General features: G+C 33.5%; 2 protein-coding genes across 2 annotated transcripts; one reads left to right on the top strand and one right to left on the bottom strand.

The window, feature by feature from the left end:
* Window positions 1–1750: 1750 nt before the first annotated feature.
* On the bottom strand, window positions 1751–74177 carry LOC115881534. The gene is made up of 10 exons (XM_030899069.1): window positions 73943–74177; window positions 19800–19980; window positions 14632–14820; window positions 13928–14173; window positions 9093–9288; window positions 7172–7324; window positions 5984–6160; window positions 4295–4437; window positions 4027–4233; window positions 1751–2822 (listed from the first exon to the last, which is right to left on the bottom strand). The coding sequence occupies exons 2-10, from the start codon at window positions 19952–19954 to the stop codon at window positions 2642–2644; spliced, it is 1647 nt and encodes a 548-aa protein (XP_030754929.1). The 5' UTR covers window positions 19955–19980; window positions 73943–74177; the 3' UTR covers window positions 1751–2641.
* A 7691-nt stretch (window positions 74178–81868) lies between these two features.
* LOC115881571 (golgin subfamily A member 6-like protein 22) lies at window positions 81869–82418 on the top strand (the record flags this gene model as incomplete). Its single annotated transcript, XM_030899113.1, has 1 exon — window positions 81869–82418. A coding segment is annotated over exon 1 (504 nt), but the record flags the coding sequence as incomplete, so codon positions are not given.
* Between the last annotated feature and the right edge of the window lie 39478 nt (window positions 82419–121896).

The raw sequence follows: 121896 nt of genomic DNA, 5'->3' as shown, positions 1-121896 counted from the left end.
TTCAAAATTTAAACCGCCTTCATTGAAAAAATACCGAAAAGTGTTTAAAGCGTCCATTTTCAAAGTAATTATTGCTATCTTGTGAGTTTAATTTAAAATTTATACTCAAACCCGTGATAATTTTGAAAAAGTGGACTTAAAAACTTAAAAAGCTGTGTGAACTGTGAACTGCAAAAACCATCGTGGATCGTGGCATCGTCGCACAGTGCTTCGTCCCATGGACAAAAATCGAAAAAAAAAGTTAAAATTTACTGATATCTGAATATGTAATTTTATACTTATAGCAGTATACTATGGAGCTAAACGGTACGTACTTAATTGAAAGCCACTATGGATATTGTTAAACAAGGTATGTACTTTAAATTTATTTCTAAAGAAGTTCGTGATTGTTTAGTTTTTATTTATTTTTTAAGATGATATCTAAATGGGTATAAAAATTTTGCGTTTTCAAACTTCAAAAAGGCATTTAAAAAAACATATCAAAACATATCGTATTTATTGAATATTTCTGTTGTTATATTCATACACTTTTAATTTTTGTATAGTTCACCTGCGTCTGCTTGCGACGAACTTTATTTTATAATACTTTTCAGATGGAGTAAAATTGATAAGCAATGCCGATCTGGTTAATACTTGGCTTGATCATAAGGACAAGAACTGAAAATTATTTGTATTTCAAAAAATGTGTTCTTTATTAGATATTGATGAACCTTCCAGTCAAATGAGACACTACTTGTGCCTGAAAAGTCCACTATGTGGAGCGAAACGTCGCATAAAAAAGTTTCCATCTTTCAATTTATTATAAAACCTCATACCCAAGAAAAGGAAAAAATAATATATGGATATGGTCTATTAAAGAGGTAACTATTAACATCCGAACCCCTCATACCAACAAAAAGAACAGTAACAACGCGAAAAGGTAACATATTAGAAAATAATGTACAGAAATATCTTACATGTGAGGATACTTCATCTACCTACGATTTGGATACTATAAATTTGGAAGATTCTGTCACCAGTGATTCTTCTGAATCAGAGTAGTTACGATCTATGCATTTTGTTGTCCTAAAGTAAATTTATAGTATCTTAAGTTTTTTTTTAATTAAATATAACATTAATGTTTCTTTTTCATTAAAGAAAAACATTTTTATCTTATATTAAGCCCCGTTCTCAGAACTACGTCGTGTTGACAGCGACACTGATTGACACTTCAAACGACCAATGGGAGCTGTACTAAATTTAAAATTGACAGCTGTTTGAATTTTGTACAAATCTCATTGGTTCTTTTAACGTGTCGCTGGCGACAGTCGCAGTTCTGAGAACGGGGCTTTAGGCTTATATTGTAGGAATCATGTTCTAATGTTATTTCAATTCTTTTTTATCACAGGGATTTATTTAATACTTACACCGTTTTCATACTATAAATTATTATTTCCTTAGATGGAACACAGCTCCAACATTTTTATTATTTATAAGATTTTTTTTCATAAACGTGGGACTAAGAACATCATCATTTAGTACAATGAGAGTACTCATCATTTGTGTCAAATAAACCTAGTTTGAATAAATTGCCTACAATAAAAGAGTAGTTTTGCATTTTTGTCCTCTAGAGCCATATGTTCGAAGCACTGTGCGTCGGTTTCCAATGTTTCACACAGGTATTTCATATATAAAATAAAGTTTCTTATATGCAACACGCTGTATTTTATTTAAAAAATTAAAAGAAAATAATAAATTTGAATAAATAATATTTGGCGACATACTTCTGGAAAAAGCCGAACCGTTCCGAAATTATCAAAAGCAATGAATAGCGCCAAATAGTATTTAACATTGCAAAGGCAATGTTATGTCTATAAAGATGAGCACTTTCCAATCTAAACTTGTTTCTTTTATCTATGGATGAGATAGACATGAAATCATAGCACGAGGTCAAACGTCATTGTTGTGAAATTTTTCTGTCACAATCACTGATCAATTCTTAAATAATGTTTGGACGATGATTTTGATGTCTGCTGTTGGGCGTATTCAATCATTATTTTTTATACTCTGAATAGAAATTTAATAAAATATATTTTATATATACAAGGTGAAAAAATTTTGTTGAAGTATGCGTATAGCAGGTTGGTGAAAAACAAACCTTTTATAAACAAAAAATTGAGGATGTCAGGTTTTTAAGGAGAAATTTCAAAATTTTCCAAAATATTGAATATTGCTTTTATACTTTACACTTTACTATCAATTTTTGATTATATATCATAGTTATTTCCAAGTCCTACAACAGAGAAAACAATACATAAAAAGTTTTTTAAGAAAAAACAACATAAAATTATGTTATATTCATCACTAAAAATAATATATAGATTTTTCTTAACTTTGTTGGTGTAATATAAAAATATTTTTCACCTTGTATACTTACATCTCTAATTGAAATTTTGACTAAGGCACTGGTTCAAGGATCTGCATCAAAAAGGCTCTTGTTCAAGGCACACTTAAATACGAACGAATATCGTGATACAGCACAAATAACATATCACATTTGAGAGGAGTCATCATTTTTGGTTTATTCACTGTCGTGGACAACGACACGACAGCTCTTGTTTAAAAAAACCACCCTGTAGAGGGTTTCAAAAAAGGATTTTTTCTACCTAATGCTGTTATTGTTAACGTCGTTTGTGTTGGCGTTACTGAAAAATCCTAACGTTTTAAGGGTCGAACTGACCCTTTGGATAAGAGGGTCTTTAAACTTCCATATGGTGGTGTCCATTACTGAAGTTTTTCGAAATTCTTCGCATGTTTTCTTCAAGGTTTTGACGCAGTCAGCCCTGAAATTAGTAAGAAAGTCCATGTGTAACATCGAGTTTTATTTAGTGTGTTATTTTTGTTTAAATCTAGGATTTGTCAGCATTCAAGAGACACAGGGATAGATTAATTCATAATAAAAGATTTTAACAATGCAAAAATTATAATAAAAGAAGCGTTTCGTGCACTACGAAACCCTGTAATCAATGAACCAAATCAAAAAATCTTCTGATTTAAATGAAATTTGGTATGTCGATAGGCCAACTTGACCGTGTATGACACGTGTCACTGTGAGAGTTAGTTTTGACTTAAGAAGCGTCAAAAGTTGATGTCGTGGGTGATTGGTGAGTAGGCTATGTGAGCGACGGTGCACACGGTCCCACCCTCCAAAGTTGGGTGGGACCAACGACAGAGTAAGTCGATCGACGAGTAGCGACAGAAACCGTCGGCTCTTTTGATGTGGTGGGACCAAATTTTCTTTCTCTCTCTTTTGACGTGTTTGACAGATAGACTCCCTCTTTAAATGTTCAACTTATGAAGTGGTCCTATAAACATGGTATACACTGCTCATAATTTGAAGTGGAATTAATTATAAAGTTTTATACATATTTTTTTGTTTTGTTTAATCCCTGTTTCTAAATTTGAATGTATAAAATATCTTACAGCTAATAAAATAATTAAAAAAATGATTAGTTGCCTGAGGCATACTTGAAATAGAGTATATACCTAGAGATATTTGATAAATGGCAAAAGTGGGGCAACTTCGCTTCTTCATGACAGATAGACTACTTATTTCGCGCAGCCGCAAAGAAAATTGAAAACCGGACTGTCGCTACTCGTCGGTTGACTTACTCTGCCAACGACTTGATACTGAAGAAAAATGTAGGTCGATTTCGGCATAATTGGGGACGGGCTACAGGATGACGTCCTCCACGTTTCAAACCGATGCCTCTAAATGGTCGAAATCATCAGGATTTTTCTTAATTATGTGTCGATTGGAACCAAACTAGACACGTGGAATAATTTAATTCGTACCCGAATGGAATCCTCAGACGGACAGACAGACAAAAGGAAGTAAGAAGTTCCACTTCAAATATGTGCACATAGTGCACACAATTTTTTTATCTTGTAGATTTATTTTCCAGTGGCGAAAAAACCAGACTATTTTAAGGAAACGAACCCGCTACAAAGATATAGACATTGTTTAGGAACTCATGTTAAAATTACCTGTAATGTTGAAGTTGTGCATCTCCCGTTTCGATTGGATAAGACGTACACCCGCTGCCTAGACAACTCAAAGGAAAATGGTTGTGTAACGTCAACACTTTCTCAGTGTTGTGGAAACACTTGACGTACTGGCCTGGCTTGGTGAAATTCTTCGTCCTATAGACGTGTTGCATCATGTGCATGTAACGAGGAATTTCCTTGAACCACCTAGAAAAATAACATTAGAAATATTTGCAAATAAAACTAATAGCTGAATGTAAAAACCTACCCATGATCATGCAACAAATCATCTAAGAAGTATACGTTTCTAACGTTATAGGAGGCTCGTTCTTCTTTATTTATCTTTAGAGCTTTTGGCAAGACTTTGTCCATTAATTCTTTCCAGGATGTACCTTCCAGGGGCATTATAACCTTTAAAAAATATAAATGTCACAAATCTAATGTCTTTACATAATATCTTTTTTATTATGAATATAAATTATTGAAGCCTTGAAGTAAATGAAAAAAGTACCAAAATCGTTATTTCGAGATAATCAATATTTTTTGTTAACCAATATTAATTTAACCCATGTATAGGCTTGGTGCAATCTCCGCCGGTGCTGCCACCGTCGGAGAACTCGTAAATAACGGACACATACGAATACACGAGTTTAAATGGCGGGCAAACGAAAAAATGAGTATATAATTATTCTATAAGTATTATAAAGTGTAATTTGTGGAAATTCTAAATAAAAAAATAAAAACGTAAATATTTTGATATCTTCCGAAGGTCTAACTTGCATTATAATTTATTATTCTAGTTAAAAAAATTTTTAAATGAGTTCAACTACGGTAGCGAGCATAGTTTTACTATCGGTTTTGCTAGTGGGACATAATGGAGCTATTTCGTCTATAACGAAATTTTTTAAACGTACATAATTACAATTTTAGAAGATGTTCATAAAACATTTAATTACTAGTTGATTAAAAAAGTATATCATAAATATTGCACACACAAATTATATTTCATCCTCTCATAGTATATGTCTATTTAATTTTTTGATTATGTAACGAACACTTTGTTTACTCACTTGTTTCGTCGTACTGCTTGTGTGAATCCATTTTTGCTAATGATCAAATCGGTGTAAGATATTAGGAAGCTATAAAATGTTGTTTCGGGAGAGTTGAATATCCAGGAAAGTTGAGTTATTGAATGTTATTGCACCCAACAACGCCTTAATTACGCTCTCCTTTACGCGTTAACATTTTTTGGGGACTTTTATTAACATTTAAAATTGTCACAACACAACAAGACGCCTAGTTTGAATTCTTTTTCACTTATTTTTTACTACTTTACGTCTAGTGTTTTTTATCTTGTCTTGGCCGGTCAAAAAGATGCCCAAATCGGATTTTTAATCATATCTCAAGTTTTTCAAATGGAACAAGGATGGCTTATTAGCATATTTAGAAAAAGCATTTTTTTATAAATAATTTCGTACCATACAGTTGGTACTTCGACTCAAATTGCCGTTATGCACAGCATGTTACAATTTCAAATAAACCATATACCAAAATGTCAAAAGTTGACATATATGATATGTCATTCTATTCAGAGTGTCATTTTATATCGAATAAAGTAAAAAAATACCGAGGGTGCCATTTAAAAATTAAAAGTTGTAGTCATTTCCGGTGAAACAGGAAGTGACAGAAAACAAATTAATTGAATACGTTAATCAATCCTAATTTATGTCATATACTAACAAATGAAATCTCGTTGGGTGACCCACTTTTGAGACGCACCCGGTATAATAGCCGTGGCACTTAGCTTTATATAATGTTGTTGGTTATGGAACATTTTACGATATTAACGATTTTTTTTTGGACTTTGAACATTATTTGCTTCAAGCCTTTCATTATTTTTTTTATAAAACAACGATAACAAAAAAATAATAAAAATAAAAACAGTAAAATTACTTACCTCATCGATATCAAGCAGCGCGATGTACTTATACTCGTACATGTGCTTGTAAAAGCAGTCGTTATAAGGTATAAGTTCGTTCTGCCTTTTGTGGTTCGTCTTCTTCGATAAGAAGAAATGTTGCAACGCTGGAGCGTTGGGAAGAACACCCGCCAACGTTATGGGCGTAACCTGTACCTGTAATTGCAAAGAGTCGGTGGATATACAGTGTGATCAAGATAATTGAAGGCCAAATGGGAGAAAATGTTCGGTTTCTCTTTCAAGTCCTTTTTAATTTATTATACAGGGTGTTCATTAAAGACATGCCAATAGTTAAGGGGGTGATTCTTGGTCCTATTCTAAGAGAAAAACTTCATATTTACTACTAACTAACTAAACATCTTAATTTCTGAGATACAGGGTGGTAAAACTTTCTAAAAAGAAAAGTTCACAATAACTCCTATGTTATTATCTTCAAGATCGCCATTCACTTCTAAATATTTTTTATTTCACTTCTATTGATTTTTTTTCGTCGGACGCATAGTTTTTGTTTAAAAAATTAAACTCGGTTTATTTCAAGGTCAAATTGCTGAAAATATGATGCGGTGACGTTGTGTGGAAATCATTTTTTGTTCATCAGCTAGAAGGAAACTAAGAAATATAACATTTTTTTTGGTATATCAAAATATACATTTTCATGCATGGACACAATCATCAAATATAACCTTAGAGATATTTTGAAAAAAAAAATTAGAAAATTTTACCACCCTGTATCTGAAAAGTTAAAATGTTTATGACATATATTCATATGAAGTTTTTTTCTTAGAATAGGTCCAAGAATCATCATCATCATCATCATTTAGCTTATACCGTCCACTGCTGAACAAAAGCCTCCCTTAACTCTAGCCATTTCCTTCTATTTTGTGCCACTTGAATCCAGTTTCCAGCCACCCTCTTAATGTCATCTGTCCATCGAATAGGAGGTCGTCCTCTGCTTCTATAGGCCTCGTGTCTCGGTCTCCATTCCACAAGTCTCTTTGTCCACCGTCCATCTGTCATCCTAGCCACATGTCCTGCCCAATTCCATTTAAGATGTAAGACAGATATCACCGCATCTCTTACTCCTGTTCGATTTCGTATTGTATGATTGGGTATTGCGTGGCTGATTGTCTGTTAATTAACAAGTCTAATGATCGTGTCAATACTTACTTTGCCTTGTTTCTCGTAATGATTTAGAATTTTGCTGATATTGGGGTGAACTTGCAACTGGTACAGGAAGATTTTATCGGCTCCCAGTAGACTAATTAGTTCTATCCATTCCACTAATCTGACGGAGAGATCTTCGTGAAGAAAATCTAAGCCCTGTAACAAACATAAGATTAATTTTTTAATTCATCTTCTGCTCCCCAAAAGCGCTAGCACTTCACCCTGTATTTTTCGAAAAAATTGGCAAAAATTGATCTCTCGTACTGATTAAAAATATCTAAATAGAAGGGAGACAAGACATTCCATTCATAAAACTCTATTTGTTTACAATCATACATACTTTAACACTTTTAGGTGAGTTAAAAAGAGATGGGTACATAAATATGACAACGCTGTTGAATTTCGTGTGCATTTGTGTCTTTGCGATAAACAAGTGGCGTACTGTTTTTTTATTAACAATCGTAAAAAGTAGTTTTAATTTAAATTTTGATTTACTTCTCTATTATAGTAATAGCACAGGTAATAGTACAATGAATATAAAAATCGTATAGTACTTAGGTCTAATTTATTTTCAATGTTTTTTTGTAATATCCAACTTAAAACTTAAGTTAGGTATACCATTTGAATAAAAATGTTAAGGAAGGAGCATATCAAAAATCTTAGATCGAACGCGACAGTGTCCTAAAATGGCCGACTTAAATTCCGGTTTATCAGTGCCATTCTAATTTTATTCAGAACGTGTAAAAATATGATGTAGAGTAGACTCAATAATTTGTTGTTTTATTTTACTTTGTCAATAAATGTTGGTAGTTATTAAAATTGTTATAAAAATATATAATTCTAATAAAAATAGATAAGTTAGTAAGTAAATAATTATTTATTAACACAAACATCCGATACGCTACTGAAACAGGTAAGTCAAATTGACGTATATAAATTCTTTGAAATCTAATCTTTGACAAGTAGTAAAGAAAAGCAAAAATGCAAGAAAAAATACATATGTAATTAGATAAATTTAAGTGAATTTCATAAACGATCAGTTTACTAAACGTATCTATATTATACAGGGTGTCCCAGAAATAAGTGCAAATATTTTAACTGGTAGTATATTTCGGCCTCAGAAACACGCCTATGGTTTTTTTTGCGAATTTTTTTTTTGAAAATTTGGATTTTTTTTTAGTTTTAAGTTAAAAAACATAATTTCTTGATAATATTGCAACATAGGTAGTAGATTAAATTTCCATGAACGAAAATCCAGAAAAGATCCAGTGGTTCTCAAGATTTAAGCAAAAAAGCATTTTTTGTTTAAATTTTCAAATTAAAATAACTCGGTTATTTTGGACTTATTTGAAAAATGGTAAAGAGAAAAAATGTTTCTTTTGACCAGATCTATCACTCCTTAAAATACTTGCACTTATTTCTGGGTCACCCTGTATAGTAATTTACTAGCGAATATTTATTCCATTATTTCCCTCGATTTTTGACCAAGATAGATCTACCGCACGCTACACAACCAATTATTATACAATCTTTTCGATAAATTGCAAATGTTTAAGTTCTGCCACAATTTCCTTCTAGATTCTAGATTTACTACCTTTAAACAACTATCAGTAGTAGAATAAATAATAAATAACATAAAATAAGCTCAGTAAAGACTGACAAATCCACAAAATTTCAAATAAAATAAAATGTATCAAACGAATCGTCAAGGATCCCCACCCTCCGTCTACCATGTATGAATACACGGAATAGCATGATGCTCCTTCCTTAAACTTTTTAATCAAAGGATAAAATATAAATAGTTTTGTCTCCCTGTATTTAGATGTCTTTGGATCTTGATGCAAGTTACGCCACTGCGCCCATTCTTCACTGAAGATCTCGCCTTGCCCTTTGAAGAAGTGAAGAGGAAAAGTCGGTCACTCACCTTCACGCACACGGCGAAGTCCTTCTTGACGGGCGGCGCGTTGTAGATCACGCGCAAATTGTTGGTAGAATTATCGCAAGGCTTTTCCACCAGCGATATCGACTCGGGAACCTTGGTCTTGTACGGTTGCGGGATGACGCAGGCGGTTAGATAGGGCTGGTAGATGCCCTGTTTGTAGTTGCCCCATTTCTTGTACCTGGAAAACGGAAATCTCTTTTTGAAACAACCTCCGAGAAATAATAAGTAAGCATGGGGCTTGAGCATGGGGAGGCTTTGAAAAGTGGCTCATCACTATAATTTTGTTATTTTTTCAGACAAAGTAACAAAATTTGGCTTGTTAGTAATATGAGATAAGTCGGGATTGAATGACGTATTCAATTACTTTCGATCACTTCCTATTTCACCGAAAATGACTACAACTTTTGATTTTTAAATGGTACCCTCGGTATTTTTGTACTTTATATGATTCTGAATAGAATGACATATCATATGTCAGCTTTTGACATTTTGAATTAAAAAATTAGCATTTAAAATTTTAATCTAGACTGCTAAAACCATTAATTTTTAATTAAGGAACTTTATTGTGTATATTATTATAGTTTTAATTAGGATTGGTGGCCGTCCGTAGCTCCAGCGTTAGTGTGTCGATCTGCGGAGCGGAAGGTACTGGGTTCGATCCCCAGCCAGTACGGTCGCTTTATTTATTTAAATAAAGATATTTATTTATCTAAATAGAGCGACCAACGAGCCGCCACCTCAAGGAAGGCAATGGCAAACCACCTTGAGTATATTTGCCTTATACAGCCTCTCAAATAGTGCCGTTCGAATTCGGCAATAAACTGTAGGTCCCGGGTACTTGTGAAACACTGATGACACACATCACAGGTACATGTGAGAGGTAGCCGACGCTCTGTACAGAGTATGGTACTGTAAGAAGAATTAGGATTGATTGACGTATTAAATTGTTTTTCGTCACTTCCTGTTTCACCGGAAATAACTACAACTTTTGATTTTTAAATGGCACCCTCGGTATTTTTTTTTATTTTAGTCTATAGAAAATGATACTCTGAAGAGAATGACATACATATGTGTCAACTTTTGACATTTTCGCTTAAAAAACGCATTTTAAATTTCAATCTAGAATCTAGACTGTCATAGCTGTGTTAAAAACACTAATTTTTAATCAAGGAACTTTGGAAAATACATTTGATCGTCTAATGTTTTTGTTTCTTGTCCTGGCCGGTCAAAAGATGCCCAAATCGTATTTTTAATCATATCTAATTTTTTTCAAATGGAACGAGGGTGGCTCATTAGCATATTTGGAAAAAAGCATTTTTTACGAATAATTTGATACCACACATTTAGTATTTCGAGTTAAATTGTCGTTATGAACCCGAATGAACCGCATGTTACAATGTCAAAGAAACCATATGCGAGAATGGCAAAAGTTCACATAATATGATATTGATATGTCATTCTATTCAGATTATCATTTTCTATCGAATAAAGTAAAAAAATACCGAGTGTGTCATTTAAAAATCAACAGCATGGCACCGGTCAAACTCATTTACATAGATTTATCGGTTATGCTGTGAAACCTATAATAGAACGAATTTTATTCAAGACTGAAGGGAGGCTATAAAGCATCCTATTAAACCTTACAAACAATTGTGTGTAAGTTACAGACTTTGTCTATAGTGTGCAACAATAGTCTATATATAATAAGCTATATTGTAAGCGATCATTGTAAGTTATAAACTGCTGTAAATAGACGATTGTCTGTAAGACAGGTCTGCAACTGCGTTACAGATAAAAGTCTGTAAAAAGGTAGTATAAAAGACAGTTGGTTAATAGTTACAGACCAAGTTCTAAAAGCTTCGACATCGCCTACAACGACTTACAGACTATTGTCAATAAGCAACTGCCAGTAGGGAAGTCTGTATTACAGACAAACGTCTGTAAGGTTTAACGTCACTAATTTTTACGTACAGTTACTATTTTTTTACACACAAGTCTCACGTATTCTGTTTGGGGGCACTCTGTACATAATATTATCATTATAAAAATATCTAATAAACAATAAAAGCTTTGATGTACTATAAAAGAAAATTTGAAATATTCCTTATGGCACAAAGCATGACGTCAAGCAGAATAATAAACGATTCTTCTTTACAAAAAACACTATTTTTTCCGTATAATAAATGAATTAAACAGCGCTTGTTTCCTGCCCGCTACTCTACAAATTGCTCATTATTTAGTTGTATTGCGACTCATCTATTACAAACGAACATAATTACTCTATAAAACGTAATAACCGGTTAGAATTATGAGAATTGTGGCAATTTCGAGTTTTAGAGGCAAAGTGCACATATAAAAAACATCTATATCCGTCTCATTTATTAATAATTGCCAGTTTATTAACGATACTATTGCCCGGTACCCCAGGTGAGTGAGTCATTTGAAGGTTTAATTAATATTTATATTCATTCACTTTAGTTGTCGTTAATGTCAGGCAATTAATTTTGTGGTCGTTATCTAGGATATTTTTGGATTGCACATTAAATCAAAATACACATTCAGTTTTATATTGTCTAGTTAAAAATATCACAGTAAATATATAAAATGACTCATAAAAATATATCCTTGTTTATAAATTTTAACATACAGGGTGAGAATACATACGAGAATGATACAGAATGAGTAGAATAATTACATACACAAAAATATGTGTTTTTTATAAAATTTAATCGATTTTGTAGTAGGTACCTACTTTATAGGTATGTGATGTCATCGAATACATGTTCATTAAAAAGTGGTGATATCTTTTGACCACTGTGTAAGTTAAGGGCTGGAGGATTTTAATATACTCTTCAATATATTCGAGATCAATTTCTTTGGTTTGTCTTTTGGGCTACATAACGGAGTGGGGGATTCATTTGAAAGAGAACAGACTCACTACGCACGCGTAACACGACAAATAATCTAAACTGGTACCGAAAAAATAACTTTTTATTTGTTGAGTCTTGTTTTTTTATCTGTTACCGAGCTGCCGCTTAACACTTAAAAAGGAATGCTACTGTTAAAAATGTATCATAAAACTATACGAAAATCTGAATTAAGTCTTTTATAAAAAGACTAGAGTGAACCAGCGACTTCGTTCGCGACGAATTAATCATTTGTAATGGTGATGATAAAGCAAAGCAAGAATTTCCATTAACATACAAACTGGATAAAATTTTCTCACATTTATGTCAGCATGAGAAAAAACAATATGGCGATATTATTATATAATTTGGTAATATTTGAGGGGTAGTATCATCTCGTTGGAATTTGACTTTCGAAAAATCCGTTTGCCAAAAATAAGCTTTTTACGTCAAGCAATTTAAGCAGAATCGTGGTTAAGAAATTACCCACCTTTTTGGAACACCCTGTATGATTTTTTATAAACTTTCAAAAAAGACCAAATAAATTATGCTTGTCCAAGCGTTTTCATGAAAGACTAACCGTTTTTTAAATAACAAATATTGTAATATTTGAGGGGCGTTTTCACCCTCTTGGAATTTGAGATTCGAGAAACCCCTCCTTATCGAACCTCTACACCCCACAGTCAATCCGTTTGCCAAAAATCAGCTTTAAACGTCAAGCAGTTTAAGTGTTTAAGAGTTTTTCCGAAAAACTCACCGGTATTTAAATAAAAAATATTTTAATATTTGAGGGATAGTTTCACCCCCTTAGAATTCGAGTTTCGAAAAATCCCTTCTTATCGAACCTCTACACCCTAAAGTCAATCTGTTTTCCAAAAATCAGCTTTTTACGTCAAGAAAACTCACCGGTATTTAAATAAAAAATATTTTAATATTTGAGGGATAGTTTCACCCCTTAGAATTCGAGTTTCGAAAAATCCCTTCTTATCGAACCTCTACACCCTAAAGTCAATGTGTTTGCCAAAAATCAGCTTTTTACGTCAAGCGCTTTAAGCAGGATCGTGATTGATCAATGACCAGCTTTTTTGAAACACCCTGTATATATTTTAAAAAATCTTAAAATATGTAAAAAACAAAATAAAATATACGTGTTTAAGCGTTTTTCGGAAACTTGACCGTTTTTAAATAAAAATATTGTAATATTTGAGGGGTGGTTTCACCCTCTTGGAACTGGAATTTCGAAAAATCCCTTCTTATCGAACCTCTACACCCCAGAATCAACCTGTATGCCAAAATTGAACTTCTTACGTTGAGTGGTTTGAGCAGGATCGTGATTAATCAGTATGTCAGTCACTTAAGGATTTTATATATTAGTATAGATTCAAACCGTTTTGATTATTTAAATTCTTTTTAAAAAGACCTAAATCTTTTAAAAAATTTAAGCCCATTTTTTAATTACTTAATTCTTTTTCTATTGCGCAACGAAGATTTAAATCACAAATCATTTTGAAAATTACTTAAATTAGCTTTCGAAAAATAACTTAACATCAAAAATAGTTTTACCCTTAACATTTTTTGTAATATAATTTTTAAATATAACCAAAACTTGTAATTACATTTCAAAAATATTAAATTATTTTTTATAGGGATAACTATTAAAATAAGAAACTAACCACGATACGCCACTGTTCCGCCATTTTCGAGCTTTTCGAGGAAAAAAATGTTAAAAAATATTATGGTATCACAAGGCAGTATTAATCAAAAAAAAAGTTTGTTAGAATGTATCCAGTATACAATAAAATCCATATGAAATTTTTATTCTTCTGACCACTTCTTAAGCATTTTGACCCAATGTAAGCGTCGCTTTATTTTAAGATTTTCTGATCAATACTCTTTTTTTAACTGACTTACCAGATATATTTGTACTCGAACGTCTTAGTGATTACAGGATCCTTTTTCCCATCGAACCAAAACTGACAGTATGTAATCACCTTGGGTTCGATTCGGTCGATCATGCCCAAAATGCGAACCGTAGGACCCAGCCTGTTGTTTTTCCTCTTGTCCAAATAGGCCCCGTAAAGATGAAACGTTCCATTGGACGTATGCAATGTTTGCCAATAATTGTTGTTAAATTCTATATCAAATATGCTCGGAAACCTATAACAGAAAGAAAGTATTTTATTCAAGGCCGATGTGAGCTATAAAATGTCCTATAAAACCTTGCAAACAATTATCTGTCTATATAGACTTGTCTAGTCTGTAACTTACAGACTATTGTCAGTAATTTACAATTATACTATATATATTGCCTGTAAGACTGTAAGTCTGCAAGACAGTAGATTAATTGCCTAGTTACAGACTACATTCTGAAAGTTTAGACATCGCTTACAGTGACTTACAGACAAATGTCTGTAAGATTTGACATCGCTAACTTTTACGAACAGTTACTATTTTTTACAGATAATTGTATAATTATAGAAACTTACAGACCATAGTCTGTAAGATTATAATTGTTAGTCTAAAGTAAAGTAATTGTTAGTTAATGCTCTAAATATCTACAGGGTGTTGTATATAATTAGTTCAATAATAGAATAAAACTAAATTTAGAACATTACCTAGCACAAGTGTTATTGACGCCCATCGGTTTATTCTTGTTTTTGTTCCAATAAGCGATGGGTAAGTTGGGTACCCTGTTCTGGATGTCTTCGATCAAGTTATCTTCGGTCAACGAAGGACTCTTATCCACGAAAGGTTCCAGATCCATGGCTTCGGTGGTCGAATCATGCCGCGTCAGTGTGTCCAGTCTACAAAAAAATACAGCTTGAATAACACTAAATTAATTTTGGTATTGATCGTTACATATAACGAGGAAGGTTGTTTGTAGAATTCAAAAAGAATTCTACAAATACGTGGGTAGTCTTTTATATTTTGCATATATAAAAATAGTAGACGCTTATCAACATATATCAAATGTCAAAATTAATTGTCATCTTTAGTTAACTTAACGCCAAAGTTTTAGTCCGCTTTGTTTAAAACTGTAGGTACCTAACGATTTTAAAGTTGACGAGTCAGTCGACAAATGGACTAAAGTCAAACTAAAGTCGAGAAATCTTTGATGCAATATTTTTTTACAATTTTCTAAGACAGTTGTGTCAATACGAATGCCTTTCGTCAATGAAGCATCACATCAGTCGATTATTTCTCGTTGGTATGGAGAATTTTAACGCGGACGGATTAGTCTTAGGGACGATCCAAGAACAGGACCACCAACAACGGCAGTCACTCAGGAAAACATCGATGATATTCGTAAGCTGATTCGAGAAGATCGACATGCCACATATCCTGAAATTGAAGCATCATTGGGCATTTAAAAGACCTCAATTCAAAAAAAAAATAATTTCACATCTGTTATGGAAAAACAGAAAGCAATTAGAGTCAATTGGTGTCAAAAAACTCTACACCGGCACCGGTTGAACCCATATCACCTGTGACGTCGCTAGGAAAATAATGAATAAATAAAAAATAAAGTTGACAGGAGATCTGCATTTTTATATTTTTTAGGGTTATGGTCAAGAATTGTTTATTTTTTCTGACTCGGTTGAACGAAACCCAAAATTTAGAGGAAATACTTGCTGCCTATGCCCATCAAGGATGATTATAGCTCAAGTTTCCTTTAATGGTAGGCAATTATTCAATACAAATTAACTTTTCAAGTGACTGAAATATTAAATAGTTTACAATATGGTATATCATTGTACAGTACATCTGCTGGATCTGTGTCTATGAAAGGAATGCGGGCAAAAAACATTTAAATAAACAGCAATATATTTTATACGTCGATTTGACGAGTGCGTCACCGCAAATCGCTCCGCCCACTCACTTTATTGGCTACTTGCAAATTTGTCGAATTTTTATTGATGGGACGCGTTGTCTAATTTTTTACGAAAAACATCGAGAAAATATCGTTTCCCCTCTCACGGATACCACGGAGCTACAGAACGGACAGACGTACTGTAAAAGTATATTACTTTTAGGTACAATTAGGGCCCGATACATTTCAAAAAGTAGAATATTATTTTATATTAAATGAGGTATTGTACCAAAAATCAATTTATATTAATACCGGAGATTAAAAAATAACAGAATAAATAGTTCCCCCCTTTTTTATACTACAAAAATAAACTATAGAATACAACAGTATTTAAAAAATTAAATAAAAAAGTTATGCCCCGGCCGAGATTCGAACTCCGGTCTCTCGCTTCCAGGCCTGACTCTTCACGCACTGCTCCACAGTAACTTGCTTAGCGACAGTTGAATGACGGTATATAAACAAAAAAACAGGTTCATTAAAATATCTTGACGATTTGAATTGGCGCGCGGAGCGTGCTGGCCAATAACGCCTGTTATCACCTGTGACGTAGCGACCAAACTGCGCAATATCGTACCTTGTTTTCTTTGTACCATGGGTTAAACCCAAGAAACTTAAAAAATCTATACAGTATTGTCAGTGGTGATAAATCCTGGATTTTCCATTATGAACTCGAAAACAAACGTCAATCGGCTGTTTGGGTGAACCAAAACCGATGAAAGTTATCCATTCTCGAAGTGTCTCTTAAAAGATGCTGGCGATATTTGTCTCAAAAGCGGGTCATATAGCAACAATTCCCCTCCAAGATCAAAGAACTATTACTGCTGATTGGTACATTATCTATTTGTTTGCTGAAAGAAATTGCCAAGTTTCGAAAAACCAACCCTCAACGACGAATGGTCCTCCACCAAGACAATGCAAGTTCTCACACAGCTCGAAAAACAATCGAGTTTTTAAAGCAAGAGAATATCGAATTGTCGGACTATCCTCCAAACAGTCCTAACGACTTTTTTACTTTTCCAAAAATTAAGAATGAACTGCGCGGTTAAATGTTCCAGTGCCCAGAAGATGGAGTTAGCGTCTTTAAAAACGAAATTTTGAAGGTACCAACAAGCGAGTGGAATAACTGCTTTGAGAGTTGGTTCCAACGGATGTAAAAATGCATTTTCTCTTGTTAGAGACTTCGAAAAAACAATACCGTTTAACAGTTATCTACTGTTTTTTTCTATCTCTATATGCAAAATATAAAAAAGTAAAGACAGTAAAGTAAAGATTTCAGTTAACGTCTCCTTTTTGCTGCCAGGGCTAATCTGGACGGGGCCTACTTTGTTTACGCGGAATCCGAACCGCGGTCCTCGGCCATATCATGGCCAATGGCCTACCGACTTGGCAAGTCTAAATCGACTCTTACTCACGAGATATCCGATCTCATCCGGCCTCGAACCGGCGTGAATGAGCAGTGTGTGTAAATAGATTTTACACTTTTGCCTTTTTTTTGGACAACAGCACGATACAGAGTTTCGAACCGGTCACCCGTCCATCCACTAGTATCGTCCTGCGTCGCTTAACTTCGGTGTTCTAATGGGAACCGGTGTTTCGATGTAGCTAGGCCGTTGCCAGCAAAATATAAAAGACACCCCTCGTAATCTGAACAAGAATATCATTCTATCGATACTCTATAAATTATGATAATGATGGCAAAGGAATGTTTATTTTTCCCCTTAACTGGGTGACTTCTACTTAGAAAGCAGTGAAAGCATCGACTGGTCACGGTTACCGCTAGAAGGACGTCTGAGATACCAAGATAAGTGAGTAATCGGTTCTCTTATCGATTCGACTTTTGCTGCAATAAATCGCACAATAAATTAGCCTTTCAATCACACTCGGTGAACAATAAAGTTCGCGGTGAAAGGTTATGTTTATGGTTTTTAAATATGACGTTGAGTAGTGCTACTAGAAGAAAATTTATTAGTACTCTTTGGCATTGAATTTTAATTTTTAACAAGTGTGGATATGGAAAACCGATACATACGGAACAATAGGGTGAATATGCCAATAGTCAGATATACACCAGTGGTCGAACAAAACGTATTTATTGGGAAATAAGTTAAAAATATGGCTTATATAGTATTGCTTGAAATAATTAAAAACTCAATTCTGCCAATTCTTCCCCTTTGTTCTGTAACATTTTCTTTGCCTAAATTGTCACCCTGAAACCGGGAAAGTGACCATACATGTTTGTGCTTCCTAATTTTTGCCTGTTAAAATTTCTCCAATTAAAAATCTAATTTATAAAGCACTTATAACATTACGTGAATGTGTACCATAGATTTATTTCAAATAACAAAAAAAGATACTTTTTAATATTTTAATGTTAAATTTAGGTGTCTAATAAACTCGTATATAATTTTGTTTTAAGTCCAGTGGTCAGACGAGTGTCCGACAACTGGAAAAATATAAGCTGAGTTCGGCCATTGTACTCTGAGAAATCTAGACAAACAAAGAACAATAAATATAAAGTATTCCAGTGGAAAAGAGAGGAAAAACCTGTATCGTCTCTGATATCTGTCAGGGTATTGTTGAAAGTGTCATCTTTTTGCTCGAAGTTTTCAGGTCGATCAAAAAGATGACATTAACTTTGACAAATATCAGAAAGAGTCCAGGTTTTTCCTCTCTCCTCTGGGATGCTTTATATCTGTTGTTCTTTGTTTATCTAGAATATGTAATGTAATCTAATATGTAGAATATGTAAATTTTCTCAGAGCATAATGCCGAACACGACTCGATAACTCTTTTGTTTTAGTCTTTTTCTTGCGGATACTTGATAACTGATATGTAATATCTGTCTTTTTCGTTTGGAATATAATGAAACATGAGTTTTTGGTAGTGTTAAGTGGTCGGACAGGAAAAACTCAATACAAACTCAGATCAAAGAAAATAAAAGTTGTCCGACCACTGGTGAACGCTAAATTTAATATATTTGAGAGGTCGTACAGTAGCCCCTTTTCGACGTCATATTGCAGAGACTGATTTTTTATGAGATTTTGGTTATTTTCAAGCATGAAGCCTAAAGTAAAAGGGAGCTTATTTCATCGATACGGTAAAGATACATTAGATAAAACAGTCCAAACTTTCCGAGAAGAGGGAAAAGCGCGGAAAATCGAGGGAAATTCAGTCAGTACAAGGTTCCAAATCAACAGTATAGGACCGTAAAAAAAATGTTACCTGGATTCAAAATTTAGCCGTTTGCGGATTTCAAATTAAAAAAAAACAGGTGTTAATACAGTTGAAAAAATTGTATCTAGAAGAAGAAAAAGTGAAAACGCAGTTTACTAATGGAAGTATGGTTTTATGAACCGCGTTGGTATCGGTTAAAGATATTTTTTTCATATAGATAACATACTGTGCAGAATCGACCAATCACAAAGTGTCTGGCTTATGGTAACTACCCGGCCGGACACTGGCAAGCCACTGTCCTACTACTGACAAAACAGCACTTCTACCACTTAAAAAAATAATTAAAATCATTGGTAGGTATATGACAAAAACTGTTATGTTTAACGGTGCAGCCCAATAAGCACAATATCTATTTCATAAAATTTCATTTCCATGCCCCCAATAAAGAAAATTTAATCAACAATTTAAACTTTTTTCTTGAGCTTTTTCTAAACTGTCTGACCACTGGCATATTCGCCCTAGTTAAGTTTTCAGTCAAACCCTTCTGAAATTAAGAGCAGTTAAAACTTTATGTCATCGAGCAAACGACATATTATGTTGTTTGTCAAAGCCCTGAGACTGTATGATGAGTTATAACTCAAGAAAGGGGGATATAATAGATCTATTAGGTCGCGGTGTTCAACTTCCCCTTCCCATACAATATATAAATATTTTCTTTTAATAGCAAAAAAATCTAACCTTTTCTGTAAGAGGTATCTGCTGTTGAGGTGGGGCATGGGCACGTCTAGCTTGATGGACCTGAACTGGAGGGCGGTATAGACCACGAGGGCCCATACCAGCCCTAAACTGACCACCTTGGTGATGAATCGCCCACCTCGGTTGCCCTGGAGCATTATGGGGACGGCCTACCGAGGGGGTCCTGCAAAAATAGAGAAAATATGTTAATAATTATTATCGTGAAGCATGGAGGATAAAGGATGTAACTCAGCGAAGGATAAAGGATGTAACAAAAAAATTGGTCAAGTGCGAGTCATTCATTATCTATACAACATTAGACACTATATTATTATAAACTTTTTTCTGATTTAGCTGAAATTTTGAATGCGCGTATAAGTAATTTAAAAAAAATGAAACACATTACTAAAAATTGTATTAATCAATAATAAATATGTAAAAAGTAAAAATAAATATGTAAAAATTAAAAAAAAAACGATTAAAAAAAAGTCGCCTTGACTAGGATTCGAACTTGCCTTACTACGGCTCCAACGTCATAGCAGGGTAAAGTCCTAACGCTTAGAAGTGTCTAGTCCTAGCCGTCAACTATTAAGCTTGACCAATCAGGTTGGTTAGCGTGGTTATTTGGAGTGTGTTAATTCATTTGTGTTTGTCAAAAACTCTAACGTGATTGGTCGGGCTTAACAGTTGCCTGCTAGGGCTAGACACAAGTTAACGCTTTAACCACGCGGCCACCGAGGACTTGAAAGATTCTATGTAAAGTTCTTACTTAAAAGATAATGTTTAGTGAAAGTACTTTTTGATTTGTAAACATTTATTTAGTTCTGTTTTTAGTATTTGTTCTTATAGCGGCAATATAGATACATTATTTGTGAAAATTTCAACTGTCTAGCTATAACGGTTCATAAGATAGACCTTTGTGACGGACGGACGGACAGCGAAGTCTTGGCTCTAACCAGTGTTGCCAGATATTATTTTAGCTGGTCGCCACTAGAGGTGGCAAAAATCGCCAAAAAAATCGCCAAATATTTTTATACTAAATCTACAAAAATCTGAAGCAACTATTTCATTATAAAGATTATACCTATCACAATTCAAAATATGACTAATATTTTAAGTGGTTTGATGACGTCACAAAGGGGAAAAATGGCAGATTGGAGAGAGAGAGAAACGTGCTGAGAACATACTGAGAACCTTACTGAGAACTAAACTGAAGTCACAAACGCCAGTTGATAGATGAGCAATATAAATCGATATCTTCGGATATTCATCTACTAATATGTAATTGCGATTTTCGCCGTTTCGGGAATCGATGTCTATAATAATTACAAGAATTAAGTCAATATTGGCAATGCATTGATTGACTGGTGCCATAAGTATCTTAGCCAAAATCGCCCAAATGGCGACTTGCGATTTTCCTAAAATTCAGGTCGCCAGAGCAATCGGAAAATCGCCCAATTTGTGATAAATCGCCCAATCTGGTAACACTGGCTCTAACTCACTGACGGTCAGGTCGCAACATGTATTGCGTTTATAGCTGCGGCCAGATGAAGGACCAGTTTCAACAGAGTTGTCAGATGTAACGTTTTTTTACGTTTTACCAATTAGAAAATATTGTTTCAGAAATGTTAATATATCCGAGTTAACTAAAAAGCGAAGTTGCTATTCTTGAGCTTATTAAATGTTCTAATATTAAATAATGCATTTAAAATATTCTTGGATTTTTCGTTAATAAATACTGGTGTGGTAAATGGAGTAAGTAAAATCTCCAACCCGGACTACACGATAACGTCGTTATTTCCATGTTTTTCAAATCCGCGATGCCTGCTATTCCATCAGTCGTTTCGTAACAGAATATTCTACATCCTACGTCTATGTAATTTAATATGTGTAGAGTGAGACATGTAACTCGTGAGATTTTCACCATTACATCCATAAAGGACAAAAACAGTATTGTTCCTAAAGGTGCGTCCAGACTTGAGCATTTTAGCCCGAACGAACCGAGCGCGCACGAACAAGCAGAACAAATAGGCCGAACAAAAAGCATTGTGTACGCGCGACCGACAAAAAGGGAGATTTTCTGTTTCTTTTTTCTACTGATATGGACTTCTACTGATGGCTCATATCGACTTTAGAAGTAAAGATATTAGGGCCATCGTAAAAAAAGGTCGTCAGACACTGGCTCTAAATATAACCAGGTAGAAAGTTTAGCTTCCAGTTATTTCTATGTTTACAATATAAATTCCTCTTTTTTATTGTTACTGAGAATCTACAACAGTTAATACTTCTATTTTTATGAATATTTAAGTTACTTTTACTCTTAATTTTTTTAAAAAATAATGTACCTAGTAGAAATATAGTCTAATGGACCCTGTTTGAAAACTGTTAAATTAAACATAATATTTAAAATACAGTTGTCCTCCTTGTACATGACTACAATACAACTAAAAAAAATAATTTAATAAAAGAACAAGTGGTTGTAGAAAAACTTTAAATATGATTTTTTTATTTTTTAACATCGAAACTCGAATGTATAATAACAGGTATCATACCAACCATAAATAGAGTATGTCATATAAAAATGTTTTGAATGTTTACTAGAATCGACCCTTGATAAAAAAAGAGACTAGATTTAAGTTTCCCTTTGATCCAGTCTGTATACTATTTCTTTGGATTTTCTGCACGTGTGCAAAAACTACACTAAAACACTATATCTTATAGAAAATAAAATATTGTGCGTTGTATTTGAGGGATTTCATCTGAAAAATTATTAATTTGGAAGAAAACCGGCAACAAGCGGCAGAAAATTATAACATTTTAGTGCAGTCTACTGGTCGCAACGACCAACGGACGGCCAGGACGTTAGTGTGCGCGGTATCATTTGATTTAATGGTTTTAGAGGTAGCAGCGGCCTGGCCGATGCGACCTGGTCGTCAGTGTGTTCGAGCCCTAGTAATAGGGTTCCCGTTTTTACCCTTTGGGTATGGAACTCTAAAAAGGATGTATTAAAATTGTGGCCACGTTTTCTTAACACACATCTCACGCGTGTGTGTTTAAGATCTCAAACCAAATAATAGTTGGTATATCATTTACAATATTAAAACATGTCAATTAAAAAAATAAATATTTACTCACGTTCTTAAACATATTAACTCATATTATTCAGTCAGATGCTTAAATAAACCTTTGGGTTATTTCAATAAGTGAAATTCGTCAATTTTCAAGGCTCGCAAATAGTTTTTTATTAACTTAAAAAATATACCTGCAATCACAATGCCATGCAGTTGTCAATTGTTAATATAGATACTATGAGCAAAGTTTACAGAATAATTTGCTATGCGTAAACATTACTTTAGTAATACGATTTCTGAAATTTTTGTCACTATTATATAAAAGGAATTGAATTTTTAACCAAGAATTTAAGTTTTATTTGGTACGCTATGGTGCTGAAAATTTCGATTCTGTATTGATTAGTGTTGTAAATGGAAATATTGGAAATATTTTTAAAAATACTTAAATCTTGTCATTAGCGATTCAAACCCGATGTGTATTAATATATCTTTCATATTTTATAACCCTATGTTATCGACGCCTATGATCCTTATGATAGGCATGTCATTTTCACGCCGTGCCGTGCTTGCACCCCGTGTCCGCTGATGTTTGCAAGTAGCGGAGTGGTAGGTGGTAGGCTTTGAAAACAGTTGAACGTTGGAGGTTGTTGATAGCTAGGTATATTCTTTGGTTGTTGATTTCGGCCGAGAGAAGACATTGTTTGTAAAGCTAGTTAGAATTATATTTTAAATATCAATTTCTGTTAAATATATTAATCTCCCGATTACATCAGAAGTGGCGATGAGTTTAATCCAGCGTTCTTAGGCCGTACAGGCGGATTTCTGACTTACTGACGACTATTGACTTGACTTTGACCTTTGACCATATCGTTTTGTAAATGCGTCGGTTTCGAGGATCTTTTCGGTCGTTTCAGATACTGCTAGCTCTAGTATGGCTCTAGTGCTCGAAGATATTAGCGAAAAAAATGCAGTGTTGGAAAGAAGCGTCATATCACCCCTACAAGTTACAGACTCCGGAAGATAACAAGAAAAGGTAGTGAGCCAACACATTATCTGAACAAATCTCTTCTGAAAGGTATTTTAAAAATGGCTAGAAAAAAAATCGAGATAAATACTAAGGTAATTACGAGATAAATTCTAAGGTAGTATTTTTATACAGTAAAAATTGTTGCCATGGAGACAGATTTGAGTTTAAAGTAATTGTTCGGATTTTTCGATTTTGGATTTCGGTGATATGAATCGCCTCATGGTTCAAGAGGTCTCGAAGAGAGGGCGCTACCGTAGTCGGTTGATAAGGGTCGATTTCGCTTGCGAAACAGTGTTGCCAGATATTATTTTAGCTGGTCGCCACTAGAGGTGGCGAAAGTCGCTAAAATAAAATAAAAGTCGCCAAATAATTTTATACTAAACCTACAAAAATCTCAAGCGACTATTTCATTATACAAGGACTATACCTATCACAATTCAAAATATGACTAATATTTTAAGTGGTTTGATGACGTCACAAAGGGGAAAAATGGTAGACTGGAAACGTGCTGAGAACAAAGGCTGAGAACATACCGAGAACCTTACTGAGAACTAAACTGAAGCACAGAACTGAAGTCACAAACGCCAGTTGTGATAGATGAGCAATATAAATCGATATCTTCGAATATTGATCTACGAATATGTAATTATGATTTTCGCCGTTTCGTGAATCGATATCTATAATAATTACAAGAATTAAGTCAATATTGGCAATGTATTGATTGGCTGCTGCCATAAGTATTTTCGCCAAAATCGCCCAAATGGCGACTTGCGATTTTCCTAAAATTCAGGTCGCCAGAGCAATCGGATAATCGCCCAATTTGTGATAAATCGCCCAATCTGGTAACACTGTTGCGAAAGAAGATGGCTGCGAACCTCAGCGCAAACGGACAGTTTTTCACGTAAAAAGTAAAATTTTATTGTTAAAATTAAAAGTTAATTAAATACCTATCTATGGTCCTCCTGAGGAATAAAATTTCTAGAGTTATGTGTTATTTAGTATATTAGTTATATTGAATATGTGTTATTTTATTCTCATTAAACTTCTTGATCAAGCCGAAACGGAAAAGTGGTTTTCAAACATGATTTTTATTTTTGTGCGTTGAAATATTTTGTTGCGCTTTTTAATTAAAAATATTAAACAAAAGTCGAACAGTAATTTAATAACTTCATTGTTTATTATGTAATAAAAAAAATATATCAGGTGTATACAGGTATATTCAAGACATTTTATGTGGAAAGGTAAAAAGAAAGTCTTCAAAAGTTTTTCAGTTTTTCAGAGGTACTCTATAGATTGTTTCATAAATGTATAATTTATATTTTTCATATATACATTTTTTTAATTATACCCCATTTTACTTATTGCTTATTTTATTACTTTAAGTTTAGTTATAGATGTTATTAATATTTCAGCTATATTTTTAATTTTTGTTGCATTTTACTGAAACTTTCAACTTTAGGTAGTCTCGTATTGCTATATCAATAATATACTAAGTATTACATGAAACATGCGACATGAATGTACTTGGTAATTATCTTTGGTGAATAGAAGTGAGAAATAGTAGATATGTAAAATTTAAAGTTGAACATTTATGAAATCAAACGTTTATTAAGGCATAATATTAATTTATTATAGACACCTCATAATCCTTCTAGTACACACGCATTTTCGATCTAATATTTGAAAATTCATTTTAAGAAGCTGTTTTTAACGTAGTCTTTAAGAAAGTTATTTTGTTTTGTACCTATTTAGGTATGTAGTTGAATAAATACATGGTTGTAGAAAAGTTAAATAGGTTCCGAACTTCAGGCTTTGCAAATTCACTTGAGAATTATATCAAAAATTCTCATAATTTATAAGTACCTATTACATTAGTTTTTCAATTATTATAATATAATTTTAACCACCTCATTATATTTCAGAGTTTTTCAGTTTAATTCAGGTATTTCACTAGTATTTCAAGAACTTTATTCTTCGTATACGCCATATTTAATAGCAAATAACCCTTCGAGTAGTGTTGTAATATATTGACACATTGTGAATGTTAAAAAAGTTGTGTAAAATTTTGCAGAAGATGAGAACGAAGCGCTTATTAAAGTACACAGGGCTACTTTTTAATAAAAGTGTAATTTCTTTTAGAAATACATGTACATGTCCAGATGGGTAAAATTCTAGGCGCGGAGTACTATTATATAGTAGATTTCACAACACGCTGTAGATATTTTGCAAACAAACTACTAAAGCACGACATAAAATAAATATTCTCGGAAATAAAATATTGTTTCGGTAAAAAAACATGTTTAAATAGTTTTTAACAAAATGTCTAACAGTTAATATACAACTAACAAACTGATTATCTTAATCTTGCATACATACACTTTTCATATTATGCGTAAAACAAAAATAAGTAGAAGCGGTACTATATTATTTTAATTTAAAATACATAAACTAAGCTACCTAGGTATGTACTTAAATCTTTATGCGTAAATATATTAGTTTTACAACCCCGAATAAAGTAATCATTTAGGGATACCCTTTTACCTAAAAAAACGAATATTCTCAATATAAACAAGCCATATCTCATTACCTGAATACTGTTTGACATCCACGTGGAATGGGACAAGCAGAGAGGCATAATCTCTAGTATGTGTAACAAGTTGCATTACGATATCTAGGTTGAAAATGTTTCAAACATTCAGTTTGGATTGTGTGGAATCTAAGCACTAGGAGCAAAATGAGCGTATCTGGACAAGTTGCGTTTATCCTTCCGGGCGTAAATGATAAAGTCGGCGTTAGCGATTTTCGGCGTAAATTAGTAGCGAATTATGCGAAATATCAAGCGGAATAAAAGAAAAATTGGATGTGTAGCGAACTATATTCAGCGTTAGATCTACTAAGGATCTGCTAAGGATCACTTCGACACGGCTAATAGGATCCAATCAATCTCCATGGTAGACAGGTTCATTTGAATTTCTAAGCAGCTGAGGATTGGTTGATATGAAGTTAGAAACATCCTAGGATGGTATGCACGGTCAAAGAACAAAGTACCGTGGAATAGCTAGGTTTGGCAAGCTATGGATTTGGTTATGGTAGGTTCAAACGTGTATTAGGATAGGGAAAAGGAGTAGGGTTAGTTCTACCCGGTACTCTCATTTTCAAGGTATACGTTAGTATGATAGCTGGAAAAGGCGTGTGGTGGTTGCTAAGGTATGAGTTTACCACCTGGGCGCTTTGTGAGTAGGGCGGACAAGACTTGCGAATAGGGATGAGTCCCGGTATTCGGTCTGGTTAGTTCGACCCGGATTGCTCTCTTTTCCAGTGGCTGGAATAGGCGTGGGCCCATAGTTAGATTTTAGATTTAGATTTTAGAATTTAGATTTAAGATTTTAGAGTTGAGATTTAACATTATTTTGTTGCACGCAAGCTGCAGATTGGGTGTAACACCAATATATAATAAGTAATTCGTTTATTTTACCTTTTGAAATTTTCTTGAGTCCCTGAATAATTTATTTGTCCATCATGAGTTTTTGAGTATTGTTTCTGAGTGAGTTACGATATTTTATTTTTATTTATTTAAGTAACAAATAAGACGTAGCTCCAGTATGAGCAGTGAACAATCTAAATATATATTTTATATTTCAGCTTTTAAAAAAATGTCCTTTAAACGATTCTGATTATGTTTCTCCTTTTAGAGTGATGTAACAATGGTAATAATTAGCTGATAAGGTTTTGTCAATTGGTTTTGTATCAATTTTCCAGTATCAGCAGCAAACAATCTAACATATATTTTTATTTCAGTATTTAAAAATGTCCTTTAAATGATTCTGATTATTTTTGTCCTTTTAGTGTGATGTAACAATGGTAGCAATTAGCTGATAAAGATATGGCTCAGCAGCAAACAAGCTAATAAATATTTTTATTTCAGCATTTAAAAATGCCATTTAAAAGGTTCTGATTATTTATGTCCTTTTTAGTGGTGCTTATGATTAGTAGTCCTTATGATTCAGAGGAGTGAGGACACTCATAAGTTAGGAATGGCCGAATGTTATCGACGCCTATGATCCTTATGATAGGCAGTCATTTTCACGCCGTGCCTGCACCCCGTGTCCGCTGATGTTGGCAAGTAGCGGAGTGGTAGGCTTTGAAAACAGTTGAACGTCGGAGGTTGTTGATTTCGGCCGAGAGAAGACATTGTTTGTCAAGCTAGTTAGAATTATATTTTAATTTATTCTCCCGATTACACCTATAAACATTAAACTTACTATAGAACGGTTTTACAAACATATAATATGGTGAATATATCGAGTCTGAGGATTCACCAACTTATTTGCAACCTCGCATTTCTACGGGGAAGTCCCGAGCTCGTAGGTCGTAGCGTAGGGGAATCCCTGATCGACATAAACATCGTATTATTTGCTAAAGGAAGAACGTGAGTGCCGCAGTTCGTTATTAGAAAATAATTTTATACATTATACGTTGTGTAAAGTATATTTTGTAAGATTTGGAAGTTTATTTTTGATTTTTTGTTAGTGTCAATGGTTAGTGAATTTCAAAATGGGGAAAACAAAAGACATTGTTTGCAAGTATTTTACAAAGGAAGCAATATTTACCAGTGCATGTATTGCAGTAAAACATTTTTTAAAAATGCATGCAGGATAAAGATACATTTAACTAAAGTTTGTAAAAACTGTCCTAACCAAATCAAAAGAAAATTTATGCAGCGTGACGATGAAGAAAATGCCTCATCAAGCGACAATGACAATGAATGTGTGTTGGTAAATAAAAGCATTTTGAGTGATAATTCCATGATATAGATAGTTAAGTTGTATTTTATTGTTTTGTTATCTTGTTATAATGTTTTTCGTTCGTAGTTTTTAATTATTAATATCAAGTTTGATCGTATATTTGTGTTTTAGTCAGACAAGAGAAATAATAGCTAATTTATATAGGTAAGTTAATAATAACGTGGATGAAATCTCATTTGGTTTATTTCCTTTGTTCATAATAGGGTTTGCGATGAAGAAGCTACAGAGAGTTCGCTTGAGTTGCCGCTTAAACGTAAACTTGAGCGGATATTTCTTTATACCGGAGTTAGCGTATCGGCTATAAAAAAATTCACACAGAAGATAAAAAAAAGGCTGAAAACTAACCCCGATAAAATGATATCCTCTCTGGAAAGAAACGACCACGTGAGACTGCTGTCGAAAAGCTCAACGACTTTTTCGAAGTGGTCAGGAATTTGATAAATAGATTTTATCTCGAATTCAAACTCGTCCCCACAATTAGAAAGCTTTTGCAAAAATTGCAGGAAGAATCGAATTTTCCTTTTGCAGGGAAACGCTTAGGGGGTTATTAAAATCAAATGAATTTTTTTGGCGTAAATGTTAAAATAACAGATAAATATTAATGGAGCGGCCCATTATATTGCAGAGAGAGATATAAATATATATACGCGAAATTCGAAAATATAGCCAAGTATTATCTATTTGGATGTAACATATGGGTAGACAATGACCTAACCTTTAAAAACTGCTGGCGGAGCGATACCATATCTGGTGTAATAGGCAATATCAGATCTACTGATGAGTAAAATTATGTTTTGTTTGCGCTTCCAAAGTTAACTATTTTCAAGATTTTTTTTTGCTGGAAATAGTTATATCTAAAATTATGTATTATAGAAAAAAATATAGTTAGTACAGATATATAAATAAATATACCTCAAGACTCAATCTTGATCATCTGCTGATGGCAGACATGGTTAGCGAAACGTGCGTCCAGTGTAAAATTAAAAGTGTTTTGGTGTATTGTACTGATTTAGTGTTTTATTTTGCTGTGTAACACCAAAGGTTCCAACCCCCAGTTGTAATTATTTCTTGTATTATATTAACAACACAATAATTAAATGATTCAAAATATTTAAGGGAGCTTTAATAAAAGCTTTTAGTGTTTATCTGCTAACTCAACAGTAACGATTCAAACAGCATAAAGTTTTTTGAAAAAAATTATTAATCTGAGCATTATATTTATGATACACATTATTTTCATATAACACCGTACGCCCATGCCTATTTTATGAATGAAATTGGGCGTGTTTTGTTTACAACTGCGTTCCCCTGCCGATACCCCGTAGCTACAGATCCGTTGGTCACACTATACGAAACCAAGGAGTCATAAACTGTATAATCACATAAAATATATTATTCATATAATATGGTATAATTTCATATATTTCCAATATTTCCATATATTTCCAATGTTTCAGGAAATATTTCCGAAAATATATTTCTGGAAATGTTACATCACTAGTATTGATCAAGTCACTTCGCCGAGTACGTTCAATTTTTAATATCACAAGTAACAAAGTTTTGTTAACACTTTTCGATTGATAATTTTTTCGTATCAGTATCAAGCAGCCTCTACTCGTTCTACGGCAAACGCATAAAACACTCATTTTCTCTGATTTGGCTAGCGAAGGCATATCGAACACGGTGTGGAATTGAAATCGATAGTGTTGCCATATTAAAATGTGTAATATCTGTAGTACGTTTGACGAAAATATTTTTGGATGAAAAGTCGGCGTTTATGTACCTACTGAAAATTTATTCGTGTTTAACATAGAATAAAGAACAAAAATTCTTTTATAGATACTGAATATTTCGTATGATCGAAAAAAGTCGTTTAGTTGGCTTGGAAATGGCGACTATTGACATTTACCCTCGCATTTACCATAATATTTTACATATTATGAAATAACAGCGATCTTCATTTACAAGCCAACTCTGACGCCTTTCTTTGTTTAATCATATAATATGATCAATAATATAATAATATGATAGAAATAATAATCCGTATTATTAACGTACTGAACCCAAAATCCGTAAATCTACGGAATAATCCGTAGTTCTGACAACACTGTCTCCGGCAATCATCCACTCTGTCGACTAAAAGCCATTAAAAGCAGAAGTACAGTATTAGAATATACAGTACAATATTCTTTATCCTCTGCGCTGTAAACCACTATCAGCGCGCAGCGGCGCAGAGCTAAACTAAATCTCGGACAGGTTGACTAGCGGCGACGGTATCGCTAGCTACATCTCGGACAGGTTTTGTGCCACGAAATCGTGCATAAGTTTGCGCATCTTCTTGTTTCTTCAATCAACGCTAATATCCTCTAACAAAGTAGGTAATGTCAACTATTTCCATCATTGAACATTGTTGATCACTCTGTATTTTATGCAAGTAAAACAGCAAATTTAGATTAAACGAAATTCCTTTGGAATAATAATAACTGTTTTTTTTTTATTTTAGAAATATTTCGTCACTATTTAACCAAGGAATGCAAATGAAATATATTAATTACGGTAACATAATGTGGTAATAGTTTATAATTTACGATTACAATTATAAAATTGATAAAATTCTACCAAATAATAATCGGCTTTTACTACGATTAAAGTCTTCCATTAAGCCATCACATACGAAAGTGAATTTTATTTAAGTAAATAAATATAAAACTACGACATTTATTTTATTTAAAACCCAATTAAAAGATTTAATCTGACAAATTATCGTTAATTATATCGTTCCTACAGTTGAAATAAATCTATTTCTATGAGAATCCTTGAAATGTATAGTAAACCTTGCTTCTACAATTTAGCTGTCTTGAAAATACATTTAAGCAGCGCGATTAAAGTACCTACACCTTACTAATTTAATAATTTATAAGAAAGTGTATTTAATTTCATATAATAAAACTATTATTATTATGTATAACATAAAATTAAGTATATTATATGTTTGTAGGCTGTGGTTTGGCTGTCATGAGGTCCGGTCGTCTTGATTTAAGTATGTCACTGGTTTTTGTCGAATAACTAAACTCTCATGTTAATCAAGCCATGTGGGTTGACAATTTGATAAGTTAATGAATTATTAATAGATATTTTCTAATTAACAAGGTCTGAATTTGGTAGAAATTCAGATCAACAGCTAACAAAAAAAATTTAACACTGAGTTCTATACTTAAAATTTTATTAAATCATGTCAATTCCCTGCTGTCAATTATTTTGGCTTTTGAAAAGTTATGACTTTGTTATTTGTGAAATCAACATATATGTATTTCGATGTAAAAAATTATTTATTTTAATACCTACAAAACTATAGAGTTCAAGATCGCTGAGAAATTACAAGAGATGCTGGGAAACCAAGAAAAAAATATCGATATTGAGATAAATATCGATACATTTTACATATCCCTAGCAAACTAAGTGAAACTACCAGTAAATCAACGATCAACTGGTGCAGTCGACCTGAATTAAATTATTCACGATGATACGCTTTGTTGAATTATGTAATGAATTCAGTCTCATCGACCCATTTCAACGTTTCATTACCACAAGCCACATAACAATGTTTTTTTCTCTTCTTGGTAATATACAGGGTGAGTCTTATATAAGTGCAAATATTTTTAGGGGTATTATATTTCGACCCCAGAAAACCGATTGAGGATTTTTTCTCGAAAAAAAAAAAATTGAAAATTTGGGAATTTTTGAGTTTTTTTTAGTTTTTAGTTAAAAATTATAATTTTTTGATAATATGGCAATATAGGTAGTAGATTAAATTTACAAGAAAGAAAGCCCTGAAAAGATCCAGTGGTTTTCAAAATTTAAGCAAAAATATATTTTTTTAAATTCTCAAAGGAAAATAACTGCGGTATTTTGGACTTATTCGAGAAACGGTAAAGAGACAATATGTTTCTTTTATCGAGATTCTACCAGCTCTGAAAATATTTGCACTTATTTATGATTCACCCTGTATAAAAATCAATAAAAAATTCGTCCATTGTGTTGACTTATTTCTTTTAATGGCTCGTCCAAAAACCGACATTCCGCTCTAGAGTTGCGAGAAAATTCCGGATTTAGGTAAGTTTTAGCGGATCCCGGACTATAGATAGGCACTTATAGATATTAATTAATAGATATTATTGTAAAGTTTCATTAAAATCCATTCAGTTGTTTTTGCGCGACAGAGTAACAAACATCCATAGCAAACATCCATACGTCCATGCATACAAACTTTCGCGTTTATAATATTATTAAGCATAAAAATCATTTAAAATAATCCAGTCACACCCCTTTTCCATAAATATCTACCATACCATGAATCACACTGGTAAACATTGTTCTATATATAGAATATTTTTCGTATTAGTATTAGTAAATTTTCCCTCTGTTATCATTACTTACAATTAAGCCAATTGGTTTGTTGATCAACAACATTTATACTAATTAAGTGATAATTGTCATTGAAGTGACTCAGAAAGGGCAAAGCACCGCTATAATGAATAGACAAACTCTTCCAACAAAACTAACACAAAACACAACATCATTAGGCCTAATTAATACTAAGAAATCTGTTAGCTAGGGTTTATTAACCTACAATTTTTTAGATCGTCATTATATGAAAAATACCCTAACTACCGTAGGATAAAAAAAACGGTGTCAAAGACGGCAGGGGAATGACAATCGGTGAGAATTTTGGCGAGGTCAAACCCTAGATGTCATTTAGTGGGTCAGTACTCATCTTTATGGCGCTTACTGCCAGTTGACCTTAAGAAGATTGTAATTTATTTTTATATTGAATAAAAATGATATTTTAAATGGTGTAGTTTACAATACAAGAAAATACAGCGTCGCTGATATGTATGGAAACGGTCGATTATTGGGCAAAGTATACGAAATCCCGCAAAAAGTTAAATACAAAAGTTATAGGGGTTTTAAATGCCTAACATCTTGTAGTAAATTTAAGTTAAAATTAATTTAGTCAACATCAACACATTTAAATGTTGTAAACATTTAAATGTGTTAACCATAACAACCAACCATAACAACCAAACCATAACAATAAAAATAAGTAGCAAACCAAGATATGAGATTTTGTTACAGGTGTTCGACATATCGACCGTCTTCTGTTATGGGCAGACGGGGCAGTTTTTGAACATTTCTCGTGGTATTCATTAACTCAGTGGGGGTGAAAGATACCTTCTCATAACTGCTAAGTATTTTTAATTCTTGTCTAGATTATACGGAAGAATAAGGAACCTTTATTCTTCCGCAAATATATCCATAGGATTAGATCCATGGATACTAAGTCAGGCAGCCTCGACGGCCAACGGCTGAGATCTTGGTTAGCTATCCAATTATTCTTGAAATTGGCTGCAAAAATTTGCTGATAACTTCAGCGTTCAGAGGCGATGCGTCTTCTTGCTGGAAAAATATGTTTTCGAGTTCCATTAAAAGGCATATCATCAATAAGGAGTCCAAACCTCCTAGTTAACAGTGGCGAGCTTTTAAAAATTCTGTATTTCGAAGGGGATTATAACAAAATATCAAATGTGCTATATTTTTGAAAAGGTAATTTTAAATTCTCTTCAGTTAATTAAAAATATATAGGGTGTCCCAAATAAAAAATCAATTTTTCTGTTCATAACTCTTAAATTATTAACTTTAAAAAAATTATACTTAAACCATTAAATTCTACGTAAAAAGGTGCTTGGGAAATGTCTTCATAGAAATACAAAATTTTCCATAGCAAAAAAGTTACAGCGATTTGTTAAAAATGCACATTTTAGAAAAACACCCCGTAACTCGGAAACGGTAACAGATATTGATGTGCGGATTTCACCATCATGTTTTTGATGAAAATTGAGCTCCAGACACCGATATTAGTTTTCGTCTATCTCCTATAGAAAAGGGTGTTTCCATTTAAAAGCGTCGAATTTGACCCACCCTGTACATCTGAATGCTGTTTCTTCGGTTTTATGACATTTAGTACTTTGTGAAATACACGTGCCGTTATATCCCATCATGCTTATTTGTTCTATTTCGGTATTAACTAGGCCTACAATTCTGGAAAATTGCCATAATTCACTTAGATTTCGCCGAACGTGTTCTGTATATTCCTAAAAAAACATAAAACTTAACGAAACACGTTCTCTTTGCTATATACTATTTTACATGAAACGCTTGTGACTAATCGATTCCAAACTAGCCCGTCATTATAAATTATTTAAATTATAATATCGACCAGGTTACAACAATATCGGGGTATCGTGTTTTACGAAATTTATTCGCGTCAGAATAAATTGTACAATACGGGGTGACAAGATTTTTTTGCTGTTTTGCTTGCGTAAAGTGCAGAGAAAATATGAATTTGGTCTCAATAAGTACGAATGCGTGTAACACAATATTTTATTGAGCACATATGGTTGGCACCTGGCACGGCGTTCATTTTTGTCTGTTTTAACAAGATTTATATTATCTTTTTTATGTAAGCCAATGATAAACAACTAATAACCAATATATTTTTATAGAGTGATACCGAGTATGTATGTACCATAATTACAACTACAGATGTATCAGAGCTGCAAGCTCACAGAGAAGTCTTTTTTTTATTTAAATCATTTTAATGACTCAAGTCATTTTTCGAAAGCTGACTTAAGACTTAAAATTTAAGTCTTTTTAGAAAAGACGTTCATTTCACTAAAAATTACGTGTAATTTTCACAAAAGAAAAGAGTCAATTTTACTAGTCCAGAAAAGTAGCAAAATAAGCGTTCGACGTTTAACGTTTTATGTAAAACTGACTAGGTATTTTTACACAAATGAAGAAGGAAATTAACGATAAAGGAATATACTATATCCGTATTGTAGCATTTTTTTAGACAACTCCTTTATATTTAAGATTTTTATGGTCAAACATCAACTAAATATTCCTTATGTTTGGACTAAATTTTCTCGAAAATTAATACATAGTTTAACATTCCGTTACAATATCAAAAATAGATTGAAGTTTTGTGATTACAGTGATATAGTCTGTGAAACGAATAACTTTGAATTTAACAGTTCCCGCGGGCTTTTCTAGTGTTAATTTTATTAGGTTAGCAACTTGCGGCCATGCTGACGCAATGCCGTCTCTAATAGAACAGCCTCGGAACGAGATTTATGACGTCACGCTAGTTAGATACTACGGATTAATAAATATGTAGTAGAATACATGGAAAACATAATTACTTCTCGCATTTTTGGTTTGTATTTTAAAAATGATATAGTTTACATGAAATTATTCATAATATACAGTTAATAAATACAATATATGTATATACCCTATTTATAGTAATAAATACTTTGGCAAATAAACTATGAACCATACAAATGCAGCAAATGTTTTACAATATACGAATAATCTACATTGACTATGGAGTACGATTTCAGCCATAGTCAATGTAGATAGTTTTAGTGTTAAGAATAATAATTTTAAAAAATATGTCATCTTTTGACAAGTTTATATTAGTTTATTAATTGCATTAAACATTATGTGGTGTGTGGAATATAATCCAAAAAATTACATATAAAATTGACATATTTTTAATTATATTCGACACTATCTTTTTTATATGACACAACGATGTGTCCTGATGAAGGCTATAATGTTAGCCGAAACGTTTTTTTAACCAAATAAAAATAATGAAAAACCAAATGAAAACTTAATCAACATTTTTCCCAAACATAAATTCCAAGAAAATCAAAAATTTTAGAATAATTTTATATTCATGGTGGCCCATCGAAAACGTTCCGCAAGGCATAACGGCCAGGATATTTTTTTTAAAAATCCAAAAACACGTCAATTTTGTTTGTGAGGGGGACAACTTTTGCCCCAAAAATGATTGCAAAATCTTCAATCCTCTAAGCGGGGGTGTCATCCCCCAATTTTTTTCAAATGGGAAGGGGTGTCAAGTGGTACCGCAATGAAAAGGGCTTTTTATTTTCTATACTTTCCCGCTTCGTTTTTGAAAATTGGTCGAGTCATTGAGAAAATAAGAAGGATTGAAATTTGAAAAGTTTATTTAAACATTTATCAGAGTAAATGATAAGGATTAATTCCTTCGACTAATTTGCTGTTTTTTCTTATTATTTCTAGATGTTTACGCATTTTTTCACTTGCCACAAGGTTGAACGATCAGGTGCGGTAGTTGCTAGATAGCTGTTCTGTGACTTGTGCGTTGAAGTTCTTCTCAATATCGTTAAACTGATCCAAAATAGAATTTCCAAAAATACCAGCCCACACGTTCAATTTCTGAGGGTTTTGTGTGTGCACCTCGTGAAAAAACCCTCAGCCCGGTACCGACAGTTATGCCGATTAACTACACCGTTCAAAAAGAAAGTACACTCATCCGAAAAACACACATTAAATAGGAAATTATTATCATTGGCCCAATACGAATACCTCCATAGCTTCATTTACTACAGGGTTTTCCCTCTGCCTCTTTTTATTCATAACGGAACCAGTTTTGCGAAATTTTGCTACTAACTCGCGAACAATTTTGCCATAAACGTGTTTTTCAGGATGGCATTCATTGAATATCTGCGGAACCCGATTGCTACATTCATTATTTTTAAAATAAAGTTCGATCATTTCTACTTTTTCTGCAAGTGAGTACACCATAATTGTTAAAAAGTTTAACGATATTGAGAAGAACTTCAACGCACAAGTCACAGAACAGCTATCTAGCAACTGCCGCACCTGATCGTTCAATCTTGTGGCAAGTGAAAAAATGCGTAAACATCTCGAAATAATAAGAAAAAACAGCAAATTAGTCGAAGGAATTTATCCTTATCATTTACTCTGATAAATGTTTAAATAAACTTTTCAAATTTCAATCCTTCATATTTTCTCAATGACTCGACCGATTTTCAAAAACGAAGCGGGAAAGTATAGAAAATAAAAAGCCCTTTTCATTGCGGTACCACTTGACCCCCCTTCCCATTTGAAAAAAAATTGGGGATGACACCCCCGCTTAGAGGGTTGAAGATTTTGCAATCATTTTTGGGGCAAAAGTTGTCCCCCTTACAAACAAAATTGACGTGTTTTTGAATTTTCTGAAATAAAAATTACCCTGGCCGTTATTCCTTGCGGAACGTTTTCGATGGGCCACCCTGTATAAAATGACAGCGATCTTTATTTCATAGCCATCGCAGACGCTTTTTTTTCTATGATATTGTATTATTTGCAAATATAATTTTTCGAACATTAATACTTGCAAAATATACATATAAATTTTGTGAATGCAAATAATAATACATCACTATTAATAGATATTGAATGTTTTTTTGTTAAATTAGATCGATTTTCAAACCTCAAAATTTAAAATATATTTTACATTTTACCCATTATCTTATGTACCTATTCATTATTTGAATATTGTAAAACATTTGCTGCATTTGTATGGTTCATGGTTTATTTGCCAAAGTATTTATTACTATAAATAAGTACATATATCTAACTAGCATGACGTCATAAATCTCGCTCCGAGGCTGTTCTATTAGAGACCGCATCAGTCTGATATTTAGAAATGTCAAAAGCTGATGACTTGACAATTCTGACATTTCGTGTTGATTTTTGCAAGACGAGGAAGAACTGTCACTTGTTTTATTTTCCTTTTCTATTTCACGAAAGTAAAAAGAGTTACCTATCTGATTCGTTCAGGCACTCAATATAAAGAATATCAGTAACTTTTTTGACAGAGATTTTATATTTGCCATGTTGGTAAAAAATAACGATCAAAATTCAAAGTTATTCATTTTATAGACTATATATAATTTATATGGTTTTGTAACAAATTGCTCGCTATTTTATGGCAAATGCTGAAGCCCTGCAAAGTTTAATCAAGCCTTAATCAAAGCAAAGTTGCATTGTAGGCGGCAGCCAAGCAGCAGAATAAAAAAAAACAATGCTCAATACCTAGTAAATAAAATGCTAATTTTTCGAAGACATTTATCCCCCCGTTTTTGGACACTCATCGTTTTTCCCGTGTGCTAGACGTGGGAATTCTAGTTCCTTGGGAAGAACTAGTTACTTAGTTCTAGTTCCTCCAGAGGAATAGTTCCTTAAACTAGGTCTTTAGTTCACAATAGTTCCCCACTAACATTGACATCCCCGTTGCTTGCTAATGGGTTTCGTTGTCAGTCAGAACTATTCACAGTATAATCTGTATAATTTTTATAATGTACGAAATATAACGAGACGTGTAATTGCGTATGTTAAAAATATATAGGTAAGTTTTATTGCAGATAAAAAAAAAATAAAAAAGAAACTCAAATCAAAGTTTAAAAAACTTTATCACAAATCAATTGGAGCAAGTAATATGAAAATTTTACGAAAAATTACATTTTTCCTCACTTCAAGCTTTTTGTTTTTGTCTGAAAATTCAAAATATTGTTAGTTTTTCGTCGGTTCCGTGTGGATAGAAAGTCACAATTTATTTAAACACTATTTATTTAACACTAATTAACAAAAACAATAACAATTAAAGACTTATAGAACTATTTACAAACGATTTATAACTAAGAATTTATTTTGAATTTTAGCGCGTCAACTGCACTCGTCTATTTATAACTGCCCTCTGTAGGCCACAGCCGCCGGCTTTTATACCGACCGCTGAAGGTCTCTAGAATAGTCCATAGATCGTTAGGTGCATAGAGAAGGTTTCGATTGTTCTCGTATGTACTACTCCATTCCAGTAGAACTCGATGCTTCTCGAATCTTCGAATGAATCATTACGGTGTATATTCTTTAATGCGATGTTAAGGTCATCCGAGGGCGGGCCATATAGTTAGGTTGGGTCGAGTCCACACCGGTCCGCAACAATATGTATCTATTTCGTTTTATAAGATATTTCTCAATTTTAGGGACCTAAAGTGAAACATTCCCATAAAATATTCAAAGAACAAACAGTATCTACGACAATTTTCTGTGGTATTACGTCGGCTGTGGCAATAGACAAGGCTGAATCCATCGTCGCCGCCTTGTATTATATCGGATCTGCCGACTGAATAGATTTCCGTGAACTAGTCTTTCAATTAGTTCCTCTAGTTCCTTTCAGTTCTTTCGGTCCGGGACAGGTAACATACGGCTGGCATTCTCCACTACCGCATAGCACCTGGGCTGCGATCGCGCTGGCCGATCCGTACGTAAACTAGACTCTTATTTAGTTCCTCTAGATCCGGATTCGGTAACATACGGCTGGCACTCCCCACACCTGCCTAGCATCGGGCTGCGATCGCGCTGGCCGTTCCATCGCTGTCGCATATTATTATATATCAGTCACAGTCTCGATCCCGGAATAGGTCCTGAGGAACTAATTCTTTGAGAAACTGGGAACTAGTTCCTTTCATTCCGGGGTCGGAATAGTTCATTGAAACTAGTTCATTCACGAACTACACACCTCTACCGTGTGCTCTTCAAATTGTATCAACTCTACACCTTGCATAATGTTATTCGTATTTTTTCTAAAAAGATATCTGTAACTAATTGTCTTCGTCCACGTATATCAAGAGACAAATATACTTTACGCAAGAGGTGACTCACCCTGTATAATAAAGTACCAATACCAAAAAAAAAATCCGCCTACTGCAATAGGCAGTACAATGAAATTCTGTCGACTGTCGTCATGACATGAAAGTGTGTTTTAGAGAGTGACTGGCTGAGTGCACAGAAAAGAACCATATTTGAAAGCACAACCATAGAAAAGAGAAAAAAATTGGGACGGAATATTAAACAAACACAATCGCAGTGAGCGGAGACCGAAAGTGCATAAATCGAACGAGACGTTGCCAAATTTATGCGCCATTCGGCTATTTTTGGTTCGCTTTTATCTTTGTGCCAGTGATTTACTTTCACGCACCCGTTGCTCGAGATATTACTAATTAATACAAATAGAAATAATGTGAATAATATATATTTAATTGATAACAAAATAAAGTAAAAACAAAAGGACAGAGTGACCGCCAAAACGTTTACAGCAAATGGAAAAACATAGAATTAATGACAGGTTTTATATACAGGGCGTTACAAATTCCGGGTACGAGCATTGGTATCTCGGAAACCGTAATAGATACGAAAATGATTAAATTGGGACAAAGTTGTTACCTTGGGATGTGTTCGACAACATTCTATCAAAAAAGTTTCCAAAATTTCAAGGATTATTGAGTGTTTTTGAAAAAAAAACGGAATTTTTTGGAAAATTAACTTTATTTTTCCATGTGTTATAGGATCTTAAGTTTCATAAAAAAATATTCCAGGGATGTGAAAACCGCACCTTTGTATCTTTATTCATAAACGAAAAAAAAAAACATAAAACACACGAAAATGGGGCATCCTGTACATTTTTATAAAGAGTGAGTCTTAAATAAGCGCAAATATTTTTTGGGGTAGTTATTTCGACCCCAGAAACACGTATATAAAATCGTGCAATTTGAAAATTTGGAAATTTTTAAAATTTTTAGTTAAAAAACATAATATCTTCATAATAGTAGTAGACTAGGTAGTCACTCAACATAGGTAGTAGATAATATTTACAAGAAAAAAAAAACAGAAAAGATCCAGCGGTTCTCAAAATGTAAGCTTTATAAAATAAAAATAAAAACATTTTTTTTAATTTTCAAAGTAAAATATTTCGGTTATTATGATTTATTTGAATAACGGTAAAGAGAAAATATATTTCTTTTATCGAGATCTACCAGCCCTGAAAATATTTGCACTTATTTAAGGCCCACCCTGTATATGGAACACCGAATATAGGAGTCGTATATTTAGTTAAGTTTGTTAAATCATTGAATAGATTTTAAAAAAAATATATGCAGTTGTAAAAAATTGACTTCCCTGAATATTATACAGTATGTCCCCGGATTGTCTTTACAAGAGGATTTTTTTTTTTTTTTATTATTGACATTTTGAGAAAAACGTATTCTTCATAAAAAATTTTGCTTGTTCAAAAATGGTTAATCCCGTTTATACTTTTTCAAATTTCCATACCGTTTTAGAGAAAATTAAGAAAAATATGAAAATATGACTAAATTTTCTCTCTCTAAAGACAAAAAAGGATAACATAATCGGAAAACTATAAACGTGATTAACCATTTTAGAACAAGCAAAAAAAAATTATGAAGAATGCATTTTTCTCAAAATGTCAATAAGTTTTTCCTCTTGTAAAGACAATCCGGGGACATACTGTAGAACAAATATTTTGCCAAAAAAAAAAAAATGTAAATTGTAAATATATTGATATCCCAGATTTTCACAAATCTACTACCAAAAAATAAACCTAAAATTCAAATCAGTAATTTAGTTGTTAATAAATTTGAGAATAAAAATGATTGAGACCAAGGTCTTGACTTTTGCTCTTAAACGTAATACATATCTTGTCAGCACTTAAAGATCAGCAGAAGTGTTTTTATTTTTGATTTCATTCGATAGTATCAAGATGCAAATTTGTTGAAAGCAATAAGTAAATTAAAACGTGTTTTTCCAGTCAAAAAATTATATCGTGCAACCAGGCCGCATTGAATTAAATATTATGATGATTCGCAAGCAGCACGATCTATTTTTACATCATCTTAAGAGAAAAGCAGACCCGAAAGATGGTGAAAGTCATCAAAAACCAACGTGGGATTCTCAATATCGAGTGGATTAACTAAAATTTTTACGAATTTAAATCATTAGAGAATTTAGCTTAATACCAGTTAGAGACGTGAAGAGGTATCGATATTTTGGTTAAAAGATAATTTAAAAAAATATCGATACTTTACTTTGACATACTGTAAAAAAATATATCTACTATCTACTTAATATCTCGCTTTTTTTACAATTACTTTTATTACGATTTTTTTCCGGGTGTATGTCAATATCTTTCTAGATTTGAATATAGTACTTTCTCACTATGTTTCGTGAGTTTCTTTTTTTATAATATCTAGTACGTCACTGATTTGGTTTGGTTTGTGCTGCCACCATCGGAGGACATCGTAAACAATCGGTATACAGGTACAATCGGTTTTTTGATTTTCTTAAAGGTAACGACAGTCAAAAACGACAGGAAAATCAAAAAACTAATTGCGCATTCTCACAGCCACTTTATAAGGGCTATCTGATAGTATCTTTAGATTTTCAAATTAGCTGATAATTTGTGACATACAGAGGCCATCTTAATTTTTTTAAATACGGACCTGCATTTTTTATTTCAGATTTTGAAAGAACTCGGTCTCCTGAGTACTGTGATATGCCACACTTAATATTTTTATTTGTTTCGGACATGTGAACACAATTTATTTAAACTAATTTCAAGTACGGCTCTGTTTTTTTTAATATTTAATCTATTCATCGTTACAATATTGATAAGCTTTCAAATTTAACAATGACGTTACCCCACGTCAAACCAAACCAAACCAAACATTGAATATGGAAAATCAAATGCAATCAAATTATAAAAACAATATACAAATGAATACATTACTTCACGTCATTTGTAAAAGTGAAATCAATACATCTCAACATTTACAATAAAGAGTACAAAATGCTTTCGGAATTATAAAAAGAAAGTTCAAAGGGCTATAAATAAAATTGAACGAAAAACAAATTTGTGCAATAGGAAGGGTGGTAACCGTTTCGAACATGTAGAGCATTAGAAACTAGTTTGTAAAAGTTGATTTATTTATAATAACTACGATGAATAGTACGCATATTATTAGATCGCACACTGACATTTCAAATTCACAATAAAAAAGTTAAAAATAATATCTTTAAATTTGCTGACCTGGATATAATATATTTGAATCATCCAATTGGCTCGATTTTCCTTATTCAATGTTAATTAGCGCTGATCAACCGATGAATATAATCCGATTAAATAATTAAAAAACCAGAGTCGGACTTGAAATTATTTTAAATAATAATTAAATAGTTTTTTGTTGTTAAAGTACTCAAAACAAAAAAAAAAGTATAGATATTAAATATTAAAAAAAAACAGAGCCGGACTTGAAATTAGTTTAAATAAATTATATCTAAATTTCCAAAACAAAAAAAATGTTAAGTGTGGCATATCATTGTACTCAGGAGACCGAGTTCTTTCAAAATCTGAAATAAAAAATGAAGGTCCGTATTTAAAAAAGTTAAGATGGTCTCTGTATCTCACAAATTATCAGCTAATTTGAAAATCTAAAAATACTATCAGATAGCCCTTATAAAGTGGCTGTGAGAATGTGGAAGTAGTTTTTTGATTTTCTTAAAGTTAACGACAGGAAAAAATAAAATTAATTTTCAAAAAAATCCGTTTTTTCCAAAAAACTTAGCAATCCTTGAATTTTTTAAAACTTTTTTGATGGCATCTTGGTGAACATCCGAAAGCGCAACTTTGCCCCAATTTAACCATGCTCGGTTACGGTTACCGAGATACCAATGCTCGTACCTCGAATTTGTAGCACCCTGTATAGAAATACACGGGTTTAAATAGCGAGTGTACGAAAAAAAGTTTAAATAATTATTTTAAAAGTGTTAGGAAGTATAATTTGTGAAAATTCTAAAAATAAAATAAAAAAAGTAAATATTTTGATATCTTGAAAAGGTCTGACTTGTATTATAATTTATTATTGAAGCTAATCAAATTTTTTAGATGAGTTTAACTACGGTAGCGAGTATAGTTTTACGCACCGGTTTTGCTAGTGGGAACATAACTTGGGCTATTTCGGCTCTAACCAAATTTTTTGAAGGTACATAATTATAATTTTAGAAGATATTCATAAAAAAAATTGGCGCCGGGAGCCACGTATAGCCGCCCATACTAAAATATGTTAATATCTCGAAAACTGCGACTTTGACTGATTTTGATGCTATTACAAATTTTGTTGCAAATATTATTCCTAATTTTAATTTGAAAACCGCGTTTCGCTAGCTACTGTAATTTTGGAGTTACGATTTTTTTAAATTTTTAACCCCCTCCCATACCCCCTTACCAACCCCCCACCCCCACCAAAAACTAATAGCCAGATTCTCGGGTGCCACAGTATTTTTGTGCGAAATTTGGTTAAAATCGGTTCAGCGGTTTTTGAGTTATCGTGTTACAGACGGCAGACAGACAGACAGACAGACAGACAGACAAACAGACAGACAGACAGACACCATGAAAATGTTTTGTATTTAGGTCATTTATGACCCAAATAACTCATTTTGAGTGAAATTAAAAAAAACTTTTTTTTTGCCGATCCTAATAGCCTATACTCTGTTTTTTTTCTCAGGTAAGATTTCGACAGACGATGATAGAAGAAAAGCAGATGACGTCCCATACCAATCTATTTATTTTACTAAAAAAAGTTTCTAATAATTTTTAAGTTATCTATGGATGGGTTTAAATATAAATCCGTCATGCGTCGTGTCTTGTTGTTTTTAACCAGTTTTATTGGTTTATTTAAAAAATGACAGATCGTATTTCAATTTTATTGGTTTGACGGAACGATGAACGACAAACGGACGCCGATGCGTATGAACTCGCCTTTAGATTTTTGTCATTTTTGACGCTTGTCAAAGTCTTGCCAAATTATTGGTTATAATTTTGTGTCAACTTTTGTTAAATACCCTGCATTTTGAAAGATGATGCATTTTGATTCGTATTATTACGTGTGTTTTGTGTCTTTTGAAGTCAAGTGGAGGAAAAATCGAGTGAAAATTAACTGTAGGCCCAGAGCACAGTTTATGGTTAATACACGCTGCCCAGGCAGAAAGTCTTATACACCAATGAAGTTGCCATCGATAAAGTTTGTATACCATTTCGTCGTAGATAAGTGCATTTCGTATATAAGGATCAAACTAAACACATACTAAAAACTGGAGTAGCTGTAAAATATCGACATCACACGATAGGTAAATAATGGATTTTAGTACTGGTGCAGAAAAATAATGTCAAAAGGTACTGGTTTAAAAAAATTAAGATTAAAGGTAATTAATCCACCTTTAAGGTATAAAATTTGGTAGGTGTTATTATTAATAAAATAGTTGTTGTATTTACCTATGTTGTTTTATTTATACCTGTGGAATATTACAAATTTGTATTTGTACATAAGTTATATTGATAAATATAATCATAAATGCGGGTAGTTTCATAAAGCTTGAAAGTAAATAATAGTTATTTTTTATATTTTTTTGGTATGTAGTGCCTTGTTCTTGTTTGTTTTGTATTAACACATACCGTTTTTATTAAATAAAATAACTCGATTACATTTTTTCAGTTTTATACAATTTTGAAGTAACCACTTGTCATCTTGTCAATCAAATTTTAAATATATCCTGCTATGCGTTCCAGTTGTATCAACTTATTTCTTTGTAAAATAAAATAAACTACTTTAAAATTAAAATGACAGACACATCTATCACTGTCAAGGATCTTCTCGTTGGACAGACTATACCATACCTATTGGTATGGTCGGCTAATAAGCACTAGTTGATTAAAAAAATAAGACTATACCATTAGTATTGCAAATTATATTTTATCCTCTCAGAGTATATTATGTCTATTTAATTTTTAGCCGATCATACCAACAGGTATGGTAGGCTATTAAGATCGGGAATTTTTTTTTAATTTCACTCAAAATCAGTTATTTGGGTCATAAATGACCTAAATGCGAAATATTTTCATGGTGTCTGTCTGTCTGTCCGTCTGTAACACGATAACTCAAAAACCGCTAAACCGATTTTAACCAAATTTGGCACAAAAATACTGTGGCACCCGAGAATCTGGCCATTAGTTTTTGGTGGGGGTGGGGGGTTGGTAAGGGGGTATGGGAGGGGGTTAAACATTTTAAAAAATCGTAACTCCAAAATTACAGTAGCTAGCGAAACGCGGTTTTCAATTTAAGATTAGGAATAATATTTGCAACAAAATTTGTAATAACATGAAAATCAGTCAAAGTAGCAGTTTTGAGATATTCCGTGTTTCCGTAGTTCGTTCTTGAGAAAATCCGTGTGGAGAACTCCAAACTCCCATCGGACGCGACCCCAGGTGGCGGATAGGGGAAATAACCGCGGACCAAAATTGGAAAAATTCCTTTACTTTGAAACTAAAAGAACTGCCTACCAACTTTTTATTAACATATTTTAGTATGGGCGGCTATACGTGCCTCCCGGCGCCAATTTTTTTTTTACTACCCGAAACAGCGTTACATCACACAAACCTCGTACCTGGCTAGCGATTCTGTAAACATATTTCCTGTCTAGTGACTCATCAATCGAATACAAATAGCATAGGCTAGACAGGAAATTTCTTGCTACGGAGCTTACACAATCCCACTGCTGAGTGTTTTTTTTAGTTTCAATAACTGCACTAGCAAAAAACTAAAATACTTAAATATTATGACAAAACCACGATTTCAATATTATTCTAATGCGATCAACATGAACTGTAACCGGGACGGCGTGAAATACATAGTGAAAACTTCTGATTTCTGCCGTATACAGCGCTGCGGTCGGAAGTTTTTGAAATCAACTGAGGGCTTGGTGCATTAAGCCTATAAACATCAATTATAATAACAAAATCGATTTAGGTGCATAAATAAGAATATCGATTTTAATAGATCGATATGTTGTATCCCTCCCTAAAGCTAATGAATATTTAATGAATTTCGGTGATTTTATATCGAGATATCCGCATTCGAACGCCACAAAATCACATTGGGAAATCGCATTTGATAGCGATGCGATAAATATGCTAATTTCTTGAAAACAAACATCATTGTTGTGCAAAATAATCCGAAACGCTGATTTAAGTGCGATAATTTGACCACGACATTATAAATAAGTTTGAATAATAAATTATAATTCATGTTGAAGCACAAAAACAGCGTACAATACAAAACTAGTCTTATTATAATTATGCATTACGATTTGTGACAAGACAAAAATAAAAAAATGTGGAACTCATCATTATTCATTGATTATTTAATCGTTTTTTTAAACATCCTACTACGTACTTTCTTAAAAATAATTACAATATTTAATTGCTCAATTGGAAGGTCTCTAATTACAAATTCAGTGGATTCCGAGGTAGATTCATAAAATAACAGTGATTATTTTCCTTTAATTCTTTTTAATGGTTCAAGGTTTGCCTAAATATACCAAAGAATAGTGTTTTTGAATAATACTCCGAATATTGTATTAGCTGTGGTATTAACTTACCCAGGACTACTTACACAGGCCAGTGGCATTTTACAGAAAAAATATATTCTTTTAATTTTCAATTAATGTTTCAGTGGTGAAATACCATAGCTTTTATAAGGACAGTCAAAAATATACCAATCTGGACATCTAAACTGCGTGGTCTGGATTTTAACGTGTAAGACAATGATGTCGACAGCTTAAAATGTACTAAAAGGAGATAAAAGTTACGTTGATACATTTCTTCTATGCGGTATTGACGGATTTTGCACCAACATTTCAAACCGCACACGTAGGTGTTTATAAAAAATGTTGCATCTAGGGTTGGAACTTTATTTTTCACAGTTAGTCGCTCATTTTACTACAGCTGTAATAGATTACATTTAGCTTAGATATATTATCTTCATTTCAGTAGTATACATGAAAGTTTTTAAAAGTTTATTTGTTTCTACACACATTTTCCTACAAACGTAAAAACCGGCAACACTGTATGCCGCTTTTTATTTTGTCTCTCTGTCTGTCAGCTGGTCATTTATATTTATCTCTATCGCATGCATTAAAATACAGACCACGCAGATGAAGTGAGCAGGGCTAGTCAGGGGGGTGACAGTGAAATAGGAAAATTGGAAACAGTCATTAGTGTCATTCCTGTCATTCTCCTCACGACAAGTATGACCGCCTAGACAAGGACAGCATTGTTTTTGTCTAACTTCACAGTTTAGAATTGACAGATTTCAGCTTCAGAGACAACTTCAGATTTGTTCTAGAACAAATTAGAAAATATTCGACGCCATTTTAATTCATTCCGTTTAGTTTCGTTTTGGAAATTCATTTTAATATTTCGGCTGAAATTTATAAATATAAAGGTAATAAAGTATATAAAATATATATTACATGAAGAATCCTGGAGAAAATGACGTTTCTGCAGTAGTAGGTATGTCCCATGTATATGAAAAATGGGTAGTAAATAAACACTGTTTTTACATTTTTTAGATGCAAGAAAATGGTGTTATAATCTCTTTGATCTGCGATTTTTTTGAAAATGGAAACAATTTAGACAAGGAATGAATACAATTTACAGCAAGGTAAGATCATTTTTAACTATAGCCAACATTAGTTATCTCCAGTATGTGCGATTGATTTATTGTCAATAATGCAATAAATCGGACTGATAATCTGATTATGTTATCCGACTAAAAGTCTCTTTTTGCTTCTTTTTGATTTATAAGCCAGGTCTCTTTGGGAATAATGGACGCTTTTTTTAAACAGTATATTTATATTTTATACCTATTGATATTTTTACATTGTTAATTTTAGTATAAAAAATTTTGTTTTTTCTGTTTTCAGGTTTTTGTATAAGGCTCCCGTTTTCATGTTCCTGTGTCCGTTTTCTGTCCTTGAAGTCTGCGAATACGTATGTTTATTTACAAATTACTGTAAGTCATGCTTATATTTTAACTAATTTACGTTAAAAGTGCATATAATTAACTAATTGGTATTGAAACAATACACAATCATCTATATTTTTATATTTATTTAGTCACGTTGTTCCATATTTCAAATAAATATATGTGAATAAATTATTTTTTGGTTTTATTTATGAAAAGAAAAAATACAAAATACATTTGAATTGAAAGAGGGCCCGCCATTGAATAACCGGAAACGGAAATGAAAATTAAGCCATCATATCCTTATCATGTCAACTTGTCAATTGGAAAATTAGTTCTCCAGACGACAACGAAGGCTTTCGATGGCGTATCCTGTTTCCACGATTTAACACAGAGTTGACACTTCTTTCTAGTTAATTATCTTATGGGGCTAGTAAGAGTTTCAAGAAGAATGGGCTGGTAGATCTAGATAAAAGAGATATATTTACGGAAATATATGCCCCTCTTTGACGTTTTTCAAATAAGTCCAAAATATACGAGTTATTTAACTTTAATTGAAAAATAAGGATTTTTACTTAAATTTTGAGAACTACTGGATTTTTTCCTCTTAGGGCATCGGGTTTGGGTTCATTAATATAGTTTAATTTAACTTTAATTTGACCAATGCCACTAAATGGCCCAGCAGCTGATGCGGCTTATATAAAATCCTTCTTCTTCTTCTATAAAAATACGAGATTTAAAAAAAAATCACGAAATAAAATCATAGATGTATATCTGACGTCAAAATATACCACCCTAAAATATTTGAACTTATTTCAAACCCACCCTCAATAAAAATTGAAAATTATTGAAATTAAAAAATAAACCTTATTTTTTTAGTGTTTTAGTGCTAACGACCTAAAGACAATAAAAAAACATTTAATACAGTGAGACGTTTTTTGTCTAGAACTTAAGCATTAAATCTAAATATAACCCTCAAAATATTTATAACGAACTGTTTCCAAACAAAATACCAAAAACCCCATAAATCATGTGCTTCTAAGTGTGAATTTCTCTTTTGTAATACATTACATTACTAATGACGCTAATGCTATCTATAAACATTGGAGCTCTAATTTATAAAATTTATTTAGAGGTTTGTTGATGAACATCGGAACGGTGATCTAAAAATAATTTTGCAAGGCTACTTGGTGTTAGTTACGACACTTTGTGATTATTAGAACTTCCAGGTTCTTCATAAAACACAGAAAGCTCGGAAATATATGCCCATTGATTAATTTTATTTTTCAAGATATTCTAAAGGTGCGTATACATATGGCGAGCACAACGCGAGCTGAGCCTGCCACAAGCTCAATTCGTCATAAGGTGGGTATACACATGCGAGCCGAGCGGTTCGCAAACTGCTCGTGAACCGCTCGTTAGCAAATTGTTTTTGTACGAACCTTCAACGATCCAAGGGAAAAGCGCGAACGCCGCAATCCAACCGAAAACATGCAGTCATTTTTGCGATGTGACGCGACGTCGCGGCCGATGCGACTACGCGTTTAATTATGTCTTCGCGAGAAGAGAATTATGCTCTGTTGGTGATGAGTGGCGCATTTCTAATGATGGCTAGTTTAGGCAAGAAAAGGAACCAGCGACGTTGGTGGCACACTAACCTGTACAAAAACGTACCAGTATGCTAATAAAGAAATCATTTTCTTCTTACATTGGTCTGCATTTTTTTTTCAGTTCGACACCTATTTCCCTCCAAGCGTCCTCTTTTAATTTTTTTTATAATGTTCTTTATGTTTTGGATCCCATAATAAAATGATTTCCTCGGACCACTTCATATTTAAATAAACCTCTATACCTCTTCCAACCGGTAAACAAAAACTAAAAATTGAAAACAGTGCGTCTGGATTGTCTGGATCTGGAGGTTCGATACAAACAACGAACAACACACGAGCCCGTCCACCGAGAGCCACGAATCCCTTTGTGTTCGTCAAAAAAACCGACAGTAGGCGGATCGCCGTGAACGGTTTGCGAGCCGTTCGTTCGTTGTTTAAAACAACGTACACACTTGCGAATTATAGATTCACAAGCGGTTCCCGAACCGCTCGGCTCGCATGTGTATATCTACCTGTATGTGTACTCCTCCCGCGAGCGCCCCGCGAGCCGTTCACAGTGTGATCGTCGCGATCCACTTCTTGTCGGTTTTTGCGACGAACACAAAGGAGCTCGCAGTTATAATTTGGACGGCGTTATGGCAGGTTTGTCGTTCTGGTCTGATCGGTGAGCATGGAACCTACATGGTCGGAGGATATTTTGCTTCAATTAGTTGAGTTGTATAGGACGCATACTATTTTGTGGGACCTCAAAGACGAAAATTATTTTAAAAAACCAAAAAAAAATAGATGCCTGGAAGGAAATCACCACTTTAATAGACAAACCTGAAAAAAAATTATAAGCATGTTGGCAACTTATTGAAGAGAGAGGAAAAAGGAAAAAGAGTCAGTACGAACAGGAAAAGGTGAGCTTTGCAAAAGAAGTATGTAAGAACATCTGAATCAAGTCGCGTGAAAAACTCCACAGACACTGAAAAAAGAACAGTTCATATGGATCGTTGCTGGCTCGGATTATGATCTCGCTGTTCTTGCTGCTCCCGGCGAACAACGAGCACAACACGGCGCGCTCGGCTCGTGCTCGCCATATGTATAAGCACCTTAATAGATACTGTTTTTTTCACTGATACATTTAATTTTTAACATAATATTTATCATTAACTTCATTAATATTATTACGGATTCAGTGAATCTTAATTCAAAACATACGATAAAACACTAAAATAATTTATTTTACAACTGTAAACACAATAACTAATCTCGTAATTAAAATTCTTTTTGTTTCTAGAAAGGGTTTTCATTATCCATCTTTTTGACAAAACTTGAAAATCGCGAATTTTTCAAAAAGAAATATTATTTTATTGTTTAATTTCTTATTTCTTTCTTTCTGTTTTATCTGTATTTCCTTCTTCTTTTTCAGAAGTACACGGGTAGATACGGGTACATATAGGGTCTCTCAAAAGAGTCAGGAAAGATTTCAACAGATTCTTTAGGTTTTTATGTTTGAGAGGGTAAAACTTTTTTGCTTAAAAATATTTTTTATTGGTTAGGCAAATTTGTTTTATTGGTAAAAAGCCAATGACATGCTGGTAATGTTTGTATAAAACGTTCCGTTTGTGATGTTTGTATAAAATAACTTTTATTTTGTAGATTTTTTCGAGTGGGCAAAAACACATAATTTTTTCAAGATAATATCATCATCATTTTCAGCTTATTCAACCATTTCCAATTATGATATAGCCTCCCTCACATACTCTCTTTGTAGTTGGACCCATTGTTGTCTATTGTTGGCTATGCTGGCCCAGGTTATCATCCTTGCTAATTTCCTAATATCATGGTTCCATCTCAGTTTTGGTCTTTTTTTAGGTTTCTTAATTCCTTATTCCTTTTATTTTTGTGGTTTATCTGTGGTCCGTTCTTCTTGCTAGGTGTCCTGCCCATTGCCACTTGAGGGATTTGACTCTGTGGATGACATTTATTACCTGGGTTTTTTGTCGTATACACTGTGCCCTTTTACGGTCTTTTTTGGTTATTCCCAGCATATTTCGTTCCATTAAGCGTTGTGCGACCTGCAGTTATCTTATTATGCCCGTTTAAAGTGTTCCGGTATCGCATGCCTAGGTCATGACCTCGGTCATGACTGGTAGTACACATTGGTCGAATGTGTTCTTCTTTAGATAGAGTGACATTCTAGATTTAAATATGATTGAGTTTCTTCCATAAGTACTCCATGCTAACTTAAGAAAAACTAACTTAAAGAATTTTGCAGAAAATTGTATTCAACATAGTTAACACAGTGTATTTCCAAAGAGTATGCATTCTAATATTTCTGTATATGTGGTGTAGGTACTAAAAAAATAAAACAGATTAAAAATAAAATGGGAGATAATGTATACATACATACGTTGCTATGTGGGAGTCTTTACTACTCCGATTTACTATGAATGAGACCTGATGCCCACACTATAAATACATGACAGACATACAGATGTTTTATTTTCGACTGCTTTTTAGAACCTACTTCGTACTGTGCTCTGTGTGTAACGCGGCGTGAAGCCATATGTTATTTAATTTATCTTCTCGGTAACCATCACACCACTTTTCATTATTACTATACGAAACCGATTATTTTAGAAATTGAGGATATGTACAGTAATAAGGTCGTGTATTACAAATTATACATTAAATTGATTCAATTTATTTAGAAGAAAATTCAATTCCAGATGGTAGGTGTAAACTAACCGCATTCCCGAAAATGAAATTATTAGAGTAAATAAACAATGCGTATTTCTATTTTATCATATTTCAACTTTTCCTTCGTTAATTACTTTTAGCAAGTGTGTTAAAAGTGATTTATTTTTAACACTAGTAAAACTCAGGCTCAGGGAAAAACAGAATTGCTAAAAATCTAACTTTAAATAACCACTTAAAAATTTATTTAGAAATATGGTGATTGCATTCTAAAGATGAATGTTATCGAACTATATACAGGGTGAGTTTCCTACGATGTTCTCTATGGGTATCTCGGAAACTACTGGAGATAGAGAGTCGGTTAAATGGGGAAAGAATTGCAGTTTTGTGGGGTCATAAACATGCGTCTTTCAGATTTTTGAAAAAATTCATAGCTTACTAGATATTTCGAAAAAAACAAATTTCGGCTATTTTAAAAATTATCCCTAGTTCCATTATAAGCTATTTTAGACAAAATGTTTTCAGATAAAAGTTGTAGATAATCACATTCTTAATGAGACTGTGTCCTCCGTTCTCTTCTAAAGCCTGTCATTTTTGACATATGACACAAACATATGTTTTTTTAAATGGAAACCATAGTAGGCCATGACTTCATAAAAAGCGCCATTTTTAAAGCTTTTCTGCGATATAAGCTATAATATGTTTTCTTCGAAAAATTACTGAGTTATAGCCAATTCTTATCATTTTTAAATAATTTCACTTAGTCAGCCATGCAAACAAGTTTAATCGTGTTTGCTCTCAGAAATGTAAAGATGTTACATCCAAACTTTGTAAATTAAAATAAGCAAAAATTGTAAATATGAATTTTTCAAATGAACAAAAGCGTGTAGGATTATTGGTTCAACTTTTCTTGACCATACATTTTCGAGGATACGTTGACCGGTGAATGTTACATTTTTTAGAGATCGGTTTTCAAGACATGTTAGAAAAGTTAAATTTAGTTATAGCCAATTCTTATCTTTCTTGGCTAATTTCAATTAGATTGCATGGTATTCTTGTTCTGATATGATTTATAACTTATAAAAAGTGAGAATATATTACTAAACGGTCCCTTACAATTTACATTACACAAACTAAAACTTAAAAAAAATAATGTCACTGCATACACTTTAAGTTATTTTAGACAATGTTCAAAAAATCCGCCACTGTTTTGAGTTGCGTTTTTTTAAAACTAAATTAGGTACTACTTATTCTCACAGGACCGGTCGACTTAATTAAACTTCTCTCGTACCGCCACTTCGAGTGCCTCTCTTAATTCATAAGTTCTTTCGTAAACCTTATTGTTAACCATACCGCATAAAAAAATCTAAAATGGATAGATCAGGTGATCGAGGAGGCCCATGCAATTGGTCCACCTCTTCCTATCCCTGAGTATGCATAATTATGATATAAATAATTTTTTAACATTTCTTTCATTATGGGGGGGTTATAATGAAAGTCATTATCACCCGTATTGATGCGCGAGTAACTACACGCTTTTCTTCATTTGAAAAATTCATATTTACAATTTTTGTTTATTTTAATTTCCAAAGTTTGGATGTGACAGCTTCACATTTCTGAGAGCAATGGCAATTACCTAACCAACTTGCTTCCATGGCTAACTAAGTGAAATTGTTTAAAAATGGCTCAGTAATTCTTCGAAGAAAACATATTATAGCTTATATTGCTGAAAAGCTTAAAAAATGACGCTTTTTATGAAGTCATGGCCAACTATGGTTTCCATTTAAAAAAACATATGTTTGTGTCATATGTCAAAAATGACAGGCTTTAAAAGAAAACGGAGGACACAGTCTCACTAAGGAGGTGATTATCTACAACTTTTATATGAAAACTTTTTGTCTAAAATAGCTTATAATGGAATAGGTACAATTTTTAAAATAGCCGAAATTTGTTTTTTTTAAATATCTAGTAAGCCATGAACTTTTTCAAAAATCTGAAAGGCGCATATTTATGACTCCACAAAACTGCAATTCTTTCCCCATTTAACCGACTCTATATCTCCAGTAGTTTCCGAGATACCCATAAAGAACATCGTAGGAAACTCACCCTGTATAAACCTTTCCAAAATTAGGACAGTAACAGTCTTGTACTTGGAAACGTCCTAAATGTTACAAATAATTAAAACTACATACACACTTATCGAAAGCAATGAAAGTCTAAAATGAATCTTTTATTACTAAATCATTTTTGCCTTCAGCTTTCAAACGAATCTTAATTTACATGTTCCACGCTTAGATTTCATTGATTGGACATTCTACCTTCATACTCTTACGAATGTAGGTATCTAAATTTCCGTTAATTCACCTGATTGTGTTGTAGATTTGGTACTGTCAGAATAAATTTGAATATATTTTTCATCATGCAAACATTTACGCGAGAAAACTTTGCTAGGGTTACCTATTATCTTGTTTCATTTTCATTTTCATTGCTTTGTCTATTAACACCTAAGACCTACAGGGTGTCCGATAAATTCATATTAATATCATTTTCCACAAGATCTCTTGTATTAGAAAGAGACAAAGCATATATTTTTGGTAAGATCTTACTAAAAATCATTAAAATGAATGTTTCGAATAAGTGCGAAACATTATTATAGTTTTGGGACCATTAGAAGTTCTTGAAACCCATAATAATAGTCCAAGTGCTGGGTGCAAAAACATGCAAGAGTTTCCTGAAGGCCCATATTTTCAAAATCGATTGCTTTTTAGTGCTAAAATGCAAAGGTACAGTCAGCAGATACAGTTCCGGGATACCTGGCCCTGAGAAGGCGCAAAGGTGTAATTTTAATTAACACCTCTGAACAGTTTTCTGAAGACTGAACATTTGTAGATAACATTCGAATTCAATGTAAAAGAAAAATATAACAGTGAGACAGAGCAGTATGGGGACATAAAGCGTCAGCGCTCTGCTTCAAATGCGCTGTCACAGTGTTGTAACTCAAAAGTGATTTCTGTAGGCTGAAACTTGGCAAGGTAATAGTGAAAACAACATATTATAAAAAAACAATATTAATATATTACATATAATAACGAAAACTTTCCTCCGAGGTTTGTATACTATTTTATTTACAACCACATCATTAATTAAAAAATAGGAACAATATTTTATTTTGAAAAAAAATAAATATGCGAAAATTTGTCGTTTTTTTCTGTTTTGGCACATTTTTGGCATTTCCATATCTATAGTGTTGTTATGGCGCAAAACTTCAACAGCAAAACCAGCAAGACAAACAACTAAGTGACACTTTTGAATTTCTCGTTCGCTTTTTCGAATTTATATAACATAGAAAGCCAGAATGTTGTCGGAAAGTTCTGATAATGAAGACTACTTTAATATTGGTACTCCACCAGAACTTACAGAAGCTGCAAAAAGAGCAGAAGCCAGTTTACTTCCAGAGAAAAGTAGAGGGCGATATGAAATAGCATTGAAATTGAAAGTATACGAAAAATGGTGTGCCGAAAGAAATGCTAAGAATATTGCTTCGGGGACAGTCTTGATGGCATATTTTAGCGACATGTCAAGGCAGAAAAATCCATCTACTCTTTGGGCTACGTACAGCATGATATGGTGCTAGAATTAAGGGAAAAGACTGACATATCAAAATATCACAAACTCGTCGCTTTTTTAAAACGCCAGAATGTAGGTTTTAAGCCAAAGAAGTCTAGCATTTTTACCAGGCAAAAACTTTCAAGAATTCTTTCCTATTAAAGTAAGGCTTTTTTTTAAATGTTTTCCTTTTCTGTTTTTAAATATTTCTTTTCATTGTTTTATTTTGCGCTTATAGTAGGTGTGTCTGGGGCATGTCAAGTGATGAGCTACTGAAAATGAAAACTATTTGATATTTTAGAAAACAAAATTTGCATAGAAATTCCCGATACAAAAACTTATAAAAGCAGATCATTTATGATAACTAACACAAGTTGGATAGAAATTGTGAAAGAATTTATACATATCTCTCTAAACTTCCCAATGCGAAAACCTACACAGGTCATGTTTTTAGACGAACAGCGGCTACGTTGCTGGTAAATAGCGGAGCTGATATTTTACAGCTGAAGCGTCTGGGGGGATGGAAATCCAGTGCTGTGGCTGAGGGTTATGTGAATGCATCTGTAGCCAACCAAACTAAAACCTCAAATATGATATCTTCAACGACATCGTTGCCGTTGTATTCCTGTAGCGATTCAAACGCTTTACCTTCTTTTGTTGACATTAGAAGACCTGGCACAAGTCAGGAATTAAGTTTTTGCAGCAGTGAAACCTCAATGAGTGAAACACATCATCAGGGCGGCCCCTTAACAATATCGATTAACGCGTACAATAAGTCAAATTTTACCATTAATTTCAACAAATAAATCTTCAATTATTATTGTTAATCTTCTTGTTTATTTTTGTTGATGTTAGATAAGTATTTAATAAAGAGATTACAAGAATATTTTCTTAATTAAATGAGGCGAGAAATAAGAAAAACCGGGTGAGGGAAATGAAAGAGGGAAGAAATGTAGATAATTTGACACTTTCAAATTTTTTAAAAGTCAGTGATGTCAGTATTACATATTATGTGGTCGGAAATAAAATAAATTATATTATATGCTGACCTTTGTTTTTAATACCAAAACGGCAATTGATTTTGAAAATATGAGCCTTCAAAAAACTCTTGCATGTTTTTGCACCTGTCTACTATAAGAAAGTCAGGGCCGTATTTAAAAAAAAGGGTGATGTCGGCAGCTCAAAGACGAAATGCCTGTTTGAAAATTTGATAACACCATTGTTGTAGAACAAAAATAGTAGCAATGAGAATGTGAAATTTATTTTGTCAGATCTATTGAAAAAGCGTCAGAAAAATTAATTTTCCAAAAACTTTGAAAATTTTTAAGGTGGCATTTTGTTTAGTATCAAATTGCCAATTTAATCTCTATTTAACCAAAGATGAGTCTCGAATATGGGACACCCTGTACATAATTGTAGTGATTTAAAAATTATAATGTAGAAGTATCTTCAATCTAACTTTATAATGGCGTCTATGTTACTTTAAACGTTTTATATGGCATTTTACTGTCTGTTGCCTTTCGCGTGTCGATACCTATCGTTCAATAAACTAGAGACGTGCATCTTCAAAAACGTGACCGAGTAAAAGAATAAAATACGGTTCGCATCTCAGAGTGATAAATAAATAGACGTAGTACTTTCATCAACGATATCATTCCATCATCTAACGTCATTATTAGCAAATAAAAAATCGGTAAAAAAACTTTTAAGTTAAACGGTTTTATCTTATGTGCACTGAAAACTAGAAAATAATAATAACAATTAGGTATTTTGAACTTCTAGTTCAGAAATATTTTAGTACTAGGCAGAATAGCTTTTAGGCATATTAGACTAAAATAAAAACGTGGGGCCCCTCTGAAATCCTACCTCTGGCAAAGCATATCTTTATACTTTGGTAGATCATGAGCTCGGCGTTCGCTGGTGAAGCCGCCACGGCTGTTTATTGATTGTCAAAATCTCCAATTACGATTATAGTAAGTCGATGCAATCCACACTTAGTATAGAAGAAAGTATTACAGCAATAGTTAATGGGCCCCACGTTTTTATTTTAGTCTAATATGCCTAAAAGCTATTCTGCCTAGTACTAAAATATTTCTGAACTAAAGTTCAAAATACATAATTGTTATTATTATTTTCTAGTTTTCAGTGCACATAAGATAAAAACCGTTTAACTTAAAAAAGTGATTTTTTATTTTCTAGTTTTTTAGTATTTAACGGAAATGCCTACCGAATATTCCTCATTATATTTAATTCATTTAGTGCATCATTATTACATGGTTTTTTACCTGATAATTTATTACAATCTAACGCTCAGGTGTTTCTGACGCTAACAACTCTCTCTGTCGCGTTCTGATGCTAGCCTAGACTCATGACGCTCAGGTGTTTCTGACACTAACAACTCTCTTTGTCTCTCTCGTTGTGATGCCAGCCTAGACTCACGACGCTCAGGTGTTTCTGCCGCTAACAACTCTCTCTGTCTGTCACGTTGTGATGCTAGCCTGGACTCATGACGCTCAGGTGTTTCTGACTCTACCAGCTGCCTTTGTCCCTCACGTTGTGCTATTAACCTGGCATCATGTTGCTCAGGTGTTTCTGTTGCTAACCGTTCTCTTCGTTTCTGTAGTCGACTATAGGTTTCATTTTCACTTTCTTTTGCACGTTTCGTTCTATACTTTTCTTTCGCCTTTTCGAGCCTTCTTTTTCGTTGTGTAGCAGTTTCGTTTTTATTTTTGTTTGTTTTTTTATTTATTGTTTCCATGTTGTTCCCAAGAGTAATGGACATTTTAACGGTCGACCCCCCCCCTTAGAGGTCCAGTAGAGGGGCAAGGCTATAATATACAACAAGAGGCGCCCAATCTTGAGGGGAAAACGCTTGCGACATTACATTTTTAGCCACCCTAATGCCATACAGTCCTCAGCACGTTTTAACCTATTGCCTTAACTTGGGTGGTAAAACTGGTAAAGCTACCGCTAACTACGTAGGTACATCTAATCACCTATTTTTTTTATCTGTCCTTCTAACGTCACACAATCTTGGACACAACTGTTCTGGACACGACTACTCATGCCCTCACCTAATACGCCATTTTGTAACGACGTCCATCTTGGATTTTAAATTTTGTCATAATCACAGTATTCTACTAGTGTCCCTTTCATTTGATACCCATATTGAGGGGTTGTGGAAAAATATAAAATCCGCCATTTTGTAGCGGCCATCTTAGATTTACAATGTTATTGATATTACTATATTGTATTGTCATCGGAACTAAAGGTGTGTACCAAATTTCAGATCAATCTGACAACAGGAAGGTACTTAAATTTCAATTTCTAATTTTGACCCAAATAAACAAACAAATAAATAAATACCGTACGGGTCGAGCTAAATAAAACCGTTTAAAAAAAACATAATCCTTGAATTCTTGTTAACACATTAATATAAAATACTTGTTAACACATAATACATTAATATAAAATAGGATCAGAAAAGATCGCTTCGATTAATTCTAGTTTTCTATCTTTTTCCCGACTGGTCAGTTACCGGTAGGGGCTAGACAGCTAACTTTTAATCCATAAGGATATTTCGAGATTTTTCATTTTTTCCTTCCATTATAAGCTTAAAGCTACCTAAAATTCGAAAGTTGAAGTGTGTGACACATCTAAAAATACCTTAGAATTTTGATGATCTGCCAGTGAGTCAATATCGAAATTAAAGAAATTTGACAAGCGATAATTCATAAACTATGAGGTATAATTACTAGATATTTTGGTTATCCAGTTATAGTATGTCTTCATGTGTAGTGAACATTAATATTCTTGCTTTATCTACAACTAAGTTCCAGGGTGATGAAAAGTGCCGCTAATACCTTCGAGAAAAGGATGGTACGGCTGTGCTCGATTTGGCGGCGGCTCTGTCGTGCCCCCGGGTTTCAGCGTTTTCATTGTTACATCAAGGTATTATATTTTATATATTTGGTGTTGACTTAAAATTTCTTGCCTTGAAATTTAAAATTACTTTTGGTCTTGATCTTGTCTTGAAATCATGACAAGATCTCGAAATGTTCAAGAACTTGGCGACCCCAAGATTTGTCTATTTTATTTACTCTGAAGCAAAGAGATACTTGGCTTCGTCGTCATCACGGTCGCATATCTTTCTCGTAGGGGTCCCGTTAAACGGCGCGGCGGCGGCGGGTTCAGATCGATCGCCTCGAGTGGTACCTAGGAACCATCTTCGTACGAAAAATACCATCAACATTATTATTCTTCTCAGAAAGATGGGTGATGCAAATAAACAGAACCATTACCTTAAGATGAAATTTGGAAGAAATAGTCATAAATAGTTGCATCATTTTTAGTTTTCCTTTGTAATTCGTTTACTTTCAGACGCGATGTCTGGTTTCTATTTACTTAAGAAATGGTCATGTTTGTCCCTTTGCAAACCTACCTGAAAATATTATTAAGAAATAGTAGGTACGCCCGTGGATTTCGGAGAGGGCATTCTCATAAAAGCACGGTCACAGAAGGGACCGGGGACATTCATAAAAATTTTTCATAGACGTAATACTGCTAAATTTATATTTTGTATTAAAAGTTTAAAAATAAAAAGTAATAACAACTTAGTAAGAATTTAATTATAAAAAAAATAAAGAATAACATTCCCAACAAGTGGTGATACGAGTCAAATAGAGAACTACAACATTTGGTGGCAGCGACTACAAGATTGGTGACGACGGTGGTCCAATCCAGGATCACGACAAAAGAGATACTTGGCTTCGTCGTCATCACGGTCGCATATCTTTCTCGCAGGGGTCCCGTTAAACGGCGCGGCGGCGGCGGGTTCAATTCGATCGCCTCGAGTGGTACCTAGGAACCATCTTCGTACGGGCGGTTGTTCTGCTCTCGGCGCGCCTCCACGTACCGCCGAACCGTTCGCCGATGCTCTTTCACTTTTCATCGCAGCTCGGATGGATCCCATCGCTTCTCAGGATGGAATTCGAAAGAGGCTTGTGGGTCTTCGCGAATCAGTAGCGCACGGATATTACCAGCCAATCTTCTTGATAGACGATTGAATTAAGCCTGTGGAATATCCAATTTGCTGTAAGTCATTTGTTATATTCATGATTTCCGTGATTAAGGTTCTTGGGAATTGCAGATGTTTTTACCGATTCAATATGGTTAGAATTATGATTAAAATACTGATCAGTGTGGGTATGTTTTGTCTAGACTGATGTCAAAATCCAGTTATTTTGTCTATATCCTCAGAAGAACTCCACATTCCCTTCTATATCCTCATACTCAAATTTGCCGATCTGGTCATCGAAACGGCGTGGTCTGGATTATAACGTGTAAAGCCTCATTCAGAACCTCGCAATTAGTGGAATAAATGTGGTTTTAATTAATAAAAAATATTTAAAAAAACATCATTAAAATTAATAGAATATCCTAGCAAACTACAACAACTTGCGTTAGTCAATTGTATCCATAGAGAAAACCTAATATTTAACTAATAAAACAATCAACTTTTGATTTCTAACCATAATTTCTCTTGACGGAAGATAATCAAAGACCAAAATAACATTTCTCGCAAATTTTGAAGTATAATTAGTGGAAAAGTTAAAAGTTTGATAACTTTTTCTGCTAATTGAAAATGTCTACCACTAATTTTGACGTTCTGAATGCTTATATTGAAATTAAAAGAACAAACTTCTACGCTAATTGAAGCCACTAATTTATTTCACTAATTGCGGGGTTCTGAATGAACCTTGTAGACAGTGATGTACACAGCTTAGTGGAAAATCCTCGGGAAAATAAAATGTAAAAATGGGAGCAAAACTGCGATTCTCCAATCGCAATTGAAACTGCGATTGCGATTTTTAAATCGCTGCGACCTCGGCTACGACTATAACTTGCGATTGCGATTTAAATATTGTTCTAGGCATTCTGTTCAAAATTCTGTTCTGATTTTAAAATCGCTGCGATTGAATCGCAGTTTGCGATTTGTTACTCATCTCTAATCAAATGTATTAAAAAGAGATAAAAGTTGGGTTGATACATTTCTTCTATGCGGTGTTGCCGGATTTTGCATCAAAATTTCAAACTGCACAAGTAGCCATTTATGAAAAAAGTTGCATCTAGTGTTAGAACTTTATTTTTCACAAATATTATTAATTAGATTCGCTTGATCTTGATTGCTTGATTTAGTTTATTTCAAGGCATTGTTGATGTAGGTCGTAAAATTTTGTCACTCAGGAACGCAAGGGATAACGTCGTATAAATTTGCTACCGGCAATGTATGTAGAAAATTCGCTTGGATTTTTATGCAGTATGTCACATTAAAATCGGATTTCGGTTTATTTCATTCTACGATCGCTTGCGTTTGTCGCTCGTAACTCGTCATTTGTATCGCTAGTGCATAATTGAGTGATGTCGGTTATTTCAATAATCGAGTACTCGAGCGAATTTTCGCTCGAGTTATCCCATCACTAATAAATTTACAAATAAAATGACAGCGATCTTCATTTCATAGCCATCGCTGACCCGTTTTTTTCGATCATACGGTATTTAACTTAGCTATATTATCTTATTTCAGTAGTATACATGAAAGTTTTTAAAATAGTTTTTTTTCTACGCACATTTTCCTATATACGTAAAAACCGGCAACATTGTATGCAGCTTTTTATTTTGTCTCTCTGTCTGTCAACCGGTCATTTATATTTATCTCTGTCGCATGCATTAAAATACAGACCACGCAGATGAAGTGATAAGAGCTAACATGTTTATTGCACATTTAACTAAATGTGAAAAAGAAAGCTCCAACCCTAGATGCAATATTTTTCATAAACATGCAAAATCCGGCAATATTGCTTAGAAGAAATGTATTAACCTAACTTTTATCTCTTTTTAATACATTTGATTTTTCATTTAAGCTGTCTACATCTTAGAGCAAGTTAATGCAGTTCCACGCAGTTTCGATGACCAGATAGTATAATTTTTTAAAGAACCTTTGCAACCTGGTTTCACATATCTATAAAAAAAGGAAATAAGTAGCAATTTGAAACATCCTTCATGTGGAAAATTCTATGATTGCGAGGATGAAACAAACTCTACAACCATCAAGCCTCGTAATAACATATAATTTAGGATGCATTACGTAATTGTGTATAAAAAGCAACTTTCCATTGTGGTTCAATTGAAAGGAATCCGATAACAAAAGTGTTATCACCCGTCTGTAAAATAACCCGTGTGTGTTTAGCTGCCATTTCCAAATTTAATTTTCTAATAAATCGTGCCGTTTGAACAGCGATTGCAAGATTTTAGTGCAACTTTGCGTGGCAACTAGTCGCTTGCAACTTGATAAAGATACAGTACAATTATTGTCATATGCTCATTAACAGTGGTCACTTTTAATGATCATTTTGGAGAAATCATCCAAAGTGATTATATAGTAAATTACCCCTAATTTTTGTTTCATCCAAAGTGTACAGGGTGTCCCATTTTCGTGTGTTTTATGGGGATTTTCGTTTATGAGTAGAGATACAATGATGCGGTTTTCACCACACTAAGCAACTTTTTTTTTGTGAAACTAAGGGCTCTAACTCACTGACGACCAGGTCGCAACCACCTGGCCGTCGGCTGGCCGGATGTATTGCGTTTATAGCTGCGGCCAGATGAACGACCAATTTCAACAGAGTTGTCAAATCTAACGATTTTTTACGTTTTACCAATTAGAAAATATTGTTTCAGAAAGAATTAAGTTTCAGAAATGTTAAAATATCCGATTTAACTAAAAAGCGAAGTTGCTATTCATGAGCTTATTAAATGTTCTAATATTAAATAATGCATTTAAAATATTCTTGGATTTTTCGTAAATAAATACTGGTGTGGTAAATGGAGTAAGTAAAATATCCAATCCCGACTACACGATATAACGTCGTTATTTCCATGTTTTTCAAATCCGCGATATCTGCTATTCCATCAGTCGTTTCATAACAGAATATTCTACATCCTACGTCTATGTAATTTAATATGTGTAGAGTAAGACATGTAACTCGTGAGATTTTCAGCATTATATTAATAAAGGACAAAAACAGTATTGTTCCTAAAGGCGCGTCCAGACTTTGGTATTTTAGCCCGAACGAACCGAACGCGCACGAACAAGAAGAACAAATAGGCCGAACAAAAAGCATTGTGTACGCGCGACCGACCAAAAGGGAGATATTCTGTTTCTTTTTTCTACTGATATGGACTTCTACCATAGTTTATTATACTATGCTTCTACTGATGGCTCTTATCGACATTAGAAGTAAACATATTAGGATCATCGTAAAAAAAGCAATTGCTTAAATTTCGAAAAACCTTTAGATAAAGAATTGACTTATAATTTAAAAAAAAATGTGAAATAAAACTTTTAGAAATGTGTATGTGTATATGTGTACTTACATATGTATTTATATTTTTGTGACATTATTATTTAAGTGTCTTTTAAATCCTACCGTCGAAAATTTGTGAAAAGAACATTGACTTGCGAGAACATTGGATGGAATGGCAGTACAAATCTAAGGGTACGTTTCATTTTAACATAATTTGTATTTATTTTTAGATTTATTTTCCTTTAACTAAACGTACAAGTACCTTGTAAGAAACCAATTGAATTTGGTCGCGTTTAAAAAAAAATCGACGCAATATTTTTAGATATTAACCTCCCTACAATAATAACCAGGAGCCGCCACTGCTATGTCTTAATAAAACATTGTTGAGATTGGATAAGACTACACTTCACAGCAGTAAAAAATTAGAAGGCTTAATGCATTTTTGAGTGCATCGTGTTGCATAATCTCTTAGCAGCTTCTGTTTAAATAGCAAAAACATCTTGTCTTGATGTTAATATGATATTTGTTTATTCTTTGTATAATAATTGTTCTTTGATAGCTTAGTTTTTAGTGTCAATTTGTAAAATATTAGCAAACTGTAAACTTGAAATGCAAAGTTCATAAAACCTTGTGATCATAAAAAAGGTACGAAACATTAAAATTTAAATACAGGGTGTCCCACTTAAGATGGATACAAGCCAATATCTTGATTGTTTGTTGAGCGATCTTTTTCATTTTTGGCAGGAGGCTGTATAAAGACATACATTTTGCCCAGGGTAAGAAATGCGATACCTCATAGACGTAGTTTTAATGGGGTTTGATATTTTTCGAGTCAAGAGTAAACTACCCTTAGGATAGTATTTATTTCAAATCTGATAAATTATATTGAATCCGTCTTACCTAAGATTTTAGAATTTTAGAATTTAGAATGAGTGGGAGGGGGGTTAATCACTGCGACCTTACAGATCCATTGTGTCCCCCTTTCTTGAGTCATAACTCATCATACAGTCCCAGGGCTTTGACAAAAGCCAGTATCTGGGACGGTTTTATAGAGGGTAGTTCTCCATCTCCAATATCAGTCGTACCAAAATTCATGGCACGAATGGTTGTCGTCTCAGCGCACTCAGTGATGAGGTGTACTGGTGTTTCCCCATCTTCCCCACAGAATCTGCATTCGCCGTTTCTTCTTAGTTTCAATCTACTGATTACGTACGTTACGATACCTCATAGACGTACGTTTTAATGGGGTTTGATATTTTCCGAGTCAAGAGTAAACTACCCTTAGGACAGTATTTATTTCAAATCTGATAAATTATATTGAATCCTCCTTACCTAAGATACTTAAGTTCTAATTTTTATAAATATTGATACAGGGTGTGTCATTAAAATAAGACAATTTTATTTTTATTATTATTTTTTTAAATACTTACGACGCCACTGGATAAACAACTGGTTTATTATCAATAACCGATTATATCCAATTATCAATTAATAATCCATTTAAGTTTGGTCGAAGATGGCCGAAGACGATGACTTTTAGTTCGTTATAGTTTTATAAATCTTTATTTAGAGCATATTTTCCAAAGTTAATAGTGATTGTTTTAAATAACTATTTGGATTTTTTTAAATATTCCTCAATAAAACGAATAAAAATCATATTTCAGATTCCATTGAAAACTGGGGTTTTTAAATTATTTTGTAACTCATTTTATTCATTTGTATTAGCAAACTTAAAAAACAAATTTTTAAAGTAAACAAAATAAATTGAAAATATTTAGTTTTTTTGTATCGTATCTTAATTATTATGGAAGCTATCTGAAAACTTAAATCGCTTATTAATTATTAATTGATAATTGGTTATTGATAATAAACCAGTTGTTTATCCAGTGGCGTCGTAAGTAGGTACTTAAAAAATAATAATAAAAATAAAAATGTCTTATTTTAATAACACACCCTGTATCAATATTTATCAAAATTAGAACTTAAGTATCTTGGGTAAGGAGGATTGAATATAATTAATTGATTTGAAATAAATCCTGTCCTAAGGGTAGTTTACTCTTGACTCGAAAAATATCAAACCGCATTAAAACGTACGTCTATGAGGTATCGCATTTCTTACCCTGGGCAAAATGTATTATGTCTTATACAGCCTCCTGCCAAAAATGAAAAAGATCGCTCAACAAACAATCAAGATATTGGCTTGTATCCATCTCAAGTGGGACACCCTGTATATTATGTTATTATGTTTTATTTGCCTCATTACTGCTAGCATTATGTAATATTTTTTATTTTGTAACAGTGATTTTATCATGTTCATCCTGTATATCACTCCATTAATACTACGAAGACAACTTTATATCATAAATAAGATTGAAAAGCTGATGTTCATAACATCAATATTCATCAAAATGATAAATTAGCTGGCTATTCAATTTTATCCTAGTGAGTTATATAAAAATATTTTCGAATTTAAATCCCTTGTTAAATGTTTTTAAATAATTTACCAACAGATGCGATTAATGATAACCAAACTAAAAATTGTACCTCGTCAGTAATACAACGAATTAATAGATTATTATATATAACAACACGTGATCTGATTAGTAAATAATAGGTTGCTTATGCAGATATGTATTACACGTAGACTTGAATGTGCTGACAATTTATGATAATTATTTACTTGCATGTTATACATAATATTATTATTATTTCAGACTTTGATTGGAATTCATTAAAATAAAGTGTATTTTTCTTTTTTCTTTGTTCTTTAGTGTTTTATATTTTGTATTTTTATCTTATATTATAAATTTTTAGGTGGCTTAAATAGAATTATTTAGATTTGGGGTCTAGGGTGGAACTCTGTATTAACTAAATATCGATAGGTAGCGATGAAGAATGCTGTCGCTTGGTGTTTAGTTTCTACGTGGGGTATTAAAATATCCCGCGCGTATTGGAGTGTTAAGATCACTCTATTATGGATGGGGTACCATTGTTAATTCCTTAACGTCCTTATTTTTTACCTGTTCGGTACTTTGCAGACATATGGTGGCATGCTTTCTCTGTATATAAATTTTCTACCTAGCTACGTTACAGCGTTGTCAGTAGTTCAATTTTTGATATACCATACGGTCGAAATGAACGACATAGGTACAGTAGGTACAGTTCATAGCAAATAAACTTTTACTCACGTGATTAAGCTTGACCGGCACAGCGTTGCCCACTTTTACATATTTTCTTTTAATCAAAACATTTTAGGAAACAAAAATTAATTATAAATATATAAGTTATTATTTACATCAACAAAACTCACTTTTTTAACAGCACTTAAGGGACATAAAGGGACATTACTACCGATTTCCCGTTTAGTTTGGTTTATTCAAAATATCCTAATAAAGTTGCGATGAGTTTTTTTCCGGCTATTAATAAGCTATCTTGTACACTTTGCACTAAAATAGGTTCTAAAAAGAACAATGTTCGACTGCAAGGTCTGCTAGTAAACATTTTCAAGCTTACAGGATCACAACACTATTTATTTAAACCAAAAACTCGTAATACAAAACTAAAGTGTCAAAACGAATGACAATGTCAGAAAATAAATAAATAAATGTGGCAACTTGACATTTTTTACAGCAGAGCTGCCACCTGAATCCCAGCGGGAAATTCAAATTCCACTTAAAAAATTAAACATTTATTTGATATGAACCGTATGCATTTATACATTCCGTACATGTATACGGCACCTAACACAATCCCATTGGTCAGATTTGAATTTTAAACCAATTAAACTCCGAGTGCCATACGCGAGTATGGAATGTAAAACAGTGCCATGCGCACTTACGGAATGTACCTGGTAATTATGCTTGTAGCAGAAAGTAACGCCTGGCTATAGCTAATCTTGCAAGAGTAGCTGTGGCTCCGTGACCTGAGACCATCGCTTCGTGAACGAGAGGTTCGTGGTTCAAATCTCACGACAGACCATAACTTTTTTATTTTTTTACCACGGTTTTTATTTTTTTTAAAAAAAGCTGTAAAAATTTAATAGCAATCAAAATACGGATTGCGTTGGTTTCACTCTTTTTGGTGGGGTTAGACTGATTATTTGGTGGAATTAGTTGCGTTGGTTAAGATGGTTATTTGGTGGGGTTGATTGCGTGGGTTAGGTTAGCTATTTGGTGGGGTTGGTTTGGTTTTAGTTGGAATGCTCTATAACAAAGCCTTAATAGTAATGTCTAAAAAAATTTCCAGGATATTTGGCCGCTAGAGGAAGGCGTGATTTTCTGCTGCAGTATAACTACTAGATACATTCCGTAAGTGCATATGGCACTGTCTTACATTCCATACTCGCGTATGGCACTCGGAGTTTAATTGATTTAAAACTCAAATCTTACCAATGGGATTGTGCTAGGTGTCGTATACATGTACGGAATGTATAAATGTGAACCGTATAGGACAATCACTGCCATTTTAAAAGTAAAATTATACGGTGAATGTCAACGATAGTCATTTCTAAGCTAACTAGATGCCGCCAAAGTCCGAAAAAATGCCTGAAAAATTAAATGAATACCCAGTGAATGCCTCGGTGAATGGATGAATGCATTTCTGAACTTTATGAACTGAAAGTTCACTTTAATTACATCTCTAAAATTTACAAGTAATGCTTTAATAAAACTGTCTTTTTTTACTTTTCTCAAGGATATTTGAAGCATCTAATTTGGACTTTCGATTAATTTATTTTATAGCTGCAATTAACTATTGCTAAATTAGACATTATAACAAGAATACACTCGGAAAATAGTAAATAATTTAATTATAGAATCACTAAATATACAGTTTACCCTTTAATTTGTTATCGTGAGTTAGTAAATTAAGTAGTATCTGTGTGTATATGTGGTGTCGATGTAGGTAAGAACTTAGTTTATTGGTAGATAGGTATATAAAGTTAGATTATTGGTTGCTTATATGGATGTAAATATACCGAATGATCGAAAAAAAAAACGGTAGGATATCATCTGTCGAAACTTCCCCTAGGAGATGCAAGACCTTGTCGTTGGTGGGGAAGCTCCAGGTCTGGTGCTGTTCCGAATTCTGAATCCCCCTAGCGCATGGCTTGGTCTAACAAGCATCTCACTAATCGTCTTGTTCCTGGCTGTAGTGTCGTGTGTCGTGGCCAGGGAACTGCACCAAGACATATAACGATGCCGGACGGGGCTACCCCTAGAGGGTGTGGAGGGGGAAGCTCCCCCCTTAAAGGCTTAACCTCCTGGACCAAGACGAGAAAGAAAGAAAGAAAGAAAGAAAGAACACTATGAGATCTAGTACTAAAAACAAGCCCCCTAACGACACTGAGAACATTACAAATAATGAAAGTTCCAAGGGACCAAAAGAAACTACAAGAGGGGCGGCTGACACTTGCTTGGGATCATCCTCCACAAGTGGCACACAAGCTACCACCTTCTCCAGCAAGGGTCGGGAGCCTACCTATAGACCCAATAAGCGACACAAGCTACCGTTTTGTCTACCCGGTCTGGGTCAACCAGGCGGGCTAGACGATCTCTGAAAGTAGAACCCGAGATATCTTAGAGGACCAGAAGCACGGAGTAATTAACCGACTGCTCCACGAAGGGCTTGCTCCAGAGGAAGCAAAAGCGAAAACACTCCTCCAAAAAGGGGAGAGTATAAAGAAACCAAGAAACAACCTGACTCAGCTCCATCAAAGGGCAAAGGGGAGCGAGAACCTCTCACCTCTTCTCGGGCAGGGAGATAATAAAGCCAGGATGGAAAGCCGTCCAACACCGGGAGGCAAGCAGGGACGTATCACCAGCTCTTTGCCAAGTGACAAGTAAAAATGGCGGTGCTGCCAAAGGATTTCCCAGAGGTTGCTCTGACCACCGACCAGCAAATGTCTCTAGAAGAGGCAATACTGGACGAAGTAGTGGCGATCGGATCGCAACACAACGATCTACAAAATGTGGGTCAGCTGCGTTTTGCGGTGATATACTTTCGGGTGGGCATGATCCTCATAGATTGTGTATCTCAAGAATCGGCGAATTGGTTGGTGGAAATCGCACCTAAGCTTAAAAATTGGCAAGGTCCGGAACTGGTTGCAGTGAAGGGAAAAACTAAAGAGGCGGCCATCACGGTCTTTCTGCCGAGAAGCAAGGGGAAAGACACCACCTACCTGCTGAGCCTTATCTAGGGTCAGAACTTCAATGTAAGGACATCGAGTTGGCGAGTCAGCAACTCGAGGAAGGAGGGTCATGGGTCATGGTCAGGTCCTCACAATAGGAATTGACCTCAAATCCAAGGAGGCAATAGAGAAATAGTAATATAAATAGAAAAGAAATATCCTTTATTATAGATACGGGACAACAACGGTATCAGGTCTAAGGATCTAAAGAGAGACCAAGTTAAAGAGGTGGAGAAAATGGAGACAGATCCTCCAGCCCCCACCGCACGGGTTCCTCAGCCAGAGGCAAGCTCCTCGAATGTAAAGAGCGGCACGGAGTGCCAAACTTCAACCGTGGGAGGGTGTGTACCCTCGGAGGAAGAACTGTTGTCAGAGGAGGACAGGAAATACCCTGTCCCCTCTAGCACAGGGGTCTGATGGATTATAGACTGTGTGATGACTCAAGGAAGGTCGCAGTGATTAACCCGCCCTCTTACTTATTCTTTTACTGGATAGACTATATATTTGGCATCGTCCAAAAATCGCTTGGTCATAAAAATGTTTTAATAAAATTGGCAAAAAAATTTATGTGATAATGATAGTGACAGTTCTTCTCTGTCCTTTTCATTCGGAACTAGAATGTTTTGTAAGTTTTAGGATTTCATCTGTCGAAATCATATATTCTTTTGCTGGATAGACTATATATTTGGCATCGTCCAAAAATCGCTTGGTCATAAAAAAATGGGAAGAATATTTATAGTTACCTACTATGAATTTTCAAAAAAAACTTGTGTTGTTAGATAATGTAGGGGTATACAAATACAAATCACATAAATACTATTTTGAAAACAAAGTTCATCACTCCTAAGATACTGATATCAGTCACTAACAACAATAGTTAAATGGATTTTAATGGTTTTTAACTCGGCTTTTAACTAATGAACTACAATCATAATAAATGGTTGCATTCTTACCGTATGATTGAAAAAAAAAACGGCGTCCAGTTGCCTTGAAAGTGATTTCCCTCGCGATTTCCCATATATAATTTTATATAAAATATAAAATCATAAAATGACAGCGCATATATCTTTTCAAAGCCATCTCTAACGCGGTTTTTTTTTGATCATATTGAATTTTGTTTAAATAAAGTACCTATTTATAGTCTGTCTGCGGGGATTCATGACAGTGACAATAATTACAGTTGTCATTTTTGGTTGTCGTCTGTAAAAATCTTCCCCGATTCGTTGGACAAACTATATAGGTATGTACCTGTATTTGATACCAATACCAATTAAACTTTTAGTTACATAATCGAGGGCGCGATTTTTAAATTCATTGTTGCCAACTATGGACATATTCGTCGCCGGGCTGACTGACTGGAATTTTAATTTACCGCTGGGGATTCAGATGGTAGCTCTGCTGTAAGAAATATCAAGTTGACACATTTATTTATTTATTTCCTGACAATGTCATTCGTTTTGACACTTTATTTTCTTATTACGAGTTTTTGGTTTAAATGAATAGTGTTGTGATAATTTTAGCATACCTTGCAGTCGAACATTGTTCTTTTCAGAACCTCTTTTAGTGCGAAGTGCACAATATAGCTTAATAGCCGTAAAAATTCATCGCAACATTATTAGAATATTTTGAAGGGAGAAGAGGTAGGAATGGCCCTTTATTAAGTGCTGAAGCTGAATTTTGTTGATGTAAATAATAACTGTTTGACAAATAAGTACCTTTTTAAAACTTACGAAAATAGACCATTATTTCATTCTTCTGCTCTAAATAATATTGTCAATTTCATGGCAATTGAGTGAGTTTAACTTGGCTATTAATAACAAAGAAAATACGAATTGTTTGTTTAATAGACCCTGTAAATGCATTGAAATGTCACCCAAGCATAGTAAAGTTAAAATTATACCATGCGACTGTTTAAAATTCTTTTATGCTCTCTAATACCTTATGAATATTACATTTAGCTTTTAATAACTTTGTAGAATTGAAAGTTAATATTAAAACGGAAAATATAACGAAAGTAGAATAAAGAAAACTACTAAAAATTCTATTTCGAACATTTGGTTGGTATAGCGAACTTGATTAATGTATTAAGGACAAACAAATTATTCGTTGGTGGATTATAAAGTTATTTTAGAAACTACAGAAAAAATATTTTGAATTATTAGCAATATCAAAAAACTTACTTTTAAAACAAAATTATAATTCCACGCTGGTCACCTAGAGCCTGTTTGTTTTTAAATTTTCCTCATTCGTTCAATTTGGATACTTGCGAAAATTAATCACTTAACTCGAGAATAATTCACAGCCACACGAAATATAAATCAAAAATATATTTTTGTTTAAACGGCACTAAAGAATTTTAAAAGAAAATATTAACATAAACACGTATCGGCCCCACGACCAACGTCACTAACTCAACCGCGGTTGGAAATAAACTAAATTTTCTGATACGTCGAATTCGTCGAATCGGATACGCTCGCACCGATACGGTTAGTGTTATTTCTCTCGCTCTGAGCGGGTGCGAGAGGGATAAGACCTGTTCGAAAGCCGCAAGTGAACACGTCCGGCCTGTCGGATGACCGTTGGCTTTGGGTTCTCCGGAGTTCAAGAAAGAGCCAAAGGCGCCAACCTCGGCAAGGTCAGTCATCATCATCGCATCTTCCACTTTTTTATAGTCTAGGTAAACCATTTATTTTTCTTTATGCGATTTTGTAGAAAACGGGATATTGGAATTGGACGGAAATTTATTTTTGTTCGTTGCATTAGCCTTGACTTCTTGGAGCGGTAATCGTTGGTCAATGAATGCGCTTTCCGAGAGATTATTTTTTTACCTAGGATTTTTTCAAATTCTGTTGTTATGAGTTATGACAAAGGTTATGATGTATGCGATGGTTTTTCTTAATTAATAAAAATGTAAATATTTATGTGCTTTAAAGTTCCCGAAATTCAAATATGTAGTATCTACACAGTATCTACAGTGGCGGATACAGGGGGGGGGGCCCATGGGGCCCGGGCCCCCCCCTTAAATCTGTAAATTGGGTTAAATATTAGGCTTTTGGGTTAAAAATGGCGCCCTAAAAAGCATATTTTGCATTATTTTTTTATTTGGACCACCCCTAAAATAAATTTCTGTATCCGCCCCTGAGTATCTAGTTGGTGTCTTTGTCACCAAAATATACCGGGTGCGTCCCAAAAGTGGGTCATCCCTATAATTTTTTTGTTTCTTCAGATAAAAAAAACGATATTTGATATGTTAGTAGGTATATGACATAGGATTGATTGACGAATTCAATTGTTTTTGGTCACTTCTTGTTTCACCGGAACTGAGTATATAACTTTTAATTTTTAAATGACAACATACGTTTTTTTACTTTATTCATAGAAAATGACACTCTGAATAGTTTGACATATATTGGTTGTCAACTTTTGACATTTTCGCTTATGTTTTATTTGAAATTGTAACATGCGGTTTATACTTTGAATAAGAAGACTAAGGAAGGAGCATATCAAAACTTATGTCCACCGCGATGGGCCTCAAATATGGCCGACTTAAATTCCGGTTTATCAGTGCCGTTCTAATTTTATTTAAAAAATGTAAAACTATGATGTAGGGTAGATGTGGGGTAGACTCAATAATTTGTTGTTTTATTTTACGTTGTGAATAAATGTTAGTAGTTATTAAAATTGTTATAAAAATTAACACAAACATCCGATACGCTACTGAAGCAGGTGAGTCAAATTAACGTATCTAAATTATTTGACATCTGATCTTTGACAAGTAGTAAATAAAAGCTAAAATGCAAGAAAAATATATAATTTAGTTAATTTAAGTGAATTTAATCAATGATTGGTTTACTACACTTATGTATATTATATAGTCACTTATACTAGCGAAAAGTTGTTCCATTATTTCACTCGATTTTTGCCGAGATCTACTGCACGCTACACAACCAACTATTTTAGAGTCTTTTTCGATAAATCGCGACAGTGTCCCTGTTAATTTAAGTTCTGCCACAATTTCCATCTAGATTTACTACCTTTATACAACTATCAGTAGTAGAATAAATAATAAATAAAATAAAATAAGCTCCGTAAAGACTGACAAATCCACAAAATTTCAAATCAAATTCAAATGTGTCAAATGAATCGTCAAACAGAACTGTCAAGGATCCCCACCCTAGAGTCCTTTTTCCGCCCACCATGCATGAATACATGGATAGCATTATGCTCCTTCCTTAGTCTTCTTATTGAAAGGGTTTATAATATCGTATGATCGAATAAAAACGGCGTCAGCGATGGCTATGAGATGAAGATTGCTGTCATTTTATATGTAAATTTATATGAGAAATGTCATTGATCGTCATTTCATAGCCATCGCTGACGCCGTTTTTATTCGATCATACGGTATAAACCGCATGTTACAAGTTTATAACGACAATTTCACACCAAATACCAAGTGTGTGGTATCAAATTATTCGTCATTTTCCAAAATATGCTAATGAGCCACCCTCGTTCGATTTGAAAAAAGACGAGATATGGATAAAAATACGATTTGGGCATCTTTTAACCGGCCAGGACAAGACACGAAAAACATTAGACATCAATCAAATCTATTTTCCAAAACTCCTTGATTTGGAAAATTGGAAAACTTTTTTGAAAAATTATTATTTTTAACACTCACAAATTTGATTTTTTTAAAGCGAAAATGTCCAAAGTTGACATATGATATGTCATTCTATTCAGAGTGTAATTTTGTATCAAATTACAAATTTTGTAATTTTTATTAAGTTTACAAATTTTTACTATAAAAATACCAAGGATGTATGCCATTTAAAAATTAAAAGTTGTAGTCATTTTCGGTGAAACAGGAAGTGACCAAAAACAATTAAATACCGTCAATCAATCCTAATTTATGTCATAATATGCTAACAGACCAAATCTTGTTTTTTACTTGAAAAAATAAAAAAGTTATAGGGGTGAGCCACTTTTGAGACGCACCCGGTATAGTTCCTTACTTAGGATGACGAAAATCTTTGTACTCCCATGCAACAGTGGCGCATCTCGATATTGAGTTTAGAAGGGGTAGTGGCAATATTTAAACAAAGTACTTATTAGGTTTAAATTAAATTTTCGCCTAAAGGGATAGTGACTGGAAAAAAATAAACTTGAATTGGTTTGGATTTTCTATTTTGATTGGTATTATTAATTTCTTTTGTGGCAATCTACTTATACTAACCCCATTTTATCTTATTTATAATTTTTTTTGTGACTCCGAACGCAAGTTTCAGCTTGAGGACTTGAGGAGTAAAAGTCACTGGTCAACTGTAATTCGCGAATTATCGTCATGGAAACCACTGAGCTTTAAAGACCCAGTACTGGTGTCATTTGGTATAGTATATAAAATGAATAACTTTGAATTTTGGCCGTTATTTTTTACCAACATGGCAAATATAAAAGCCCTCTATCCAAAAATTTACTGATATTCTTTAAAATGAGTGCCTGAACGAATCAGATAGGTAACTCTTTTTACTTTCGTGAAATAGAAAAGAAAAATAATAAAACAGGTGACAGTTCTTCCTCTTCTTACAAGAATCAACGCAAAATGTCATAATTGACAAAAGTAAAATGTCATCAGCCTTTGACATTTCTAAATATCAGACCAATGCCGTCTCTAATAGAACAGCCTCAGAGCGAGATTTATGACGTCACGCTAGTTAGATACCACGGATTAATAAATATGTTGTAGAATTCACGGAAAACATAATTATTCCTCGTATTTTTGGTTTGTATTTAAAAATGATATAGTTTACACGAAATATACATAATATACAGTTAATAAATACAATATATTTATATACCTATTTATAGTAATAAATAACTTTGGCAAATAAACTATGAACCATACAAATGCATCAAATGTTTTACAATATACAAATAATGAATAGGTACATAAGATAATGGGTAAAATGTAAAATATATTTTAAATTTTGGGGTTTGAAAATCGATCTAATTTAACAAAAAACTTTCAATATCTACTAATAGTGATGTATTATTATTTGCATTCATAAAACTTATATGTATATTTTGCAAGCATCAATGTTCGAAAAATTATATTTGCAAATAATACAATATCATACAAAATCAAAATATCAAAAAAAAGGCGTCAGCGATGGCTATGAAATAAAGATCGCTGTCATTTTATATGTAAAATTATTCTAAAATTTTTGATTTTCTTGGGATTTAGGTTCGGGAAAAACGCTGATTAAGTTTTCATTTGGTTTTTCATTACTTTTTTGGTTTAAAAAAAAACGTTATAGCTAACGTTTATAGCCTTCATCAGTGTTGTGTCATATGAAAAAAATAGTGTCGAATATAATCCAAAAAATTACAGATACAAGGAATAATTATGTTTTCCATGTATTCTACAACATAATTAATCAGTAGTATCTAACTAGCGTGACGTCATAAATCTCGATCCGAGGCTGTTCTATTAGAGACGGCATTGCATCAGCATGGCCGCAAGTTGCTAACCTAATAAAATTAACACTAGAAAAGCCCGCGGGAACTGTCAAATTCAAAGTTATTCGTTTCACAGACTATACTACCGTTTTGGTGTGATTTCTGACCTCAGTTTTTCGAAGTAAAAATGTCGACGATTTAGTAGTATTTTTTCCTAGAAGCCTGTTTATTTTGTTACATAAATAACTTATTCTGATTATAACTACGAGTATATTCTAGTGTTTCGTTATGCATGCTTAATACATTTTTCGTGACAATTACAAAAACTTTTTATTTAGTACCTATCAATACAACAACTTTGTTTAATTATCACTGCCTGGTTTATAGCATAATTTTTATAAAAATATAAACACGTTTAATTGTTGCTTAGCATGCAGAACGTGCAATGCATATATGCGTCAAGGCGTCCTTTTTATTGTTATTTTTGGTACATTACATGAATATAAAAATATATTAAATACGTAGACGTCAAGCCAAGGCTGATGCAACCTAAAGGATATAACAAACATTTTGCTGAATAGAGGTTTTCTTAGTCAAATTATTTTTTTATTCAACTAAAGCCCCGTCTGCATATAACGTTTCACCTGACAGGGTAAAGGTTGATTCTCTCACTATACCTTCCATATCAGCTCCCTTCCGTTTACATAAAATATTATATTATGTAAATGAATAGGACAATGCACACTATCCGTTCCGTTTCCCTTCCGTTCCATATCCTTTCATTCCATACATTTTTTGGCGGACGGATTGAAGCGTATCGGAAACAGCGTTGTCAAGTTGTCACATTTGTACCAGCTCTGTTAAAATTTTTGCTGATATTTATTTATTCTTTCGCCTCTTAATTAAATCCATTACCTTTTTCAAAAGATACAAATTTTTAAAATAAAACTATCGTAATGTAAAAATAAATTGTACAATAAAAAGTATGGCACTGATACGGAACGGAAGCTTACGGATAGCGTCAATACAATAAAAATACGTAACGAATATGGAATGGAAACGAAAGGTAGAGTGAGAATCAACCTTAAGACGGATTAAAAAATACCGTACATTAAAAAAAAAAATAAGGAATTTTCCAAAAAAAAATGGTGATACATTAGACTATTTTTAATAAGAATCTTGTGAAAATAAGATATTTTCGCATAGTTCCACAAAAAAATGTATTTTTGCAAAACAGTTTATTAATATTAAATGATTATTACTAAACGATATTATTTTCATGATTCTAACAGGAGAGATGTAAATATATCAAATACTACAAATGGATTTTGGTGGTGTAGAGTTTGGTTTGTAGATAGAAGTGTTTATACAGATACTGATTTGGGGTTCACGATAACCTGCAATCTGAACTGAGTGGTAGTCGCAGATAAAAATCATCATCATCGTCACCTTCAACTTATTCAACAATTTCTAATTATTGTGGTGTAGTCTCCCTCACATATTTACATACTCTCTTTATATTTGAATCCTTTGTTCTCTATTGTTGGCTACGCGGGCCAAAGTTATCCCTGCTTATTTTCTAATATCATGGTTTGGTCGAAGAATCTAGGTCTTTTAATTCCTCGTGGGTACCATCTGAGGGTACCATGCTGTAATTTTTGTGGTTGATTTGTTGTTCGTCCTTCTTGCCAGGTGTCCTGCCCATTGCCACTTGATGGATATGATTTTGTTGATGATATCTATTACCTGGATCTTTTGTTGTATCCACTCTATTCTTTTACGGTATTTCTTGGTTATTCCTAGCATAATTTCGTTCAATTTAGCGTTGTTCGACCTGCAGGTTCCTTATAATGTCCCTTTTAAATGTCCAGCTTTTGCATGCATAGGTCATGACTGGTATAGTCATGACCTATGTTTTCTTCTTTAGAGAAAGTGTTTTCTTCTTTAGAGAAAGTGACATTCTAGATTTGAATATAATAAAAAGATATAGTCAATATATTTACTTATAATAACAAGTTAAAGCCTGATGTGATTTTTTTAAATCACTGTAAAATTACAGTTAAATAGGAATATGTTTCAGATATATTTTAGACAGTAGGTACGATATAAGAGGCCCAGTGGTACCATTTGGGTATTCCGCAACCGTTTTTCTGAATCGTACCCTTTACAAGACTTTTGAAAAATTTATATTTCTATTGAAATAATGCTAATAAAGATATGAAAAAAATATATAAGATGTTCAAACTAAAGATTAGCAACAATCACAATCACCCAGTCCCAAAAAATCGGCATATTTTTAACATTTGTACTAAGCCATACGGTTTAGGCTACTCTTTCTATATAGGGTGGTGACAATTTCAATGCTCAACATTGGCATCTCAGAAACTACGAGAGATACGAATTCGGTTAAATGGGATAAAAGTTGAGTAATTAGATGTTTGACAAAGACCTATGAAGAAAACCCCGGTATCTTGATTAGTTTAGGATTTTGATTAGTTTAGGAGCAGCAGTCAAGTTTTTGTTTTCTTATGGCCGCCATTTTGAATTTTTATACTATTAGATAGAGCAAAAAATAATCTATATGGTGATATATCTAATTTTTATTCATTATTATGTAAGTTCACTAAAAAAATAAGATTTTTTAAAAATTCGCTCAAAAGATCAAGTCGTTTTATATGACAGCAAGTTAATTTTTGTTTACTCTATTAAGTGTCAAATCTGGACACAAAAATTTATAGTAAATAGTGTAAAATGTATTAACAGTCAACAATATGGTCACAAGTGAGGAAACACGAGATATGTATGATATGTTTACTTAAAAATAATAAAAATTCCGATATAGCACGCGCAAGTTATAGAATATTTTGCGTCCTGAAAGGACGCAGCCTCATCGTACTATTTTCGCAAGGATTTCAAGAAATTTAGCAGTTGCTGGTAGCTTTAAGAAAAAGAGGCAAATATTTTAAAAGGCTTAATGATTTTAATGTGCCATTCGGATTGAAATAAATACGGAAACTTCTAGTAGTAAAGTAAAATAAAACTCGCGAGTGTTGTATAAGTGATTCTTATGTAGGGAAATTATAAAAAAACATAAATATCATAACTTTAAATTTAAAGGTATACCAAACTTATATTTTTTTACATGCAATTTTGCAAATGATTCCGGGAAAGTGTTCAAGAGCCCCCTTTTTCTAGAAAAATATTGTCAAGGTGTATGTGGCGCCATCTGTCGGAGAAGCGAGCAACTAAAACCGCAACGTGTCCAGAAACCTGAAGACAATATTTTGTTGTAGCGCCATCTCTTAATCAAGTCGACAAGTAAGCGAAGCAGACAATAGAATGTACTAGTAGATGGCGGACCCGTCCCGATAATTTTAGATTGTTCGCGAAACACTCACCACAGCTATATAAAAGGAGCGCTTACGACAGTTGGGGAAGTTAAGAGTTTTTGAAATTTGAATATACCGCGTGGAAATTGAAAATCGGACAATTTGGTGAAGGAATCTTAGTTTGTTGTTTGTTATAAGTTAGTAATTGTGTATAAAGTGAGAAAATAAATTCGTTAAGTATTTTATCGTGAGTTTAAATAGTGGACCCACGGAATCCGTAACAATTGGTGTCAGAAGTGGGATTCAAGAGGATTGTAAGAAGAAATTAAGTGGATTGGACGATTTTTACACCGAATTTGGGAATTTTATGGTTGGTACGAGACAGCAAGCGAAGAAAATGGAGGAAGTAAGCAAATTATTGGGCGATTTTATGGAGAATATGAGAAGAGAAAAGGCAGAAGAACAAGAGAGGCTGCGAAAAGAAAAAGCAGAAGATCAAGAAAGACTCCGTAAAGAACGAGAAGAAGAGCGAGCCCGACTAGAAAAAGAGAAAGCAGAAAAACAGGACCGCTTACTGAAAATTCTAGAAAATCAAGACAAAATTTTCGAAGATTTGAAAATCCAACGACAACAAGAGAAACAAGAAGAACAGGACCGGCTTGAGAAAATATTGGGTAATTTGGAAATTCGTTTGGAGGAGCGACGTCAGAGAGAAAAGCAAGAAGAACAGGACCGACTTCAGAAAATCTTAGAAAATCAGGAAATTCGACTTCAGAAAAGCTTCGGAGACATGGAAAAAAAGCAAGAAGCAATGTTGGAAATGCGTTGCCAGGAACAGCAGAATCACTTCCAAGAAGCCGTAGAAGATCTGGAGGAGCGCCTTCAACAGAAAATGGAAAAATTAGAGAAGGACCTACAGAAGACCAAGGCACAAGCAAGGACACCTGGCGTTCCTGGAACTGCAAACCTCAAGGCCCCGACCTACGATGGACAAACCACCTGGACGATGTACCACCGCCAGTTTGAAGCAGCGGCTGCTGTCAACGGATGGACTGACCAGGAGAAAGCAGCGGCACTTGTCATCGCGCTGCGTGGCCCTGCCCTGGAACTCCTGCAAACTATTCCTGCAGCCCAACAGCAGGAATACCAAACTTTGGTCGCTGCACTGGACAGAAGATATGGCGACCAACATCGACGCCAACTTTACCAGGCACAGATCAAGACACGCCTGCAGAGGTCCGGAGAGAGTCTGCAGGAATTCGAAGCAGACTTACGTCGCCTGGTACACCTAGCGTATCCAGAAGCACCGGAAGGATTTAGGGAAGAACTGGCTGCTCAGTGCTTTATCAGCGGACTGAGGGACAATGAATTACAGAGGGCGCTGCAAATATCGCGATTTTCTACCAGCAGCGAAGTACTCGTCAGGGCGCTGGAAATAGAAGCTGCATTTAGCGCCATTCCTAAACAGAAGATAGGCTCGGTAACGGTTGAGGAACAGCCAAAGAGTTCTCACATACGTTTGGAGGAGATGTGTAAGAAATTCGTCAAACTATGTGAGCTACTAATAAACAAGGGAGTCAACAACACCCAGACAGAGAACCAGAGAAGATTCCAAGATATTAGGTGCTATAGATGTGGCAGGATTGGCCATATCCAACTGGATTGTCGCATCCAAATGCCATTCCGTTCATCATTAAGAGAACATCGGCACATCGGAAGATCCCAGGACATAAGTTGCTATAGATGTGGCAGGAATGGCCACATCAAACGGGATTGCCGCGTCCAAATGCGATTCCGTTTACCATCGAGAGAACATAGGCACCAGGAAATCAACACTAATGAGCGAGTATTGGCTGAAGAAAACAGAGCCCCTAGGATGTTTTCCGTTAGGAGTCTAGGAAAAACCGCTTACAGTTTGGTGATCAACGGGAAGGTCAATGGTAGAAGAATTGGAATGACTGTGGACACAGGCGCTATGGTATCGTTGGTGCGGACTAACTCAGTGCAAGGATTGAAGATGATGCCTCTTAGAAGAAGAGTGTATTTACGTACAGTTACGGGGAAATGGCCGTTGTACGGGGGAGAGGCTTTCATGGAATTGGAGTTAGGGAATTTGAAGTTTCGGCATAGCGTTTTAGTGGCAGACATTGAAGATGATTTTATCATGGGTATGGATGTGATCAGTCAACATGGTTTTTCGTTTGATCACCATAGAAACATCCTGAAAATCGGAAATGAGGAATTTTCTGTATCTAAAGAGAAGAGACTAGGAAATATGGAAGAAAGATCATCGAAAATTGTGATGATACCTGGTGATACCAAGAAGACTGTGTTCGAGAAAATAGAGGAAACCTCTGGGTGCCATGTAGGACGGGTACAAATTATCGACAACGACCTAGATCGACGACGAGCTACCTTGGACAAGAAAATGAAACATCGTGAAAGCACTATCAGAGTAAGGAATTTTGAATTGAGAACTGACAAACAATGGACGACGATACAATTGAGGAAAGATCAAATGAAAGATCCAGACATCGGAGCAATACTACGGCTCAAGGAAGGTAACGGCGAGAGACCACCGTCGCAGGATATTGCGGACAGAGGGCTGGTTTTCAAAGCTCTCTGGGCTCAGTGGAATTCACTGGTGATTGAGAATGGATTGTTAAAGCGCACATGGGAAAGTGCGGATGGCAGGACCGTAACAACTCAGTTACTGGTACCAAGGAAGAAAGTCACCCAGGTATTGGAAGAAATTCATGGTGGTAAAACTGGAGCCCATCTTGGGGTAAACAAGACCTTGAGCAAGCTGAGAGACCGTTTTTACTGGGTGGATTATTGTGAAGATGTTAAGAAATGGTGTCAACGTTGTAAGATTTGCGCAGCTAGACAAGGACCAAGTACTCGATCTGGAGGAAAAATGGAACAAGATAACGTTGGACGGTCGTTCGAAAGAGTCGTTAGGAAGGAAAGATTATTGGGAATTCATAAGGCCGTGAGAAGTAAGATTACGCTAGCCAGTGACCGGATGAAAGCTCGTTACGACCTCAGAGCTAATTCTACGGGATTTCAACAGGACGATAGAGTATGGTTGTGTAATCCACAGCGCAAGAAAGGGAGGTCCCCAAAGTTAACTCCAGCATGGGAAGGTCCTTATACAGTCATCAAGAGGATAAATGATGTAGTGTACCGGATTCAACGCAGCCCTAGAAGTAAGATGAAAGTAGTTCATCTGGATCGATTGAAGAGATACCAGACAGGAAACCTTGATCGGGACGATCAAATTTGAGAAGGGGCAATGTCAAGGTGTATGTGGCGCCATCTGTCGGAGAAGCGAGCAACTAAAACCGCAACGTGTCCAGAAACCTGAAGACAATATTTTGTTGTAGCGCCATCTCTTAATCAAGTCGACAAGTAAGCGAAGCAGACAATAGAATGTACTAGTAGATGGCGGACCCGTCCCGATAATTTTAGATTGTTCGCGAAACACTCACCACAGCTATATAAAAGGAGCGCTTACGACAGTTGGGGAAGTTAAGAGTTTTTGAAATTTGAATATACCGCGTGGAAATTGAAAATCGGACAATTTGGTGAAGGAATCTTAGTTTGTTGTTTGTTATAAGTTAGTAATTGTGTATAAAGTGAGAAAATAAATTCGTTAAGTATTTTATCGTGAGTTTAAATAGTGGACCCACGGAATCCGTAACAATATTATAGACGGATGTATCTTTATTTACAAATTCTGGTGCATTTAACGGAAAAAAATTCACATTATTATGCAAAAGAAAATCCTTATTTAATAGAGAAACCATGGAGAAACCAGACCACAGTAATATATTCTTTGAACGTCTTGGCTGGCGTTCTTGACAATAAAATTTTAGGTTCTGTATTGATGTGTATTGAACTCTACTAAGCCATTTTTGTGCATCCAGATTTGACACTTAATAGAATAAACAAAAAATAACTTGCTGACATATAAAGTGTTAAATGGATTTCCAAGGCAGACTTGATCTTCGGCGAATTTTGAAAAAATCTATTTTTTTAGTGAATTTAGGAATCAAAATAAAATTATATTATAAACTGAGTTGACTAAACTGATTAAAGTTTATAATCATCTGCTGATGTTGCTAACATGGTTAGCGAAACGCGCGTCCAGTGTAAAAGTAAAAGTGTTTTGGTGTATTGTGGTGATTTAGTGTTCTATTTTGCTGTGTAACACCAAAGGTTCCAACCCCCAATGTCTGTAATTTAGGAATAATGAATAAAAATTAGATACCACCGTATAGACTTTTTTTCGCTCTATCTAACAGTATAAAAATTCAAAATGGCGGCTATAAGAAAATAAAAACTTGACTATTGTTGTGCGAAATCTAGAAGGCTTAAAAATTTTCTGAAAACGGCATCTAACTGGTCGATGTCAAAAATATAAAACTACCAACTTACGTTCCAGTCATTTAATATAAACGTATTATTTTCATTTTTTTGACATAAATCCGAAAGTAATCAAGATACCGGGGTTTTCTTCATAGGTGTTTGTCAAACTTCTAATTACGCAACTTTTGTCCCATTTTTCTCGTAGTTTCTGAGATGCCAATGTTGAGCATCGAAATTGTCACCACCCTGTATACCAGTGTAATCCTGAGTGATATGCATCTTGGAATTTTACTTTTTTCTTTGCGTCTGTCTGTTTAATTTCCCATCGGCCATGAAACAAGTACGAAAACCGTGCGTGAAGACGTTTTTGGCGTCTTCAATACTTGCAGTAGCGGTCGTACTTGGCGGTTCCTAATGAGGTGTTACGGGCAGGCACGTACTTCAAGGCCGGTCCCCATCAAAAATAATGTGCATTGTAGTGCTTAATTGAACATGTGTCTTTATGGCTTGTTTGTGCGTGTAAATGGGTATCATCCTTTGTCTATTGAACAGGAAAAATGAACTCGATATGTATATTTATATATAGTAAGTGTTAAGTTATATTGTTTTGAAATATCTCCTCTTGTCGTAAAAATGATATACAGGGTGTGTCTTAAATAAGTGCAAATATTTTCAGGGCTGGTAGATTTTGATAAAAGAGACATATTTTCTCTCTACCGTTTTTCAAACAAATTAACCGAGGTATTTTACTTTGAAAATTTCTCAAAAAAACTATTTTCTGTTAAAATTTTTAGAACCACTTCTTGTAAATTTAATCTACGATCTATGTTGCCATATTATTAACAAATTATCTTTGTTAACTAAAAACTAAAAAAGATCAAAAAAATTCAAAATTTTATTTTTTTTTTCTCTCTCTCTAAATTGCTGCGAGAGGTGGACATACGCTACTAAAATTATTGTTTTTTCCAATAAAATAATCTCTCTGAAATCAATACTTTACTTAGAGATGTGTAACCCATAAAAAAACAGGGGGAGGGGGGAGGGGGGAGATAATGGAATAATTTAAAAAATGAAATGTTAGGAATACATCTAACATTACAGGAAAGTATTTTTTTTATCCAAAATGCCCGTCTTATTTTTTCCACAGGGAGTTTTGAATTTACCGCAAAACACAACGTTTTGATTTACCCCGGTATAAACCCACCTAACCGAAGAATATAAGCTATTAAACTAATAAAAAATAATGCCAATACATTTATCTTTATGCTGATATCATAATCATAAAAATCAGATTACAAATAAAAAAATTATGAAACATCAAACTTAGTCAAATTTTCTAAAAAACTAAAAAAGATCAAAAAAATTTAAAATTTTATTTTTTTTTCTCTCTCTCTCTCTAAATTGCTGCGAGAGGTGGACATACGCTACTAAAATTATTGTTTTTTCCGATAAAATAATCTCTCTGAAATCAATACTTTACTTAGAAATGTGTAACCCATAAAAAAACAGGGGGAGGGGGGAGGGGGGAGGGGGGAGATAATGGAATAATTTAAAAAATGAAATGTTAGGAATACATCTAACATTACAGGAAAGTGTTTTTTTTTTATCCAAAATTCCCGTCTTATTTTTTCCACAGGGAGTTTTGAATTTATCGCAAAACACAACGTTTTGATTTACCCCGGTATAAACCCACCTAACCGAAGAATATAAGCTATTAAACTAATAAAAAATAATGCCAATACATTTATCTTCATGCTGATATCATAATCATAAAAATCAGATTACAAATAAAAAAATTATGAAACATCAAACTTAGTCAAATTTTTAAGGTGGATACATACCGGGTGGTGCATCGTCGTTGGAAACATAGAAAATCCCTTAGATTAAGGAAAATCCCATGCAAATTTTGAACTGTCCTAATATTGGCTCCCCTCTTAATTTTACAGCAACGTTGTAAATAGGTTTTTTAAAGATCTCCTTATACTAAATATTGAATTGCAAATATATTAGAAACGAGTTGATTTAAAATTAGAATCAAACACAGTTGCCTTGACATTTTGGAATTGCGCTCGCGATGGTTAAGACATCGACTCTTCTATTTCGTAAAAAGAACCACAAGAAAATTGGTTAATTTACCTTTAATTAGAAATTAAAAAACGTGTCAATACGTCGACTAATGAATAGGAATGTCTGTAATGAAAAAAATATCGATATGCGGATTTTTTGTATGATTTTTCAAACCACCTTCTTCTTCTTTCAGTGCCTGTGTCTATCCTCTATGGATGTTGGCAGTCACGTTGGTCCATATAATCCTATTAACAGCCGCCCTGAATAAATGTACGTTTGTCATTCCCGTTTATTGTCTAATAAATATTTTTCAGCCATGATATTCGTCGGCGTCGCTAACCTCCTCTACTATCTATTTTGCCTTGCAGTATTAGTTGGTTAAGTTGGTATTTTTTATCATTATGCATAACATGTCCAAGGTATGCCATTTTTCTCACTTTCACATTATGTATAAATTCTAGTTCCTTTTGGCATTCGTTGGATCACGGTGTTGTTTGTGGTATGGTAAGTGTATGAAATCCATATTTATGTCGGCAGTTGCGGGCAGTTGGCGACGTTCGGCGACAGCCAATGAATAAGCGCCTGTCGATCACGTGAAGCACAGTACGCCGATGCATTGGAAAATGATTGTAGTTTCCTTATTGTTGCTTCATTATTTATGTTAATGTAATGTTTATATTTTGCGTAATCTTGGATTACTGTGTTTGAACTTTGACAAATATCAAAAGTATTTTTAAATCGAAAGAAAAACGTTCGAAATTTTCACAATTTCAAACCTAACCTACAACCGAAACTGACAGTTTATAAATGCAAAAATATTGAACCTCAACTGCCGCGAACGTCCAACTGCAACTGAACCTCAACTGAACGCCAACTCCCGAGTTTATAAATCCAGCTTTATAGTGAACAGCAAACTACAGGAAAGAGGATTGGGCATTAGATACAGATACGACGGCGCCGACGCGGCGGTCTGTTCAGCATAAAAAGACTCAGGGCAAAAACACGTACAAAATTCATCACAGAACTCCAATACGCTGATAACTGCGCTCTAGTTGCAAAAACGTTACAGCAATTACAAGAAATGTTGAACACATATACCTGTTCATACGAAGCTTTGAGCCTTATTGAACATCGATTTTCCTCGAAGATCACAACAATGCTATAAAAATCGAAGAAGAACTATTGGAATATGTAGCGGAATTCAATTACCTCGGCAGTTTGATTTCGGAAAAGTGCAATATCGACTCCGAAATTCAGCACAGGATTAGCAGCGCCTCAAGAGCATTCTGGAAATTAAAAGACTGGGTTTTCCACAATCATGACTTAAGCACAAAAACGAAACTGGGTGCCGTACCGCCGACACATGAATGCATTGAACAAGTTGCAACAGAGACACCTTTACAACTCTTTAGAATCAAATGGTTCCACCATGTCTCACACGTATCGGTCCTTGAAAAAGCTAACTGCTAGAGCGTTGAAGTCATGATTACAAAATCCCGCTTAATATGGGCTGGTCACGTATGCAGAATGCAAGAAAACCGCCTACCAAAATCTCTGCTGTGCGGTGAGCTTGTCGATGGTAAGAGAAAACCGGGTGGACAGCTGAAAAGGTACAAGGACATTTTCCACGAAAACTTAAAGGGGATTAACATGCAGAATGAGAAGGAAGGAGCAGCGCACAATAGAACGCAATGGATAAGAATTGTAAACTCAGTTAACAGCGACAAACAAAAAGTAATGAGGCAACAAAGTATTGAGATTTTTGAATTTCCGGAGTGTGGAAGAGAGATAAAATCGCGTATAGGGATTTTCAGTCACAGAAAAGATCATGCAAGAAAACTCCTTGCGCAACCATCTTCTTGATGCGTGTCAAATACTCGTCAACGAGTAATGGCAGTATGCAATGTATATTATAACATCAGATACGCTTCTGTAGCGTAGATAAGTCAAATTGACGTATTTTAATTATATTTGATAAGTAGTAAATAAAATGGTTATAATATGGCAACATATTATATAGTAGATTACATTTACAAGAAATAAATCCCAGAAAAGATCCAGTGGTTCTCAAAAAATAAGTAAAAAATCAGTTTTTGTCCAGGCCGTGATACACCACGGCCTTGACACGACATGGCCTTGAGCAAGCACGAGCTAGTGAGAAAAAAAAGGTAAGGATCGCGCAAACACCAAAAACATTTGATTTAAAGCTAGGTTAGGTCCACTTAGAATTAGTTAATGCTTTTCCTAGCTTATAATTAAGCCTTTTATAATTAATAAACTTGATACTGTACCTGGGTAGCAAATATCACAGATTCTTTAAACTGTGCCAATATCCTCTAGTCGTGTGCTGCATTTTCACGCATATTTTCATCGATAGGTTTGTAGCTTATGAATAAAGGTCTAAAGGTACATTCAGGCTGAGAGCGTCGAGCGTCGCGTCGCGTTAGCGTCGCGTTCGCCCCATTGAACTCGAACCCTGACGCTTAGCGGACGCTAGCGCAACGCCAAACGCGACGCTGTCTGCCTGAACGGTCTAATTTAAGTTTAGTGAATTGATTTCATTTCGACACGCGGACGCGACGCAAACGCGACGCGACGCTCGACGCTCTCAGCCTGAATGTACCTTAAGGTTTCTGGTCTAAGTATAGCTTTTAGCTTATTTGCTAGCTCAGAATTAGAATTATTAAAGTTAAGCAACTCTCATTTCCATTGGAGGACATTGTCATATTTATTTCAAACCAATAATCAACGAGAATATTCGTATAATTTAACAAAATTACTGTAAACAACTATAAATACGAACTGTTGGTTAGGTTCAATTTTTTTTCTCTTCCTAAATAAATTTAAGCGTTAACATTATTAGGAATTTGCATAAAAATGTGTATTTTAGGTGGTATGCCACAAAATTTGCGGGCTATTGAGGAAACAGAAAATGTACAGATTACAGAAATAAATAAAAAATAAATTGAAATTAATATTTATATTAAAACACACACATTATAGGTATGTATTTTTCAAACATGTCTTTCAAATCATCCAACTTAATAGCTGTTAGTAAGAAGTTTCATTTCAAATATGCGCACATAGTGCACACACAATTTAAAAAAAATATATAAATCGATCATTATTGGACATCCTTACTAATGGAGAACTTTCAATCATGACACCGTTTTGTCTAAACCCGAACAAATAGACTTTTCATAAGCTTGAAATAAGTTGGCATTTCTATTTTACCAATATTTGATGAACGTAATATAACTTCTGCTGCGTGAAATTTACCAAAATAATAAGTAGGTACCATATTTAATAATAATAAAATTGATCCATGTCATAATACATCAACGAAAATGGTTTTGGTAAAGGTTAACTTTTTATACCATTTTATGGAAGTGGTACATCAAAATGACCCACTAACCTATTGAATGCACAGCTGAAGCTAACCCCTGACAATACAATAAAAATTATTCTTGGTAATATAAAACAATTGTAGCTTGTAGAATCTCAGGAAAACGATATTAATGTCAACTTGAATTGAAACCGGAGATATTACTCAATAGAACAATTGAAGTAAATTGCAGGTACATGCTATTTATAAAATTTCATTATTAATTATGTAAAAAAAACGTGAATAGACAAGTTTATATATAACTGTAGTCAATAGACTTGCAACAGAAGGCAAGAAAACACTTAGAAACTACTGACTGTAGTATTAATTACTTTTCTAACATAATAACTATTTGTTAAAATGTCAAACAGTGTGTTTATGTGAAAAGTTACATTAAAAATATAATTTTAGTATACTTAACTAATTGTTTCTGAAACATAAACAATATTAATTCTAAGTGGATTTTGAAAATCACTTAAGTTTTAATAGATCTATTACATTATGTTATCACATCTGCACACAATTTTTGTTTGGTGAACTTTAGAAAATACATTTGAAGATGTTTTTATTAAGTGGTTCTATTAAGTGGTACTTGACTTCGCAATACACATCGACTTGGCATCATATGTGCAATATTTCCTACTTTGATAATAAAACAAGATATAAAATTAGATAATATACAATATGGTAAAGTCGTTCCCAAATGATGCGTCCATAGTTTGGCATAGACTTCGACAATATTGCAATTGACCAGTGTGTCTCCTACACGATGTGACAAGTGTTCATGTATCCAACGTTGGAAGGTGTTCACCACAGATCGTGTGGGGTCGTTATTACAGCATACTATTAAAAAAATGTTAGTAGCTATATTTTTTAAATTTAATAAAGTTACTAAATAAATTTAAGTAAAACAATGTCAGTTTTGTAAGTAAAGCAATGTCTAAGGTTTTTTGGCAGAATTATAAAAAAAATATGTTTCAGAAAATTATTTCTACACATACCTCCAGTTTTGTTCATAATACTGTATGATCTAAAAAAACATCCTCTAGGAGATGCGAGACCTTGTCGTTGGTGGGGATGTTCCTGGTGACGAGGGACTCCCCTCTAGCACTTTGGCTGGGTCTAAGGAGCATCTCATTGTCTTGTTCCTGGCTGTAGTGTTGTGCCCAGGTGCAGTACCCTGTCCGTCATACCAAGCACCTTATACTGTCTATGGTCATGTATCACGGGCAGAGGGTGTAGGGGGTCTTAGCTTAACAGCCTGGACCAAGAGGAGACAACCTCTCCCTATGATTGTGAGGCCAGGTCAAAGGGATGCAATTCGGGACAACACCGGTATCAGGTATCAGGTCTAAGGATCAAATTAAAGAGGTAGAGGAAATGGAGACAGATCCTTACGTGTACCTCAGTCGGAGACAAGCTTCTCGACTGTGAAGGGCACGGAGGGCTAAACCCTAAACCCTAACTGTTGAAGGGTGTATACCCTCGTAGGATGTAGATGCTCACTCCTCGGGGGATGAACATTGTTGTTAGAGGAGGCTAGGAAATATTCTACCCCTACAACAGAAAGATTCCCATGTATGATGAGTTATAGACTGTATGATGAGTTCGACTCAAGAAAGGGGGACACAATAGATCTTTAAGGTCACAGTGATTAACCCCCCCCCCCTTACTTATTCTACATTCTACATGATCTAAAAAACGGCGTCCAGTAGGCTTGGAAATGTCGAACAATGACATTCTTCATATAATTAACATATAAAATTTTCATTTCATAGTCATCGTTGACGCCTTTCTTTTTCAATCATATAATATTTTTTTAAATATCTTTGCATACGACAGACACGTTTTATCTCTTCTGTTTTGTGCAGTTTTCACTTGGGTTCGCGATGATTTATTTTAGAAAGCGAGAGTTGTTAAACTGCCTGACATTTAATAAATGGCATTCTGAAGACTGCTCCGCGATGCGCTCAGGAGTGAAAGGTTAAAACAATCGGGCGATTATTTTTGTAAATCTTTTAGGTACTGGAAGATCTACATGATCAGAGTTGGAAAAAATCATGATTTTTTAAAAAAATCAGATTTTCTTTTATTTAAATCAGATTTTTTTGATTTTAATTCAAAACAATATTTAAATCGGATTTCCAAATGACTAGGACTTATTTCCAATTAAAGTCCTATCCTAAATGGCTAAATCTTTATAACTCTGCCCGATACCGATAACATTAACAATTCTACGGCGCCTCATTTTTCCACATCGGTCACTAATATATTCCACAAAAAAGTCGCTCGCTTCAGATCAAAAGGATTTTTTTTCAAACGTCTCAAAAGTATTAACTTTTATCATTTTAACGCCTAGGTATAAAAGTAAAGGACTGTTACGCCTAAGCACAAAAGTACAAAAATATATTATTAAACTGATATTATGTGTCAAATTCAACGAGAGTACAAATAATTGTTGCTCGATTACTGCTTATATTATTTGCAATGTTTGAAATTGATTAAAAAATTATTTGTAATGTTTAAAAATGTTTAAATGTTCTATTCAGAGTAAAAATGTACTTTTTGTGCGTCACTCTAGTCGGAATAGATGGTCCTTCAAAGGTAGAAGCTAGATAGGCTAGATGGTCCTTCAAAGGTACAGCAACGTCAAAAAAAGTATAATTTTTACCTATTTTTTATCTATTTTGTGTATGGTAATTTTTGTTTTAATTTAACAACTTTTTTGCTTTTTGCACTGCATTTATTTTGCTTAAATTTCAATAAATGAAAATTACAATTAAAATTTGCAATTGTCAGTCGCTTTGCCATTAAAATGTGTGTAAGAGTACCAAATTTCAGGAAAAAAGGTTTACAAATGTTCTTAAAAATAACTAAAATATATTATTTTTTATTCCAGGGCTGTACCTTCTTCATATTATTTAACTTTTCCAGGGCTGTACCTTCTTCGGGAATCTTTTTGGTGCATATATTCATAGGAACTTTTTGTTTTATTTTTATCTGCAGAATCACCCACTAAAGTTAGATACACTATTTTTTGACAGCCTGTATATTACTTTATAGATCGCATTAATTATCTGTTTACAAATAGTTAAAATAGTATGCTTTCAAACGTTTCTGAACGGTTAAAACATTATTTTTATTTCTGCTTAGTTACCTAAGGACACGAATTAAGAAATTATAAGAAAGTGTCTTTAAATTTCATTGCTTTCAAAAATTTCTTGTTACACTTTTATGGTTTTCCAGGTCTATATTATTAATTATTTCTCTTCTATTTTTGCGTGAAACTAATTATTGGTAATGTAAGCAAACATATTCTTTTTCAAATAAATAACAAGCAATTAAATCTTCTACCCTAGAGACAATAGAAAGTAACTTGATATTTTAATGATAGTTTTGTCACAGCCTATACAGAACCAATTTGCCGATTTAAACATATTTTGCATGGGGAAATCTGCGTAACTAACTATAAATGCTGTTAATATATCTGCGTGTAGATATGTCACTGTAAATGTCTGAAATGCGGTAAAACCTAGGTTTTACCGCATTTCGAGTTGGTTAGCGTGGTTATTTGGAGGGTGTTAATTCATTGGTAAATCCTAGGTTTAGCGCGCTTATCCTAGATTTTACCGCGCTTATCCTAAGTTTTACCGCATTTCGGACATTTACAGTAACATATACAGGGTTGTTCACCACATACGACACGGAGTATTGTAGCTAAACGATTAGATTTTTACAAATTGTAAATTTTGGGTTCGTTGAAGGACTATTAGAGCTACAATTTAAAAATATTTTTACAAGATACAGAGTGTCCCAAATAATTAAAAAATACCATAGTTGTATTTTTTTTAATGGAACACCCTGTATATTATTCTATTTTTGGATTCTACGATTGAAACAAAGGTAAATTTGATTAAGGTTCATCACACTTAAACCCTACCGTTTTTGAAATATTTTCAATTTTATGAAATTGCTTCAAGAAAAAATTTAAGGCTTCATTTCTCCAAGGGTGTCAAAGTTTTTAATACTAAATATTTACTGAAGATTATTTATTGATCAGATATTGTGTTGCAATAATAAAAATTTTACTACCTTATACAGAGTGTCCAAAAATTCATATTAAATAATTACTAGCTTTAAACGGCAATAACGTGTTTAATTTAAATGGAACACCCTGTATATTTTACGTGAATCATATGCACAATTTAATTGTCTATCAAATTTTATTGTACCATTTCCTACCTGTCTCTTCAACTTTTCGTAGAAAATGCATTTTCTTATAATATTAGACCTCATTTAACACTATACCCATGGAATATTGACATTTCAGATTTTTTTTAAGCAACATATATGCACAAAATGTACAGGTGGTAAATATTACAAGCCCATTGGTATACCAAAAAACTATTTAAATCTTTATAAAAGAGTATACGAATTAAATATACCACCATTATTTCCGACCAAAAATTAGTTAATTACATACTTTTAAATTCTTTTAATTAATAAAGTATTCTAAATAAATGTGGATTTGGCTCAGAAATCAATATAATAATAAATTATGAAAATAAACGTCTCTGTTTTTATAAATAAGCATTCGTCAAAAAATGAAATAAAATTTATAAGGCGTTACTTTTTACCACACTGTTACTAATACACACACAAAATTCAGTTTTTTAGTATTTGGAGCAATTATTATTAATCAACGTAAACAGTCAATTAAACTAGTTTGAATACTAGGATCATATTAATTGGTCCTCTTTAAGAAAAAATATTTAAACAGTTTTTTTAATTTTTTTATGAAATAAGCGAACTATATCGACAATATTAGTATCTGTACTCTTTGAAAATTTGTTACATCTTTAAAAATAATCTAAAATGTCAATATTCCATGGGTATAGTGATAAATGAGGTCTAAATTATAAGAAAATGCATTTTCTACGAAAACTTGAAGAGATAGGTAAAAAATGGTATAATACAATTTGATAGACAATTACATTGTGCATCTGATTCACGTAAAATATGTAGGGTGTTCCATTTAAATTAAACACGTTATTGCCGTTTAAATCTAGTAATTATTTAATATACATTTTTGGACACTCTGTATAAGGTAGTAAATTTTTTATTATTGCAACACAATATCTGGTCAATAAATAATCTTCAGTAAATATTTAGTATTAAAAACTTTGATACCCTTGGAGAAAAGAAGCCTTAAAATTTTACTGCAATTTCATAAAACTGAAAATATTTCAAAAACGGTAAGGTTTAAGTATGATGAACCTTAATCAAATTTACCTTTATTTTAGTCGTAGAATCTAAAAATAGAATAATATACAAGGAGATCCATTTAAAAAAATATAACTATAATATTTTTACTTATTTGGGACACTCTGTATCTTGTAAAAATATTTTTAAATTGTAGCTCTAATAATCCTTCAACGAACCCAAAACTTACAATTTGTAAAAATCTAATCGTTTAGCTACAATACTCCGTATGTGGTGAACAAACCCTGTATATAAATCATAAAATAAGAGCTATGTAGAATTTTCTCTATAAGACGTTTTGAATACTAGACAAACTTATAAATAAAGAAAGTAAGTGATAATAAGTAGTTATCAAGGACTTGTTATCACTCACTTTCTTTATTTTACAACGTTTAGTAATTTTGTATTTGATCAAAACTTTTCTAAAGTAAACTGAATGAACTCTTATTATAGAATCGTAAAGAAACTCAATAGTTTCATTTCGACATATTTCTTTAGAGGACTGTGTTAAAAAACTCTATGATAACCCTGTATAGACAATTGTTTTACTGAAATAGCTTACCTAAGTATTATTTTCCATTCTGCTAATTAAAACTCTAGAAAAATGAACTAAACCCAAAAGATATAAATCTACAAGACAAATTAGTTATTTTTTGGTGAAACATTAATAGCAATAGGTTGGGAATGCTTTAACAAGATAATTAATTATAATAATGACCTAATCCATGTCGATATCCATGACGCCCTCTACAATAAACAAAAAATATCGTGTATCGAAACGACCCCTAAATAAAGCTGACATATCGATCAAACAGATTAAGAATTTACTACAACGAATGAGTAATATACCGAGAGGTATAAGTTTATTAGTCTATTATGTACAGGGTATCCCAATATTTTCTAGAACTACTACGTACTTTGGGATTCAAAATAAACAGTTAAAGAACGGCCAAAGACGTAAACATATTAGTGTTTGACATGTACAGGGTGGGTCAAATTCGACGCTTTTAAATGGAAACACCCTTTTCTATAGGAGATAGACAAAACTAATATCTGTGTATGGAGTTCAATTTTGTCAAAAACATGATGGTGAAAACCGCACATCGATATCTGTTACCGTTTCGGAGTTAGAAAAATATGCATTTTTAACAAATCGCTGTAACTTTTTTGGTATGGAAAATTTTGTATTTTTATGAAAACATTTCCAAAGCACCTTTTTACGTAGAATTTAATGGTTTAAGTATAATTTTTTTAAAATTAATAATTTAAGAATTATCAACAGAAAATTTGATTTTTTATACGGGACACCCTGTATATTTTTAATTAACTGAAAAGAATTTAAAATTACCTTTCCAAAAATATAGCACACTTGATATTTTGTTATAATCCCCTTCGAAATACAGAATTTTTAAAAGTTTGCCACTTTTAACTAGTAGGCTTTGGACCCCTCATTGATGATATGCCCTTAATGGAACTCGAAACCATATTTTTCCAGCAAGACGACGTACCGCCTCTGAACGCTGAAGTTATCAGCAAATTTCTACAGCCAATTTCAAGAATAATTGAATAGCTGACCAAGAACCCAGCCGTTGGTCGTCGAGGCCGCCTGACTTAGTGCCCATGAATCTAATCCTATGGATATATTTGCGGAAGAATAAAGGTTCCTTATTCTTCTGTATAATCTAGACAAGAATTAGAAATACTTAGCAGTTATGAGAGGGTATCTTTCACCACTTAGTTAATGAATTCCGCGAGAAATGTTCAAAAACTGCCCCGTCTGTCCATAACAGAAGACGGTCGATATGTCGAACACCTGTAGCAAAATCTCATGTCCTGGTTTGCTATTTATTTTTATTGTTATAAGATATAGTTTAAATGTGTTGATGTCGGTTAAATATATTTTAAATTGTTATAAAATTCTGCATCTCTCATAGCAAATATTATTTTCGTTTTGATTGATGCTCATAGCTAGAATTTTTTTACATTACAGCCGGTGCCGTTCAAAGCCTACTTATTTAAAGCGGGCGAATTTTTATATACTCTATATCTCGAAGAGGAATCGAGCAAAATATCAAGTGTGTTATATTTTTGGAAAGGTAATTTTAAATTCTTTTCAATAAATTAAAAAATATACAGGGTGTCCCATATAAAAATCAATTTTTCTGTTGATAACTCTTAAATTATTAATTTATACTAAAACAATTAAATTCTACGTAAAAACGTGCTTTGGAAATATTTTCATAGAAATACAAAATTTTCCATAGCGAAAAAGTTACACAACGATTTGTTAAAATGCACTTTTGAAAAACACCCCTGTAACTTTAAACGGTAACAGATATTGATGTGCAGTTTCACCATTAAGTTTTCTGAAAATTAAGCTCCAGACACCGATAATAAACAGTTTTCGTCTATCTCCTATAGAAAAGGGTGTTTCCATTAAAAGTGTCGAATTTGACCCACCCTGTACGCTCGCGCAGTGAGAAATTCACTTGCGTTTACGGATACGTGATATTATACCTATATTATAATACTTTAATTTTTTTTATTATAGTTTCAATAAAATGCCGATACCTCGCCAGACAGGTTATCTTTTTAATCTTAGAGATTAGATCATTCTATACAATCAACAATGAAACAACTAAAAACAAAGATTCGCAATGAAACAGACTTGTGCTGTAACGGATGCTATCTAATATTGCGCCTAGGTGATGTCAATATTTGCCAATAAATTTTTTATTGAACGTGTTTAGGAAATACGAATTTACAACGTTCTATTTGTTCAAGCGTTTAGTTTTTAATATTTGAATTATTTTATTATGCCATACAAAATATGATTTACATTATAAACTCTTTAAATATTGAATATTAGAAAAAGTGGGCGAATAGGTTGAAAACTACGGTTAGTAGCCAGAATATTCTGCATAATTTTTTAACTCTATGATTCTGCCCCATCTCTAATAAAGTATAAAATAAAGATCAATGGGAAAAACAATTACTGTAATCGATCAAATTAATATTTTACTGTTTTTAAAATCAAATTGATTACAATAATAATTATAAGTTAGTCTGTGTTACAACTCATTTTATATTTTATATGCATGTATTTTCTAAGTGAAATTTCTATATAATCTACAACGTTCTTTCAAGAACTTTACATAGTTTATTCAACATTATTAATATCAGTGACGATTAAAAATATTATTTAAATATTTATGAATAAATTAAATATACAGGATGCATGTCAAAAGTGGCTGACCCCTATAACTTTTTATTTTTCACATAAAAAACGAGATTTGGTATGTTAGTATCTATACTAATATATAAAATCCATAAGTGACTGACATACTGATTAATCACGATCCTGCTCAAACCACTCAACGTAAGAAGCTCAATTTTGGCATACAGGTTGATTCTAGAGTGTAGAGGTTCGATAAGAAGGGATTTTTCGAAATTCCAGTTCCAAGAGGGTGAAACCACCCCTCAAATATTACAATATTTTTTTATTTAAAAAACGGCCAAGTTTCCGAAAAAACACGTATATTTTATTTTGTTTTTTACATATTTTAAGATTTTTTAAAAATCCATACAGGGTGTTTCGAAAAATCTCGTCATTGATTGATTAATCACGATCCTGCTTAAAGCGCTTGACGTAAAAAGCTGATTTTTGGAAAACAGATTGACTTTAAAGAGGGGATTTTTTGAAACTCGAATTCTAAGGGGGTGAAACTATCCCTCAAATATTAAAATATTTTTTATTTAAAAACCGGTGAGTTTTTCGGAAAAACTCTTAAACACGTATATTTTATTTTGTTGTTTTTACATATTTTAAGATTTTTTATAAATTTATACAGGGTGTTTCATAAAATATGACCATTGAGTAATCACGATTCTGCTTAAACTGCTTGACGTTTAAAGCTGATTTTTGGTAAACGGATTGACTGTGGGGTGTAGAGGTTCGATAAGGAAGGGTTTCTCGAATCTCAAATTCCAAGAGGGTGAAAACGCCCCTCAAATATTACAATATTTGTTATTTAAAAAACGGTTAGTCTTTCGGGAAAACGATTGGACAAGCATAATTTATTTGGTTTTTTTACATATTTTGAAATTTTTAAAAATCATACAATATATCTGAAAAGTTGGGTAATTTCTTAACCACGATTCTGCTTAAACTGCTTGACGTAAAAAGCTTATTTTTGGCAAACGGATTTTTCGAAAGTCAAATTCCAACGAGATGAAACTACCCCTCAAATATTACCCAGTTATATAATAATATCGCCATATTGTTTTTCTCATGCTGATATAAACGTGAGAAAATTTTATCCAGTTTGTATGTTAATGGAAATTCTTGCTTTGCTTTATCATCACTATTACAAATGATTAATTCGACGCGAACGAAGTCGCTGCTACACGCTAGTATGACATAAATTAGGATTGATTTACCTATTCAATTGTTTTCGGTCACTTCCTGTTTCATCGGAAATGACTACAACTTTTGATTTTCAACAGGCACCCTCGGTAATTTTTTACTTTATTCGAGAGAAAATGGCACCCTGAATAGAATGACGTAACGCATGTCAACTTCTGACATTTTCGCATATGATATTCGAAATACCAATTGTGTGGTACCAAATTATTCGTAAAAAAATGCTTTTTCCTGTTCTGTAAATGAGCCACTCTCGTTTCGTTTGAAAAAAAAATAAAATATTATTAAAAATACGTTTTGCGCATCTTATAACCGGCCAGGACACGACACGAAAAACATTAGACGATCAAATCTATTTTTCTAAGGCTCCTTGATTAAAAATTAAAATTAGTGTTTTTAACACAGATTTTAACATCAAAAGTTGATATTTGAAATGTCATTCTATTCAGAGTGTCATTTTCTATCGAATAAAGTAAAAAATACCGGGGGTGCCATTTTAAAATCAAAAGTTGTTGTCATTTCCGGTGAAACAGAAAGTGACCAAAAACAATCGAATAATCAATCCTAATTTTTTGTCATATACAAACATACCAAATCTCATTTTTTATCTGAAAAAATAAAAAAGTTATAGGGGGTGAGCCACTTTTAGGTCGCACCCGGTATACACTGCACAGTATTTTTCTATTCAAAGAAATCGCTTTTTAATAAATATATTCAATTTTATGGTAATATATTGCGCAAAATCAATATTGTATATCATAATACAGAAATATTATAGATATTACGAGTTTTATTAGGCCTAGAATAATTCTATTTATTATAATTTTTAAGAATAATTATCATTAATCACATTAGAACAAGACGTTGATTAGGTGGGTAAAATATTTGGCACATTGCCAATGGCCTACAACTTATTAACCCAAAAAGGTTAAAGACGTACGCAATCATGTGTGAGTAGGTAAAGGTATAATATGTTTTGACATTAAGCTACGATAATACTTTATTTAACGATGTCTACCAGCCTTGATGAAGACTTAAAAGTCAATTAAGCGCATTTAAAAAAGGCAGTGTTAACGACTTGCATTAGAAATCTTTTATTCTATAAAAATCTCCGCTCAGAATAAATTTAAGAAGCCATAGAGCTGAAAATTGTGGAGACTAATCTCTCAGTGATTCATTGTGTTAAATGATTTTATTATGTCGTATAACTAACATTTTGACAATTTTACAGTTAAGAGAAAAAAATGTCTTTTAGTGTTTTCTACAAATTAACTTTTGTTAGATATGCCATATATTTTGTCTGCTATAGTATAAGAGCATTTGTTGTTACGATACGACTCTGTGGGAACTGTTAGTTCACACTAAAAGACGTTGTACTGTAACCTTTTCAAAATGTTAGTTACGACACTTTGCGTGAAAGACTACGATATCTTTCGGAGCACTCACTATCTACAACCCACCACTTCGACCAAAATAAGAGTTAACACGCCAGAGTTTGTCTAAGAGATCCTCCATATCTTTCATCATCCTCATCATCAGATGTTGGATGGCTGAATATGCTCTGTCGCATTCTTCCCGTTTTTTCTAAAAATTCCCACGAGTTCTCAAACACAATACCGGGTGCGTCTTAAAAATGGCTCACCCCTATAACTTTATTATTTTTTCAGGTAAAAAAAATGATTTGAAACAAAAAAATGAAACACATTTGGTATGTTAATATACTAGGGCTAGCATTTCTGGTCTTGGGTGCCGATTTTCATGTGTACGAATAGTACGGCACGCTTGGCAAAATAAGATGTACAGAAAATAATATACAGGGTGTTCCCTTTAAGAAAACATAACTTTAGTTCATATCTTGGAAAATATTATATTCGTAGAATAAGAGACTACGCCACTGTATTCTCCGTAAAAAGTTCTACAATAAACAGTTTTTACCTTCTCCATAACTTTCGCAATAACGGAGATACGGGGGGTGTCCCAAATTGCAAAATTTTCAAAAAAACCCTGTAGCTCAGAAATAAAGAGAGCTTTGAAAATTTTGTTTACAGCATCTTTCGTTTGACAAAAAAGTGGCACAGGTTTGTGCAAACCGCACCCTTCTATCTTCACGAATAACGGAGATACCGTATGATTTCAACCAAAATGGGACACCCTCTACAACAATCTGGCAAATGTGAGCTTCTATGCATTAGGCAATGATAAGCCATTGACAAACACCTATACGGAGGAGTCAGTTTTTAGACTTTTTGAAAAGGATAGGACTGAAGAACATAACTTAGAGATCAGAAGAGGGCCACAAGCCACAATAGATGGCTATTGACAGTAATGACAGATTAATTACTTGATTATTAGATTAATTTCCTGTTACTCTCTGCAGTTGAAGTACCTTTGTTTTCACCGGAATCGAGTCAGTATCGTCTATCGTCTGTAATAACAATAAAATCGATCGAACGGAATATAGCGGTGGTGACTGAATCAGAGCAAGGTCGTCGTCTGGGTGGAGCCGAAAAGAATGTACCGCGGTAAACTGCTGCAGCGGCCTAGCCCATTGTCGCCCGTGCTTTCGCGACTCGGTACTCGACATCTATCGGTACCAGAAAAGTTGGAAAGGCTGATGGCGTGCGTCTCGCAATGTCTTCGCAGGAAGAACGGACGAAGATTGAGAGTGATGTGGGTTGCGAAGGGACTGACAGGCTTTCGAAACGCCAGAAAGAAGATAAATCGGATATGGTCATGATAATCTCGTAAATATGAGTCAAGCAGATGAAGATTAAGTTCTGTTAATACAGTGGTGCAGATAAATGGGTATTGTATGTACAGAACGTAACTAGGACTCTAGAAGAAGAAGATTAAGTGATACTAAAAGCTTTTTGGAATTTAATTGTTTTTATTTTATTTAGTTTAGATTAGATTTTCCTCCTAGACAACCCTCCATATAGCTCTTTGTCAATACTCTATGATTGCCTATTAAGATAACGGTAATCAAGAACAGTAGATTTGTCGTGTTGTTTAATTCACATTGTTGACGAAATCTGCACCTGCACAAACTATAGATGCATATTATATAAAGATATTTATACTCGGTTAGGTTAATATATTTGATATTATATACAGGGTGTCCCACTTAAGATGGATACAAGCCAATATCTTGATTGTTTGTTGAGCGATCTTTTTCATTTTTGGCAGGAGGCTGTATGGCTAGTACGTACATTTTGCCCAGGGTAAGAAATGCGATACCTCGTAGACGTACGTTTTAATGGGGTTTGATATTTTTCGAGTCAAGAGTAAACTACCCTTAGGACAGTATTTATTTCAAATCTGATAAATTATATTGAATCCTCCTTACCTAAGATACTTAAGTTCTAATTTTGATAAATATTGATACAGGGTGTGTCATTAAAAGAAGACATTTTTATTTCTATTATTATTTTTTTAAGTACTGACGACGCGCGACGCCATTGGATAAACAGCAGGTTTATTATCAATAACCAGTTATAACCAATTATCAAATGAGGTATCGCATTTCTTACCCTGGGCAAAATGTACGTCTTATAGCCATACAGCCTCCTGCCAAAAATGAAAAAGATCACTCAACAAACAATCAAGATATTGGCTTGTATCCATCTTAAGTGGGACACCCTGTATATATATTAATCGGTTTAAAATGTTCTACGTTTTTCGATGCCTGTCTGCCTTTCCATGCACCGTATCCGGGAGCTCTTTCCTCCATAAAAGTTTCAATCCCTTCCTGCTAACTTCTTCTCGGTCTTCCCGGTTTTCTTCTTCCTGCAGGTTTCCAGTTTATGATTTGCTTTAGGATTCTTATTTCTGCCATTCTTTGGACGTGTCTGTACCATATGAGTTGTCTGTTTTTTTATCTCGTCCACTATTGTATATGTTTGTTCGAGTCTTAATTTGCCTGCTCCAAAAATCTCTCTCTGTAGCTTCCAGTATTCGTTTTGTTGTTTCCTTAATTGGTCACACTTCACAGCTGTATGTCGTTATATTCTGGATAAGTATTGTTGCTGTTTTGTTTTTGTTCCTGTCGTTTATGCTTCTGTCGCACAGTATCCCATTTAATACCGTGATAACATTCCTTCCAAGTTAGTTTCGTTCTTTAATTGCTATATCCAACAGCCCATCATTAAATACTTATATTTTGTGCGACACTTAAACATACATAGATGCATTTTAACTATAAAAAATGCCCTATTAGTGGACCCTCCACAGCTTTGACTGTCTTTCTGCCTTTGCTTATCAAGACTTTATTTAGGTTTTTTGACAAAGTGGAGTGGAGTTAAGTGCATGTGACGTGAACTAAGGACGCTAACCGCTAACTTATAGACAACAGACAAACACTTACACTTGGATTGTGACAGATGTTATTATTCTTTGCTATAAAAATAGCTTATTTAATTTTAAGCATTCCTTGTAGGTTTTTTGGCAAGCATTACAATAAAAAATAGTCTTCTTTTACTTATGTTTATGCTTTTTTTATGTATCTATGTTAAGTCGTATATTTAGTGAACGTTTTGTTCCTCCAATATACGACTCCCCACATTCATCATTCTCACAAGAGCACCAAGTTTTAGTATCAACATTTTTGTTGGAATCACAAAATGTAAAATTATAAATGATATAAAGGATAGTTATGACATAGACATGGTTATTTAAATTGTTTTAAAAATTCGTAATATTGTTCATAAATGGGTTATACTTTTTACATAATCCTCAGTAACAACCGTTTTTAATTGTGTACTGTTTAGATATGCTTTTGTTATTAAAACTTGATGTTGACAAATTTACATATATTATGTATATTCCAGTATCTTTTATAGATATAAGAAAGAATTTTAACACTGACATACTTTTATTAACAACGTTAATTCTTAGAAAATAGAAACATAAACTAATATTAATAAACTATAATATCTACTTTTACTCTAGTAATAATAATTACTACCTACTAATATCCGAAGTATTAGAGAGATATAATTAAATATATGTATTTTTTATGTATTTAATAACATAAGTTTAAAAAAATTGTTAAAAATATAAATAAGTTTAAAGGTGGGATCACACAATTAAAATGTACTTGAACCAAGTACATTTGGATGCAGCCACATACAGGGTGATTCAGGCTTCCGCAAAAGCTCTATATTAGGTTTTTGGTTTGTGATTTTCATTTTAATTTTTACCTAATATGGGGGCATTGGTAACATACATTTTGAAAATATTTTTAACATATAGGGTGATTCAAACATATTTTCAAACCAAAACTGTATATTTTTAAATGGAATACTATACAGGGTGAGTCGTAAATAAGTGCAAATATTTTCAGGGCTGGTAGATCTCGATAAAAGAAAGATATTTTTTCTTTGCTGTTTTTGAAATAAGTCCAAAATAACCGAGTTATTTTTTGTTTCACTTTGAAAATTTCCAATAATAAATTTTCAAAAATTTTTTTTTGCGAAAAAACCCTCATAATCCTGTTTCTGTGGCCGAAAAATACTACCCCTAAAATATTTGCACTAATTTAAGACGGACCTAGTGGTTTTTAAAATATAACCGATTTTAAACTAAATTTACTGCTTCTTTTAAGCCCTCTTAAAAGTCTAAATTCGAAGAACTTAAAAAAAAATAATAAGAAGTACTGTATAATAGTGTCTTCTTCAAAATTCGATCTACCAAAATTTGCATTCTTGTTTGATATATACAGCGCAAGTCAAAACTAAATGTTGTATTTTTCTCCACTACTGTAAATGGAAGACCCTGTATTTTGTATTATAATTGAACAAGGTTTTAAAGTATTCTAAATTGTATTGTATTGTTGTATAATTATTAATTACTTACAAGGTAATACTTTTTCATTTGCGACGTTTGAAAAAAAATAGCATGTTCTATTCGGGGTAAAAATGTACTTTTTGTGCCTCGCTTGTAATGTCAATAGCCTCACCATACAAAAAGAATCATTTTTACTCCTAATAAAACAATATACAAATAAATCTGGTATAAAGTTACTTTTCATGTCACCTTATTTAAATTTGTTTGTTGTAATTATTCAAATTATCTGATTAGTATTTATAGATACAGAAAGATGACTGAGAATTGTCTACGCTTTAATTTTTGTCACCGACGATTTTTCAATAAAAACTCAATCAAAAATCGGAAACGAAGGTTAAATTACATTGGAATTCTAATCCTTTCCATGATTATCTGTAATTTATTTGCCGAATTTAACTTTGTTCACGTCTAATAGCGTCGATGACGGACGCTTTTGTTTGTATTCATTGAGATTTACTGCTTTTTTACAATTAAATGAAGAAGCGGCATCGACCTTGACAGCTCATGCAGCCTTTGGCTTCGACCTGACCTTGGTCATCATTAGATTCCGTCATTGTGCTCGGTCTTCGCTAAAAGGAAGTGAATTCACGTGGATGATTAGCAAATTGTCGATGTATTTAGTGCTAATTTAGTCAGATGTTTACAACAATTATCCTTACTTTTCAAAAAGGTAAAATTACCAATTAAGTAGAATAAAAATATGTTGTTTGTCAATCATGTTTGGTTTTTCTATTTCTTCATTATTTTATATGTTAACGTACAAGGTGTAGCAGACAATGTAAACAATTTAAATAGAAAAGGAGCGAACACTCTACTAACTGGACCAGAACAGTTCTGCTTCCCAAGTGGAAAACAACTAAAAGCAGAACTGAAGAACCTGGAGACACCATCCGTAACCCGGAATGGAAATTTGTCAAGACTTACAACCGAGAAAAATCAAAGATTTTCTTGATTTAAGTAAGAACAATCTCAGAATTTTTACTGGGTTTCTAACAGGATTCTGTGTCCTCAATAAACACCTGACTAGATTGAAGCTATGAAACAACGGCGAATGCAGATTCTGTGGGGAAAATGGGGAAACACCAGAACATCTCATCACTGAGGGTGCCGAGACAATAACCATACGTGTCATAAACTTTGGTATTGTAGCAGCCTAAAATAATTTGTTATTTTTGCGCTACATCTCTAGCAGAATTTAAGTAAAATAATGCCCATCCCTAGTCTGTACCCCTGCAGTTTTGGTAGTACCGTGCAGAGTTGCCATTTATATTATAAGTTATTATTATTAATTATTCTTTAAATGTTATTAATAACTTTCCTGAACTTTCCTTATTTCGAGCACAGTTTGGTGTGTGTTGATTTTTTGTTGATTTTGTCTTCAGAAGAATCTCTGGCAGAATTATAATGTTTTATTCGGATTTTTCGAAACTTCCATTTCAACCACGGTGAGAAGTCCCAGGGTGGTTTTCATCTTCTTAGAATTTTTTTTGTTACATCGTATGTGGCAGAGAATAGCCCTGGGAGGAAGTTATAGTTTTCTTCTTTTACTTTCTTTCCTATACTTAGATAAAAATAATTTATTATAGATGTATCCCTTACCAACTTAAGGGGTAGAATTGGCATTTTGGGAGTAGATTTTGGGAGCAACTTTCGTTTTGGAAACGAGAACATTTTGGGAGTTTTTTTTGAGAAGATTTTAAAGCAGCAGTAGTTTTTTGAGCCGAAGTTTTTGAGCAGTTTTTGGTTTTTCTGAATGGTGCCGTGAATGTTCCCTGTTGGAGGCTGGTGTGAATTGGCGAGTTTCCTCCTTTTCCGCAAATTTCCAAGTTTTCTGATGGTTAGAAGCAGTTACGTAATATATAGATATATATATATATATATATATATATATATATATATATATATATATATATATATATATATATATATATATAGGCCCAAATATCAGCACTGATTGACTACAGCTTCAGAGCAAAAGCTAACTTACTCATTTATGTGTTGTTTTAGAATCTTTTTTTGCTCTTTTTCTTAACTTCCTACTGAAACTTACTTTTTATTGAAACCTTTTAATGAAACTTAAACAAACTATTACATTTGGTAATTTATATTTAGTAATATTTAATTTAAGTTTCGATATATCAAAAATAACATTAATTTATTGTATTTTTTTCTAATAACAACTTTTTTTATTCATTTTCAAATTGGAGTTTCAAGCTATTTGATTATTAATAAATGTACATAGTTTTTAATTAAATTTTGGTGTTTTAATTTGAGATATATCATTACAGAACATCTTTAGCTTGTCGTAATTTTCTTAATTTTTTAAATAATATCTTAACTTGGCTTAAATTAGGGGGTGCCCAACAATATGTAAAATTAAATAAACCTACAACTATTGTTCACATTACGAAGAGCAGCCGTACGCTGCGGTTTTCTTTTTAATTTTTTTTACCATCTTTTTTTATAATTGTTTCTAACGTTTTAAAAAGTCGCCGCAGTATGAGTGATTTCGCAGATGGGGAACTAACCTGTAAACCCGTGTCAGATACTGGCTTCTATCAAAGCCCTGAGACTGTGTTTATGAGTTGTATCAATTCGCCCATTAGGTTGCGTATCTTCCCAATTCTTTCAAGTTCAAGCAACGTTATAACTCAAGAAAGTGGGACACAAGACACAATAGATCTAGTTAGGGCAAGGTAGCGATGATTAACTTCCTCCCTCCCATGCAATCTACATTGCAAATATTTAAATAAATATTGTCGAAATAGGTCTTATTATTAGAAACTGATGCTTTTAGCAACAAACAACAATTTTCATTTTTATTTATGTATATATTAACATATTCCATAAGCGAGTTAAAGCGAGTGATGATTCAATAAATCAATATTTGTAGAATGGTGTTGCCCGGCCCATTTGATTTGCTACAATTCTTGACCTTTCGGATGTATGTTAAATATGTTTCCGCCCTCGCAAAATCGTACAATTAATCTCAAGGCCGAAAACTAGTTTAATACATATCGCATATATACCTACTGTACTTTTTCAGAAAGAATTAGATGACATTTTAGCTAGGATCTTTTTTGTTAAATGGTTCGTTTTAATGCCACTTGAATAACAACTTTGGACTATTATAAGGTGGATCAAGTCATATACAATAAACTGGAATTTTGTATGAAAGGAGTGGTATACCGGGTGCGTCTCAAAAGTGGCTCACCTCTATATCATTTTTGTTTTTTCACATAAAAAATTGGTATATATGACATAAATTAGGATTGATTGACGTATTCAATTGTTTTTGGTAACTTCCTGTTTGACCGGAAATGACAACAACTTGTGATTTTTAAACTACACCCTCGGTATTTTTTTACTTTATTCGATAGAAAATGAGGCTCTGAATAGAATGACATATCATATGTCATTCTATTCAGACATATGACAGACTTTTGACATTTTCGCATATGGTTTATTTGAAATTGCAACATGCGGTTCATAACGACAGTTTGACTCGAAATACTAAGTGTGTGGTACAAAATTATTCGTAAAACAATGCTTTTTCCAAATATGCTAATGAGCCACCCTCGTTCCATTTAAAAAAATTGAGGTCAAGACACTAAAAACATTAGAAGATCAAATCTATTTTTCAAGATTCCTTGATTAAAAATTGGTGTTTTTAATACAGCCAAGGGCGGATACAGGAATTTATTTTAGGGGGGGCCCAAAAAAAGTAACGTAGAATATGCTTTTTAGGGCGCCATTTTTAACCCAAAAGGCTAATATTTAACCAAATTTACAGACTTTAGGGGGGACCCGGGCCCCATGGGCCCCCCCTCTATATCCGCCACTGAACACAGCCATGGTACTATAGATTGAAATTTAAAATACAATTTGTTTTTGAGCCAATAATTTGAAGAATTTGAGCCAACCAAACTAAATATTGTACTGAAGTTTTTCTGTTTACTAAATTTTGTGTTGCAATAATAAAAATAATACTACCTTATATAGAGTGTTTAAAATATACAGGGTGTTCTATTTAAATTAAACGCGTTATTGCCGTATAAAGCTACTAAATATTTAATAAAAAAATTTAGACACTATATAATATAAGGTATGTATTATTTTTATTATTGCAACACAAAATGTAGTAAAGAGAAAAACTTCAGTACAATGTTTGGTTTTAAATACTTAAATACGCTTAGAGAAATGAAGCATTAAAATTAAAAATTGTTAAAAAAAGATTAAACATTTATCTTTATTTTAATCGTAGAAACTAAAATTGCAATAATATACAGGGTCTTCTTCGTCTTCTTCTTCCTTCTTCATACTAGGCGAATCGCCTGTTTGGTTTCGTCGTCTCTACCGGTTAGACTGACAAGTTGTCGCTCCATCGTTTTCGTGGACGTCCTAAGCTTCTGCGACCTAGCGGTGATTTGTCGCGTGTAACTCTCACTATCCTTCTGTTGTCCATTCTGCTGATATGCTCGTTCCATTCTTCCTTTCTGCTGAGTACCCACTCATTTACATTTTCCACCTTGCACGCTCTTCTTATGCTTTCATTTCTCTCCCTGTCCAGAAGCGTCTTTCCAGCTATTCTGCGTAGTACTCTCATTTCGGTTGTTTCTAGTAGTTGTTTAGTTTTCGCTGTATCAGGTTGAGTTTCTGCAGTGTATGTTATTATTGGTCGTACCGTTGCCTTGTAAATTCTCGCTTTAGTTTCCACCTCAATGTTTTTATTTCGCCATATTGTGTCATTCAGGCATCCTGCTATTCTGGTTGCCTTCGTTGTCCGTTCTCGCACCTCCGCTTCTACATCACCATATCCTGAGATTTCTATGCGTAGATACTTAAACTGCATCTCTTGCTGAATAACATTGCCCGCGACTTCCAGTTTGCATCTTAGTGGTACTTTTGACGTCGTCATGCATTTAGTTTTCTGGGTCGATATTATCATATTAGGTGATTTGGCAGTGCAATTATATCGATGTAATAAGCGCTGTAGATCGTCCTCATTTTCAGCTACCAATACGGCATCGTGGGCATAACATAGAATAGTAATTTCCTGGTCGCCCATACTGTATCCCTTCAGTAAACGTACATTTCCTATTATTTCGTCCATAATGATGTTGAAAAGAAGAGGGCTCAGGGAGTCACCTCATCGGATACCACGGCCTACATTTATTGGTTCGGTCAGGACCCCGTTAATTTTGGCTTGAATTTGGTTCGCTTCATATATGTTTTGTATGGTTTTAACGAGGTTGTGTAGGATTTGCCTATTGTAAAGAAGATGTACAACGTCTCTTAGCTGCACACGGTCGAATGCTTTTTCTAAATCAATAAAACACATATACGCTGGTTTGTTATATTCGATTGATTTTTCTGTTATCTGTCTTATGACAAAAACCGCGTCTGTGCATGATCTGCCCGATCTGAAACCTTGCTGTTCATCTGCTAAGCATGTTAAGTCGTTTATTTTGGTTGTTATCACTTTTGTCGTAAGTTTTAGTGTGGTGCTTAGAAGATTTATGCCTCTATAGTTTGAAGCAGCTTCTTATCTCCTCTTTTAAACATCAAGATAGTGGTGCTGGTTCGCCATTCATCGGGTATCCTGTGTTGGTAAAGAATTTTTTGAATCAGGGATGTTAGCTGCTGTATGAGACTTTGGCCGCCATATTTAAGTAATTCGTTTGGGATATCATCTTGCCCTGGGCTCTTCCTATTCTTTACCTTTCGAAGGGATGTAATTATATCGGCTGCCTCAATCTGTACGTTGTCGTTGGTCATTATTTCGGGTGTATTTAGTTCAACCTCTATTTCTTCTGATTTGTATAGTTCTGACAAGCAATCCAGGATTCCCTTGCTATGTGATTTGTTTCAACTAACTCGTTAATCTCTTTTCTTTGCGTTCCTATAAAGCACCAAATTTGTTTTTGAAGTCCGTAGAAGTCACTCTCCATTCGTTTAGAGAATATATATCCATTTAAAAATACCACTTTGATATTTTTTATTTATTTGTGAAACTCTGTACTCTTTGAAAATAATTTTATAGCTTTATTATAGTATAGTCTAGAACGATCCCATCACTCACGATTTTAAAAATCTACTCTTGTGACTACAATAATCCGTGTTGTATGATGTGAATCACCCTGTATATTGACGATCTAAAATACATTATACTGATTTAAGTCTATATTAAAATGACTTGAAGGAAAACTATATGTTGAAATTGACTTAAGATTTAAATCTGTTTGAATTTACAAATGACCTAAAAGATTTAAGTTTTTTTGAAACTGATAACTTGCAGCTCTGCTATGCAGTTCTTCTTTGAAGACACCCTGTAACCAAGTTATTTAACAGTAACCGAACATTTCAACATTTCTTCGTTTTAATTCGCCTTTCTTCTTTTTAAATTTGATCCCCGGCAAAAAATCGAAATTCCTTACCCAGCTGTTCCGCGATGGCCCGTAATGAGCTAAATTACGACATACGGTGTAATTTAATTTGCTTACTAATCCCGTATTCATGGTTGTTCAATGCCAGTCATTTTAGCTGATAGACAATTTGTTTTTATTCGTATACCGTATCGAATACCGAGCGAAGTCCTACAAATGTCAGTCGATTTGAAATAAACAGTAAAAAAACGGTCTTGACTTTTAGCGCAATATAACTGATGAATTGGATGTCCTTTTTTAAATTAACTTAGGGGAGAGTAGAGTTTAAGAGCTTATTAAGCTGTACTGTTCGGGTCGCTTTCAGGGGTCGGGTAAAGCGGGTGTGTGGCCGAAGGAAATATATATTATATTTCAGAAATCTGTCTAGGCTGAGCCCGATCCTGTCGTGATAAGCCACACCCAAAATTCCAAACACACGTGCTTTGATTAAGGCTTGATTAAGGTTTGCAGAGCTTCAGCATTTGCCATGAAATAGCGAGCAATTTGTTACAGAACCATATAAATTATATATCATTGTAATCACAAAACTTCAATCTATTTCCGTATTGTAACGGAATTTTAAATTATGTCTTTAATTTCGAGAAAATTTAGTCCAAACATAAGGAATATTTTGTTCATCTTTGACCATCAAAATCTTAAAAACAAAAAAGTTGTCTAAAAATGGGCTACAATACGGATATAGTATAATCCTTTATCTTTAATTTCCTTCTTTACTTGTGTAAAAATACCTAGGCAGTTTTACATAAAACGTTAAACGCCGAACGCTTATTTTGCTACTTTTTCGGACTAGTGAAATGGACTCCTAAACCAGTGATAGCGAACATTTTGAGCTCGGTGTGTTAAAATTTTGAATAATCCAAACATAAATATAGTGGCGTGTCACACATCACAAAAGTAAAGACTAAAACTAAGGTAGGGATTCTGTTGTTTCTACTAAGAATCCCGTACATTTCGGTCCAAATGTCTTGAAATGGAGGAATGCTGCCTACTTACATTTGTTTTTGTTTTTTTTTTCATCACAGGTTTCTCTGGAATAATCCTTGTATCGGGTCGTATACCAAGATACAAAGCGTGCTGTTCATTATGGAGACATAACCTTTCGTACTAGCGATGTTGTGCCGAGTACCACAGCCCTTTGCATCGCCAAAATTGTGCTGGTCGGGATTTGAAGATTTTTTAGGTGGCTTTGCATATTTCTATGCACTAGCCCGTTAGCTGATATAATAATTGGTAGAATTTCAACATAGCTTTTTGATTTCAGTTGCCAGTTCCTGGTATTCAGATATTTTTTCGTCATACATCCGTGTCATATTGGAGTCTAATGGAACTAACTGCAAAGTCTATTATTGTGACTTTTTTCGCTGCTATGTCTTGGAAAACCATATCTGGGCGATTATGATGCACTGGCTTATCAGTAATGATATCCATGTTCCATAAAATTTTGTAGCTGATATTTTGTAGTATTGCCAAAGGTGTGTATTTGTAATCCGGTGTGTAGGTTTGTAGCAGTTTGTGTTTAAGACATAGTGCTTGATGTACAGTTTTCCCCATGTTATCGTATCTGCTAAGGTATGTGGTTGATGCTAGTGATGTGCAGCCTGATATGATATGCTGTATACTTTCTTGAGCAGGGCAACCTAACCGACATGCTGTTGACGGTACGTCTTCTTTTAGTATGTATTTTCTATATGTTCTTGTAGGCACTACTTGGTCTTGTATCGCCGCCAATGCTTCTTCTGTTTCTGGGAAGAGGTATCCGTGCTTCAGGTAGGTGTTCAATACTGGCAGCGAACCTCCCATGGAGTGCTTTTTGCGCCCAATCTGATTTTAGTTGTTGTCTCCTTGCTTTTGTTTCTACTAGTTGTTGCGCTAGATTTAGTGCACTCAGATTTTTGTCTGCTTTGATGATGGCTTGTATGGTAGTAGAGCGTTTCGCATGAAAATATTTGATGAGGTTTTCTTTCTGCTGCAGGTGTGCAAGTTCAAGATTTATAAGAGATCTTCCTCCATCGCTTCTTGGTAAGTAGAACCTTTCCAAGGCAGATTTTGGATGGTGCATCCTGTATTTAGTGAGTGTTGTTCTGACTTTTTGATCCAGATGTTTTAGCTCAGTGGTAGACCACGGCAGAATACCAAATGTAAACGTGAGTGCAGGTGCTGCCCAGGTATTGACTGCATCAAAACAATTTTTTGCTTTCAGACAGGTTCTCAGTACAATATTTAATCTGCGGAAAAATTCCTCTTTAACCCGTTCTCTGTTTAATGTTTCTTTGATGTTAAATGCTTGTTCAATTCCCAGATACATGTATTCTTGTTCGATACCTATTTCTTCGATTGATGTTCCATCCATCAGTGTTATACTTTCCGGATCCTGGACTTTACCTTTGGTTATATGTATCGTCGCACATTTGTCAATTCCCAGTTCCATATGGACTGCCGCACTAAAAGCTGCTACTGTATCTAATTGGCTGCCAAGTTGGTCGGGACCCCTAGCATATAATTTAAGGTCGTCCATATAGAAAAGGTGCGTGATTGTGGTGTTAGGACTTATTTTGTTATTTTTATTATTTTTATCATTTTTCACCACAGGTTTTTTTAGAAAAAGGTGATAGGTTTTATACCTATTAACTTGCTGCGATATTGTTGCACTGATTACTGATATCATAAGATTTAATCATACCGAAGATATTTCTCTGGCACAGAAAATGTAAGTAATAATAATTAATAATTTAATTCTGAAATCTAGTCTTGCACCTCAAATCAGCATTTGTGTGAACATTTTTTAAACAAGACAAATGCTTATACACCTCCAAAATTCATTTGTAGCATTTGAAGAGCCAGTTTCTTAATTTTAGGATTTTACAATATTATAGTGGGTCTAACTCGTCCCTACTAAATGTATAAACTCTGCAGGGCAATAATAGTTATTAAATCCTCTGATATATCCCTAGTAAAAATATAAAATACACGGAATCCTGTAAAATTAGTAAAATGGTGCTTATCCTGTTTTCCCCCTGGACCCTCCATTTGCTATACTTACAGCTCTACCGTAAGATTCCTCTATTAAACTTGCTACTTTCCTATATTTGATACCAATTAAACTTTTAGTTACGTAATCGAGGGCGCGATTTTTAAATTCATTCCAACCAAGGATATCTTCGGCGCCGGGCTGACTAACTGGAATTTAAATTTTCCCTTGGGGATCAGGTGGTAGCTCTGCTGTAAAAAATGTCAACTTTTCACATTTATTTATTTATTTCCTGACATGTCATTTGTTTTGACACTTTAGTTTTGTATTAATGTTAACATTAAATTAATTAATTTAATGTTGTAATACTTTAAGCATAAAAATGTTTACTAGCAGATCTTGCAGTCGAACATTGTTCTTTTTAAAACCTCTTTTAGTGCTAAGTGTACAAGATAGCTTAATAGCTGTAAAAAAAGTCATCGCAATTTTATCAGAATACTTTGAACGGGAAAGCGATAGTAATGGCTCTTTATGTCTCTTTAGTGCTGTTAAGAAAGTGAGTTTTGTTGATGTAAATAGTAACTTTATTGAATTATGTTTATTTTATTTATCTTTTCCTAAAATATTTTGATTAAAAGAAAATATGTAAAAGTGGGCAACGCTGTGCCGGTCAAGCTTAATCACGTGATTAAAAGTTTATTTGATATTTGATATGAACTATAAATCGTACTGGTACAAATTGAGCGATCATACAGTACAGGTACTGTTGAGGCAATACCATTGAAAATAACAAAATAAATTATTTAACGTTCTTTTTAGAAGTAAGGTGATATTATTTGACCATGTGGAATGTAAAAAAATATTCTCTAATTTCAGAAAAAAATACTCATCATCATTTACATATTTCCTCAAGCCATACCAAAATCACTTTCCAGAAGCCAGAAGTTATAGAAATATTAGAGCACAGATACAAAGAATCTTTGACATGTAAGCAAAAAGAGGAGAAATAACAGGTAATTTTTTGGAGATGTCGTCTATCGAAATCTTCCCTGTAGAATGTAGAATTTATATTTTATTGTAACGTTTTAATTATTAATTATTTCAATATTTATCTATTTTGTTTTGTTTAACTTTAAATGCATTAGGCGAATATTTAATGGCACCATAATCAACTAAATAAACCGTTTATTTCGTTAATTTGCTCATTTCACGGATCATTTTTATTTAGTGAAACTTTCACAGAGCTGTTTTATAGTTGTCTATTTATTATAACAAACACTGTGTAAAGAAGTTAAATTCTATGTATTAAGCTGCTCAAATAAAAGTTACCGCAAAATCAACAGCTTACTGCTAACAAACTTGGTATTTGCAGGTGCATATGTTTATTTATAGATATATTACATTTATTTTAGTTATTTGTACCGACTTTAATTTATTATGTTATGTATTACACTAAGGCATAAGCTAACAAAACTGTAATATATATTAAAGGTAAGTTCAGAGTGCCAAAAAGTATAATTCTGAATTTAGAATAATAAAAAAATATGTTAGTGTAGTGTGTAATTTTTATTACTGTAACTCTCTATCGCTATAAATTTTATTGCTATAATTGCTATAACATACGCCAAAGTTCACAGAAGACCTGATAAGCAAAGGTGTGCACATTCAAAGCTGTAGAGGGTCTACTGAAAGGGTATTTGTAATTTTGTAAGCTGAATAGGCATCTACGGTAATCGCAAAACATCTTTCGATGCACGTCATCAATCATAAACTAAAACCTATAAACCTAACTAAATGAAATTTTGGCAAAAATCTTTAAATTTGTTGTATAATTTAAGATACCGAGCAGCTTTTCATTTTACTTTATAGAGAAAATGATTGTAATAAATAGAGAACAACGGCATACGGTCGAGTCGGCTTACAAACACGTAAACGTTTACGTACGTATGCGCATTTCTTATATTTTTTTATTTTTTATACACGTAAAAGATTCTTTACGTCTACGTATACGTGCCAGCAGCGGCCGAGGTAGGTACTGCAAAGTTGTTGGAATTGACAGATGCAGCCATTTGCAGGGTTTGTCAATCTGAAGAAGAAACGACGGAATAGATTTTATGTCGATGCGACAGCTTGGTACCTATGCAGTTCTTTCTACTAGGCAATGATAGACCATTGACAAAGAGCTATATGGAGGGTTCAGTATCGTAGTACTTTTCTTTTCACTTGCCTTATCAACTGCACTGTATAAGCTTTAGATGTCTAATGCCTATTGAGCTTGCAAGATGCTCTGTTAGTTGACCCACAACAGCTTTGACAGACTTCCTCTTTGCTTATCAAGTCTGTCGTAAATTTTGGCGAACGTGCTACTACAAACTTTTGAACTTTGAATTTCTCCACCCGTTAAGCCTTGTTCACGTAGACGCGAATCGCAAATCGCAATTTTGCGAAACTGCTCTCATTGGTCCAATTTTACTGATCATGGCGGCGCTGTCAGAAATTTTAAGATTTTGGCGATTCGCAAGATTTAAAATTTGGGAAGCGGGAAAGTTAAAGTGTTTTCAACTTTTTGCGAATATTCGCGCGATTTTAAGGTTCGCGTTTGCGCACAATGGTGTTTTGATCCGGTTATCGATTATTTTGACGACGCTGCCGCAAAGTAACTGAAAGCATTTCTCCAGTTGAAATGGGTTCTCGTGCATAATATGTTTTTGATATATATGGTGACAATTTTTCAACTTCAGCCAAGTTATCAAACTCCTGTACAGACAATCTGTGAAAATTCCTAAATTTTTTCTCGTCTTTTGTCCTTATTTCTTGAATTAAATTGCGATAAGCACCTTGTTGCTTAGGAAATTTGAATATTTCACAATGTCCCAAATGACCCAATCTCCCAAATTACTCTTAAATGAACTATAAACCTGTGCTATAAACCCGTTCTCTTCTACGTTTTAACAATAAGTAAATGGCAATTTTGTGCCTTATTCTGTTCCAATCCCACAATTTTAATCGATATTCATAATCATTAAACAAATTTAAACTCATATTGTATGCTATAAAATATAAAATAAAGATCGTAAACACATAACATAAAACAAATTAAGTTATCTCCGGTTATGATTTTTTTTGGTAACTTTCAGTGGAGCAAAAATGAAATGTCCCTAAAAATTCGCGACTGTATGAAATAGGTCCAAATTTACAAATATTTTTTGGCGAATCGCTTTTCGCAATTCGCGATTCGCGTCTATATGAAACAAGCTTTAGAGATTTGTTGGCCACCCACTGCAAAATAATAATATAAATCACCACAATACACCAAAACACTTTTACTTTTGCACTGGATGCGCGTTTCGCTAACCATATTAACTAAGTATATTACATAGTATCATCAGCAGATGATTAAAACTCCTTGTTTGTAAAGATAATCCGGGTGCCATACTGTAGGTATCTTCAGTTCTGGTCTTCAAACTTGAACACATTTTTAATTTACGCCATTAGAGCAAAATTATAAATTTAAATAGGATATATTATAGTTGTACCAGAAAGATATCATTTAAAACAGTTAATTTCTCTAGCATCTGCTTTATAAGAGTTGATAATATTAGATTAATTAAATTTTAATTAATAAATTTAAAATAATTAGGTCTGGCCTTAAAGAATCCTCTCGTTTTAATTTTAGAAAAAATGTATAAATTTCTCTTGTATATTTTAGCTCTGATTTTCTTTTGATCTGATTTCATATTGGCGGTGATTGTTCAATTTCTTGTCTAAAAAGTAATAATGTTCTATATTATTCTGTATTAAATGTTTTTTTTAATACAATTCATAAATCAAATGGAGCCATTTTTATTATTATTGCTCATTAACAGTGACTAATATAGGTACAAATTTACTTAACTTTAATAGATTTATAAATAAATATTTGTTATTTCTATTTGACATGCCAGTTATTTCCGTTGCATATTTTTCTATTATAATTTATCCAAAAAATTTAATCGTTGTTTTCGAAAATAACCACATTTTCACCTGTTATATCAACAAATAAAACCATAAACAATTACATTCCTTAATCAATTAATACGCCACTTATATCATGCCAATTACGCGAATCAAATCAAAACAAAAAAATACGGTAAACCATGAAAAATACATCATTAGCTGTTCTATTGTTTGTCCTAAACCGGGATATAAAATTACTCTGCAACAATAAACAATAAGTCTGGCAATTAAAATTTGAAATATTCTCGTTCAATTTTGTGGTAACTCACTAGTACAAACCATAGATATTAAAAAAATGTAATCAGTGTAATTCTTGGAGTATATTCTAGATTGAAATTTAAAATTATGTTTTTATAATTATTGAAAATGTGAAAAGTTGACATATATGATATGTCATACTCATTGCCTAGAAACTCATATGGTGAAATTTTGATAAAATAATTTTAGTATACACACTAAAAACACGGTATGTCGCTAGTGGTAGGAAAAATAATTTTTAGAGGTTACTAGTTTATTTGGTTGCCTGTGATATGCATATACAGGGTGTTTCCTAATTAATCTAAAAAATAAAAAATCGTTAGAAAACGAATTAAAGCTTGATTTTCGAATTTCTTAACCGTTTCTAACCAACCGAAGTTTTTAAATTCAACCAATAAAACAAAAAGTATCATCGTATCGTCGGACAACGGATGCATGAAAATTAAGCTTAAGGCGGGCTCTTAATAAGTATATTTATTTTTTTCTCGACAACCGTTTGATGAACAAGAACAACTCAAAAGATCAATTTTGTTGAAAAAGGATGGCCAGTCAAGAAAAAATATATTTTCTTTAAAAAAGCAGTGGCGTACCATTTATGTTAAACAAAAAAATCGATTTTTTTAAATTTGTAACACCCTGTAGATCAGAAAGGAAGTAGTTTAGACTTTAGACCCAATGGTTATATAAAAATTGTTTTAAGAACACATGAGGAATCACACCACAATTTTTTTAGACTAATTAGAAAATACCCTGTATATTGTCAACTCTGATATACTAATATATATATGATATACTAATATATCAGTGTAACTTTAAAAATAAATCCTTTGAATTCAAATATAAACATAAAAACATTTACAGCAGAAAAGGCGAAGGCGCTGGGTTAAACGTAGTCTCTACTAAAAACACGGAGGGGCGCTTTGATCCAAAATTTTACTATTAAGTTTCATATCTATCTTAATAGTAGATTATTTTCTTTTATCTATGGTCATACTCTTCAGAATGTCATTATCTATCAGATAAAGTAAAAAATACCGAAGGTACTATTTAAAAATTAAAATTTTTTTTTCCAAAGTGGCAGAAAGTAATTGAACACGTTAATCAATCTCAATTTATATCTTATATGAACATACAAAATTTCGTTTTTTTATTTGAAAAATTAAAATGTTATAGGGGCCAACCAATTTTGAAAAACACTCGGTATACACAGAGTAAGTAAATATGTTTTTTGCACTAAAGTAGTAGTTTTTCACATAGAATGCTGGATATGTTCGCTTTCAGGTAGTGGATTATTTCTGGTTAAATTACCAGGTCAATACTTTGAATAAG

Source organism: Sitophilus oryzae, unplaced genomic scaffold, assembly GCF_002938485.1.
Source record: "Sitophilus oryzae breed Bouriz unplaced genomic scaffold, Soryzae_2.0 scaffold_172_pilon_pilon, whole genome shotgun sequence".
NCBI classification, from domain to species: domain Eukaryota; kingdom Metazoa; phylum Arthropoda; class Insecta; order Coleoptera; family Curculionidae; genus Sitophilus; species Sitophilus oryzae.
This window is presented reverse-complemented; position numbering and strand designations above follow the sequence as displayed.

What these genes read in the sequence shown, in the direction of transcription:
- LOC115881534 (XM_030899069.1), bottom strand. Translation starts at nt 19,954, where the DNA reads ATGCTCCAGGGCAACCGAGGTGGGCGATTCATCACCAAGGTGGTCAGT. An exon ending in TTCGAGTACAAATATATCTG is followed by an intron (nt 9,289 to 13,927) that starts GTAAGTCAGTTA and finishes TCCGTTTTCCAG; the next exon opens with GTACAAGAAATGGGGCAACT. An exon ending in ACTTCGCCGTGTGCGTGAAG is followed by an intron (nt 7,325 to 9,092) that starts GTGAGTGACCGA and finishes TGTTTGTTACAG; the next exon opens with GGCTTAGATTTTCTTCACGA.